Here is a 121,896-nt window from a genome sequence, read left to right as displayed (position 1 = left end):
TCCGCGATTGTATCGTACAATATCTGTTCCTCATCGCGGTCAGCCATCTGTTGATACAAGAAACATCTGCTAAGTCACGAGACATTTATGTTTTAACAATCTAAGTCATGTATGCTAAGTGTAAATGTCGTACATTAGAACCCTACACAACCTTACGTGCTAAGTCTAATTACAAATCGTGATATAAGCTAAGTCTAGGTGACGTATATTATACAACCCTAGCTAGTAAATAATTATATACTAAGTCTAATTACAAATAAAATAATCTTATATTAAAACTCAAATAATATTACATGCTAAGACTAAAATAGTCATGTATATGCTAAGTGTTTCGTGCGTATATGCTAAGTCTAATTAAGACTACAATAGTCAATTGCTACTTGTCGCACCAATTCCGTAGTCAATAATTACATACTAAGTCTAATTACAAATAAAGTAATATTATATTAAAACTCAAATAATATTACATGCTAAGACTAAAATAGTCATGTATGCTAAGTGTTTCGTGCGTATATGCTAAGTCTAATTAAGACTACAATAGTCAATTGCTAGGAGTCGCACCAATTCCGTAGTCAATAATGTCATACTAAGTCTAATTTGCAATAAAATAATCTTATATTAAAACTCAAATAATATTAGAACACTACACAATCTTATATGATAAGTCTAATTACAGGTCTAATAATCTTAATTAATTGCATTACAAATATAACAATCATTTATATTATTACGTCACTTGCCTGCTCCAATTCCTTCTAGGGCTAGCTCTTCCACTCAGGCTTGACGGACGACTCCGACAACACGTCTTTTCTGCAAGATACAAAAAGATGTATTAGGATAAATGCGAAGTAACACACACACACACACACACACACACACACACACACACACACACACACACACACACACATATATATATATATATATATATATATATATATATATATATATATATATTGCATTTCACGTTAACGTTCGTCCTCGTTCGTTCGCTCGTTCACGTTCCCTAGCTCGTTCACGTTCGTTCGCTCGTTCTCATTCACGTTCGTTCGCTTGTTCTCATTCACGTTCGTTCCCTCGTTCTCGCTTGTCTTCGTTCGATCGTTCTCGTTCTCGCTCTCGTTCGTTCGATCGTTCTCGTTCTCGTTCACGTTCTCGCGGCAACGTACGTTGACGTGTTCGTTCTCGCTCTCGTTCGTTCGATCGTTCTCGTTCTCGTTCACGTTGTCGCGGCAACGTACGTTGACGTGTTTGTTCTCGCTCTCGTTCGTTCGATCGTTCTCGTTCTCGTTCATTAACGGCGGTGTGGCGGCATCGGGGCGGCGGTTGGCGCGGCGGCGTGGCGGCGGCGGCGGCGGCGTGGCGACGGCGGCGGCGGCGTGGCGTTGCGAGGCCTTGGCGGCGGCGGCGTGGCGTGGCGTGGCGGCGGCGGCGGGCGTGGCGTGGCGGCGGCGGCATTGCGCGCGCGGCGGCGAAGGCGGCGGCGGCGTGGCGACGGCGGCGTGGCGACGGCGGCGGCGGCGTGGCGTTGGCATGCGGCGGCGGCGTTGCGCGGCGGCGTGGCGCGTCGTCGTCGTGGCGCGGCGTCTCGTGGCGGGCGGCGCGACGGAGAGAGATCGAGATCGGAGAGATCGAGATGCATGAAGGGAGATCTGGCGGCGGCGGCTCTCACCCCAGAGATGCGGCGGCAGCGGAGGAGGCGGAGGCGGCGGCGAGGACGACGAGCTCGAGACGACGGCGAGATACGGCGGCGTCGGCGCGGGGATTTGCCCTAGGCAGTGGCGGCGAAGGAGAGAGAGGCCGAGAGAGATCGATCGGCCGAAAACGTCTAAGTGTTGGTGAAGAAGACGAGGGCGCACCGGGAATATATATACCCCCGGATCTTTACTCCCGGTTGTTCTCAACAACCGGGACTAAAGATATCTTTAGTCCTGGTTGTTCTCAACAACCGGGAGTAAATATCTTTTCCCGCTATTTCGAAATTCTTTTTAAACCCGGTTAGGGTTAAGAACCGGGACTAAAGATTATAGCACTGCATATGATTTTCGCTTACATATGTGTTTATAAAATAGAAGTTAATGCATTAACATTATTTAAAGTACAAAGATTAATGACAATTATTTCGAAAAATTATTTTTGTCTGTAATAAATTAAGTGGATAAATCGTAATAAGCAAATATAATTAATAAAAATTCCAATAATCATATATACTTAGCATATATATGAATAATATTATTATATTGGTAAAAACTCTAATTAAGATATGTATGTACATACTGCATGATTTAAAATTAATAAAAATTGTAATCATCATATGTACTTAGCGTAGGAATTATATTAAATTAAATGCTAAAAACTCTAATTAACATATGTAAATGCCACATGCATGATTTAAACCTTTTAAAAATTCGAATAGTCATATATAAGTAGCATATGAAAGGTAGTAAATTAAATTGTGAAAAACTCTAATATATGAATGATAGTTTTAAAAATATATTAAATTTAATACTTTTAAAAATTCTCCAGTCAATTATAATTAGCATATGAATGATAGTAAATTAAATGTTAAAAACTCTAATTAACATATGAAATTGCCACTTGCGTGATTTAAAACTTTTAAAAATCCTCTAGTCAATTATAATTAGCATATGAATGCTAGTAAATTAAATGTTAAAAACTCTAATTAACATACATATGAAATTGCCACACGTGTGATTTAAAACTTTTAAAAATTGTAAGTATCACATATAACTAGCATATACATGATTTAAACTTGTTGAAACCTCTAATAATCGTGCGTAATTAACATATGCCATACATCAATTGATTTATATGGATAATCAATACATCCAAAATAGTTTACATCGTGTACACAATAATTACGGCACGTACTTTCTCCTCACTATTGTTCCCTCCTGGTGATCGCTGCGTGAGTAAGGGGTGTCTTCATTTGATAGGAGGATGCTAGGGTCAATCGTCACCGTGAAAGGGGGTTGCCCATCCAACTGATCGTAATCCTCGTCAGTCATGTCCTCAACTCCGACGATTTTTCTTTTGCCTGGGAGAACCACTTGACGCTTAGGCTCATCAGGCCCTCTGCCCTTCTTTCCTTTGCTAGACATGTCCTTCACGAAAAAGACTTGCGTTACATCATTGGCAAGGACAAAAGGTTCGTCCGAGTATCCAACCTTGTTAAGGTCAACAGTTGTCATCCCACTGTCATCAATCATTACGCCTCCACCAGTCAACCTAACCCATTGGCACCGGAACAGAGGAACCTTGAGAGGACCATAGTCAAGTTCCCATATGTCCTCGATGGCACCGTAATACGTGGCAGTTGTTCCATCGTGTCCCATGGCATCGACACGAACAACGCTGTTTTGGTTCGTGCTCTTCATGTCTTGGGCTCTCGTGTAGAATGTGTACCCATTGATCTCATATCCCTGGAATGTCGCGATCGACCCAGACGGTCCCCTCGCCAGGAAGGCAAGTTGTTGGTTGATCGACTCGTTACCCATGAGATGTTGTCGTAGCCACGCGGGGAAAGTATCAATATGATGCCGTGTAATCCATGCATCGGACTTACCGATGTTCCTGGCGCGAACTAGAGCCAAGTGCTCCTCGATGTAAGGAGCTACCAATGAAGAGTGTTGCAGAACAGTGAAATGGGCTTTACGGAATAAATTGTTGTCTACCGTCGTTATTGCTTTCCTTCCGAGAGTTCCCTTTCCCCGTAGTCTCCCTTCATGGCGTGATTCAGGTACCCCGATTGGGCGAAGGTCTTCGATAAATTCTACGCAAAATTCGATGACCTCCTCTGTTCCATAACCATTGGCGATGCTTGCCTCTGGACGAGCACGGTTACGAACATACTTCTTCAGAACGCCCATGTACCTCTCGAAAGGAAACATGTTGTGTAGGTACATAGGCCCGAGAATACGGATCTCTTTCACAAGGTGACAAAGCATATGCGTCATTATATTGAAAAATGAAGGTGGAAATATCAACTCAAAACTGACGAGACATTGCACCACTTCATTCTGAAGGGCTTCTAATCTATCCGGATCGATGACCTTCTGCGAAATTGCGTTCATGAATGCACATATCTTTGTTATTGTTGCCCGGACATTGTCTGGATGGATAGCCCTTATTACAACTGGTAGCAGTTGTGTCATCAACACGTGACAGTCATGAGACTTTAGGTTTGTGAACTTCTTCTCCTTCGTGCTTATTATTCGCTTGATATTCGTGGAGTATCCAGACGGTACCTTTATGCTCTCCAAGCATTCAAACATACTTTCCTTCTCTGCCTTGCTAAGAGTGTAGCTGGCTGGACTCAAGTAATGGCTTCCTTTTTCCTTTGGTTCCGGGTGAAGGTCGCCGCGTTGTTCCATATGCTTCAGATCATTACATGCTTCCAGTGTATCTTTCGACTTTCCGTATACACCTAGGAAGCCAAGAAGGTTTACGCAAAGGTTCTTAGTGAGGTGCATCACGTCGATTGCGTGGCGTACGTCCAAGAATTCCCAATATGGTAACTCCCAAAATATAGAGTTCTTTTTCCACATCGCCGCGTGACCATCTTCGCTCTCTATATGCTGGCTTCCAGGCCCCTTTCCGAACACTACTTTAAGATCTTTAACCATAGCAAACACTGTTTTCCCACTGCGATGTTTAGGCTTCGTACGGTGGTCGGCCTTATGTTCGAAGTGCTTGCCTTTCTTCCGTACCGGGTGGTTTGCTGCAAGGAATCGACGATGACCCATGTATACAACCTTCCTACAGTGGTTAAGATACGTACTTTCTGTTTCATCCATACAGTGAGTGCAAGCCTTGTACCCCTTGTTGGACTGTCCGGATAGGTTGCTAAGTGCAGGCCAATCGTTGATGGTTACGAATAGCAGCGCTCGTAGGTTAAACTCCTCCTGTTTGTCCTCGTCCCACACGGGGACACCTTCCTTCTTCCACAACTGTTTAAGATCTTCGACCAGTGGTCTTAGGTACACGTCGATGTCGTTACCAGGTTGCTTGGGGCCTTGAATAATAATCGGCATCATTATGTACTTCCTCTTCATGCATAGCCAGGGGGGAGGTTGTAGATACACATCGTAACGGGCCAAGTGCTATGGCCGCTGCTCATCTCTCCAAAAGGATTCATGCCATCCGTACTCAAACCAAACCGTATGTTTCGTGCGTCCTTTCCAAATTCTTTAAATTTTCTGTCGATGTTTCGCCACTGCGAACCATCGGCGGGGTGTCTCAGCATCCCGTCCTGTTGACGCTCTTCAGCGTGCCATCGCAACATTCTAGCATTCCCCTTGTTCCTGAACAAACGCCTTAACCGTGGTATTATAGGGAAATACCACATCACCTTAGCAGGAATTCTCTTCTTTGTTAGCTGCCCGTCAACTTCTCCTGGATCGTCCCGTCTAATCTTGTATCGTAGTGCTTTGCAAACAGGGCATGCTTCTAGGTTCTCATACTCCTCACCGCGATATAGGATACAATCGTTCGGACATGCGTGAATCTTATGAACTTCCAGTCCTAACGGGCAGACTATCTTCTTAGCCTCGTACGTTGTCTCGGGCAATTTGTTTCCCCCCGGAAGAATGTTCTTGACGAGTTTCAATAAATCGCCAAATGCCTTGTCACTAACCCCATTTTTTGCCTTCCATTGCAACAACTCCAGAGTGGTATCCAACTTTTTGTGCCCCTGCTCGCAACCTGGGTACAACGAAGTTCTGTGGTCCTCCAACATCTTGTCCAATTTATGGGCCTCCTTTTCACTTTCGCAGTCTTCCCTGGCGTCCTGCAACATCTGACCAAGATCATCCGCAACGTCGTTACCATCAGCAGCTATTTCCTCCTCGCCCGTTTGATTTCCTTCAAATCCAACATACTGAGCAAAGTCCGGAATATTGTCGTCTTCCACTTCATCTTCTTCCATTTCAACACCTTGCTCTCCGTGGGATGTCCAACAATTATAGCTTGGCATGAACCCCGACTCAAACAAGTGGAAATGAATAGTCCTGGATGCAGAATACTCCTTCTGATTCTTACACTTATTGCATGGACAACAAATAAAACCCCTTTGCCTGTTAGCTTCGGCCACTCTCAAAAAATAGTGCACGCCGTCAATAAACTCTTTGGACCACCGGTCAGCGTACATCCATTGCTGATCCATCTACATGAGTCAAAAAAAACCGTACACAAATAATTATTCTTACAATAATGACAGTCATACAATAATTATAAGATATCTTTATTCATACAAAAATCATAAAATATTACACCAAATAATTTTTAAAAACTATTTGTAAAGTTTTAAACTAATTTTAATGTGTTTTACTTCTTTTAATTTTCATTTTAGTTTGTTTTCTATTATTTAAGATTAACTTTCACTAGAGTTTTCCTTCTCAACTATTTTATAAAACCTTGTTTAGCAAATGAACTAAATTTCTATATATTCTTTCTTCCCCACACACATTTTCTCTCTCATCAACTTACAACTAAATTTTGGAGACAAAAAAAGTGTGTAAAACATAGGTGCAAATGTAGTATGATAAAAAAAAACATTGGAGGATGAAGTTGCAAACCTTTTAGGCACCTCCGATTTGTATGTAATCACCAAAATAAATTCAATAGAAATTTTGGCATGACCTCCCCTCTTTTTTGAAGAAATTTTGAAGCTTGCTCGGGCAGCTGGAGGAGGAAGAAGACATATATATAGGGGTGGGACTTTAGTCCCGGTTGGTAGTACCAACCGGGGCTAAAGATCACCGGGATCCGGTTGGTATTACCAACCAGGACTAAAGTTAAGATCTTTAGTCCCGGTTGGTGTTACCAACCGGGACTAAAGATCCCGGGGGGGCCTGACAGGCCCTGACAGCATTCGAACCGGGACTAAAGATGATCTTTAGTCCCGGTTGGTAACACAAACCGGGACTAAAGATCAAATATGCCCGTTACCCTTTTGAACCGGGACTAAAGATATTGCATCCGGGACTATTGTGGAAATCGGCCGACCGACGAAAGATGGTTTCTCCACCAGTATACATATACTTTAGTAAAATAAGTTGAATTTGCTACAAGAGCGTTATTTTCAAAGAACCCCCTAATGTGATTTTAGCTTTCAATGTAACCGGTATCTTATAATAATGTAGTGAAACATGTATTTTTGAAGAAAAAGACATAATATTTCTCCTTTTCTAATGCTATTTTTTCTCATCCTTTTATTTTCTGTTAGTGACCAAATTAATAAACCTGTGAAGGAGTAAGATGGCAAATACATACAGATATTTAGTAGATAATCATATCATCGAGCTAGTTGGGTATTGGAGAAGACACGAATATTAGGGAATGATCTAACATCAAATAATTAGAAAGGGTGATGCTTCGAATCCAGGTCGTCTAGCCCACCACCCTGTGGAGCTAGCCGGAAGACCCCTGAGTATTTCTCACTAGTAAGGTATTGGAACGACCGAAGAAGAGTAAGATAGTTATTCATATTTATAAGGCTCGGGTTTTTCTCCGTTTTAGTTCAGATTTAAGAAGGTTCTAGATTTTCCCTTAGTATTTGTTTGATTTATCTCAGCTTTTGTAAGTGCCGCGTACGTGGTTCAGTCATCATTGGGCAAAACTGTCGGTTTGAGAATAATAAGATTGGCCAAGTGCCACCTGCCAAATCACCTGTGAATAACACAGGAGTAAGCAGGAACGAGTTACCAGCTAAACAGAGTATGGAGGATTCAGCCATCAGCACAGCAGGCCAGCAGGGCTTCATGGCAGCATGGGCATATATCACAATGTCAGCATGTGTTAAGCAGCATGGAAGGAAAGAAAGACGGGCATAGGTTGGCTGGACTTGTTCAATTCCCCTGCGTAAAAGAAAGCAATACGAGCACGCATGCGCCACGTCAGCATTGCCAGTATGGCGCTGCTTGATCTGTCTATCACGCCTATCTACAAAGCAACTTTACCTGTGTATAATCTCGTAAGCGCACAATGATAATTCATACGTAATTCATACTCTTATCTTAATTACCTTTCAGCAGATGATATTGAAAATTTGAAATCACTACCAGCGATTACCTTACTAGCAAATTATTAAGCAGATCGAATGCATCCTGATGCTGGCATTTGCCGTGGGAGCAGTATTACTGTCACATTAGCATGCATGTAATCTGTTTTCTTGTCATATCTGTATGTAGCTCCAAGCTCTTGGTAGTAGTAACTCCAATTTGCAAAGCTTCCGGTATCGCGTATGGCGAAGGAGACGTCCCCATCAACGACAAAAAGCTTCATCCAGCGGTCAAAATTGATAGATTCTCTCTTAGGAAGCCGGCTTGCCAGTGCTCGCCACTGCCAGTAGTACTCTGGCGTGTCGACGTGTTCTTCACTCGCGTCAATCTGATCAACGGTAGGCGATCACTTTACAGTGCAAGCAGTAGTATGAATTTTGAGACAAATCGAACAAGAGCAAGCACAGTTGTGTAGTACCAGACAGGATACAACGTCGAACGCAGAACGGAGCAGATAAAATGTGCTTCTCATGATCGGCAAAATCTAGCCATCGAAAGGGCTCATCATACTTGTCTGCCACGCCCAAGATCGGCTCCGCCCAGCCCACCAACTTTATCATCACGGCCTCATTGCGTGTCAGCCTAATCGAGAACGTGAACATTCTCGAGCTCAATTTCAAATTAACCGGCGCCGAATTCCGATCGGTTTTGAACAAAATTGGTCGTGTCAGCGTAGCGTGCATGGGCTGCTTGCTGCATGCTCCTGTCCAGTGTCCACCACGCTCGACGACATACGTCATGGGCACGTAACACGCTGGCATGCACAAGCTCGTCTCGATCGCTTTTCTTTTTTGCCTTGGAAAAAGAAACCTTAATTTGCTCCATTCCATTCTCCTACAAGCAAAGTGATAGTGGTGGGAATATGGGGAAATGGAATGTATCGATCAACGTCGGATTAATCGACGGCGCACCGGCGAAGGAAAAGGCAGCCACAGCCACAGCCTACGCGAGGATTGGGGAAGCGCCAAGTATAATACGCGCAATCATTGGGTACTCAACCCGCGACCCCGACACGCTGCCGCCCCGCCGCGCGACACGCCAGCGGCGCGTGCGGCGTCCAGGGCCCCGCGCGCGCGCGCACGCGCACGCGCCCGAGCGCGATGGCTGGTGGCTAGCGGCCGGGCCGGGCCGGCGCGGCGGCTTCTGCCTTCTTCTCTTCGGTACGTGGACGTGGCTGGTGGCCAGCCGGTGCGTGCAGGCGTGCGGCGCCACAGCGAGCGATCACCACCGTTTTTCGCTGGCCGGTGGGTGGTCACCCCCCACCGCACGCCGCGCCGAACGCGCCACGCGCGTTTCGTCGGAAAAACGGCGGCACGCGCGCCGCGCGCGGCTGGCTGGCCACCTCCTCACTCGCGTCGCGTGGCCACGAGCCGTTCGGGGATGATATGCTTGCACGGGCCGAGTGAGTTTGCCCAACGGATACGATGCGGCTTGGGCCAAAGTCCGGATGGGCCTGAAGCGGCGGGAGCCGGGAGAGGTAGTGGTGGGGTGCGAGGGATTAGTACCACCTCGGGGAGTTGTTGCGGATGACGAGGTGAGAGCTGCTATAAAGAGGGAGTGCTATGGAATAGGTGAAATCACGCAGCTGCGTGGTGAGCACAAAGCGAACTATTCTTTCGCCTTTTACTAAAGAATACCGTGTGCGCTCCACATATAGCAGCATACGCTATTTTTTTGAGGTGTCCCTCCTTTCTGGAAGGGCGCCAACAATTCAAACTTAAATCTTTTTCTTTTCCTGGTTGCAATTTTGCATCTTTTCCTTTTCCTGGTTACAATTTTGCATCCATTTTGCCAATTGGTGAGGTTATCGTATTTGTGCAAGATAATAGGAAATGTGTTGATGAACTCTTGCCTCAAATCTAACATGAATGAAAGGGAATGTGTAACATTATCAGCACAAAATAAATATATTATTAAAAATATATTCGATGTTACGTTTAATCAAACAGAACAGTGGAAATATCTGAGCAGAATAAATAGAATAGTGTGACAGCCTTGTGGCGTATGATAAAAGAACTTGTCAATATCGTCAGTTTTATAATGAATGGAGTGAAATGTCGTCAGTCTTGTGGCATTTGACAAAGACATTGCCTTCACCCAGATGCAAAAAGAAAGGAACAGCAAAGCAGGCTAAGCAATAAGCATTTGATCTCACACTGGAAAGGATTATACATATTCATCGTTTTAGTTGAACAACAAAAGCTTATAGCTCGAACAAGAGGACATATTATCATATAGGTATGGCAAATCTTTCAAGTTCCAGCAATCAGGACGAGCTAATGGTAAGATTTTCCATCTCGTTTGCTACATCATCAGCTATCTCCACTTCTAGAGCTCCCAGGGACTTCTCAAATCTTTCAAGGGCTACAAAGGCACCCTCAGGTGAGCCACCAAGGCTCCTGATTTCCCTCCGCATTGCATTGGCGCCACCATACAATCTTTTCACTGAGGATTTCATCTCAGATAAGTCTTGTGGTGGGTACACAGACGCCCCGAGGTCGTTAATCTGGTCAGCAGCCTGTCTGCAACAGCTCAACAATTGTTCCATTGTCTCAACTTTTTCCTCATTAGCTCCACTTCGGTTACCTGAGATCTTAAGCAAACAAGTAATGAAACGAATTGTTTCTTTCACCACAACAAGCGCATCGGAAGCCACAGTGACAACCAATTTGGCAACAGCAACCTCCTCTTCAGTGAAGTCCTCATCTAACTCAAGGTCACTTGACGATCCATCTCTATCAGAACAACTTGTGGTGTCCACAGCTCCATTAGAAGATTTTTCAGCAGTGCCATTAGAATCACCAATTGGTAGTTCTTTCATCTCTCGGAGAATATCCTTCAGATACACACCTATCTGAGTCATGGCTCGTCCTATGGCAACACAGTTGGTTGTTGGTACCTTGTTGAGAGCAAGACATGCTTCCCATACAGTTCCTGTCACCTGAGGTATAGTTGTTTTCCGGTCAGGACTGCGTGATTCTGCACGTCACAAAAAAGCTGTGAATGCTAGTAACATCCTCTTGCATACTGCATTACTATTCAGGTTTCTTACTGCTTATCCACTTATGCATTACATCGTGACCACCATAAGGAAAATAAAAAGCAGAAAATGGTAAATTTGTCCTTCTCACTTTAGTCGTAAGGAAATTAGATCATCAAATTTAGTTATGAGGGTTGTCCGCATACATTAGTTAATTCTGAATGACTATTTAGTTATCTACTCCTAATAGTTACGAAGACAAAAGGGAGCTTCAGACAAAGGAAGATCCTTGAGAAAGGTTTTTACTTACCATAAGCAGAAACAGCTTGATTGAACAATGAGAAGCTGGAGTCAACAACATTCTTTGCAGAGCTACAGATGGATTTGTGAAGTGTGGGTCCTGCGCCAACTGTGCTGCCGTGGCAACCCAAAAGGAAACCCTGCAGGATGTTGAAATATGCGACGATGTTCTCCTTGAGTGTTTCTACATCAGGCAAATCACCACTCCAGACCATTCCAGCTGTATTGAAAAACAGACATCAGCGAACAGTGACAAAGCTAAGGTTACATCATCACAGAAACGGTATCAGTATATCGCGACACCACATTGGTTGGATATTGCATTTGCTACCCTAACCACTAGAAAGAAACAAATGGCCAATGCAAATAACATTTCCCTGCTATATGATGATATACAGCAGCTGAACTATAACCTAATGCTGCTACATTAATTCCTTGCCAAGCTTAATTGGGCGGAATAATAAACTAACACCTTGATTTCCCCAACAGTTTTTTCTATCCAAGCGATTCTTTCCGCTGAAATTAAACAATCTAAACCTACCGACGCTAAATTAAGTAGGTGTATAGTCCGATCAACTGAGCGCACGAAACGTGGGGAGAGAAATCGTTCGTTCTTAGACCTACCAACAGTGGCCTGCCTGGAGACTTGCTCGCCGAGCTTGACGACCTCAGACCACTCCGTCCGCTCCAAGCCGCCGGGAGCCGCCTCCGCCATCATCTGAGAACCCAAAGTAAATAAGCACGCCGCCGCGCCGTGAGTTACCGTGGGATTGGAGGCTTAGAGCCGTGCTATGACCCCATCGGGATAGAGAGACTCGGGTGCCAAACCTGGAAGGTGTCGTTGATGGTCTGGAGGTGCGACTGCAGGAAGCGGGACAGCTCGCCGCCGCCCGCCGGCTTCTTCGCCGCTCCACCTCTCCTCGGCATGGCAGGCAGCTACCGCCTCGTCGCGTCGCGCCGGCGAAGAAGAGAGGGAGAGGAAGAGGGATGCGAGCCGCGGCGAGGCGGCGGCGGCGGCGGCGGGGGCGGAAGGGTTTATTTCGTTAGGGCTTTTGGGGGAAGTTGGGCTTGGCCGGTTGGCCCTCCTGACATTGCGTCGATGTGGGCCGTTCGATTGAAGTTAAGATTCGTGCTGGAATACGACCGTGATTCCCCGTCACAGCTGGACTAGCCACTTAGTCGCACGTTGCGCGACATTAAATACCCGTATGAAAACCTTGTATACATGAGTCAAAATATATGGTATGAAATTCTACTTTAAATTTGAAAATTGACAATACCATAGAACTTAATAAATAATTGTTAGAACCACCGCTGCATAGGTTGGAAGTATCTCTCTCGCCTATCTTAAGTAATAATCGCAAGTACTGTTATCAGTACGAAATTGGAAACAATACCTATAAATCATCTCTGCTTGGTGATGAGAGGAACTGACTCATATACTGACAGAGAGTAGTAAAATCTAACAAAGTGATGTACAAAATATTTCTGACTTCAAAAGTGTATGAACCTAAGTTATCCTACCATGTGCACTTCGCAGAGTTAACAAAAATGAATTAGGTTGGGTTTGGAGTATGATAAAAGAGTAAACAAATCCGATGTATATCCATACGGATTTCTGTATTTGCAGCTCTTCAATTCAATCTAGCTTTCAGCAGCAAAATGAAATATGTGAAATATAAAGACCAATTAGAGTCATAGGAGTTATTCTAAAAGAAAATTTACCAATATTTCTAAAACCGAATATGAGCATCAAATGAATCATTGTGATGCTGTACATGCGCATATGGAATCTGACAATGTAGTAAAATAGGTAAATTGGCATTCTGTGAGTTACTTTATCATGTGACAAACAATCATACGTTTTATCAATCGTAGAAAAGGTTGGTGCTTCTTCCTTGAAGATGTATATCAGTTACAGAAAATTTCAGTGCCTTCTCCTTCTAGACCATAATTGATAAGTGTTCATCACTATTCTCTTATTTAAAATGATACTCCAGTATTAATTATTTAGTTAATGAGGGAAGACAATAATGTTAGGACACACCAACAGAAGAGAACAAAAATATAATATAGGTCTTGTTTAGATTCCAACTTTTTCTTTAAACTTCCAACTTTTCCGTCATATCGAACTTTTCTACACACACAAACTTTCAACTTTTCCATCACATCGTTCTAATTTTTACTTTCAATTTTAGCGTTGAACTAAACACAGCCATAAAACCAAAGCACATTAAGTTCAAAAGCTACATACCAAAAGCCATCATCAACTGACGGATGAATGCATCGCTTATTCGCTTCATTGCTTGAGTTAAATTAATCGCAAGTTTAAGCTAGCTAGCTAGCTAGCTGGGGAGTTCCCACGGACTGATCAAATAGCAGACCAATCTCAAGTAAACTTTTCATCGAGCACCTTGTGTGCATCGGCCAAAGCATAGCGAAGATCCTGGCATGCATGCTTGGAGCAATCCTGACATGGCCTCTGCAGAGAGAAGAATAAGGATGTGGTGGCGCACAGCTAGAAGGCCTAAGCATCTATGGGGTCGCCGGAGCATGCTCTACATGGGCCACAGCCGCATCTACACGGACCACTACTACGACCCCATCGAGCTCCATGGGCAGCCGCCGCCACTGCTGTGAGTCTACATGGCACTGACCTCAATGGTTCCATTTGAGTTTCATGGCTTTCGCCGCCGCCACCGCCGCGTGGAACCAGGGCGCCTCTTTGTGATGGCTGGCGACGAGGGGTTAGCGCTGGCCGGATTTGGGATGGGCTGACCGGTGATGCTGTGATCTCTTTATACCTAGTGGTGTGCCGCAATCTGTGAATGGGGAGGAGACGGAGGGGATTGGGAGGAGACGCGGTGGCAGCAACGATGGGAGGAGGCACGGAGAGATGGCACCGGAGACTTGAGGAGGACGCGGCGGCGAGGGGGACGCGCGCTGTCTCCGACTATCCGCCTCTCCGGACGCGAGTAGAACGAAAGGAAATTATTCTTTCCCCAATAGGGCAGGGACGTGGAAGGGCCTATTTTTTAAAAAGCAACTTCTTAAAGGAATCTTGATATTTTATCTATTGAGATCGGACGGTTGCTAACCACGGAACGAAGAATCGGACGGTCCATGTTTTTCTGGTGACGTGGCGCATTGTGGTGGTGAAAAACTTTAGTTTTTTCACTACTTTAGATTCGACCAAGGAAAAGAAACCGATGGAAAAAAGGTAAAACAGGGAAAGATCAGGTAGCACCCCCGCTTTTGTATGTTTTAGATTTTTTATAATGAAATATAAATTCCGGCTTTTACTTGAAAAATATCCAAGCATATTCAAATATTGAATAATATCTATAACATTTTTATTAAAGCTAATATTTAATATATTTTTTTAATATGTTTGTTTTGTGTTAAAAATATTGCTATATTTCTTTATAAATAATGTAGTTAAACTTGTGTTTTAACTTGAAAAAAGTTAAAATAACTTATTGATATGAAACGGAAAGAGTCGATAAAAATCACAGGAGCAAAATCACGTCATGGTAATATTTCACTTATTAATCTGAAATTAGCCATCCCTCTTGCGAGGCAACAATTGGCTATTGTAAAACATAATGTGAAATGTAGCTGAAAATTGCTTTATCCTAGGATTTAAAGTTACATAATTACCCATCACATTTAAGTTACATCATCACCCATCACATATGTACATCCTATCAAGAAGAAGAAACAAGTTTGAAGGGGGTCCAGAGTCGAAAATCTTCCGAAAAATTAATCCATTATAGCCGCTTTCTCTGATATTTCAGGTGATTCCTCCAAGACCATGCAAGCAAGAAAACCACTAGTGCTACCCCCACCGAACTCCAAAAGATGATCAACCAAGTAGGCATGGGATCATGAAACAGCCCTATCCAGATTACAAAAAAGTTAGGCACTCTTAACATTTAATGTTCCAAATATATACTACTCCCTCCGGTTTCATTTTAATTGATGTTTTAGACAATGACACGGTCTACAAAATATACCTTTGATCTTATTTTTCTATTATAATATATACAATAAATAAATACATGTTTACTTTTATTATAGTGTTTTGAAAGACAAATCTATATATGTTGTTCTAGTTTCTTTAAACTAAATATTTTTAAAGTTATTGATGGTCAAAGTTATAAAAGTTTGACCTTAACTTTGTCCAAAACGTTAATTATTATAGAACCGGAGGGAGTAGTATATATCACGAGAAAATCAAGCGACCATAAGGTAATTTTTCAAATCAGATCAATTATTTCACAAGTGATGATGATGTCAGAAGAGAGTAACTCACCATGTCCAAACTTCATACATATAAGAAGCTCTACAATGCATATAGCTAGAGAGAGCCAGCAAAAAGCCCCAACCTTCTTCACCGGTTTGCTGGTGTGACCATGAAAAAATATATATTAGCAAGCCATTAAGTAAAATTGTAAAAAATGTGCAATGCTATTGGGCGTGCAGGGAAATTGGGATAACCTGTTTTGCAAGTAGGAGTTGTACTCACGGATGGTTGGAATAGCAATCAACCACCATAGGATTAATCTGTACACAACCAAAGGATTCCTTGGAGGAATCCAGAGGCAAAATTTAAGAAAAAATGTGTTGAGCTCCACTGTCATGAAAACAACGCACAGGAACAACACTTGAACGAACCGCAACGGCCCCATGAAAGGGTACCATTGATCCTTGTCCCATTGTGCAGGGGTGAACTGGCTCAGTGATCTTTTCACCTGCATATGCAAGTAAAGGAAGGTCGGTAAACTGTAAATGGGTTCAACCTAACTATAGTATGCAGTCTGAAGCAGAATGTAACTGCACAAATGTGCATATAGTCCAATCAGATAAAACACACTGAATGCCAGAATGGTATACAACAAAATAAATTATGAAGTCAGGTATCAATAATGGCAATTGACAGTTTAGAGTTTGGACAGAGCAACAGAAATCAATACAGTCCCACTGGGAAAACCTCACATGTTGTTTGGCGTACTACAGACAAGAAGTCAAAGTGATTTACTTTTGCTCAGCGACTGCATTGTTATAGAATGCTCCCATGGACTTAGCAGTAGCAAGAGGCTCTTGTAAGTCGTAACTCAAGAAAGAATCGATGAGGAAATTCTTACAAAAAGCACAATAGCCCAGGAAAATTCAGCAGGTACAAAAAAAAAATCTAGGCCTAAGGGCCATGATGAATGAAGATTAAAAGAACAGTCCTAAAAAAAGGTACTAACCTATTTGCAAATAAGAAACAATTTGTTTGTTTGGTAACATACCTTGCCCATGATGCTTGGCTGTCGGCTCAGTCCAACCCACTCATATGTTTTACCGTCAAAGTAACGGACTGTGTGCATCCCCGCCCATATACCTGAATAAGAATATTAGCATTTCAGCCAAAATATTTAGATGAAGCTGAACACATAAAACACTCCATAGCCTACTGCTAAGAGTGAGGCTTATATGGCAGATTTGTTCTTCCTCCATTCACATTTACTTGTCACTTTTGACCCTAACGTGCATATGCAGGTACTCTTTCAATAACTGGTTACTGAAATAGAAAGATTGCTTTCAACCCATGAACTGATAGAAGAAGATAAATTATATTACTTCATAAACAGTAAGTGTTTAATGTCAGCAGTATGCATGTGCATCAGGTCTAAGTTTTCTTCTTAAAACTCTCAGATACATCACATCGCTATTCATTTTCTATATTATCATGTTCAGTTGATAAGAGTTAGATCCAAACAAACTGTATAAAATATGCAAACCCAAAAACACTATATTATTTTAATCTGCCTAACTTTGTTTTACTAATAACTTTAGATGTAAAAAATGTATCATCAATGTCACTGAATGTATACAACATGAAAGTCAGCTGTCTCCGATTGTCCTACCAAACCAGTTGCAGATCAAGATATCCAAAATAATACTATCCCACCAGCACTCATTAAAGTTTGGCAACATATGTCTGAATGTAAGCTGCAAAAGGTCATAATAAGCACAATACCTTGTTAGAGATAACAAGTAAAAGATAACAAAAGGTTGAGTAACCATATCTAACCTCCATTAGCTCGAAACCAATCGAGAGGACCCAAAGAAGAAGCTGGTTTCGTATCATTACGGCTTTACCCCACCAACCCAAAATATGGGCAACCACAAATTCGTCAAATAATGTCTCCTATATGTATATCAAACCGTCAAATATGATGGGGTAATAACAATGATAATAACTACAATAATAACAAAAACCAGAGCATGAAATAGGAAGGTTCAAATGAAAAATCATACATAAATATTTATGAACTTGTTTTTAGGGTTTTCCGGAACATACAGACGGCAGTCAGCTCCATAAGATCTCTCCGGCAATTCTGCATTAGTGTACAGAAATGTTTGTCAGCACCATTTCTTCTACAATATTTAATTTCCAGTGTAAATCCTTTCGATGTAAAGATATTACCAACTCCAAGATCAGGGTAAAGGTGTTTCATGAACTGGCGAGCATCATCGCGGTTCTGGAAAACGAGAAAGAAATAAGAATTATTACAGTACAAGATATCCAAGATGTAGCATATCTCTACGTAGTTGAGGCCCCTCGCTCAAGAGTCTTGAAAAAATGCCATTTATACTGAATTTTGATAATCAAATAGTTTGGATACAAGACTTCCAACTTTTTTTTTTGACAAGACAATTTGCATTTGCTTGGATCTCAAGTTTTTTCTTTCACAAATACTTGCCACTTCACGCTCCTGTAAGAACTTCCCAAAATAACCCTATGAATAATAGACATCTCCCGCCATTTTCTAACATTTTACGTGCATGGGATATTATTGAAAGGGCATTTTTTGTCCTACTTTATCGATGTATGAATTTTTCAATAGTAACAACTAACCTGGAAAAGAAGAAAGGCTAGAGCGACAAGGTAAACGACAGCCAGTCCGTGCACCAGGCGCCAGACAGCAGGATGGGGCCTAATAAGTATCCTGTGACAATATTGCCAGAACATTGAATCATCATCATGCAAAAATATTAGAGATGCACAGTAGATTTACAGGTTCTCAAATTGTTATGAACCCAAGGAGATAAAGAAGACAAAAGTAGCAAGTACAAAAACAGCATGAGAATGGCATTGGTATTGGGTCCCTCAAGGTAATTTTTGTGTCACCATTAAAAACAACCTGACGAATAATAAGCCCTACACTTTCAAGAGAATTGGCCACTATATGGTCTCACTCATACAGTAACACGTGGGTCACCTCTTTGAAGCAGAAAACCTTCAATTTCCCTACTTAAAGAAAAATGCCTGACAACGACAGCCACTGCACTAACATAGTTCCAATGTTTGAAATACATATAAGAAGAGGGGGGCTAACTCACGTTGAAGGTGCTTGGAGAGTGCAGTAAGCAAGGAAGACTGCAATCATAGCCCAGACACCCCTGGAGAGTGTCAGTGAGAAAATATGAGTCAGTGTCACTCTCTCCCAATCATTGTGCAGTGGTGAGAGGAGAACAGCTCAAGTCCAAAAGACACAATCAAAGTAGAGAAGTAACCAGAGTTCCCTTAGATGATTGCATCACTTTCCAGTAAAGTAAAAAAAAAAGGTTTTCGGTCATTACCTCTTAATAGATGTCGCACTACTGTGATAAGAAGCACCCTCTGGATCAAGCGCTCCACTTGCCCAACTGAAACGGGAACATGATTGAACATGAAATCAGACAGCACCACGAGAAAGTGAAAAGGAGAACGCCCCAGCAAGTTCACAACCAACCACTCAACAGCCTAGCCTAGCTAATGGTTGTTTCAGACACAAAGTTATATGCTTAATCCTTTCATGAAGCAATAGCAACAATAAAGTTCTTGGTGAGCCGTTTCTACAGTTAAAAAAAAGGGACGAGAGGAATGTACTTCCCATGTAATTTGCACCTGCTAAAAATGATATGGGAAAAAATGATTGTTCTAGGGAAGCTTTCGCACGAGATTCTTGAACATGATTCCGATTCTCCTCAGCCACTCGTACGCTCGGTTGTTTGCTAGCCTTGCTGAACCAGACTGCCATGCTTTCATGTTCGTTCAATCATTCAGAAACCTCAACTTGCTGGCACAAAATCACTAAATTTCCCGACCCAAAAATTTCACCTTTTTCTTTCAGAGAAAGTAAAAAAATCACAATGAGTACTACATGCCCTGCTTTCAACTCTGACACTGTTGATGCACCTGATAGGCAGAAGCCCTGGCATCTGTTGAATTGTACTTTGCCCCAACACAACAAGGCCTTTTTTTCCAGTTCTCCCACCAAGAAATTTACAGCCTTAGCCCTTAAGTCACAGGCAGAGGCAGCAAAGCGAGAAAAAAAAATAAAAACGAATTTGTGAAATTTAATCGTGGAAGAGCACTTACATTAGAAGGCAAGCACCGACGAGGAGCACCGAGATGGTGTGCGGCTTGTAGAGCCACGCCGTCCATGGGTCGTACTCCTCGGCGCCGCCATCCGCCGCCGCTACGAGCCTCCTCTCCTCTCCGTCGCGATGCCTCGTCCTCTGCTTCGCCTCCATGTTCCCACTTCCAGAACCCTCTGCGATATGTGACAGGAGAAAACTGCCGCGGCAGCCAAACAACACGCCAAACCAAGCGAAGCGCCTGCGCGATATAACCACCACGGATTGTCGCGGTCAGGTCAGGAGAGGCGAAAGCAAGAGACGAGACGAGACGAGACGAGACGAGGGGGACAGACAGGACATGCAGAAGAAGAAAGAAGCAGAAGCGAAGGATTACTTCAGAGCCCGAGAGAGGGAGAGAGAGAACGGGTGTGCCCTATCTCCACGCGCACGCGGAAATCTCGGCGTCGGCCGCGATCGGCGCCGCACGCGCGTGCGTGGGGTGGGGAGGAGGAGGAAGTAGGAAGACGACGATGACGACGCGGGTTGGGTACTTGGGTTGGATGAGACGAAGAAGTGGCGGTCTCGTCTTCTTTAAAACCAGGGGAGAGGAGAGTGGATGATGACGACGACGGAGACGAGGGGAGGGGGGGTCGGCGTGCGTGCGGCCTCCACGTAACGCTTCGGCCTTCGGGGGCGCGCGCGCCGCCCAACGCCGCAGCGGCCGCGGCGCCACCGACTCCGCGAGACCGAGAGGAGGCGCAGGCGCCGCGGCGTTGTTGGGCTGGTCCGTCGTGTGGGCGGGTGGCCACCGCACCTGTAACGGGGCTGGCTGGCAGAGGGTCCCGGGCGGGGGTTCCTGGGCTGGCAAAACCCGGGGTACGGTGGATTTCGTCGCCGAGTTCCAACTACCTTTGTTGTATTTTTGCGTCTTGTATCCAAAATCCCATTCATCGCCGTGTCACGTGGCTGGTGACACACGGATGTCTTGGTGTGGTAGCTTCTGCATTATGGCGGCTTATAATTGCTCTGTTTAGCAAAGCTTCATATCCTTTAAATGTTTATATTGAATATAAAAGACCTGTTCGGCTATTATTTTTGTGGCTGCGGCGTAGCCGGCATGAACAGTGCCATCCTCGCTGTGCGCAGCCGCAGCTGTGGCAGCTGGCCTGCCGAACACTCCCAAATGTTTATAAGTTAAATTGATCTTGTTTAAATATGAGCCCTAGTGAGAAGATAAATTTCAGATATCTCATTAAACTCGATGAACTGAACGGTTTGAGGGAGCACTAAAATTGGAAGAAAGAAATTTGTAGAAAATATATTAGAGAACCGAATTAATGCATACAAAAAAATATGTAAACTCCTTGCGTATCTCCGATGGTGCATGTCACGTGAGTTTCATTTACATTTTTTGAAAAAAATTCGCCCAAAATGCACCAAATACTCATATACGGCATGCCGAACAGATTTTTTAGCAAACAGTTGCCGAATTTAAGCAGGTTTCGACCGTATCTCTTTTTTTTTTTGATCATTTTCGACCGTATCTAGCACACCATTTGTTTGTAGAAACGATCCGGTCTAGATACATGGGCAGGGATAAATGACGGCACCAGTCTACCTACACTGCAATTGCCATGGGGTCCTTGTTAAAGAAGAAAAAAAAATAGAGTAAGCGTTAGGTAAAAGCTACTATGACGACGGTGAGCTCAATTTGTTCGATTCCGCTTGTTCGTTTTCTCGGTTAGCCGCGGGTAGTCGTAGTACTAGCAGATAAGGAGAGGAGGACACGGTGGTGGCGACAACCGCGGCGCTGGCTGTACGATCCGCGTCCGGAGCGATCCGGGCCGTACGTGCGGCCCCTGTCCCGATCGGCACGTGTTGGCTTGGGCGTCGCGCCCAAGCCCGCGCGACGCAGGCGACGGCCACGGGTGGCGCGGGCGGGCGGGGCGGCATGTCCGGCTTGGAGCCGGCCGTGCCATTTGACCGGCACGAGGCCCGAGGAGAGGCTGTTTGAGTCAAATGGTGTCACACCGTCGTCACCTCATCACCGGCGCTCGCAGCGGAAATCAGCGTAACAGGACGGACGAATGGACGAGGAGGACGATGTGCTGCTGCTGCTGATACGGCGGCGAGGGTACACTGAACGGACTCACCTTACGGGGCGAGTTCCCTGTTCGCGATATGCAAGTTGACTGTACGTGGTACAGAGTTTTTTTTTTTTTTGGGTGCGCGCACACGAAAGATGCACATATACGATTCATTGATCTCACTATTACTGAGAGTGTTCGTGCGTTCGTTAGAATGAGAGAATAACGGAAAGCGACTGTTTTCCACGCGCATGTTTCCTTAGTTGTTAAATGTTGTGTTTTTAAAATATAGATAAGTTATTTTTTAAAAGAAATACATTAACCTGTTTTTAAATTTAAAATGACTATACTTTCAATTAATCAACAATAATCGCTCACCTAAATATTTTTAGGTCCTGTTTGTTTCAGTTTAAAATTATTGTAATCTAGATTATTAAGTCAGATTACTCTAAACTGGATTATAATAAGCTGATATAAAATAATCTACGAGTTGTTTGTTTCTCTGCATTATTAGAGACATTTAATGGTAGTGGATCTTTAGCCACTCAATAATCTAGAAAAAGCTCCTCTAGAGGAGATTATAGATTATAGTAATCTAGTATAATAATCTGCTTGTTTGTTTCAGCTTACTCCTAATAATCTAGATTATAATATCTAAGCTGAATCAAATATGACCTTAATCTACTGCTTTTCCCTCCTCTCAAACACAGGATATTGTTTTCACGACTCTACTACTACATCGCTACTCCTTCCCGTCCTTGGTTTATGAATAGAAACTTGATTTGCACTTAGAAATACTTATATTTATGAATAGATTCCAAATGCTGAAATTGCTAATGTTTATAAAGAGAGTAGATCAAGCAGACAGATGTGATAAACCACACCAAACACGAACACGTCACAAAAAGGCTCCAATCCCAATCCTTCGGCAACACATGTAGTACTGTAATAAAAATCTCGCAGCAGTATATTCCTCTATGCTTTGGCATCCGATTCTTCCAAAAGATTCTTCTTCTCCTCCTGTACCAAAGTGCCATCCAGCAATGAACCAACCCTAGATTACTAAACAGATCGAGATGATTAGCCATATCTCATCAGCATCTACCATTGTTAAGCTTCCCAAAGGTCAAACCTGGCAATCCTCTCCTCGGGCCCCGAGCTGCAAAAACTTAAAGAAACCAGACTTAGGACAGTCCTAATCCATAACAATAGACATGGTTTCCATAAACTCCACATCATAAAAAAAAACTAGTACTAGACACTACTATTCCAATGCAAACACCACTATTATATACTTCAATTTAATGCTACTTATCTCACATGATATCTTGGATGTTGTGTAGAAACCATGTCTCATGCAAGACATGGTTTACTTATCTTTCCTCATTTATTCACTTGTCACATTATTTTTTTTCCTATGTGGCAACTTATTTAATGCTATAGACATCATCTTAGTCATTGGGTTGGGAATGCTCTTAGATGTGATTTGCATACAGCGCATGAATCGGGGATTAATTGGACCACGCGTACCTTATGCATGAAATGGAATTGGAATTGTGGCGATGAGCTGATAATGCAAGCAAGGAACCTGATTTGCATATGGTTGGTTGGTTCGGAGATCCATTGCACGCTCTCACCGGTCGACAGCGTGATCGATCGGGACCAAATCGCGGCTGGAAATGGACCACGAGGTGGGTGCTATCGATGCTACAGTGGAAGAAGATTCCTTGGAACCCCGATTGTCCCACCGTATCTTATTTTTTTTCTGAGGATGATGACAATTATTTGAAGGTTTTTAGCGGATTTGGATGGATCAGCCAGTGGTTTAGCATTTGGATCGTGATCTCAGCCGTTTGATGTCGTATCTGTCTATCCAAATTTGGTTGGCACTGCTCGTGGAGTCTGTTTGAAATCGATAGGCAGATGGATTTAGTGGTTCAGATATGAGGTGTGTTCAATCAACAAGGTGTTCATTCAGAGGGATAGCAGCTGATACATGATTTTTTCCGACTGATTGCTGAGTCATGACACAGCACAAATGTTGGTGCCACTGCTGTAGTAGTGTTTAAACTTTAATCCAGAATGAGCTGCGATGATATTTTTGTCAAATCGATGACTGATATGTTGATTCTTTCCCCAGGGATTTGCAACTGTCGTGATTGATCCGACAATGAGCATTGTTCATCTTCCTATCAGTGTAGCACGATCCAAACGTTTATTAATACATTATTATTATTATTATTTTCACTTCCAGCACAATGTTATCTTCAGTTTTATCTCAAACTATTATTCGCCAACTTTTTACTTTGAGAAGACAAGAGTGAAATAATTTGTACACCAAAATGGCATTCAGTTTTTTTTAGCTTGCAGAGTAGCCGCCCAGCCCATCAAAAGATATATAAATGGGCCCTTTCTGGGCCAAAGTGGGCTTCTTCAGATCTGAAATTTCTAAAAACGAGGCCTCTTCAGTCCAAAACCTCAGCTCCCGCACCGCGTCGAACACACTGACACCAGAGAACCCTAGCCTCGCCGGTCGCCGCCATGGCCGCCTCGCTCCTCCGCTCCGGCCACCGCCTCCGCCTCCTCCGCCACGGCAGCCTCTCCTGGGCCTCCTTCTCCGCCGCCGCCGCGGAGGAGCTCATCGACGTCCGCAAGCTCCCCACTGACTACGACGCCTCCACCTTCGACCCCACCGCCCCGTCCCGCCCACCGCCCTCCGACCGCGTCTGGCGCCTCGTCGAGGACGTCTCCTCCCTCACCCTCGCCGAGTCCGCCGCTCTCTCCGCCCTCCTCCTCCGCCGCCTCGACGTCCCCGCTCCCCCCATCGCCATCCTCAACTCCGCCGCGGGCCTCGGCGGCGGCGGCGGCGCGGGTGCCGCGGGCGCCGCCGGGGAGAAGGCCGGTGGGGCGGCGGCGGCTGAGAAGACGGTGTTCGAGCTGCGCTTGGAGGCGTTCGATGCGGCGAGCAAGATCAAGGTGATCAAGGAGATCCGGTCATTCACCGACCTGGGTCTGAAGGAGGCGAAGGAGCTAGTGGAGAAGGCACCCGCTGTGATCAAGGGTGGTGTCTCGAAGGAGGAGGCTCGGACAATCATCGATAAGATGAAGGCTGTTGGTGCCAAGGTCGTCATGGACTGATCAGCATCCTCATTTCAATTTTCAAGGTTAGATGCAGATTTCCTCTTCGATTTTAGATTCAACTTAAATGCACGAATGATTGACATGGTTACTGTGGATAAATCGATGATGTATAGTAATAATCGGAGATTTACTTTGTGAAATGTCCTCAGAATGCTGTAAATGTGCATCAGTTACATGCAAGAATGATGTACTGTAGTACCTTTGTCCCAAAATATATTTTGGGCAAAATCCCCGATAGTTACATGCGCAAAATCCCCTATATTTTGGGACGGAGTTAGTACGAATTAGGATGTGAAAGTGGTCTTGTAAACTTTTGAAATTGCGAATCTGTCATGCAGGAGAAGCATTGGGTTTGAAAATAGCTATTTTGTAAAGCTGTGAAGTTGTTATTATGTCATGCCGAAGAGGCGTTTAGGAAATTGAGTTAATATAACCTCTTGGGTCAGTTGTCACTTGTCAGTAAATGCATTAGGGAATTTTATCGGGAAGTTGCCAGACTGATTTTTTGTTTTTGCTGGCATATACTTCTATGCACTACTTGGAAGTTAACCTTGTGCTGCATTCTTCGTGTAATTTTAGTGCACGTGTGCAAGTTTTGAATCTGCTGTCTTTGCCGAGTGCAGGTTCTGTTCACAGTTTTTAACTGTGCTTTCTCATGGTTTGATGGTTGATGCGGATTGGGGTGCCAGTGTTAATATCCTGTCAATTGGCATTTTGAAAGCCCAATGATCTTACAACACACTGGCCAATCCGATGGTGCCATCATGTGTTTCTTGTTCGGTCGATGAATTCTCTGTCACTAACAAGAAACATGGAATAATTTCTGTTGAAAAATGAGATCAACAGGGTGCAGAGCTGGAGTGTGACCTTGAGCCTGGAGTACTATCTTTTTTGGTTGGCTTCACCGGCTGTATATGTATCTCATTTTTGTAATGTTACTGAAGCTACTGAGCTAGATGCACGCTGTGGCGTTCAAGTTTTTATCCTCTGCATTTGTGAAATGACCTCACATGACGGTATGATATGGGTCATATGGACATAGATAATCCATTTATGTGTTTCTTTTTTGAAACTACCATATAGTGAACTGATGAATGTTGTGGACTATATTTTCAAGTATGGAATTCAGGAACCCCTAAAATGACAATGACTGATCCCTGTAGGGCTGTATGCTGAATCCTCAAATTTCTCAAATAAAAAGGGTGTGGGTAGTAGGAGTGTGTAATGTCTAAATAAAAAGGGTGTGGGTAGTAGGAGTGTCTTTTTTTTTTTTTTGCGGGGGGGTAGTAGGAGTGTCTAATGTCTTTTGTGTAGTGAACTCTAGCCATGAGCCAAAAGCAAAGAGAAGAAATTGTCACGCCAGGTCGGCTAAGAGTGGCAGCTGCCGTGTGGCTTTCACTTTCACAATGGGCTGCAGAATGCATGAAGAGGCGAATTCCTGAAGAAGTTTGCTGCTCCAAGCAGATAGCAGTCTACTGACTTGATCATCAGTATCACCCTCCCTCCTGGGGATTAACCGAACAAGGGTGTGTTTAGTTCACTTCAAAATTAGATGTTTGATTAAAATTGGACCGATGTGATGAAAAAGTTGAAAGTTTGTGTGTGTAGGTAAATTTTGATGTGATGGAAAAGTTGGAAGTTTGAAGAAAAAGTTTGGAACTAAACCAGGCCCAAGTCATGAAGAAGGCAAAGGAACTATCTTGGGGATTAATCGAACAAGCCCTGAAGGAGACCGAGGAACTAGCAAAGACGCCATGGTCTGAGAGGGCACATGCATTTCAAGGTGAAACGAAAGTTTCCTCTTCGATTAATTTAACTTACAGATGATTTAATCTTGTTACTGGGGACAAAGCAACGGGGCTTTTAACTATTTGCCACTTTTAGATTTAGCAAATAACTATTTGCCACCCCTATCTCAATGACATGTGGATCCACACGTGTCTATGACATGTGGGTCCAATGGCAAAAAGTTAATTGCCACATCTAAATGTGGCAAATGGTTAAATATCTCCAAAGCAATAGTCTGCTAATGGTAATAAACATCAAGATAATTTGCCAAAAGGAGTGTGATCCTTGGAATGCCTGATCATGCATCAATTACATGTAAATATGTAATTACGCTGTATGATGTAAAAAAAAAAAGCCTTTTTTGGTATTTGGCGAAGTTATGATAAGTCATTCAGAAGAGGTTAGCCTCATTTTCCGAGAGAAGATTAGCCTTTTATTCTTTCTGTCCACGAAGAGTGGAAAATTTATCTATACTTCTATAGGCTGGAAGTATTCGGAACCTCGATCTCGTACATACATATCGCCATCATACATTTCACATAGAGTTCTTGATACATTCTCCCGGATCCAACAAATGCAACAGTACAACTATGCACACTGCTTTACTTCTTCAGCAGATTCCCTACACATCCAGAGGAGCCAGTCTCCTCCACATGATCCGATCATCCGCTTCAGTTCGCGTCAACGGATCAGGATGCAGAATCAGACCGAATTCGTTGCATCAAGCACCAAATGTTGCTTCTCTGACGGTGTCTCGCCGAAAATTCTCTCCCTCGCTTTCTCGGCCTGCAGAAGCAGCATCAGGTCAGTAGGCGGGAGAAACATGATTCAGTTTTCGAGTGATCAAGATTTGATGATGTTGGGGAGAAGGCTTGGAGTTTCAGATAAAGAAACAAACCATCTTTTGCCAGTTGCTGAAGAATGCAATGACGGCGAGAAGCAAGAATTGTAATACGGAACCACAGGCGATGCCCAGCCAAAGCCCTTTGCCTTCCATCTTGAAACCAAAGCCAAGAAGTAGGGCTACCGGAATGCCAACCAGGTAGAATGAACCGAGGTTTACATAGGCTCCCAGGTGCTGCCATCCGCAACCCCGAGCAATACCTGATAACAAGTAATATCTGTCAGTGTTAAGCAATGACGTGTGGTGCATCTATCTTGATATAATCTTCTAGAGAGGAGAAACAATAGTATGTTTCCGTGCTGGAGCTGAATGAGATGTGTGTTTTCGCAAGTTCAGTTCATTGTTTTTGGCATGTCCACAACTGCTCAGAAGCACAAACAATGAAATAGACCTGTGAAGCAAACACCAGTGCCACACTACCAGTCTACCACTAGCCAGGGGAAAGGTGTAATTGCATACTTAGTGAAGTGGAGTCCACACTTAAGACGACATCGCTGATAGATGCGTGTTGATTGTAAACACCACCATATCCATGTTCACGTAAGAGCACATGTTTGAAGGAACAAACAGGTAACTCCCCGAGTAACAATGTCGGCCTCCACAACACAAAATAGCATTAGTTTCATTGAACAAAGGAAAAACAAGAAGCGGCAAGTTACCTGGTATGTCTTTACGATACCGGAGTGACTGAAATTAACTTGCTACCTGAGGTCTTGGTAGAGATTTGACAACAGCGCACACATTGAATTAAGCAATCAAACTAAGGGGTAAAAGATACCGTTGGGCTAACAGGCTAAAGATACTGAATGGTGTAAATGTAATGGCCCCAAAACTATAAGAACCAGTTATATAAAAAAAATGAAATAAGAGAGAGGCAAGGCCAGTTAGATCAAATTTTCGAAAACTTCAGGCATAGCTGAATACTCCATTTTTTCCATTCTTTTGAAGGGAATGAATAATTAACAGATAAATCAAATGTTAGGAAATGTAACCTGATAAAACTCCTTGTAGGCTATCAGCAGCAACTGAGATGCACACAAAAGGAACCATTGAGGTGAAATATGTGACAACCTCCTCATCACTGCTGTAAGCATAGCCCAAGATGCGCTGTGCTGCAAACAGCATCCCAGTAACAAGAACTGCCTCTGTCCCAGCAATAGACATTACAAGGTGAACAGCCGATCGAGCTCCTTCAGGATTCCCAGCGCCTAACTCATTTGCTACTCGAGTGCTGTTCATTAAAACAAAATTCACAAGGCTGTTAACACATGATTATTCTCTGAGAAAAAATAATCATTCACAGTAGTGGTTTGGCTTCTACCTTGCAGCGCCTCCAAGACCATATGGTATAGTATACATCAAAGAGGTAGTCGTCAAGCTGCATAAATGGAGTGCTTATAAAATAACAAAAGGTGCAGCTATAAGAGAATATATTGTTAAGTGCGACATTGAGGACTCTTATTTTCTTACCATATGGAAAGAACTGAACTTTCAAGCTCTGGGTTGGGTAGAAGTCCTGACAGGAGAACAAGGATCTCAAATGACCACCATTCAAAACTACAAAATAATAGAAGAAAATCCATTAATCCAATAAGTGGGAATTTTTTAACAGGAAATAAGAAATACTTACATATAAAACAAGGAGATTCTGAAGCTACTGTAATTACCATAACATTAGTGCAGATGGTAGTGCTATTCGCAGAAACAAACCGACTCCTCTGAATGCCTCGATTGTAGGAGGCGAGCGAGTCACCTTACAAGAACATGAGAATCTGATGTATGCAGCGAGCATGAATGTATTCAACCAGTAAGATATGCTAATTGCTAAAGCAGCTCCAGTAAATCCCATGCTGGTCTTGAACACCAACAGCCAAGACAGAGGGATGTGCAGGAGCAGAGTTGCAATGGAGGACCAGAGCATGGGAAATATTAGACTCTGAGACTGCAGAAATTTTGTGAGAGGCTGGCAGACCGCGTATGCGAAGAGTCCTGGAATCAACCACACTATGTATCTTCCAGCTTCATGTGAGATCACGGGGTCCTGACCTATTAGGGTCAAGAGTTTGCCTATGAATACCCATAGAAGTGAGATGGGAATTGTGACTACTGTTAGTGTGACTATTGCTCTGTAGGTTTGCACTCCTAACTTGTCATACTGTTTTGCCCCATAAGCTTGACCGCAGAGAGTTTCTAATCCACTTGCCATTCCAACCTGTTTTACAAGTTCAAAATTCAAATTATGGGTGGTTTCAAAATTAAGATCACAAACTAAAAAGGCAATCCGTGTACAACTGAAGAGAAAAGTAAAAAAAAAAAATCCTACAGAATATTTCGCCAGAGTATCGAAGTAGTCCTCTAGGCTGTACACACTTCGCAGATTCTGAAAGCTAGTTGAAATCGTGACAATTGACTAGCTCACCATCTGTGCAGGCAATTTAAAATTCATCCTAGAAAAGCATTCAGCGTGGAGTAGTAGACTAGTAGTGTAACTTGTTATTTATCTCTATATTTAGGAGAACGTTGATTTTAAATTTTGTAGGTTTGCAAACTGCTACTTGTATACCCAAAAAAAAAAAATCTGCTACTTACTATGCTATATCCATGATTTATTTCAGAATGTTTGGAACACGCCAAATGTTCAAACAGTATTCCAGCAAAAATTTTAGGCACTGTTCCAATCAAAATCCCCCTTCCAAACTAACCAGCCGCTTGTACGGCTAAACTTTTTGCCTGTCCTCCTACTGCTAAATTTGAACGCCACATTGAACAATATCTGAAACCGTGAAACGTGCCTCTCTGGCTAAAGTGCTAAACAGTTAATCCAATGAGACCAAATCACGCAGGCAACAAATATGGATATAAGCAAATCGAGGACGCGTGAACGAGTGGGGAAATCAGGATATGCGATGACGACGTACGAGGAGGCTGAAGCCGGAGACGCTGGCGAGGGAGGTGGCGATGGCGGAGGCGGAGAGCGGGAGGACGCCGGGGAGGTGCCCCACCATCATGTTGGACGCCACCTGCACGGCGTTCTGCGCCACGCTCATCGCGGCCATGGGCAGCGCCATGGACCCCACCTTTCCTGCCTCCCGCGCCAGCCCGCTCCACCACCTATCTCCGCCCTCCTCCTCCCTCCCTCCTCCCACTCCGGCGGTGCCGTCCGCCGGGAATCGTTTCGAGAGCAGAGGTATTCTCTCCTCCATGGCGGCCGCAGTGCGCGCGTCGTCGTCGTCGCCTCCACCGACCGAGCTCTCTCTCTCTCTCTCTCTCTCCCTCTCTTCTTCTCAGAGACGGCTTTGGTGTCTGTGTCTCGGCGCTGGTGGGCGGGGGGGTTTTAATGGGAAAGGACTCTCGCGATCAGCGGCGGGTTAAAACAGGAGTTATGGGAAGGTTGTTATGTCAAAGTGTCAAATGTGGCGTCCTAATTTTATACTGCGGGTTAAAAGTAGAATGCAAAGTTTTATACGAGTGAGCATCCCCCCCTCAAAAAAAAATACTGGCTAAATAAAACAACTACACTGTGAATATTTTAGGAATGCTTTGAAATACTCGCTCTGTTTTATATTATAAATTATTTTTACTTTACTCTAAATCAAATTACTTTAAATTTAATTAAGTTTGTATAAACAATATAATAATATTTATAACACTAGATTAATTTTATTAAATCTATAATTAAATACATTTTCATAGTTTATTTGTATTGGGTTGAAAATGTTACTACTTTTTTCTACAAACTTAGATAAATTTAAAGCGGTTTGATTGTAACCAAAGTCAAAACAACTTATAATCTGAAACGAAGAGAGTAAGGTTTATAAAACATAAATAAAGAGAGTAAGATTTATAAAACAGAGAAAGAAAAAAACATACTAATAGAATGCTATGCTCTTGTCTGCAGAATTTTAGGTCACGAGAATACGAATCAAACATAGGAATATAAACTTTTCAGGAAATTTGTTTGGATAGGGGAGAGACTAGATAGAGAAAGGAATATAATGCATACAAGAGTTTGAGCTCATACTTATTTTTCTTTGGAATTGAAACAACCAAATTCATAGGATATTCAAAGTTCCATTGTTTCAATCCGAAGTATACCATAGGAATAAAAATCCCAAGAAATTGAATCCTCTATAAATACTATGAAAATCCTCCAATTCAAGAAAGGCATGTTAGCATTGGTGAGCGAATCTTGTTGAGGCTTTTTATTTTTTAGAAACACAGTACAAGCGCACATATGTTTTTTATAAACGTACATACACATATCCTACACCTAGCATATCTTTGAGATTGATGAAGTTATTACGGACACATCGCTAACGACGGATACATTGTTTACCATTGAAAATGTCAAAGTTTTCACCTTTCCTTCAAAAGAAAAAAAGAACTCTACCACCCTACCCTGGTGGTGTTTTCCTAGCATACATCTCTTCATAGTATATTGCATTCTTGCCAAGATAATTATAAACAGGCTACTAGAAAAGATCAAACTGATTCAGTCTCTATGTGCTAGTATGTACCCACCCCACCCAGCTGACATGGTGGTCGTTCTGTCCCGGCACCAGAGTACCCACGTTAACAACCGAAGCTTAACACACTATGATGATCCTCTGACAGCTAAACCAAATACTCTGCACTGAGACAGACAGAGTAGCACGGAAAATACCCCACGCAATGATATGCATCACGAATCATGGAGGAGTTTATAATAAAATCTGAATCGAATCGAATAGAACAGCTACAGTGGATCAGTGAACAAGTACAGGCGATACTGGCAGAGATGTTTGCCGGGTCCTCTTTTGGATTGGCACTTCCGTCAGTTAATCAAAAGTTCTTGCCTTTTCCGGCCTCCTGTTATCACTTCACCGTCACATCGCTTGTTGATCTGTGTGCAGTGGATGTCTTGGCCCGGGAGAGGAAAACTAGGGGCTCTGCTACAGACTACAGGCCAAAGCTTTCCAACCTGTAACACACTGGGATTTGTACAGTGCCTGCTCATGGCTTCTTGCAATTATGCAACACATTATGCGTCGTCTTCTTCATGGAACCAGCTGAAGATGCTGTCGATTTTTATATGTGAGGACAGAGAGAACTCAAGTAGTAGTAGTTCGGCGTCGACTATATGCATATGGCAATGTTTTTTGCAGGGTTCTACTGTGAGTTACAGCACACGCAATTTGAAGTTCAAAGATCTATAGAAAACTGAAAACCTATGTGACAAATTTGGCAGATCTGAATGTCTGATGCGGCAATGCAGAAGCCTGCATCCACCGGCGGTGCCATCAGGAATTCTCGAGGAAACAGCCTGCAGCCGATGGTCGCTGTCGCCAAGACGTCGGTTTGCCGAAAAGACGGCATGCGAGTGCGCGCGCTGACTCACTGCGGCAGCGTGATCGGCATTGCTACCGCGTCCGAGCAGGCGTGCCGATCCAAACCAACGCAGCGTCAGAATCGCCTCATGCTTCAGATGGTTTATTTATAGCGATAACCGGATAAGGTAGCGGCGCAGGCGGGCGAAACACCGAACCTTTTTCACTTCTCCAGACAAAGAGACCATGGTGTGAGACTTCGAATGCTGGTGCCACACAGCTTAGACTTGTTTATGAGAACTTAAAATTCTAAGAATCTGAGATTTAGAGAAGCTAGGCTTTTTCAAAATATGGTTTCTAGTTTACTTTTTAAATTCTACAGCCATAGATTTTTAGAATCTACTAGGTAATAATATGGACTGTTTATGGACTGTTTAGGGAAACTGAAGCTTTTGTGAGAAGCTGCAGTTGCTAGGAACTAAACAGACACTCGATTCAAAGACCACCGGCACAAGTAGATACACCAAATACACAGGATATACTAATGTAGCATCTGATTTCAGACACCACAATACATCAGCTGTTACACTGCATCAGACATTCAGAACTATCTCATTTCGCAAGCCAAATCATGAAAATTGAGGCTGAACAAGCATCCCGCTTACGGATCATACCATTTAACTTGCAGAAGTGCGCAAAAGGATTCCGGTTAGTTACAGTAATCTAGACCACAAACACAGGACCCATGACTAATAATGGGTTCTCTTGGCCTATTGTTTCCGGATCATACCCTATTGTCACAATTTAGGGGAAATTGGAGAATGAACAGTTGCTATTGTGTTAGCCCAAAGGGCATATATGAGTACAATAGAGATAGGAAATTACTAATATACCCCTAAACACATAATACTCAACACCCCTGCTCAAATGCAATGTGTATACAATAGCATTGCATTTGAAACTAAACACAAGATAAATGACACACTACTATAAATACAAAGTCCATGTTTGAAGATGTTGTCGAAGCATTGCTCTTGAATGAATTAGAAGAAGAGAAAACCATCCTATCCTCAATGAAGTAGACCTCGAGCCTTCACAAACTGTTCTTCAGCCCTTAGTACCAAAAGCCTTCACAAACTGTTCTTTGGCTCTTCACTGATTCAGAGACGGTGATGATGACGAGATGAAGGACCTTCACAAACTGTTCTTCGGCCCTTCAATGATTGATGATGATGTCAACTCCGATGGGGAGCTGGTGATATGACAAAGATCAGCTCCGACGTGGAGCTTCTGGTGATGATAGAAGGCTAACTTCGACATGGAGCGAGCGAGATAGTGATAATGATTGACAAGCATGACTTCGACGAACCGATGGACTTTGATGGACTTGATAGGAAACATAGGAAATTGATTTGTAGATGACATTGATATACTAGCAAATGACTTAGGATACTAGCAAAAGACATAAGAGAACAATTGATGCAGATGACAAGAAGCAATATCAAAATCAAAAGGACATGCACAGGGCTGTGCCTTGGTTTTCTGTTGCCTATCTCAAACTGAAGCACAATGATATGTTTGCAAGACCAAAGGATATTAATTGACTTGTTGATGGCAGCAGTAAGCAAGCATAGCAAACACAAAATAGATCTGTTGATGGAACAATTCAACAATCAAGATAGTTGAGACTATGGATGGCTTCACAAATCCGGCAAGAGCAGAGGCCGGCTGCATGATGAGGGAAGCATAACTCGATATGGGCTTCTCTACTGCTATTTGTTGATGTTTGAATATGGAACAAGGTGGATCTGCATGACACTTGCAAATTGCTGTCGCTGCTACTTGATATTAGGGAAGACGATGGCTTGTTGCTGTTAAGTCCAGTAACCAGTCTCCAAGCATCTATGTGGAGAAGCAGAGAGAACAGAGCAGGCTAGACCAAGAGGACCAGGACCTTGACCTGTGCGGCGACGATGCAGATGGTCACGCGCGCAGGCGGCGGACGGAAAGCTGGACGACTGACATGGGAGGAGGACGGCGCTGGCGGCGATGAAGAGAGCGCCGCGACCGGCCAATGGGAATGCGGCGACAACGACGAGCCACGGCGAGACGCGACGACAAGATCCGCGACGAGTACGGCCTGGCTACGACTGACGTGGTGACGAAGAACTGGATCTGAATGCTTGTTCATGCATCCGCTGCTTGCTTGTGGATTTGATTGCTTGATGCTGCTTGTTGCTTGTGCTGACTGGATCTGCTTGCTGCTTGTGGACGAACGACGAAACGATTGGCTGCCACGATTGACGGCTCGACGGTGGTGGACGACGAAGCTGACGAGGATGTGCACGGATTGGATGGGCTCGCCGGTGGCGAGCTGCCACCGGCGTGCCGGCGTGGACTCCGGATCGACGTTAGGGTTTGATCCCTTGCTCTTGCTCTGATACCATGTCACAATTTAGGGGAAATTGGAGAATGAACAGTTGCTATTGTGTTAGCCCAAAGGGCATATATGAGTACAATAGAGATAGGAAATTACTAATATACCCCTAAACACATAATACTCAACAACTATAGTCTAGACAAAAGAAGCATCCAGCATTTGATGAAACAGAACTTGCGCAAGTACTCTTAACCAGATTGGCAGATTTCAAGAGAACATACAGTTTTCAGCAACCACCAGGAACTAGGGAACAATTTGCCTTCCAAAAGACGAGACACCAATGACAAACCTAGGAGAATGAAGAAGCATAATCACCACTCTCACAGCATCACAAGATATCCTAAAAGGCACGGGCATCAAAATGTTAGCATCCCCACTCTGATCATTGATCAGCAGCGGGCTTACTTCCTTCACCGCCTGTGTGGTTTTCCGGCGAAGCTGTCTGTGGCTCCTGCTGCTGCTGCCCTGCGCTCGTACTGGGTTCAGGATGGAAGTTGATTGGGAACTTGGTGACTCGGGGCTTGTCAGCCAGAATGTTCCTCTGCACCCTGTCTATTAGAAGCTTTGCCGGGGGTTCCTCCCTCAGTTGCTCATCGTCATAATCATTGTTCACATAGTAACCTACTCTCATGAACTCCTGTCCCATGTAGGAACATGTCAATAGCAGCACAGTGACGCCGATTATGTCTTCTTCACGGATCTTTGAGGGATCCGGTGGGTCAGCCTAAAATGGTAATGGCACATCAATTTTGAGATGCAAAATTTAATAGTTCTGTAATCTGAGTTTAAGGCTTAATTGAAGCAGAAAAAATAAACAAGGAACGAAAGTGTGGTAGGGTTTCTGGATCCATTGTGCACTATAAAGATATTGGAATCAAAATATTAGTATTTTAGTATAGCAAAACCAAATTTACCTGGAGTACAAAACGGTAGGTCCCAACATTGACGGGGCCAACAAGCACACTCTCTAATTGTTGGTCATAATTTTCATCTTCAGCAGATCCAACATATATAAGCTTCCACTCCAGATCTAAAAGGTAAATCAACAAACCTTTTTATCATCACATACCCTCAAGAAATGAAATAGGCAAATTAAAAGCACATATAGCATATCTTGCCACTGTCCAACACGCATGTTACTTTGTGCAATTATCAACAAACCAGAACCAATAGAGTAGAGGCTAGAGAAGAAAAGCAGCACATTTCCTGTCTATCATTGCACAAAAGAGAAACATCTCTGAACACTTCAAGGTCCCTTGATAATGATCAACACCAATAACACACAATCAAGACAGAATGATCTCAATCGAATGTTGTAGAATCTCAGACACACCAGGACACTAGATGATGTCTTGCAGAAGGATAGTTAATACAGTAGAACAATCTACCAGAATCGATGAAGATAGGAGAGGGAATCTGACATCTTGGGACGAAAACTCCAGGTTGTGACAGGCAAAATATCATTTTTTTTTCTGCAATTGACTAAGCCCTCAACAAAAACAATAGAGGAAAAGTATAAATTCACAGTCAGCTACCAGGCCTTGCCCAGTAGTTTTTTCTTTATTAGGAAAATATTTATAAATATTTACAAACAAACATGGGAACTGAAATTACAAGGTTTGTAACCAATCAAAAACCAATTATCTGAAGGGATCATTCATCCTACACATATGTAGGATAACCTCTTTTCTGAAACCATGGAGTCAATCTGAGAAACTTGGGTCTTTCTTCTTAAAAAAATTCCCAATTCGTTGTTTTACTGCGCATTCAATTGATGGGCATAAATTTGTCTGTGACATTTGCGTAAAGTGTGTCAGCTACACTACTAGTCTATTATCGCATATTGAAAAGGGGTAGCACCAAACATCCTGACAACAGACACTAACAAGATCAATCTATAAACTGGTAGGCTAGATTCGATATCATAACATACTGCCATGAGGAACAAAGAACATATCCAACATAATACCAATACTAGAGAACTCCGTGACAATTAATTTTGCAACTTGAACTGATCCCTAACTAAGGCAAAGGAGAAGCTAACAAAACAAAGAGCATCAACTTCTGTCTCGGCGCACTTCTGCAAGCTGTGGCCAAGCAACTAGCAAGGTGCCTTCTACGAGAAATATTAGTCTTTCATCAACCCATCGACTAATTTGGTCATGAATCAAAAGATGATAAATGAAACAAGTGGTTCCTTGAGAACTGGCACATAGCTCAATGGCAAAGATCTTGCCTTATATCCATGTGACCTGCGTTCGAGCCCTGCTCTCGGTGCTCACCATTTTGCCTATGATTAAATGCTCAGCAGAAATATTTTACTTCTTTCTTAATTTGATACTAAGTTCCTAGTTAGTATCCCATATAATTCTTCTCTCAGTGGAAAAAGAGACAAGACTATGATTAAATGCTCGGCAGAAATATTTTACTTCTTTCTCAATTTGATGCTGAGTTCCTAGTTAGTATCACATATTCTTCTTTCTAAGAAAAAAGAAACAAGTAATTCCTTAGTTTCGCCTATGATTAAATGCCGGGCAAAAATATTTTGATTATCTCTTAATTTCATACTAAGTTCCTAGTTATTATCCCACATTCTTCTTCTTTCGAACAAAAAAGAAACAAGTGATTCCTCTGATTTGTCAAGCTGGCCAATGCATAAGAAACATGCTAGAGTGTGTGCAGCATTCGCTATTAGCCTGCCAATTACACAAAACGCTATCATTCACCATGAATGAAATCAACATGATATATTACCACCCACATCACAAAATTTATCTGGTTGTGGTGGAAAAAATGGAACCCATGGTAGAGTCATGCATCACTCCCCAACTTCCGGACTTTACATGCTAACGACAACGAAACCAACACGGCCCAAAGCCCAGCATCGCCGAATCGAGACGGCACCCAACGAACACCCCCAACCACACGAAACCCTAGCACGCCGCCACGCGCCAACGGAACCAGGAGGAGGAGGAGGAGGTAAGGGGAGGCAGGCCTTACCGTCGTCGAGGGGGATGAGGCACTCGTAGGAGATCTCGAACTGGAAGGGATTGAGGAAGGCGGTGGGGTTGTCCAGCACCGCCACGTTGGTTATGTTCACCGCGCTCATCGCCGCCGCCGCCGCCAACGCCAACGCCGCCGGGCGGAGGAAGAGAGGAGAGGCTCGCCGCGGAGGCGAGGAATCGCGCGCGGCCGCGGCGATGGGTTGGAGAGCGGCGAGGCGAGATGGGGAGGGAGAGGCGAGGGCGGAGGAGCCCTTTTGTGGAGGGTTTATGCGGCGGCGGGAATTGGGGCGGGAAGCCAAATCGGGATGGCGGGAGGGAGCCGCCTCTCGCAGGTTTGGAGACGAACGGGAAAACTGAGAGGGAGGAGAGACTTCACGAGATTCCCCAATTTTAGTACGCCTCCCAGGGTTTACAAAACCAAAACCGTACTATTCTCGTAGTTATTACATGCGATAATCTTATCAGTTTTTAAAATTATGATATCACTTGTGGTAAACTGGTAACCGTGTGATTTTCATGATAATCACGTGGTTACCGCGGTAACCATCAAACTATAAACCCCCCAAACGGTTTGGTAAACCCTGCACCTCTCTCGGTCCGGCGATTGTAACAATAGGTCCATCCTAAACGGTTTGGTAAACCCAGCACCTCCCTTGCTCCCGCGATTGTAACAGTAGGGCCATCTCAAACGGTTTGGTAAATCCAGCTCCCGCGATTGTAACAGTAGGATCAAACGCATACTAGAATTGGAGAGATTTCACATGAATTTTGGAAGAGTAATAAAACAAGTTTGGTAAATTTTGGTGAATTAACTGCCTTTGATTTTGGTTCGATTTCTATCCTCTTATGAATGAATTCCATGAAGAGAAGTTTTTTCTATGTGTGTTATAGTAACACTTCAAAACACAAAACGTGATGGCACAACCAAAGAACTGATGCAATGAATATACATGAGAAGGTTTACATAGTTCATAACAGAATGTTTGATACGCTCTTGCTAAGAATTAAACTCGCAGATGTACAGAAGACGTCAGGTTTTCGCACGCACAATGCTCACTGTTTCAACTTTCAACAAGGATGTTCGCAAGTCCCGGAAGAACACCATACTACTATTACACAGATGAGATAAAAATAAAGGGAACAGCTCGTGGACACGTCGAAACTCATCCATCCATCACCGGAAGACGTGGAAAATAGATCCATGGCACAGTCCGGTCTCACTTTTTTAGAACACTGCAACACGAAAGCGTGGAGAAATATTAGCAAATGGTCTAACAACTATAGTAACAAGCTACCTCACTAGTATGACTAAAAGAAAATATGCAAGAAATATAATTAAGAATGTGGGAATGGTCTTATGTCGTGTAAAGAGAGAATGTCGAGAAGATTGTTTACTTCGGTATTGAAGCTTGTCTGGAAACAAAAACACTTACTTGTAAAGATAAGCCGCAATACCAAGAATAACACAGAGCAGGACGATATCAATGCAGAAGTTGCGACTAGATCTCAGCTGATAACAGTTCACGAGGAGAAGCGAATAAGTATTTAACTCAAGCAATCAACCAAGCATGCCAAGGGAAGTTAGTGCTAGGTGTTACCTGAAGAACGGTCTCTTTTAGTCTGACGTTGGTATTCTTCAAATCTGTGTTGGCTCTATCCACCTACATTCATCAGTACACCATATAAATAAGAGATAAATAAACTAAGCATTGCTGGATATTGCACAATTGCAGAAGAGGAATCCATGGCTATTGGAGAACCAACCTTCTCGTCCATTTCATCCATCAAGGGAACTTGCCTATCCAGTTCCTGATGATCACAAAAATTGAGCATGGTAACTATGTTTCATATAACCATTGCATCGTATAGTATTGTATAACTCAAGATGAAGCACAGCAACCAACCTCATTCATATCAGATGCCATGTTTTTCAGAGTTTCCAGCCCTTCACCGATAATATCCAAACCTTCATCCTGCAGAATTTCAATTCCATACACAGGTCACCTTACATAAGAAATCCCACTTCCAGCAGTAGCCAAAAATGAAAAGGAAGAAAAGCGTGTTCGGGGAATTAATATATTACCTGTTTCATTTTGCGCATCTCATATTCCCGACGAAACTGATTTGATTCTTCTGTTCCCTTAAAGTACTCATCATCAAAGTTGCCATCTGTATGTGGCAAGCGGGAAAGTAGGTCAGCTCATGGCTCCTTCAAGAGGACCAACAAAAGCATCTAACAGGATCATGCCCGAAATGATGAGAAAAGAAACAGAAAAACCATTGCTCAAACAACTTTAGGCATGACTGCACGCATGGTTAATCAGTCAGCTCATGACTCCTTCAAGAGGACCAACAAGAGCATCCAACAGGAGCATGCCCGAAATGATGAGAAAAGAAACAGAAAACCATTGCTCAAACAACTTTAGGCATGATGGCACGCATGGTTGATCAAAACTCTGTCAATCTGATGGTTGTATATTTCAACACTGTCATACTGATATAGAAACAAGAGTTACCTAATCAAAATATACACTAACATAGTGTACTAAAAAGTAGAAGTTGGCACGTGACATTGATGATGGTGCGGTACCAAAAATGACGTCGTAAAAAAGCACATGTGCATATGGAAGCATGAACCTAATATTAGGATTCCTTCATAAATTGGAAACGCGACCTCATACACATGCAGGATACTTATAAAATGAACCGACAAATGCAAAATGTACAGCTTACTGCAATCTAGAACAACCGATGCGTAGGGGAAGTAGAAGTTGGACACATCTTTAAAGAAAAAAAATATGCATATTTTGTATATCAATATACAGAACACACATGTGATATGTTGAATGATGCTTACTAACCAGAAGTGTCAAACTTAATGGCTCCACCAGTACGGGATCCTGAGGCGCCCCAAGTCCCATTTTTCTTTGCACTTGAACTACCATCTGGTATTGATTGTATTCTATCGGGTAAGGCAGCAACCAGATCACTACGGGTCGCGAGTTCCTCTTTTGTGAGCCCTTTGACCTGTTGCAAGTTGCAACAAAATATTGAAAACCAATTCTTCAAAATTCTAGGTGAAAAACTGTTATGTACAATTTATAGATATCATATAATTGAATAATGTAAAAGCATGTTTTAAAAATATAGTATAACCAACACAGGCATGTATGAAGAAAGAGTGTCAAGGACATCACATTGCCTAGTGCAAACATGCAGGTGGCGTGGACAGAAATCTTTAGCAAGGGAACAACAATCTTACAAAGTTAACACTATGGCAATGTCAAGTTAAAATGTAGAGTACATTAAGTTCTGGGTCAACAGAAAATATTGGAAGGCTTAACATCAACTGCATCACCTTTACCCAATAGCCTAATTAAAATAAATAAATCTAGTCTTTAATAAACACAGGCTACTGAAACGATGAAGAGACCTCATATGGATTGTGCACAGCATATTTGACGCCAATTACAGAATACAATGTGTAACCACACGACTATGTGGTGAGTTCCTCTGTGAGACTATCTAGACCCCAGTTTCACCCGATTAGTGTTCATTCTAGCAATCCAATGAAAAGTCTTGACTCGTTCATAGTAAAATTTAGAAAAGTCTAGTCCCAGACAGTCGAAACCCCAAATTTCCCCCCAAAAAATCAAACATAGTCCACCAATCCTAAATTCCATTCCATCAACATCAAATGGCCCATGCAAATCACTTCCTCAACGACGAGAGCCTCCTTACAGTCATCCTAAATTTAGACATCCACCATCCGCGGTAAGGTGGAAGCTACTACGAGTACTACACTAAAACAAGGAGAGACCGAGTCCTCGGGCCACAGTATCCGCAGATCTAGCATGATTCACCCAAACTAAGAAGGGGGAGTGTATAGATCAGTAACCTTCTTCAGCGCGAGGCGCTGCAGCTTGGGCAGGTCCTCCTCGACGAGCTTGGCCTTGGTTCGCCGGATCTCCGCGTTGAGCGCGACCACCGTGGCGCGGTTCTTCTCCTGCTTCGCCGCCTCCGCTTTCTGAAACAAAGTGCCCCCCAGATTCAGATCGAGGGGAGGAGCCAGCCAACCACCAAATCGGACGCGGAGACAGAGAGGAGGAAGGGAATTCGCATCCAGACCTCGACGCATTCGTTGATGTCGGCGTCGATGGAGCCGTAGAGGCGGGCGAAGGGGTCCTCGCCGGCGACGTTGGCGCCGTTGAGCCTCTCGACGTCGTACTTGTCGTACTTCTTGCAGATGGAGTCCACCCGCGTGAGGATGTCGATCACGCTCATCTTCGCGCGCCCCCGATCCCGATCCCGATCACGATCCCTCCGCCCGCCCGCGAGCGAGATCGAGGCGAGGATTCGGGAGGAAGCAAGCAACCGCGACGCTGCCCTTCCTTTCTCCGCCCGAGCAAACCGAAGCAGCGCACGGTGAAAGGGGGAGATGACGAGCCGAAGGTCAGAGAGGCTACAGCCTGGCCGGCCGGTGGCGATCCCGTCATGTGGGCCGCACCAACCGGCCCGGTTAGATTGGAATGGGCCGATTTGGATGAACTTGGGTTGCATTTGGGCTTTCTATATGGGCCTGAATTTGAATTTCCTTGGGATGCAAAATTCTCTCGAGGAAAAAAGTACACCGAAGGTCCCTCAACTTGGCATCGAGTTACAAAATCGTCCCCCAACCACAAAACCGGATACAACGCATCCCCCAACTTATAAAACCAGTGCATACTGATCCCGGTTTTAGCTGACATGGCGGCTGACTCAGCGTGGAACCCACGTGGGCCCCATATGTCAGGATGCCACGTCGGCCAGCCTCTCCCTTCCTTTCCTGTCCCCTCCTTTCGTCTCGACTTGTTAGGATGCAACGTCATCAGCAGGGCGGCCGGCGGTGGGGAGGGGGTTGCCAGGGTGAGAGGTCCGACGGCCGGCGGGCGATGCGGCGGCGGCAACGTGGCGGCTGAGACACGAGAGAAGGGGAAGGCAGCGGACCAGCGTTGTGGCGGAGAGGCGGCAGCAGGCGTGCGAGTGTCGTGGCGGAGAGGGCGGAGGCGGTAGCTGCGGCGGAGAGGCGATGGCGGCGGATGCGAGCGTCGTGGCGGAGAGGAGGCGGCGGCGGCGGCTGCCACGCGGGAGGGCAGGCCGAAGGCGACGGCGTGGGCGAGCGTGGAGGCACGCGACGGCGAGGCTGCCGCTCCGCCCGTCGCCTCTTCTCTCTCAGGTTTCTCCTCGTCTGGGTGGGCAGGTCGGCCGGCGGGTTGGGAAGGAAGGGAAGGGGTTGGGGTGATGGCTTGCTGGAGCTGCTTCGGCTGCAGCCGGTCGATCGCAGCAGGAGGCGAGGTCCGGCTGCCGGAGCCGTTCCAGCTGCCGGCGCCCTTGCCCAGCTAGCCGCATGGTCTAGGGACTTGTTCGCTTTCATCGTTCTTCGAATTCTCTCCCCGTTTCTTCGTGTACTGTTTAATTGGTTCTTAATCTGCTCATAAATTAATCGTCGTCATCTATGGCCTGGATTGCCGGATAGTATCTTTGTGCTTGTAAATTTTCAGCGGCTATGCGAGAGCTCGTGCCAAATTTGATATGCGAGAGTTTTGTTGTTTGTTTCGCCGGCGACCGAGCAGGACGGGTCCGGGCACCGGAGCGACAGGCACCGCGCGCCGTCGCCCACCGCCACGCGGAAACGACCGGTGATGCGGCAGCCGCACCGGCCTGCCGGAGGACCGGGCAAATGGTGGGCGAAGCGGGCAACGACGCGGGCCGGAGTGGCCGGCCGGCGGTGGGCAGGCACGCTGCGGGAGAGGAAGGGGCTGCGGCGGCAGGGGCGCAGAAGGTCAGGCCGCACCGGCAGGCGGCTGTCGACATCGACCATTTAGAGGGCAGAGAGAGGACAAGAACGGGGAGAGGAGAGAGCGGAGGCGGATGGCGCCGACGGGGAGCGGGATGGGGATAGCAAGGCCGTCATCGCCGTCGTCGTCCATGGCGTGGGGAGGCCGCCTCCGCTCCGCCTGTCGCCTGCCTGCCGCCGCCGACCCGCCTGCCCACCGGCCGCCGAACCTCCTCCTCTCCCGCCTCGCCCCGTCGGCTTCCTCCCCAACCCGTCGGCCGGCCTGCCCACCCAGACGAGGTGAAAGCTGAGAGAGAAGAGGGGAAAGAGAGAGATGACGTGGCATCCTGACATGTGGGTTCCACGCTGACATGTGGGTTCCACGCTGAGTCAGCTGCTACGTCGGAAAAAACTGAGGTCAAAACCGCCGAGGGACCTAGTTTGCCCTGGTTTTGTAAGTTGGAGGATGCGTTGTATCCGGTTTTGCGGTTGGAGGACGATTTTGTAACTCGATGACAAGTTGAGGGACCTTCGGTGTACTTTTTCCTTCTCTCGATGCCACTGGATTGGGCCGGTTTGGACCAATTTGCGTGCATTTTGAGCTTTCCATGTGGGCCGTAGTTTGCATTCCTTTTTTTTTTGAGAAACTACCAGAATGCCCGTATGTTGCAACACGATTTTAATTAATTAAAGAAAATATCATTAATCTATTATTATAATCTTTTAATTCAATTGATGTAGATATTTGTTCCTGACTTGTGGATTTTTTTAGTCTCACACTCTCCCTTTTTTTTCTTTCTCATGGGAGTGGTCGATATGTGCAGCGTCTAACACCACATGTCCTTTTTCTTCGAAAAAAGAGTTCTCCCTTATAACTTTTATAAGGAGTATAGATAGTTTGCATTCCTTGCTTGCTGCTTTTTTTATAGATATAATTTGCATTTCCTTGTTGCACTGATCATTAGCTCATTAGTTCATCCCATGAGGACATGATGACAGTATGACACTACCCAGAATGATTATTTTTCACTTAATATTTGGAGATTTATCTCGACGTCACTGGGTGGCATATAAGGGATGCGACAAACACTCCATATCAATCGAGGAATTTCCTCTCGTCTTGAATTATGACTGATCATGACTTGTCATTAGAGAAGTTAAAGAAAAAGATGGGACTTATCAGGAGAGACTAAAAAAAGAGTAGCCCTACGAGTAGTTTAGTGTGTTTTGCCATACTACCATGTGATGGTGATGTCAAAAACATGGGGCTCGCGTAACCGCAAAACTAAGGCTGTCCCAGACACACTAATCAAAAGCATTCGAATTTAGAACTCCTATAATTTGTTAGTTTGTTTAATCACTCTTTGTGTCTCATGATGATTCATGCTTGCATAATTGCATACACTTCTCGACTCTAAGCTTGGACCACACAACCCGTACATAGGACGAAACCGAAAGCATCACCCAAAAAAAAAAAAACTAATGTGCCCCTCTTTAGCATGTCAGAATAATATGGAAAAGGCGTCGAGCAGAAACAAATATGTCAAGAGTTTGACAAACCTGACAACTGCCAATGCAGCCAATGAGCCAAGCAGCAACTTGTTGATGGCTGGTAGGCTTTCCCATTATATTCTGGCAAAAACTTTGCTTCCATTTTTCTATTGACGACGATGAGTTCGCCGATTCCGGCCGGGCCGGCTCAGCTTTTCTCCTTCGGCTAGCGTTTGGACGCACACTTTTGAGAGAATCGAAACACGGAGAGAAGTGCTCCGATGCATGACACCTCCTTTTCCACGTACTTAACGCCAAAGGGAAACAATGATATGCAGTGAACACAAAGGGATTGACCCTGCCCAGGATCATCAATACACGTTGAGGCTTCTTCGTGTGTGAAAGCATGGCTAACTCGTCTGGTCAAAGGCAAAATTGCTGCTATCCTAAAACAAATAGTACTAGGATAAATAAATGAAAGGGCTAATATAACACTCGCACACACGCGAGACGACAAAATGGAGAGCTAGCACACACGATAGGGACGGCTCGACGGTAGGGGAGGAGGAATAATGCAGGCAGGATGTTACTATGGCCACGTTTAGTTGGTTAGTGTGACAAAAAATTTTTAAAAGTATACAGACATACATAATATATATTTAAAGTATTAAAGGTAGACTAATAACAAAATAAATTACAGATTTCACATATAAACTGTGAGGTGAATTTATTAAGTTTAATTAATCCTTCATTAGCAAATGTTTACTGTAGCATCACATTGTCAAATCATGGCGTAATTAGACTCAAAAGATTCGTTTCGCAATTTACATGCAAACTGTGCAATTGGTTTTTTTCCATATTTAATGCTTCATATATGTATTCAAATATTTGATGTGACGGAATTTTTTAAAGTTTAAATTCAAATATTTGATGTGACGGAATTTTTTAAAGTTTGAAGGGAAATAAACACGGCCTATGGCGCAAAATTGTACTACAAACTCCCTTTCGCGAGACGAGAGAATGCAACGCCGTGCCGCTCTGGCGGCTGGGGCCCAACCGCGAAAGGCAATCCATCCCTCTCTCTCCCCGTCGCGTAAGGCCGCTATAAATCAACCCGTCGCGGGTTGCATTGCATCGGTCGGTCTCGGTCGCTGCCGTCCCTGTGCTTGGAGTAGACACGAGCCGGTGACGCGCATATCGTCTTCTGCTCGAGATCGATCGATCGATCGCTTGGTTGGTTGCTGCGACTGCGAGGGAGGCCGCGGGTGGTGAGGAGGATTGTGCAAAAAAAATGGGGCGCGCGCCGTGCTGCGACAAGGCGAGCGTGAAGCGGGGGCCGTGGTCGCCGGAGGAGGACGAGCAGCTGCGGAGCTACGTCCAGAGCCACGGCATCGGCGGCAACTGGATCGCGCTCCCGCAGAAAGCAGGTCGGTATTAGTGCACTGCTCGTCGTCGTCGATGCTAGCCGGTGATGAAACGCCATGTTTGTATGTGAATTCTGATGTCTGCGTGTTCTCTTGTGTGATTCAGGGCTCAACCGCTGCGGCAAGAGCTGCAGGCTCCGGTGGCTCAACTACCTGAGGCCGGACATCAAGCACGGCGGCTACACCGAGCAGGAGGACCACATCATCTGCTCGCTCTACAACTCGATTGGAAGCAGGTGATGATTTAAGCCGGAGATGAATATTTCTTTTTTCTTTCACTGATCCTGTTCTGAGTTCTTGAACTGACTCTGTTTGCGTGCGTTGCCAGGTGGTCCATCATCGCGTCGAAGCTCCCCGGCCGGACTGACAACGACGTCAAGAACTACTGGAACACCAAGCTCAAGAAGAAAGCCATGGGCGCCGTGCAGCCGCGCGCCGCCGCCTCGGCGCCGAGCCAATGCACGTCGTCAGCGATGGCGCCGGCGCTCTCGCCGGCCTCCTCGTCCGTCACCAGCTCGAGCGGCGACGCCTGCTTCGCCGCCGCCGCCACCACCACCACCACCATGTACCCGCCACCGACGACGCCGCCGCAGCAGCAGTTCATCCGCTTCGACGCACCACCCGCGGCGGCGGCGGCGGCATCCCCGACCGACCTCGCGCCCGTGCCACCACCGGCCACCGTCACGGCGGACGGCGACGGCGGCTGGGCGTCCGACGCCTTGTCCCTCGACGACGTGTTCCTCGGCGAGCTCACGGCCGGCGAGCCGCTGTTCCCTTACGCCGAGCTGTTCAGCGGCTTCGCCGGCGCGGCGCCGGACAGCAAGGCCACCTTGGAGCTCTCGGCGTGCTACTTCCCGAACATGGCGGAGATGTGGGCGGCCTCCGACCACGCCTACGCCAAGCCACAGGGTCTCTGCAACACCCTGACATAGGAGGACACGCTAAAACCTCCATTGAATTCTTGCGTAGCTGCGAACGCAACGGCGATCGATCGATGCGTCGCCACTTGCTACTAGCATAATTCTTGCTCTCTTTTTTTTTTCAATTTTTTTCTCTTCTTCGAGTGGCCCATTCTCTAGCTGGCGTTTTCTCGTGTATTATGAGTGATCGATTATTACATGTAAATTAATCCATAGATGTATCTGCACTGATCCAAATTCTCCAGCGATTACGCTTGTCAGTTCGTACGCGATCCATCCGTTGGCTTGGCTCTCCGGTACACCGGACAAGTTAGCGCGTCCCGAAAACGATACGCCCCTGTCTGTCTCCCTCTCGCCGAGCCGAAGTCACTTCACATGTACAGTGTCACAGTGACAAATCTGACGAGACGAAATGTTAGGTGAGGCACAAGAGGTTCAGAAGAACAACGTGTGCGAGACATGGACCAGTTCTCGTGCGGCGCGCACGCACAGTGTCATGGACTTGACCCGTTCCGGTTTTCGAGGGCCAATGGGGAGGAGAGGCGTGTGGACGGTTTTCTGTCACGTTACACGTAGGAGTATTTTTTTTCCTCTCATTTTGTTTTTGATTTTTGCCCGGTGGCAAGTTGATCCTGATCGTATGGCCTAGGGGGCCTATGGGCCGTGGATCACATGGTAATTGGGTGTCATTGTTTATTTGGGTAGTCTCACTTGGGGCATGGATAGTGTCTCTTTGTAAAGTGATTGAAGACTTCAAGTGCACGACAAGGACGAGCCTAGTTGACCCTGGAAATGGAGGGAGGATCGGTTTCGAAGAAGCTTCCTTGACAATTGTCATGCTCGTGATGGGCTCTATACATATGATCAGAGGAGACCTCTAGTTAAAAGTCTCTCTAACTAATTACTCCAAAAAAAAGTCTCTCTAACTTTGCTCATTGTGGGTTTATCAATGTCTAGGCAAATTAAAACCATCAATAATAACATGTTAACAGTACTTACCTTGTTGGATTTTACTAGCTTAGTGTACGCCAGGGATCCACACATTTTCCAGGTCTTCGTGGTCGGCATGAGAAAATCCGGCAAAAGCCAAGTAGAACAAGGCCAAAGGATGGGAAAAAGCCAGTGCAATCCTCCACTGTAGTTTTATTTGGAAAGTAGATGAATATGGATTTTTTTTATAAAAAACAAACTTTTATTTACATTTGAAAACAAACCCCAAAATAACTTATTTTACAAATAAACCATTTGTGGAGAAAACAACAGGCAAGGTCCCCTTATAACGTTGCATTTTTTCATTTTGGTCTTTTAAGACAATTGAGTCGAAAAATCCTATATAATTCAACCTAGGTTATAAGCGGCATCTACTACACAACGGTAATGGCAGAGGATTCACTTCCAAGGTGTACATCTATCTGGTTTGTCAAGCAAATCTTTAATTTCGTTGCTTGACATTGTCTTGCGAGGGATCAAGTTTCAGTTTTGGTTAAAAATATGGCACCACATTTTTTTTACTTGTTCTTAATCACTCTTCCCCTATGCGATTGTTACTTTTAACCATAGTTCTCTTTATATAGCGTGTATTACCCGTCAACAACGAGGCGTCTGTGGTGACTTTGTCAATCTCCAAGATTTACCGGTCCAGCCTTCAAAGATGCTCATAGGGGTAGGGTTTGTGTGCGTGCGTTCATAAGGGTGAGGGTGCGTGTGTGTTGTGAGTGTCTGCGTTGTATTGTGTAGTTCTAAAAAAAACGTAATTATAAAAAGACAGTGCAATTACGTAGTAAATATAGGTAATTTATTGTGTAAAAACGATTTGATAATATATTTTGAAAAATGTGGTATGATAAATATAGCTAGTTCCATTAAGTTTTAGTCCATGTTTAACATATATTTGTACCTCGTTCGTGTTTCCTTCATACGCATAGCAGTAACTTATGTTTTGCATTTTACAAAGCAGTTACGATGAGTAGGTCATTGTAGCTCATTTACATATGGAGGGTTGTGATTTTGTTAGTACCTTGACATTGACTCAAAGCGGCACATCTCGGCATCAAAGGTAGGTGGCAAAATGCATTCGTCAAGGACAAATAGACAAACATGCATTGATCGAATAGTGCCTTCAGAGCCGTGGACTTCTGCGTTATCAGTTCGTTGAGGTATCTCTTTGATTTGACATGAGAAATGGACCATGTGACAGCAAGAACGAAATGCATGGATGCAGTGTCCTAACTGGATAGCTTGCTCCTTTCAGAATTAAAAGCTGCTCACTTGCTAGCTCAGATAAGTGTCAAGACATAGTAACAGTGTCTTCAGACTCTGCTTTGGTTTGTTGCTCTAACTGAAGAATTATTGCTCACCAAACGGATAAGCATATGCACATGTATCAGCAACCGGCATTCGGTTGGACCAGTACTGACGCAGATTGCAAACATTGTTAACTCCTCGCGATGTCTAACTGTCTTGAAAACGTCCTTAGAAATACTTATACCGGTCAAGATCACGAGTGTATTCCAAATAATTAATTTCACCTACATCGATGACAGAGGTGTCAACTTAAACATCCATAGCTTCACAATCAAGACTTCAAATGTTTTGATGCACTAGAAAGCAAAATCAGTAACCTTTACTATGATCATATATCACACACGAATGGTGCAGCTGTTAGTGTAACACCACGTGTTGAGATTTGAGAAAGCAGGCCCAAATCAATGCATTATTGTAGCTCCATTTCACTATATCAAGTAATAATAGTAATTTATATATATCGTAGCAGCGAACATGTACCATTAGATTAAAATATGAAAGGCTCAGATTCATTGCAGTTCTTTAGTGTGCACTTGCAATATCGAAGTGCACCCTGATCTCAATCCATCACACATGCACACAGACTGTTCATGTCATCGCTGATGCTGAGTTGGTCGTGAAATCGGACGATTCCACGACGGCAAGTACAGACACACGTCGATTGCCGGCAACCGCAAGCAAGTGCAGTGCAGGGTGCAAGTGCAGCAGGGCCCTTGGAAACGAAGTCGGAGAGAGACCATCCGCCCATGCCATGTCCATGTCCGTGTGTGTGCGCTCGCTGCTGTTGTCTCTTTCTGAGCTGGTACTAGTAATAAAAACTAGCCCGAGGATTATTGCAAGAACAAAAGGTAAGCAGCATCTTGCAGAGCATACTATCACCCAAGCTCTTAAAGCTGTCGGGGAAAAGGGACCCTACGTTACTCAGATACATACGGATACGCGATACGTCGATACGGGGATACGACATTTTCCGGATACGACATTTTCCAAAAAAAACAAGGATACGGGGATACGTATATATATATATATATATATATTGAAAACACACAAAAAAAATTAAGGAAATTACATTAATATATATTAAAAATACAAAAAAAATAAGGAGCTTTTATAAAGAAAAAGCGATATAATACTAGTATTAGTGTAGCCGATTCCATATCAATATTTTGCAATTTTCTTTTCTATAAGCAATTCAAATTAACAAGCGATTAAGATCCCAAAAACTACATATTAATAGTTCAATCATATAACTCTTGATGACTTTGCATCAACATTAGCAGCCGCACTAACCAGTAACCACTAGAATTGCTAGATGCACTAGCACTTGTATCTAACAAAAACGATAGTACTTTGTCCTAAGAAAAACAAGAAAGGCCCAACAGATTCAAGCAAGAAATGTTCAAAGAGCATGGATTTACCCGGCCAGGCACTCAAGCAAACAATGAAAAAGCTCCTTGCTTTGATGTTGCCAGCGGCCAGCCTGCCACCGGCCTCCGCTATGCCCGGCAACGGTCGTGGCCTCCGAGGTTGGCGGCGAAGGAGATGCGCCACCGCCCAGCCGCGGCAGCTCTTCCGTCTCGCGGAGAGGACGTTGTGGCCCGCGCACGGCAACCAAGCGCGCTGCTGCAGCCGCGTCTCTGGTGGCATCGCCGGGCACGCACGAGAGACAGCCATCAGGATGGGAGCGTATGAGGCGGCGCATCCCTGATGCGAGCGAAGACGGAGGCACGTCGCGGCCGTATCGCTGGCATATCTCGATTTATTTTGTTTTTTTAAATCGCGAATATGTGGGATACGTACGGAATATGTATCGGAACATATCCGATATGTATCCGTATCCGTTGCCGTATCAGATACGGATACGTCGCTCTGTAGCCGTACCAGGATAACGTTGAGTTAGGGACCTACCTTCAGAAAATATATATTCATGGATGCTAGTACAATCCAGAGTAGTGACTTCAAAAGCTGAAGATCTGAGCTTTTTGTACCGCTAACAAACTCAGTTTTTTTTAAGGCTGTGTTTAGTTTCTGAGATTAGGGAGAAGTTTGGGGAAAGTTGGTAAATTAGAAAAAAAGTTGGGAGTTTATTTAAGTATGAAAGTTTTGAATGTGATGTGATGGAAAGTTGAGAGTTTGGGGGAAGTTTGGTGTGAACTAAATAGGGCCTAATTTGTTTTAGCATCCCGTGAAACATTTTTGCTATTTCTATAGGCCTTGTTTAGTTCCAAACTTTTTCTTCAAACTTTCAACTTTTCCATCACATCGTTCCAATTTCAACCAAACTTCTAATTTTGGCGTGAACCAAACTTCTCAATTTTCTGTGTAACTTTTGGTCTCGGTTATTGGATATCCTGATGCATCATGCATTGACTGTACATGTCATAGGTCTTCTATTCATTACTAGTACAATATACAGGTTTTTTTTGGGATAAACTTGGATGCTTTGTTCAGCATCTGCCTTTTCTGTCTTGACTCTTGGTACCGCTTGTGAACATGTCGACATGTTGTTCCTGCTGTTTTTTTTTCCTTTTCATTTTGAGGCATGCGTCACTAACTTATGTTCGAGTCCATTTTTCAGCATTATTAGCTTTTAAAACACCAATATACTATCATTAACCTATTATTATTATCATCATTTTTAATGTACTATCTCTTAGTTGCTATATATTTTTGCTATGGCATGTGGACCTTTTGGCTCTACAGTCTACACTATCTTTTTTCTTCTCATATTAGGATGTGTCCTAGGGCAAAATCTTATCTTAAGTTACAATATTTTGAGATGGAGAAGTAAATATTGGAGAGTTGAGGAGGGTGGTTAACATGTGGCTCTTTAGCCCCACATGTTCTTTTTCTCCTAAAGAATAAGTTGGAGATGGGATGGTGGCAGAACCATCACCACCACTACTATATTTTAAATGATTATAGGTTAATAATACATATACATAAAAGTTCATCAAAATATTGTAGGTCATTCACTTACTCCCCCATCCTAAAATATAAGCATTTTTGGAATTCGACACAATATTCGATATGATACTTTGACCAATAATAAGTATAAAAATAAGATGTTTTAAATAAAAAGAGTTGCATATTATGATAGTTTGTCTAATAATAAATCTAGTAACATCAATTTTACATGATTGATCTTTTTATTTGTTTTGCTATTAATAGTCAAAGTTAAAAATGGTTGACTTGACACTATATTAAAAATACTTACATTTTAGAACGGATAGAATATTTATCTTTCTAAATGCCGTAGGATCGCTGATGATTTAGCGCGCCACGTCAGCCGTTCTATTTGCACCCCCACCCCAACCCCCCCCCCCCCCCCCCCCCCCCGGCGCACTTTCAGCTAAATTAAACATTGTTTCCCGCTATTGTTCACCGTCCGATCTCACACTAGATAAGAGCCAACCTAATAAAACGCCAAAACTAGCCATCTTCTTGGGAACACAAGACCCACGCACCAACAGGTAGCGGCAAATTTCATCCATTACATGCCAGACCAACCATATCTGTAGAAGATCAATTTCGAGCTATAACTAGTCGTGAAAGAAATGCAAGTATGGTCGAGTTAGGCAGGCAGATAGACATACGAACTACGCTTATAGATTTGAGATTTCCACGTAGCGACAGTATCAATGGCGGTTGATCTTTCCCAATCAATCGTTCACATATTTGTACCCAAAAAAAAAACCCCCCACTTGACCCATCTATCGCTTGCGCTTGTCGATACCGGCCGCTGAATATTCCACAAATCCGCCTTTTTTTCAAAAAATAATCAGTGTTAACACATATAAATTAAAGATCAAGGCGCTTAAGATGAGGATAAGTACCATGTATCGTCTGTGTTCTGCCCAGCAGCGTCGCCGTCACGTGTTATTCTTCTGATCATACGAGATCACGAGACGATGGACTTAATTAACTGTGTTTGTACGCTGCAGAGTTTAATTTGCTTAAAGCCTGGCCTCTGATTCTGCTTGTTTAATTAGTTCTCGTACTCAGATGTGCATACATTTCATTGCTAGTACTCCAATTCGGTCCTTTATCGAGGAACATTATTCGGTCCATTTCGAGAGAACAATTTCAACGCATGCCAAAGAAGGGTCTCGCGAATGTTCCAATCCATCGACCAGCGAACAAACAAAACCTTGACGAGACGACGATGTAGGTAGGAGCAGATAGCTCGCTAGGCTGTTCCCTTGTTCTCCTCCGTACACCGGCGGCCGGACGCTGCAAGTCAAAAGCCCTCCACTAACTATAACTAACATCTCGCCCCTTTTTTTTTGGGGCTAGAACTAGCTACTCCATGCGAGTCCTTGTTTGGATGGGTCGCTTGGAAATGCAGAAAATGCGACCGCATTTTGACACCCTTTTCCGCTCGGCAAAGGGTATCTGCCACGGTTGGCGCCGTTCACACACGAGAGAATCGCATGAGCCACCGTGATTTCGATCGATTTGCTCGCGCAGGGGGAGGAGAGGACAGCGACGGCCGGGGAGGTGGACGACGGCTTTAGCGATAGAGGCGATGGCATGTCGTCTCCGGGGGGGCCCTGCGAGCGCCGGCGACACGGGCTAGTGCGCGTGTGCGTCTGCAGGTTGACGATCGAGGCGGGCGGCAATGTAGTACAACTGTGCAAGCCTAGCTGACCGGCTATACTTGCGCTGTTGTACTAGTGTCGTTGCCGCGCGGGGACTGAAAGGTGATTTGACAATCTTGGTACCTGCAGGCGGCTGGTGGCAATCGCTGAAAGGAACATTTCTGACGAGGGGAATTATTGGTCACAACTCACACGTTAGAAACGGGAGTTGTTTACTGTAGATGGAGCCATGGAGGTAATGGTCATCATCTTTTGTACGCCTTCCAAATAATTTTAAGATAATTTAATAATATAGATTATTATGTACTCCATCCGTCCCAAAATATAAAAACCTATAACTGAATTCGTAATAATAGAAAATGTTCCATTCATTTTTAGCTTCTTATATTTTGGGACATAGAAAGTGATAGGTAACTTCAAATACATAGCCGTTTAATTTCAATCTAGAGAAGGTTTTTTAAAAATAAATTAAACTCTAGCTAATGCATAATACATGTACTATCATTTATAGTTATATATTTTTTAAAAGTTTGAAATATTAACCTTTGTGTTTGTGTAATGATATATCATATATTGATCCATGTTGTTAAAATAATTATAATTATTTTGATAAAATGTAAGAAACAAGGGCACATCACCTCAATGGAAAAAAATACTTTCTTGCTAGAAATGGCATTTATCAGCAGAGATGTTACGTTTTGGCGTTTTCCCAATTTTCTAGGTGAGTTTTTTCTTCCTTTTTAAAGTTCGTTTTTCTTATACACTACAGATAAAGTTTAAAAGTAAAACATACCCAAAGATTTTAATTCGTGTACTAGGAGAGAATTAAATCGCTTTGTCGATCTTGTAGTATTGTTTGCATTGCCACCAACCAACTGGTTCTAGAAATGTGCTACACTGCTACTGTACATATCTCCTCAAATGTGTTTCCTACAGCTGAACATTTTGACTTTGTAATCCTCTAGCAAAGGAGTCAGCTAAGCTAATTGAATACTACTAGCTAATAAAAAAACCTATTGGATAGAACTCCTCTCTTAATCTAATCATATCAAGCCCCCAAAAACAAAGTCGGCGACGGCCTGATGGGGAACCCAAATGCTTTCGATGTCAGCCAAGATAGAAAAATTCCACCAACGCGATCGCTCATCCAATTCTGTTTGTCTCAATCCTTGAAGTTTTGCAGCTGAGGCCAAGTCTACGTTTCAGTGCTTCGTTTCCACAAGTTTCCATGGCCAATAGAGTAGCATTCAGTCCATTTGTTTGCTGAAACGGCCGCGAGATAGTCAGTTTTGTCACATTTTCCAGCTGCAAGTCAATGCTACGCTCTTGTCGTTGTGATAGCACTCAGTGTATATATATAAGATCAGATACAATCATTAGAGACAGAATAATTCTAAAGAGGTGACGATTCACACTGTGATCATCGCTCTGGTCATATAACTCATACAGAGTATGGATGAAACTGAAACGTGATTGAAAGAAAAAAAAACAGTCACTTTAGAACAAGTGGTAATCTAAGTTTTAATCATTGAGTTGTGAGGTGATGGGGTCTTCAGTTACTAGCTAGTATACAAGTAGTAACTAGTTATGGTAATTGGAGGCTAGCAAAAGAGGACTTGGTGCCTATGACATACTTCAACAAGTGGTGAGATCTTCTTGATTTCATGGTTGAATAATTATCCTTGAGACCTTGACAAGATGGCCTGCTTGATGTTTTTTTTTGTTAGGAGGGGCCAGGTTGATGGTAGTCTTCCTTTCTCAATAATGGGATCAAATGTGTAATTAGTGTTTAACAGGACTCTGATAAGCTTTTGGAGGATGTCAAGTCTCAAATGAGTTTGAAAAAAAGATTCATGTGATTAAGAATACTAACAAGCCGTCTTACATTCATTATTGCCTCGGCCTGCTTTTCTCTGAACCTGATGCAGCCATGCAGCTACAACGCGTGAATGCTGTCACCGTGTACACTTCAAAATACAGTGCATCGCGTCATGTGGTCCTGTCATACAGTCATACTCCTATGCAAAATGAACAAAGTCACCAATTATCAAATCTTGGAAATCCTAGCAGAATACTAGTACTAGTACAGTACATTGAATAATCCCTCCGTGAAAAATGAGAAATGTAACAGTAGGTCAGCCTGAAGTACTGTATAATTTATTTTCGTTTTGCAAGCTGCAGTCCGTATTCCGTAAGAAGTAACAAAGCTCTTGGGCAGCAATTGCTAGCCAAGATTCTTGGGAAGATATAACTGCAGAATGCAAGTCCACTTGTGAAGTCATGAGGTTGCAGCAAAACCGAATGCGTTAGCTGACGGCAGTTCGATTAGCTGCTGGATGACGGTTTACTGAACATCAGGTTTCAAGCATTCTGTTATACAGTTACCTGTTATCAAAAGAAGGAGAACATCCGAGTTACAGTTTACCTGCATAGCATCATTAGCATATATCAGATGCATACCAGATAGAACTAGTTAACAGATAGCAGAAAACTGACCTCCCTGCTCGGGTTCGAAGTTGTTCTTGGTAACAATGAAGTTGTTCTTGTAACAATGAAGGCAATGTACACGAGTGGGCCTGAATAATACCAAAGGCTCAGCTAATCAGCTTTCCTTCTCCGAGCACACTGCGTTCAAAGCCTCAAATGGCCCAACAACTAGTGGGCTGGTAGTGCAGGCCGCATGTGCAGGATGACGTTTCCCACTGCTCATGACGGCCCAATGACTGAGCAATTTCAACGTTGGAATAAGTTCACTTGAGTTCCCTTTATTTGTCGCCAGTCTAATTTTCATCCTTGAACCGCAAAACCGTATACGACCCATCCCCAACTTACAAAAATCAGTCAAACGAGATCCCTCGGCGGTTTTAATAGCGGTTTTGGCTGACGTGACGCCTACTTGGCCATTTTTGGCCATTTTGACTCGGTCTCCATCCCACGTGGCGCTGGTGTGGCGCTGACGTGGCAATTATATCTCGGTAAAATAATAAAAATCATGGGCCCACATGTCAGCCCCAAAAAATATTTTAAAAATGGTGGGTCCCACATGTCAGCTACACAAAATAAATATGGTGGGCCCACGTGGGCCCCACATGTCGTTGACCGAATCCAATATCTTCTTCCTCCTCTCTCCGGCTCTCCCCATCTCTCTGCTCCCTCCTCTCGTCGGGCGGCGTCCAGCACGGCGGCAGCAGGCGGCGCGACAATGGACAGCGCATGGCCGGCGGCGGGCGACGGCGCGCGCGAGGCACGTGGGGACGATGTAGGCGTCGATGGCGACGTTGGGCCGCGCGAGGAGGCGACGGAGCAAGTGGAACTTCTCGTCCTCACCACCACCACCACCACCACCAGAAGCAGCAGAGCCGCCATGGCGCTTGCGGAGCTCAGACGAGGGGAGGGCATCGGCGCGGCCGTCCCCGGCCGCGGCGGCGAGGAAGTAGAGGCGGCGGCGCCGGGGGGGGGGAACGGGAGGGCGCGGTGGAGGGGGAGGACGACGGGAGGAGGGCCGCGGCGGCCGAGGGACGGGGAGAGGCACGTGGCTTCGATCCCTCTTCTCCCGCCGGCGCCCATCGGGGAGAAGGGCGGCGGACTGCTAGGCGAGCGTGCGCAAGAGAGAGATGGCCGCCGCCGCCCCAGGCGCCTCGCGCGCCGTCGGCCATGCGTTGTCCATCGCCGCGAGGGAGGAGGCGAGCTCGTCGGGGCGGCCGGCGGGAGAGGAGGCAGCGCAAGCCGGCCGACGGGAGGGAGGGAGAGGAGCGGTGGTGCGCGGGCGTCGGCGGCCGGCGGGAGAGGAGCGGCAGCGCACTGGGACTAGCGCGGGGGGGGGGGGGGAGCGGCGCGCGGCGGCCTGCAGGTGGGAGGGAGAGGAGCGGCCGCCGTCGCCTGGAAAGAGAGAGATGAAGAGATGGGAGATGGGGAGAGAGGAGGAAGAAGAGGTGAGGTGAGTTGGACTGACATGTGGGGCCCATGTGGGTCCCATCTTTTTTATTATTATTTTATGTGACTGACATGTGGGTCCCACAGATTTTATTATTTTTCTAGATCGGATTGCCACGTAAGCACCACGTCAGTACCACATCAAATGAAGACCGAGTCAAAATGGACACGTAGGCGCTACGTCAGCCAAAACCACCCTTAAAATCGTCAAGGTACCTCGTTTGTCCGGTTTTCGTAAGTTGGGGACGGGTCGTACCGGTTTTGCAGTTCAGGGACGAAAATCAGACTGGGCGACAAATAGAGGGACCTAAAATGAACTTATTCCTTCAACGTTTGTGTGCTGACAGAGTGACGAGCCTCGATTTTCTAAAAAAGAAAAGGTTACAGGCCTCGAACAAGATGCTGTTACCAAAGTTAGCCACGAATTTGGACTAGAAAATAGCTAAACATGACGGCTTGATCGAAGATTACGCAAAGTTTTAGTTCGACTTTCGAACTTATAATAGTTCAAAATAATCATCTGCTGTCATCATCTACTCAATAAAAACCGAAATCCTCTGTCACCATCAAAACATAGCAAAAATCAAATGCCATTAAAAAGTGCCAAATGACAGTTGACAGCCCAAAATAAAAAAGAAGAAAAAAAAAGGAACACTATTATATTCCAGATTTCCAGCTGCAATATCAAGCTACCAAATGGATCCCCAAAAAAATTGCAATCCATTCCATGAACTGAGCCCACCATGCACCACACAACCCCCGCTCCTCCACGCTTCTCGGGCTCCCGTAGACCGGGTCCACCCGCCAATCCCCCCACACGTCGATATCTCCAGCACCCACCGCACCCACTCTCCTCCTCACTCCGCTCCCCTCCTCTCCTCCTCCCTTCTCGCGGAGGCCGCCGCAACCAAAAAAAAAAAAGTCTAACCCTAGATCCAGGCCCCGCGTCTCCGGCGATCTCCCGGCCATGGCGACTCGCCGGGCCCTCTCCTCCCTCGTCCGCGCCGCCTCCAGGCTCCGCGGGGCCTCGCCCGCCCCGCGCCCGCGCGGGCCGCTCCACCGACCGTCGCCATCGGGGTACCTCTTCAACCGCGCCGCCGCGTACGCCACGGCCGCCGCGGCGAAGGAGGCGGCGCCTCCCGCGCCCGCGACGGGGAAGGCCACGGGTGGAGGTAAGATCACCGACGAGTTCACCGGCGCCGGCGCCGTCGGGCAGGTGTGCCAGGTCATCGGCGCCGTCGTCGACGTGCGGTTTGACGAGGGGCTGCCTCCCATCCTCACGGCGCTCGAGGTGCTCGACCACAACATCCGCCTCGTGCTCGAGGTGGCGCAGCACCTTGGCGAGAACATGGTGCGCACCATCGCTATGGACGGGACTGAGGGGCTTGTCCGCGGTCAGCGCGTCCTCAACACCGGCTCCCCAATCACTGTAATGCCCCCCCGCCCGTCTTCTCATCCTTGTTTGCGATCGTACATTTCATTTCGTGTTGTCTCCGACCAGATCTGACGAAATGTGGATCTACTGCTGTCAGATTTGATCTAGGTGTACAGTTCTGAGTGGCGAGCGATCGCCCTTCCATTTCGTTCATTTTATCGGTAGACTGTTGGCTGCTTTGTGGTGGTCTGTTCGTGCTAGTGAAGAAATTGACTTTTTTTCCCCTATAAAGTGCTGCCTTTTGGTTTGTGGTGGTCATCTAGAGTCTATTAGAATTCATTATGTTCACCAGTGTTGCATTTCCGTATTGGCGTATTGTGAGGTTAACATGCATTGGTTGGTATAACTTTTCCACTGTTTGCTTGAATGAAAATTGTCGTCATAGTCTAGGAATCCATTCCAGTTTTTGTTTATTTAATACCCTTGCCAATTGTTTAGCATAAAATGGGCATTACTGAATTCAGAGAACTGCTGATGCATTCGTGTAAATTCTGATTATAATTAGAGTTGCTGAACCTTGTATCTGTAGCATTGTCTTGGAAGTTGAAACTAATCATATATAATGTGTTCTACTATGTTTTTGACTTGGAAGTTATTCTTCTTTGTAGGTTCCTGTTGGCAGGGCCACGCTTGGACGTATCATGAATGTTATTGGTGAGCCAATTGATGAGAAGGGTGACATAAGTAAGTTACTATATGTTCCATGTCTTCATTATTCATAGTTATTTAAGAATTTGTGTGTCCAGTTCTTATTTATGTTTTGTTATTGATGCTGACTTCTATTGTAGCAACGAACCACTTCCTTCCCATCCATCGTGAGGCGCCTGCTTTTGTTGAGCAAGCCACAGAACAGCAAATTCTTGTTACTGGAATTAAGGTATAATTGTCCCACCCTTCTCTGATCCTGTGGTTATCTGAAGTATTTGAATGGTAAATAGTTGCAACCATGATTTAGAGTCCTAATTGCTGTACATTGGTTTAATTTTATAGGTTGTGGATCTGCTTGCGCCCTACCAAAGAGGTGGAAAGATCGGTCTTTTTGGTGGTGCAGGAGTCGGCAAAACTGTCCTTATTATGGAGTTGATCAACAATGTTGCTAAGGCCCATGGTATGCATCTATACATAGTCTCATGTGTGATATTGTTCAAATTTCAGTCACTTGTTCTATTTGACTGATGATGATTTGTTTGCCAGGTGGTTTCTCTGTGTTTGCTGGTGTTGGTGAACGTACCCGTGAAGGTAATGATCTTTACAGGGAAATGATTGAAAGTGGTGTCATCAAGCTAGGTGACAAACAGGTAATTTTAGTTGATATCTTATTTTCTGTGGGACGCACACATGTGCAAGCTACTTATATATCAATTTTGGTTGCAGAGTGAAAGCAAGTGTGCTCTTGTCTACGGGCAAATGAATGAGCCCCCGGGTGCTCGTGCTCGTGTTGGGTTGACCGGTTTGACTGTTGCGGAACATTTCCGTGATGCCGAAGGACAAGATGTGCTTTTGTTCATTGACAACATTTTCCGTTTCACTCAGGTAATTTATGCAAGACATCTCTTCTTTTGGTATTTCTACTCTGCATAAAAAAGAATTACTAGTAGTATACGTAGCGTAGGTGTTTCTACTAAGTCCCATTGTTATGGTTTTGATTAATCTTGAATCTTGATGTCAGGCGAACTCTGAGGTGTCTGCTCTTCTTGGACGTATTCCATCTGCTGTGGGATATCAACCAACTCTTGCTACTGATCTTGGAGGACTTCAAGAGCGAATTACAACTACAAAGAAGGGTTCCATTACATCTGTCCAAGCTATTTATGTGCCTGCTGATGACTTGACGGATCCTGCTCCTGCTACTACTTTTGCACATCTTGATGCTACTACTGTGTTGTCACGACAGGTTTGTCCAACTGACCTAATACATCGTGTTAATAATGTCCTCATTATGACTTGAATTTGCTATCTGTGCAGATCTCTGAGCTTGGTATTTACCCTGCTGTCGATCCTCTGGACTCCACATCCAGAATGCTCTCCCCCCATGTTTTGGGTGAGGATCACTACAACACTGCTCGTGGTGTCCAAAAGGTTCTTCAGAACTACAAGAATCTTCAGGATATTATTGCAATTTTGGGTATGGACGAGCTCAGTGAAGATGACAAGTTGACCGTCGCTCGCGCAAGGAAGATCCAGCGTTTCTTGAGCCAGCCCTTCCATGTGGCTGAAGTTTTCACGGGTGCTCCTGGGAAGTACGTGGAGCTGAAGGAGAGCGTCAACAGTTTCCAGGTCAGAATTGAATATGCATAGTAGTTTTTGGAGTTCAGTACCACTACGGTTACAGTATTTTGCAATTTTTGGGGTTATAATTGATGAATCAGTATGTGCCTGCAAGAATACACTAGTTTTACCAGACAGTACAATCCATCTACACTTTTTTAATCCTTTGTTCAGTAACACATTTTGCTAGATCTGTAGTTGTAGACACGCGATATTACAGAACTTCATTATGCTTATTAGTAATGTATATTCATGTTTGCTTGTGTGCTCTTTGCTAAAGTTTCTGTTGATGTGCAGGGTGTTTTGGATGGGAAATATGATGACCTTCCCGAGCAGTCATTCTATATGGTGGGAGGCATTGAGGAAGTCATTGCTAAAGCTGAGAAGATCGCCAAGGAGTCGGCTTCATAAGATCTCTTCATTGTTAAGTTCTGTACAAGTTAAATTTTTGGATTCTGGTTTCTATATGCCCGTTCTGTAGCCAGGACGTGATTACAAGCAGGGGTGACATCTTCTGATGAGCGATGTTTTTTTGTCTTCCTTTTCTCCTTTTACCCCTAATAAGGAACCGCAGTGACATTGTATTGTGCTGCACAAAAGTACTCGGAACTTCGAAAGCATGTGTCCTTTATAATGCAGATCCATGAAGCATAGGATCATTGAGTTCTTGTTTTTAGTTGGTAATTCTTTCTTTATTATTTCCATATCCATGCTTTGGTTGTGGCTATTCGCTTCTCCGGCGGAAGAATTTGCAATCAGAATGATTGTGCTTAATTGTAAAATTGATTTTAGGATTTTTCATTATAGTCAACTTCTCAACCTTAGCTTTTAAACCGTAATACAGATACAAAATTTTTACCTATAAATTATTTTTAATTGTTTCATTAACTCTTTTTACTGCCCCACTATGTACTTCTACTAGTTTGGTTCTCACTACTCACCACTCAGCATAATCTGCAACAGCTTTATGAGTTGTTTAGCCTAGGCCCATATCAGTAAAACTTTCCATCTCCAGCCCAATTCAAAATAAAAGGCCCAAGAGTGACTAGCCCGGCCCAGTATATCTATCAGCCTGTGCCGCCCAAATCCGGTGATCCAAAATCGTTTCCCCCTCTCCCTCCCATTTTCAAGTTGTTTCGAACAATTCTCTTCAATCCCTCATCATTTCCCCCAAAATCGCGCGGCCGTCTCCGGCCAAATCCACGCCGCCGCCGCCGCCGCCGCCGCCGCCGCCGAGGACGACGCAGCGGTGCCCTCGTTTCGGCCTCCCGTATCGCCCTCCGTCGAGCCGAGCCACCGAGACTGGTGAGTGAACTCGAGGCCGTAGGCGTTACTGCTGGTTGATCGTGCCAACCCTAATTCTGACGCCGATCAATCTCTCCCCGTTTGATTCCCCTGCAGGCTGCGTGGTATCGTCCTCACGAGGAGCGGCAATCCGAAGGAGCGCCTCCTCCCGATGAAGACCATATGCGGATCCCTCATGCACGAGCTCCAGGTGCGCCTCGCTGTCGACTGATCTGCTGTTGCCGCGATGGCGGTGACAGGTTTTGTTGGTCTCTCGCTGATTCAGATCGCTCGTGGTTGCAGGTCATCTGGGACGAGGTCGGGGAGCCCGAGGCCGCGAGGGACAGGATGCTGCTGGAGCTCGAGCAGGAGTGCCTGGAGGTGTACAGGAGGAAGGTGGACCAGGCGAACCGCTCCCGCGCCCAGCTGCGGCAGGCGATCGCTCAATATGAAGCTGAACTCGCCGCCATCTGCTCCGCCATTGGCGAGACGACGGTCCACGTCAGGCAGGTCTGTCACTTTTGCTTCTGTTTTCTGTCGTTTAAGAGCTTATGTTTTGATGGTTGATACGATTTACTGTGTTATGGTACTATAATGGTTTGGGGCGCATCAGAATTTAGCCGTTTCTCCGATTCAAAAACACTACCCACAATTGTATTGTGATATTATCGAATTATTATTAGGCTATGAATTCATATGTTCTTCGTATACTACCTTTCGCCTGTATTCAAGCATGGTAACTTCATCATTTTCCGTTAGCATATTTTCCGAACTGGTAAGCAGTGTGTGTTTTGCAAAAACTTTTTGCATACAAATTTATTCTAAAAAACAAATAAACCCAATTTTTGAGTTTATAATAATTAATTCTTAATTAATCATGCACTAATGACTTATATTGTTGTGCATGCCACGGAGTTGCCACACCCAATAGCCGGAAGGAGCACAACCCTCTAGATTATATCCCATCTAGTACTGGTTGCTATATCTTGAGACGGAGGTAGTATATGATTACAGTCACAGATGGGCTCATTTAATGTGTATTATTTAGTTATCCAACTTGAAAGGTAGAAGTATGCTGTAGCGAAATAGGATCTACCAGTAAGGCAGTAATTAGTTCTTTGTTTTTGATTGTTTTATCAGTCTAATCAGAAAGCATGTGGATTACGGGATGAGCTCGGTGCAATATTACCATACCTAGAAGAGATGAAGAGGAAGAAGGTTGAAAGATGGAACCAGTTTCTTGATGTCGTAGGAAGGATAAAGAAGATCTCATCTGAGATAAGGCCAGCAAATTTTGACCCTTTTAAAGTGTCTGTGGATCAATCTGATCTATCATTAAGAAAGCTTGAAGAGTTAAGGGTGGAGCTGAAGTCCCTTGAAAAGGAGAAGGTTCTTCTTGAAGCTTTTAGCTCTATGTATTATTTGAATTCCTTTTCAATTTCTATTTTCTAATGTATTCTGATTCAGTTATTAAATTTCTGAATTCTGATAGGGTGAGAGGGTAAAGCAAGTTATGGAATATTTGAAGACTTTACATTCTTTATGTGTAGTACTTGGTGTCGACTTCAAGAAAACAATATCTGAAATACACCCTAGTCTTGATGAAGCTGAAGGGCCAAGGAATATAAGCAACACTACAATTGAGATGCTAGCATGGGCGATTCAGAGACTTCGTGAAACAAAAATGCAGAGGATGCAGAAGGTCTGCATCTTACTATTTCAATTCAGGGAATGGCCAAATGGTATATATCTGCTTTCAACTAACTGTATTAGCTCTGCCAGCTTCAAGATCTTGCATCTACCTTGCTAGAACTATGGAATCTAATGGATACGCCATTTGAAGAGCAGCAGGCATACCAGAATATAACATGTAATATTGCTGCTTCAGAGGCTGAATTAACAGAACAGAACACCCTTTCCATTGAGTTCCTCAACTATGTGAGTTAATGATCTTTTGGAGAACTTGCTTTCGTGAGTCTTGTGGTTGTCATTTTCTGTTTTCTACTGAGATAATGATACTAGAGTCAGAGGACATGATATTCTTTGATCCAGGTGGAAGCTGAGGTATTAAGGCTTGAACAGCACAAAGCAAGCAAAATGAAGGAGCTTGTTCTCAAGAAGAAAACAGAACTAGAAGAACATCGACGACGGGCACATTTAGTTGGAGAGGAAGGTTATGCAACTCAGTTCACAATTGAGGCCATTGAAGCAGGTAATATGTTATGGAATGATTCCCTGGGTGTGTTCGCTTTTCCTAGATCCCAACCGGATCCCTCTGCACGGAAAATGGAGTGGTTCATTAGCGCGTGATTAATTAAGTATTAGCTATTTTTTTTAAAAAAATGGATTAATTTGATTTTTTAAGCAACTTTCATATAGAACCTTTTTTTTTGCAAAAAACGTACCGTTTAGCAGTTTGAAAAACTTGCGCGCGGAAAACGAGAGAGAGAGGAGTTGGGAAAAGGGGCATCCGAACACACCCTTAGATTTCTGTGCAAGTTCTTGAAGGTAGTTTCAGTTAATTGATCCTCCTACCTCCTTTGCTCATGCATTCCGTTGAGAGGATGTGTCATGTGTGTTAAGCTGTTAATGCTGTTTATTTAGTAAAATGTTTTATTGCCCAAAATATGTCTTCACTCTTTCCATTTCAGGGGCTATTGATCCCTCTTTGTTGCTCGAGCAAATTGAGGCTTATATTTCAACAGTGAAAGAGGAAGCTTTTAGCAGGAAGGACATTCTCGAGCGAGTTGAGAAGTGGCTAAATGCACGTGAGGAAGAGGCTTGGTTGGAAGATTACAACAAAGTACTGTCCTATCAGAACAATTTATATGAAAAGATTTTTTTTCCGCACCTGCTGCTGATTGCGGTGTCCGCATGACATGATCAGGATGACAACCGGTATAATGCTGGGAGAGGTGCACACATTATGCTTAAGAGGGCTGAAAAAGCGCGTGTTCTGGTTAGCAAGATTCCAGGTGACAATCAATTATTAAACACAATGTTATGCTTTCATTCTTAATTTCTTATCATTTCTGCTCCTGATTTGCTGCTATTGTGTTGTGGACAGGAATGGTAGATGTTCTTGAAACAAAAACCAGAGCTTGGGAAACTGAAAGAGGCAATGAGTTCACATATGATGGCGTATATTTCTCTATTCATGCCGTTTATTTTATGTATTATTTACAAAGCCAGTTTTGAGAATTGCCAAAACTCGTGTCGTACAATGTTTGCAGGTCCGACTTATATTGATGCTTGAAGAATACATGGTTGTTCGTCAAGAGAAAGAGCAGGAAAGGAAGAGGCAAAGGGTACTAGCTGTATCCTAATTTGTGTGCTTTTGTTACCATCTTCTTACGTGGTAACGTGGGTGAGATCTGAAATCTGAGTAATTGTAGGATCAAAAGAAGCTTCAAGATCAACGCAAAGCTGAGCAGGAGGCACTTTATGGATCAAAGCCAAGCTCTTCAAAATCTCACAGCACTAAGAAGGTACCCAGAAACTCCACACCTGGAGTTCAACCTCCTAAATCAGAGATACTTCATTCAAAGACTATTCGTGCAACCAAGAAAACGGAAGATATCAACACTCCTTCCCCTGGTAACTTCGACTTAAATATATCTGAAGCAATATTTCTAAATTTTTACTTAGTATGTAGTACGATCTGACTATCTCTGATCTCAAAAATAAACTCAGGTCATAAAGGTTTAGACACTGTTGGTCTCCCTATCAGGAAGTTATTTCCATCTTCCAACTCGAGCACTCTTCTTGAGATGGAGACACCCCGGAAGCCCTTCTCTCAGATTACACCTGGAAACATATCCTCAGCTCCTGTGCGTCCAATCTCCACTGGTGGTACTGAAGAGAACAGGACTCCCAAGACATTTGCACCAGTTCCTACGACTCCGATGACAGTGAGCCCTCATATGCAAATGGCAGTGACGCCTGTTCTTACCGCAAAAGCTGTTTCTGTACTCTCTTATGACGAACCGGAGCTGACTTCACAAGAGGACACCGAGTACTCATTTGAAGAGAAGCGTCTTGCAGTCTATCTTGCCGCACAAGTGGCTTGACTGTCAAGGATGCTGATACATCCGTTGTGTAGCTGAAAGTCTGAACCTTTGATAGCATTTCTCATGTTACAGAGACTTGTGTAGGTCGACAGCAGTCGGCCTTATTCATAACCATACTTTACGTTTTCATCCCATTGTTAAAGTAGTTACCTTGTTACTGCTGGCACTTGTCACCTGATGATGTGAACCATTACCTTTCTTCGCTATGTTGATGGTTATCATTAGGTGGCTGAGACAATGAATTGAACTGGCAGGTGCAGCCGTGCAGGTGATGTGGTTTGTTATTTGGAAAAGAGGTTTTTACCGTTGTGGTAAGAAAGCTAAGATGCGGCCGGTGAACTAGAGTTTCACAAAGCAACCAGGTAACTTCCCTTGGAGTTCAGTCAATAATCATTTCAAGTAAATGAAAGGCAGGCCAGTTCCTGGTGATGCACTGATGCTGATATTTGCATCGCGTTCAGATGACACACTTCATGTCTGAAAGCAATAGGAAAGCTAGACAGATAATTTATGGCTATAATACAAGCAGCTGTCAATTTGTTCATATCGTAATTCACCTGGATTTTCCTGCAAAAGAGGTCAGGGATCCGGGACATTGGTTTGCAAGTCAGAATACTATAAACCTGAAATTCCGTATAGGCCAAAAGTTGAGCTAAAATTTGTCTTCGAGTTAAAGGCTTAAATGAGTACTCTTTGCTAACCTCTTTCATTTTCTGCGCATATATTTCTTAAATTGTTAAATACTGTATTTTTTAAAAAAATTCTAAAAAAACATATCAATCTATTTTTTTTAAAAAAATTAACTAACATTAGAAAAATCATATTAATTATTTTTTTAGAAATATATTAACTAACATTGAATTAATCATGTGTTAATCCCCTGCTTCGTTTTATGTGCCGGGAAGAGTTCCCTGCGCACCTTTGGATGGAAATAAACGCAAGCTTAGCTGTTAAAACTTCCCTGAAATTTCACTCTAAAAAATACTTCCCTGAAATTCCTTTGTTCATCCTCAAATAAACAATACATTGTTCAATGTTATAGAGATTCTCAGAAAGAAGTATTTGAACAATGCTAGTTTCTTTAGCAGTTCTGCTATGGGAGGCTCTCAATTTTGGAAAGGGCTGCATCATTGCAAGACTTGGGTTGAAAGACTTGTGGAGAAACATGTTCATAAGGGAAATCATGTATTTTTCTGGAAAGATGTGTGGTGTGGTGATATTCCTCTCAAAATTAGGTTCCCTGACCTTTTTGAGATCAGCTACCAGTAAGGGGCTCTTGTGAGTGAAGTGTTCAATGGGAGAGACTGGGATCTAGAATTTAGAAGAAATCTGAACTCTCAAAGAGAAACTGAACTTGCCCAATTGAAGCAACTCATTCAGGGGTTTTGTTTGGATGAAGGAGATGACCAAATTGTCTGGCCTCATAATAAGAAAAAAAGTTTTTTCTACTAAATCTATGTATAGGATCTTGACTTTTGGGGGTATAAGGGATGCAGACTTATGGGAGATTTGGAAATGCAAGCTCCCTCTCAAGATCAAGCATTTCCTTTTTCTGGTTGGGAAAGGGAGGTTACCTTGTGCTGAACAACTAGTTAAGAGGTACTGGAAGGGGGGTGATAAATTCTGTAAATTGTGTGGTAATGTTGAAACTACCAGCCATGTTCTCTTCTGTTGCCCTTTGGCAGTTTTTGCTTGGTGTGTTATCAAAGAGGCCCTGAATATTCAGTTTCATCCTGCCAATTTCTGGGATTGGGTTAGGATTTGGGATAAAAAGAAAGAACATAGACTCTGGATTTTCCTGTTAGGGTGTATCTGTTGGGCTCTCTGGATAATTAGGAATGATTGGGTGTTTGAAAATAATTTGGTTTCCTCTCCTCTGCAAACTGTTTACAAAGCTTTGTCTTTTGCACAGAAATGGGGCATTCTGCTAGGAAAGGAGGAACAAGCAGTGCTGGGTGATTGGTGTGAGGCGATCCTGAAGAAGCTTAATCATCTTAGAATCAGAGATTTACCTGCATCCCTGTAGTTCCAATTTTAGCCAGTGGGTGCGGTTTTGATGTTGATGGCTGTCTGATGTTTTTGCTGTGCCGAATGTCTGTAAGCTAGAATTTCCAACCAGTTTAGTTTCCTTTAAGATGTAAAAGACTCTGTTTGGTGTTTTGGGCTTTCTCCAAAAGCTGGGTCAATATATTTGATCTGATTTCAAAAAAAAAAAAATAAACAATACATTTTGTTCGTGACTAACATGGAGCATATACTAATAAACAAGCAGATACCACACAATAATTCCTTATTTCCAAGTGCAGAAACATCATTTAAAGGCACATCGTTGACTAACCTCAAGTCAACTATCCCTGAACAGATCACACTTCTGTTCCAAATGACGGTGCAGCATCTATATATTTTTTTTACCAAACAGCTTTCACAAAGCTAACATGCGTAGAAAAGTCACTGGTCGTTTGCCATCTGGTTGCAGTGATCTAACACCACACAAAACCACATTAGGGTTCGTCGCTCGAGAACGTGATTTGTGATTCCACAGTCCACACGGCCACACAGCGTGTGCTAGCTCAGCCTGAATTATTCATTATTCCTTTCACGCCATCGCCGTCACTTCACTCCTGCAGGTTCTGGGCAGCTTCGCCGGCGATGTTCTTGAGCCAAAGGATCAATGTCAGCTAAGGGTGTGCTTAGTTCACGTTAAAATTGAAAGTTTGGTTGAAATTGAAACGATGTGATGGAAAAATTAAAAGTTTATGTGTATAGAAAAGTTTTGATGCGATAGAAAAGTTGAAAGTTTGAAGAAAAAATTTGGAACTAAACTCGGCCTAATACTACGAAAAGTTCGTCCTGTTTCCCAGGTCAACCTGCACTTATCCTTTTCTCAAACTGATGATCAAATCAAACTAAGTACTGTTTATTTCGCAAGAAGACCCGCTCTGTCAGTTCATTGGTTCAGGCTTCTTCTGGATCTCCCAGGCGCCATAAACTAGTTTTACGCTTAATTAGTGAAGACTTTGCTTGGTAGAACTGGTCATATTGGATCGACTGATCTCATTTTTATACCCAGTCGATTAATTATTTATCCAGGTTGATAGTTTGGTAGGTTTCAGCGAACTTACACGGGGTTTTACCTCATCTTGGTAGGTAGATGATGATCCCGTGTCAGTGATGCACTAATTAATTGGATATGCGCTAATTGAGCAAGGCAACTTTGGGAGGACAGGTGGCCATGGTTGAAAAGCAAAAAAAAAACATCTTGTGTTCACTGTCTCTCTCTAGCTATTAGTAGATCAGTAAAGTAACAAAGGAAAGGGCATCTAGCTTTAACCGGAAATGGTTAAGAACACTGAACACGGAGTAGACACCTCAAAGCACCAACCAAGCTGTTGTTGATAGAGCAGTACACTGGGCGCCACCACTGCACACACATATATCCATCACCTAACACTCTCTCCATCTTAGCGACTAACAGATTGTAAACTAGTGGCAGCAGCAGTAGGTAAATGGGCTAATGGCAGCAGCGAGCACTGGAAGTCTGGACACACGTTTAAATTGTGGAGTAAAAGGCCAGCGTTGAGATGTCGACTGACCAGCCGAACTCTTGATGATAGAGCAGTCCACAGAAAATGACCTCCAACTCCAATAAAAACAAGAGATAGAAGGTAGAGTACTCCTACTCTCCCAGCCCAACAGAAGACTAATCAAAGATGAAATGTCGACGACCGGACTCGTGCCGGCCAAACAAAATTGGAACGTTCTGAACTAAAAACATTACTAAAAACAAAAGTGGAACTGATCAGCTAGCTTGTGTCCCTATGGAGCGCAACCCAGGACATCATGCTAAACCAAAATGAGTCGGATCACATCGTCTGGAAGCTCTCGAATCATGGAGAATACTCGGCCTCTTCGGCATACAAGGCTCAGTGTCTAGGAACAGTCGGCACCAACTTCAATCCCCTAATTTGGAAATCTTGGGCCCCTGCAAAATGCAAATTTTATGCGTGGCTTGTGATTCAAAATAGAGTCTGGACTTCCGATCGACTAGCTGCAAGAGGATGGCCAAATAGTGGAGTGTGCCCCTATGCCGTATGACGAACGAGACGGCATGCCACCTTTTAGCTTCCTGTAGATACACCAGAAGGATCTGGAGACTGACGGCCAACTGGGTGGCTTATCAGCAATTGGATCCGAGCAATTGGGAGCCATGCCAAAGCGTACACGAATGGTGGGAAATGCTAGCCAACAAAAGGGAAGTGTCCAAGAAAGGGCTGCGATCCTTAATCCTACTCATAGACTGGGAAATTTGGAAAGAAAGGAACCAAAGGATCTTCGAGCACAAGGAAACGGCGGCCCCCAATCTTATGGCAAAAATAAAGGAAGAGGCAAGAACCTGGATGATGGCAGGCGCAAGACGACTTGGAGAATTCCTACCAACTTAATCATAGCGCTTATGTAATTTTGTACAGCTCTTTTTTTTGTCCTTAGGGGTTGTATATTTTTACGCCTATATCTAATGAAATAGCACGGTCTCGTGCTGATTCCTTTCAAAAAAAAACATTACTAAGAGTATATATTGACACAATGTTTAACAAATGATACCGGTTAGTGCTTCGGTACTCTCTCCGTTTCAAAAATTAACTAACCTAATGCATATATTTTTTAATTTAGTTCAGATTCATAGTAATAAAATATATCACATTCTATACTAATTTGTTATTTTTAAAGGACTGGGAGTGAAAACGGTCGGAATTCGGAAATGATAAGAATCGTTAGCATCTCTTCAAAAATGATGCTCAATTGCATGGTAATTGATCATATTTATCAGCTAAACTACTCACTGCCGACATTAATACGATACAGAAAGAAATTAGAAAAATAAAATTTATATATAGAAAAAAAAGATACGGTCAAAAACGGTACCCCTTATAAAAAAGGAGCTCGGTCGATCAGGAATTTCCATGATCGTTTTCATCCCTCAGTGGTTATCGCCTAGATTTGCATACGCACCACACCACTCGGTGTACGTAGTTTATACATGTGCAATTTACTTGCACGAATAGGTGCAGGGGGTGTAAGTGGGTTAGCCACGAACTCACTTATAGATCAAAGTAAATGGGTTTACAGCTTATTTTAGTCTATAAGTGGATTTTGTGGGTTAGCCCCTTACATTACGTGCAGCCCCCCAGCCGCCCCTCGCGAGCTGCGTGGAGAAGGATAAAGCCACCTCTCGGAATGGTAATGGAACGGAACCACTTTCTCCGACTCCAACCCAAGCCACGGCAAACCCAAAAGCCACCACCGCGTTCGCGGCTCAGCCAGCTCTCGCCGCCACGCGCAATTCACCGCACCCGCCCGCGCTATCATCCCACGCCACACACACGCGCTCACGGACGAACACACCCGCGCCACACGATCCATCGCCAACCCAACAAACCACTCTCCCGGTGGTCTCCTCTCCTCTCGCTTCCCATCACCGTCACCTTCCCCCACACGCGTTCCCAAGCCCGCGCGCCTCCTATATAATCCGCGGCTTCACCCGAATCCAGCCAACTAAAACTACCACTTCTTCTTCTCGCAGCTCAACGACGACGTCTTCGTTTTCTTGGCTTGCTTGCTTGTGAGCTCGTGGCCTTGCCGTTGCTGGTTTCTTGACATGGGCAACTACTTGTCGTGCACGATGGCGAAGGTGCCAGGAGGGAAGGGGGCGAGGGTGATACTGCCGGACGACGGCGGGTTGAGGCAGGTGGCGCTGCCGGCGACGGCGGCGGAGCTGATGATGGACGCGCCGGGCCACTTCCTGGCGGACGCGCGCGCGGCGCGGGTGGGCGCCCGCCTCGCCGCGCTGTCGGCCGACGAGGAGCTGGAGCTCGGCGCGGTGTACGCCACGTTCCCGATGAAGCGCCTCGGCACGCCGCTGGCGCCCGCGGACATGGCGCGCCTCGCCGCCGTGGCCACCAGGGAGGCCCGGCGCTCGGCCAAGGTGGCCGCCGCGGTCGTGGCGCCGCCGCCGACGCCGCTGCAGGCGGAGGACGCGGCGCCGAGGCTGCGGCTGGATGAGATGGTCGACGACGAGGCGGTCGCCGCCGACATGAACGTGTACAAGCACCGGCTGAGCAGCGAGCGCTCACGGAGGCCGACATTGGAGACCATCCAAGAGGAGAACTACATGTCGACAAACTAAAATTATACAGCTTAGCCAGCAGCTCACCTTTTTTTAATTTTCTCTTTTATGTGCGATATTGTTTCTATTATCTTTTCTGAGATCTGAATTGGAAAAGATATGTAATGAAACAGAGAAAGATGTACAGTCAATTTTTGTAAAGAAATCAAGAACACGTAGATCAGGATTGTCTTTTTTTAAAAAAATGATTGGGTGCAAGCACAAGCGAGTTATCCATTTTACTGCTTATTTCCATGCATCCCAAATTGGAACACTATATAAAAGCTTTTGAGAAAAATGAATGGACTGTGAATATAATTGAGCATCACAATAAAAGATTTATTTTTTATTTTTATCTTTTGCTCTTCAATCTTGATTTGATTTTTTAGTGGTACGATAGATAGAGTTTGTACCATTTCTGTCTATTTTAAATATTTTTAATGATGATTTACTAAAATCTGATCCCAACATTTGAAAAGAGTGCAATATTGCACTTTAAAGTGTGGCAATAGTTCTCATGTGCAAGAAAAAGAAAAAAAACACACAATAATGTTTCTTACAGAAGTACTGTTCGTCTATCTCTGTTATGTAAATTTATAAACCAAACATCAGTTTTGATTAGAGTTCTTTTTTAAGAAAATATATATTCATGATTATTGAAACGAAACTAAGTTTTATATAAAAAAAACTATATTGTACTAAATTAATTAGAGTCTTAGACCACTTTATTTTAGTTATTATTAAGTTTATTTCAAAAATAAATAATTCACGGTAGTAGTTCGCTCAATAATATATAATCGAATAGGGCCGAGAAGATGGCATATTGTACTGTCGGGAAAGAGAAAATGAAACCTACCGATCGTTGCTCGTTGCTTACAAGTTTAGTACGAACTACGAAAAGGACATTCGAAAAACGGTGTGAATACTTCAAATAACAGCCTAGTAGGAAACTGTGTTGTTTTTTCAGCTTAGGAAGAAAAGCATCGATGTGTCGATTTCGCAGACTTTCTTTCCAACGTAAAAACAACTTCTTTGTCCTATATATATTTTTTATTTTTTATTGTAATTATTGAACTGCTGCCGCGTTTTCGTTTACCCTATACCTAGACCAGGTGATTATAAAATTCAGACAATTCGATCAGCAGTACGGAGTAACATAAAAGCCATTTGCTGTCTAATTTGATATATGAATGAGCATTTCTTTGTAGAAAAAAAATGTAGTGCGCCTGAAAACAGGGCAAGGAGGTGAAGATTGATCGATGAAAGCAAAGGAGGGGTGATCAAACAGGTACCTGAAGCAACGCAGACAGATGGTTTTCTCTCGGCGGACAGAATGTCTCGTGTACAAGGCGAAGAAAAGCATTCTTGTCCGCACGAAATAGGCAAAAAAAACCCCGGCATTAATCAGCACGAAATCGGCAAGCAAACCGCGCGATGGTCAACCCCCACCCTCGTGCTGATCCGGGGTCGTCGTAGCAGCTACGCTACGTGCATACCTTGGCTCTTCTACGTTTTACCGCTGAGGCGCAAAAACGTGTCGCGAAATTTTCACGCTGCGCCGAACCGTGTTTCGACTCGGAGTCGGCGGCTAGTCAGCCGCGCTCGTGCACGGCCAGGCCACGGGGCGAGTTGGATTTCGTCTAGGTACGTGCGTGGCCCGTGTGCCGGTCTGCGTGGCTATGCGCCTATGCGGTACGCATCGCTGCACGGGCCGCGTGCAGCAGGTTTCGAGTCAGAAGCCTGCACGCGCGTCGCGGACGAGCAGTACGCACGCCGACGACGCGCGGGGATTATCCCGTGCGTGCGTAGCGTAGGGTGCGCACGATTTCGCGGCCTCCATCCGCAGCAGATGAACGGGCCGGGGGCACTCGCGCTGGCAGATTTGCGGGGAGCGCGTCGCGCGCGGTTTTGTGAATTTTTTTTATTTATACTTTTTTTTATTAAAATATTTACAAAAATAATTTGTTGTTTTGAAAATTTACAAATCTAATCGCCTGCCGCCCTTTCCACAGGGCGGCAAGGGACCTAAATGTAAATTTTCCAGCATAACTTGTTAGCTCTATGATTTTACAATTTAAAATTATATTATATAAAGTCAGATGAAATAAAACTTTATATCAAAAGTGTAGAGCTCAAGGAGATCTACAATTTTGTAGTTAATAACTTTTTCATTTAAGATGTCCAAATATTCGTTACAAAATATAAAACACATTTTAAAAAATCTCAGATCTACATTTCAAACGACATTGGATGGAGATAAACTTTATATAAAAGTTGTAGATCTTGATGAGATCTATAACTTTGTAGTTTATCACTTTTCCATTTAAAATCATTTGGAGTATCGAATAAGCATTATTAGTTTTTAAGCAATTAAAACCGGTGGGAAGGGTTTGAACACAAATAAAAATTTTGTATTTAGGTCCCTTGCCGCCCTTGGAGAGGGCGATTTTTAAAAATCACCCTTCTAGAGGGCGGCAGGCAATTAGATTTGTAAATTTTCGAAACAAAAAATTATTTTTGTAAATATTTTTATAAAAAAATGTATAAATAAAAAAAATTCGCGGTTTTGTTAGGCTCTCGGCCCGTGATTTTTGCGCGGGCCGTACGTGCGGTTGTCGTGTCTGCTTTGCAACGAAACTCGTTAGGAATAAATTCATCGGTGGTTCCTTAACTTTGTCGACGAATCTGATTTCCGTCCTTTAACCGAAAAATTAAACCAAATACAACAGATCCCCCAACTATCAAAACCGGAGCAGATGAGATTCCTCGGCGGTTTAGATGGCGGTTTTGGCTGACGTAAATCCTACGTGGCTAATTTGAATCGGTCTTCATCTAACATGGCATTGACATGACGCTTACGTGGCAATTCGATATGGAAAAATAATAAAACCCATGGGACCCACATGTAAGTTTTACACACAAAATAATAAAAAATAGTGGAAGCCATATGGGCCCCACATATCATCCTCTTTCTCCCCTTTATCTCTATCCTCTCTCTCAATCTCTCTGATGGGAGAGGAGCAGGGTGCGTACGTGCTCAGTCTATTCTTGCCACCGACCTGCTTTGTCGGCCGCCCGTCCCACTCAACCGGCCGGAGATAGAGAGGACAGAGATAAGAGGAGAGTAGTGAGGATGATATGTGGGGCTCACGTGGGTCACACTATTTTTTATTATTTTGTGTGTGAAACTAACATGTGGGTCTCATGGGTTTTATTATTTTTCCAGATTGAATTGCCACGTAAGTACCACGTCAATGCTACGTCAGATGAAGACCGAGTTAAATTAGCCATGTAGGCGCCACGTCAGTGAAAACCTCCGAGGGATCTCATCTGCACCGGTCTTAATAGCTGAGGGACCTGTTGTATCTAGTTTTTCGGTTGAAGAATGAAAATTGGATTTATTGACAAGTTAAAGAAACTCGTATGAACTTATTCTAACACGTTACAGCCGGTGCAGCGGCCACCTCGGTGTGACGGCCCAGGGCGTTTCGGGCTTTCGGCCCCGTTAGCTATCTGGAAGACTGGAACTGGAACATGTTACGTCAACTGCACAGTTGATAGCGGCTGCTCGAGGCTCGCGGACCCGTCAGTTTAATTAATCATCCGTCTGATTTGGGAATGGAGAAGATACTCTGACGGGATGAGATGACAACCGATCGATTTTTAAGGGATTGGATGCTCCGACTACCGTCCACGCCATAGAATCTCGCCCACCACATAATGTTACCCAACTTATTGATAGATGCTTCTTCTGAAATGGATTATTAATTTGGAAGTTTTTATTTTCTGTACGTAGATAATGGGATTGTCCTAAATAGGAGTATTTCTTTAAGCTCAACAGGATAATCCGATTCTTGTGCTAGGCATTATGAGAGTTTGTAGCTCTGTTAAATTCAGAAAGAGAACTGGTTAGATAGTATAGCTATTGTGTTGGACATCTTTATGGGGAAATAAAAGTCTCTTCCAAACTCTGTTTGCTTGGATATTGTAAAAAAAAATCCATTCCAGCAAAAAATTGTGTGTAAACAACGAATATGAGCAGAACTGCTCAGATTCACAGCCTGAAATTTATTCCTTTTCAACGAAGAAAGTATGTAGAATATATGGTGGTGCGGAAAGACACTTGGCATAACAATCTTCTCTACTATGTTATAGCCAATCGCGTTAGGATGCTAGTGGACGATAACATTACATAACTAATGGTTGTTTTATACTATCTTTGTTTTAAAATGTAGCTACCTACTATACGATTGGATACAACCTATACTACGAATCTGAACAGGGCGCATATCTGGTTTCATAATATTAGAAGGCATCCAATCAATTATACTATATAACTACATTTTGAAATAGAGGTAGTTCTATGCTATACTTCAAATGCTAGCACCTCAAGAGATTAGAAAGTTGCTTCGTCAGTTTGTCTCCCTTGGGCCATTTGGTATGCTCCACAGTCTACGCGAGTAGGGGTGTAAGTGGCTAACCAGCAAAACCCACTTATAGGCTAAAATAAGCCACAAACCCGCTTATTTTGATCTATAAGGGCACCCACAATGGTTATCTATATGCTCTCTACAAGAGATCCATGTCAGCATATTTTTCTACTTAGAAGCTATTCAATGAAGAGAGAGAGCAAAGCTATCTACTAACTTATAGATAGTCTATAGAGAAAAACGAGGCAATGCATAAGAGAGATATAGATACCAATGTAGACATACTATTAAAGTGATTTACTATTAATCGAGTCTATTGCTGAGATGTACATGTTTTATATAGAGTGCACCTTACTTTACCATTAATTGCGGGTGCTCTAAGTGGGTTTGCGGCTAAGCACACTTCCACCCCTACACACGAGGCTTTGCATGACGACACTAGCTTGCAACTGATCGCGTGAGATAAGATCACTGCAAAGATGACAAGACGGCTCTGCTTTGGCTGGCGGGAAACTACAAGTCAGAGGACATCCGACCAATGCTTTGGAACTTTTGAAGCAGATCAGATGCGCGCAGATGGCGAACGGGCTCCATCTGTCCGTGACGAGTCCCGTGTCGCTGTCCCCGTGCGTTGTCGCCGTGCCTCCGCCCTCGCGGTTCCTTGGTCCAAAACATACAGGACTCGGCAGTGCGGCCAATGTTGCACTCTCCTGTGCCATCCTCTCCCAGAGTCCCAGCTCGATCTGTAATCTAGACTCTAGAGTGTGCACTCACCTTGCCGTTTGGCCATTATCGGTACAACTTGCTGATTATAAACCATAATATTATTATTGATACATAAAAAAATTTATAGGTGAAACTTTTATGTATATATTCTTAAGGATTAAGCATATGTTTGGTTTTTAATGAATGAGGTGGGTCGGGTTGTGTCAAATCCATATTTAGGATGTTGAGTTGGAGCAGTCCCAGAAAAATAATAGTATTCTTCAAAGATCTGCGCCAGCTTCACACTTAAAAAAATGGTGGAACAATCCACTTTCTCTTTCTCACTGACACGTGAGCCACACCCTCCCATCTAACCCTCCCATCTATAAAAAACAAGTAGGACTACTCAATCCCTAGTATCAAACGGATAATGGGATCATCCTATTCTAAAAGAAAATCAGGATCAGTACGTACAGGACGCTTAGATAAACGAAAATCAGGGTTTATCTTTTTTTTTATGGAGGGAGTACGCTTCAATGCGGCAACAGGATCAGTACGTACAGGACGCTGATCGATCTGATCTGTGCATGCATCAATGCATGCTTCTGACTTCTGAGGGCTCGCCTAGGCCTCAGCCTCACCAAGTTTGATCCGATCCTTGCATTGGAACGATAAGCTCATGCATGGTGTCCGGCCGCCCTCGATCTCCCTGTCGACAGCAAACATGTGGAGGCTAAACTACTACGGAGTACTCCTGTTCTTCTTGTAATAAACAAACACCGTTACTTTTTAATGATGTTTGACCATTTATTCTACTGAAAAGATAACTATTAGTTTTTTTCGTTACGATATGTCACTACTAGAAAAAGCATTTTTCTCAACGTAGGGGTATTATTTTCGTAGTCGGACATGACCTTTGAAGCCAAACGACCGCCTACAAAAATATAAATCGGGGTGAAGTTAGCTGTCCGCCTGCGAAAATAGACCACTTAAGTGGCGCCTGCGAAAATCATTTTCGCAGGCGGACCACTTAAGCAACGCCTGCGAAAATCAATTTTCGCAGGCGCATGTTAGGTGGTCCGCTTGCAAAAATCGTACCTACCTCCTTATCCTCTCCTCCCCCATACTTATCCTATCCTCACCTCTCCTCTCCACCACTCATTTCCCTCCCCACCTCTCTCTCTCTCTCTCTCTCACTTAGAAAAAATCTCCTCTCCACCCCCACCTCCGCCGCCGGCCGGCCCCCCACCTCCGCCGCGGTTGGCTCCATCCTCGGCTCCCCACCTCCGCCGCCGGCGACGACGACGACCGCGACGCCGCCTCCGCGCGCCAGCGACAACGACGACCGCGACGCCGGCTCCCCTCCTCTCCCCACGTCCGCGCGCCGCCGGCCGGCTCCCTCCTCTCCAACGTCCATGCGCTGCCGGCTCCCCACCTCCGCCGCCGGCCGGCTCCCTCCTCGGCGACGACGACGACCGCGACGCCGGCTCTACGCGCTGATGGCTCCCCTCGGCCACGACGACGACCTTCGCGCCGCCGGCTCCCCTCCTCTCCCCACGTCCGCCGCGGCTGACTCCCTCCTCGGCTCCCCACCTCCGCTGCCGGCGACGACGACGACCGCGACGCCGCCTCCGTGCGCCGGCGACGATGACAACCGCGACGCCGGCTCCCCTCCTCTCCCCACGTCCGCGCGCCGCCGGCTGGCTCCCTCCTCTCCAATGTTCACGCGCCGCCGGCTCCCTACCTCCGCCACCGGCCGGCTCCCTCCTCGGCGACGACGACGACCGCGCGCCGCCAGCTCCCCTCCCTCTCCCCATGTCCGCGCGCCGGCAGCTCCCTCCTCTCCCACGTCCACGACGAGCGACGACGACGACGACGGCGCCGACGCAGCAGCTCGGCTCCTCCCTGGCCGGCGGCTTCCGTGGTGAGGCCGGCGGCAGCGCCCGTGTTTTTTTTTATTTTTTTTGAGATGATTTTCGCAGGCGGGCCACAGGTCCGCTTGCAAAAATGGTCTATTTTCACAGTCGATGTGATAGCGGCGGTCCTCCTCCCCGCCTGCGAAAATGGTTTTGGGCCGCCTGCGAAAATCCTTTTTCTAGTAGTGTGTTTCACAATTAAAGAAACTTTTACCATATGTACTTTAATTTTTAATAAAATGAATGGTCAGAAGAGTTAACGGTACCATTTATTAAAAGATGGATATAGTACTATCTTAAATGGGGGATGTCTTTCAGCTGATACAAATTGAAGTTTGGATACGTGGAACTTGCACAATAACTATGCGAATGATTCTGTTGTAAAAAATATTCCAGTACGTTTTAGGCTAGATCAAGTACTACGTTAGGTTAAACTGGTTTTTCTCTAACCAACACAAGTTTCATAAAATTAAAGTTTGTATTAAAAAAACTGTACAAATGATTCTCTTTTTGAAAAATATTTTTGTAAGCTTTTTTTTTCTTCTCTCTCTATCTCTAAACTATCATATAGCCACTTGGCCAGCAAAGCTAGCTGTAAGTTATACTATCCACATGTTATTCAGAGATGATATACCAGATATACATTTTCTTCCCTTTTACCCATTTTCTTTTTTTCTTTGACTTGTTTATTTATCCTTTCTATATATAATTGAGCGTGTATAAAGTTTTCTTTTATATGAAAAAGCAATAGAGTTATAATGGTGAAGTCATTGACACAAAACACTATATGCTATTATTTGAATCCTGTTGCCTACAATTATATACACACAAGTGCCCTTTCATTAAAAATATAGGTCATGTTTAGTGGAGCTTAAAATTCTGAGAATTAGCTAGTTGATAGCCAGCTTATGAGAATCTAAAAAAGCTGGGTTTCCAGCTTCTGGCTTCTATTTTGTTTTCTGGATTCTACAAATACAACTTCTCATAATTTTGACCAAAAGCTATACTGTTTGGGGCAGCTTCTGATTCTGGGAGAAGTTGCAGCAGCTAGAAGCTCCCCAAACAGGCCCATAGTAGGGTTCACCAATTTACCCTAGATTCTTCGTATATGGAGCTTTGTGTTAAAGAGTCATGTTATATGTGTACATATGTGATGATGATCCGTGTGTGTATATATATCTTCCATATAATCGGAAAAAATAAGTTTTATGTTACCTACTCCCCCGTTCCAAAATATAATCATTTTTTATTTCAACACAGTCTTCAAGATGCTACTTAATTTGACCAACAACATCTATAAAAATAATATGTTTTCAATAAAATGTTTTACATATTATTATAGTTTGTTTAATGATAAATCTAGTAACATCAATTTTACATGATTTGATTTTTTAAAAATATTTTACTATTAATAGTCAAAGTTAAAAAGATTTGTCTTACCACTATTCTAAAAATGATTATATCTTGGGAAGGAGGGAGTAAGAGCTAACACCTCTTTTTTTCCTTGGGCTGCATGCATAAAAGAATAATAAACTTAAGGTATAGTTAGGAACTGAGGACTTCGTGATTATATATGTGCGTGGAAAACTCTCCTCGATCTGCATGTATAAAAATAAGATAAAACAGAAATCTACCATATACGTAACACACATTTACGTGCTCGCGAAGAGCACCGATTGTTTTTGGTGCGAGTGTGCGTTGAAAGAGAAATGATTCACGATGATTTAAATATTTGTTTTCGCGCTATTGATTGGACATCCGCAAGGTACTTATTGTTGTCCACGTGGTCGATAATCACGCTCAGCACAGTGGCAGAGCTGGACAGAAAATCAAAGGGGGACAGCTGGCTTTTGGCAGTTTAAAAAATTAGCAATTTCTCTTTTTTTTTCATGCATTGGTAATACATAAAAGCGAATAGTTTGCAAAAGTCGACGACAAAGATCAGCTACAGACGTCAGATTTTAAAATTTAGGATTAGTGGGTACATCAAGTTCATAGTGACGTACGGAGTAATTGACATCTCAAATTGGCTCTCTCTTGTTCTAAAAAATCATCAGGATAGAACTTTGAAGCTAGAGAGCACACTTTATCAATGTTGAATGAACTGAATAAATCACTTGGATCCAAAGATGTACACAAAGTGAGAAGCTCTGTTGTTTGTTCACTGAATCTGCTATGATATATGGGGGTAATAAAAAAATTTGTTTTTATTGGGAGGGGCCATGGCCCCTGCCAGCCCCCCCTCAGTTCCACCACTGACTCAGCATGAACTGCATACTCCCTCCGTAATCATAAAGAAAGTTGTTTAGAATAATATTTAAGTCAAACATTGATATAAATCATAAATAACTCTTGTCAGGGTTATGGATACCACATACCTAATAGTAGTTGACTAAATCTCGGCAGGACCCACCACATACCATGTCTTATATGGAAGCAACCTGCAGATATAGGAGGAGTTCCGGATAAGGAAAGACAACCAGTGTTCTACATGGAAACGACAAGGACTACTCGGATTGTATTCATATTGGTTTCCCTAGTTCTACTTGGACAAGGGGACACCTATGGGTATAAATACAAGGCCCCCTAGGAGGAGAGGGGACAATAAACACTCACCATAGACGACACGGAACAATAGATCAAGACAGAAGATCAACATACAAGCCAACATACGCCAAGACAAGACGCTGGATATCGACATCAGAGATATGCCTGGATCGGCCCTATCCAGTACCTACAGAGGCCGGCCGTAGGGATTTAGCGCTGTCTCTGATATCGTCGGGCACGAACTCGAGGAGGAAGACTACCCGTTGTTGACTACGAGTTAGACCTTCAGACCGCCATATCGACAACAGTTAGATAGGCTATCCCAAATATTGTACTGGTGTAATTATGGTGAATAAGAGCAATACCGGTTTCGGCCAACAGGATGTAGGGTTATTACCTGACAATTCAGGGGCCCGAACCTGTATAAAAATCTCTGTCTCCATCTCTTTTACCTCAGTCTCGTATATACCCTAGTACCAACGATCCCCATACTATGCAAATACCGGAATCGCGACATCAAACGTCGACATCTCTTAAGTATTGAGTTTAAAAATGTAAAAAATATATGAATAGACTTGTCTTGAAAAATACTTTCATAAAAGTATACATATATCACTTTTCAATAAATATTTTTATGAAAATAAGAAGTTAAAGTTGTATTTTGGAGACCATGTCGCTGTCCTAATTAAACGACTTATAAAACATGGTAGTTGATACGTACTCATCAACTATAGAGAAATGCGACATGCATTTGTGTAGACTAATTATTTGGATAATAAGATTGTCGAAAGTAAATCAGGAAATTAATGTCACTGATGTAACACTGATGTAACTTGAGTTGGCCTAGATACAGATTAATTATTAATGTATCGGATGTTTTTTTTAATATGTAGGAGATGGTTTTATGTTTTTTTTATAAATTTAATCAAACTAAAAAACGTTTTATTTAAGACAAACTTTGTTTAATTTATGTTGAAAATTGTGTTGCGGTTTTTTCTATAAATTTATTCAAACTTGAAAACGTTCAACGTGGAGATAAACCTTAAATATTTTACATTTTATTTTAAAATGGAGAGAGAGTAGCCTACAAACAATATGATAGATTAAATGCGCATGATTCTCGCAAAGGAAAACTGTTGTTTATTGAAAAACAATGCTCCGATCCAGTACACTCACGTGGAAAATTCGGCAAGAACAGTGGCACTGAGGCAGTGTTACAACTAACGTGTTGCATGCATGCAAGACAACCACCGGCCTATTAACCGTCCGGAGCAGGGACCGGCCGGCCGGGCGGAAGCATATGAATTTGAAGAATATGTACAAATTCAAACTTAAAAATTACTATATTTGTTTCGACAGGTTTTTAATAGTATTTGGCCGTATTTGAGATAACTTAAGATTCTGAAAAATAACTGATGAGAATCTTAAAAAAATGGTTTCCCAGCTTCTAGTTTTTGATTCATTTTTTAAACTCTACAATTACATATTCTTAAAATCTAGGAGAAAAATATTGTTTGGAGGAGTTTCTAACCGGAGAAGCTGCAGTGTCAGAAACTCTCCTAAACAAGCCCTTTAATTAATTAACTATCTTGGCAACTCCTAAAATTTTAAATTATGGCTTAATTTTTTATATGATAAATTGGCAAGCGATTAAACAAATCCAATAATTCGACGACGCCGGTATTTCAAACACTGTTGCAAGTGTGGGCACAGTGCGCCGCTATTCACACAGAGATGCCTCTTTCCCTATATATATATATCGACCGAACGCAAAGAAGCAGCTGAACTAGCAAGTAAACCTGCGGTGTTTCCAACACAACAAACGCTACAACCCTTGTAGGTTTCAGAGGAAAACACACGACACGAGCCGGAGGCAACAAGGCGCTCAGGTCCATGGAGCCTCACGTCCTCCTCGTGTCCTTCCCTATGCAGGGCCACGTCAACCCGCTCCTCCGCCTCGGCCGCCGCCTCGCCGCCACGGGCCTCCTCGTCACCTTCACCACCGTCCGCCTCGCCGCCGGCGGCGGCCGCCTCCGCGACGTGCCGGAGGACGGCGCGTGCGCCGACGTCGGGCTCGGCCGCCTGCGCTTCGAGTACCTGCGCGACGACGACGACGACGGCGACGAGCGGTGCCAGCAGCTGGCGCCCAACGACGTGCTGTCGCACGTCACGGCCGTGGGGCCATCGGCGCTCGCCGAGTTCATCGACGGCCAGGCCGACGCCGGCCGGCCGGTGACGTTCGTCGTGAACAACATCTTCGTGCCGTGGGCGCTCGACGTCGCCGCCGGGATGGGCATCCCGTGCGCCATGCTGTGGATCCAGCCGTGCTCCGTGCTGTCGATATACTACCACTTCTACGAGTCGCCCGAGGCGTTCCCTACCGCCGCCGACCCCGACGTGCCGGTCGAGCTCCCCGGCTTGCCGGTGATGGCCATGGTCGAGCTGCCTTTCATGGTTCGTCCCGAGTACGCGCAGTGCCTGTGGGGCGACACGCTCCGGGCGCAGGTCGGGGCGATCAAGAGGACGGTGTCCTGGGTGCTCGTCAACTCGTTCTACGAGCTCGAGCGCTCGGCCGTCGACGCGCTCCGCGCGCACACGACGGTCAAGCTCGCGCCCATCGGCCCTCTCCTGGAGCATGGCCATGACAACGGCGGCGGCGACGACGGCGCGCCGGCGCCGGCGCTAGGGGCCGAGGACAACGACCGCTGCGTGGCGTGGCTCGACGCGCAGCCGCCGCGCTCCGTGGTGTACGTGGCGTTCGGCAGCCTCGTGAACATCGGCCGCGACGAGACGGCGGCGGTGGCGGAGGGGCTCGTCGCCACCGGCAGGCCGTTCCTGTGGGTGGTGCGCGACGACAGCCGCGACCTCGTGCCGGAGGCCGTCCTCGCGGCGTGCCGCGGCGACAAGGCCGGCAAGATCACGGCGTGGTGCCCGCAGGGGCGCGTGCTCGCCCACGGCGCCGTCGGCTGCTTCGTGACGCACTGCGGGTGGAACTCCATCATGGAGGCGCTCGCCGCGGGCGTGCCGGTGGTCGGGTACCCGTGGTGGTCCGACCAGTTCGCGAACGCCAAGTTCTTGGTGGAGGACTACAAGGTCGGCGTCCGGCTACCGGCGCCGGTGACCGGCGGCGAGCTCCGAGCGTGCGTCGACCGCGTGATGAGCGGGCCGGAGGCGGCGGTGATCCGGAAGAGGGCGATGCATTGGAAGCGAGAAGCGGCGGCGGCGGTTGCCGACGGCGGTTCGTCGGATCGGAGCCTCCAGGATTTTGTCGACCATGTACGACGTTCCAAAGGACCGGAGGAGCTAGCTCGATTAGCTCAAGACATCCAGATTATGAATGGGCCGGTCAATCCGGTCCTAGTTTAATAAATCTAGCACAGCCCATGTACGGTCATGTGGGGGCTATGACGCTATGTAGTGTGTTAATCTATCTACTCCATTAAGTTGCTGTCGAGTCTAATCCTTGTTATCATAGGATTCCAAGGCTTACATAAAAAAACGGTGTAAAAAATGTAAGTTTGAAGTTTGAACACTCCAAGTCAAACACGATTACATCGTATTATACGAATTCAATTTCGTAAATCACAACAGATCATATAAAAATTGGGAGGTCGCTGTACCACAAGATCGCGTCCGGTGAGATGACACCAAGCAGATTTTGAGACCTATCGATATCAGAACTTGTACCTTATTGGTACCGCTAGATATCCGACAGGTACTAACTGATGCCCATTGGTACCCGCTAATACCTATCGATACTAAGAAGATACTCAATACGAGACTTGGGTACCCCCATCAGTATCAATTGTTACCTCAATACTAGCGCGAGGCTTCTTGATGGCACGACGAAGGAGCGTGTATCCCTTCACTGGCAAGCCTCCTTCTCTCCCCCCCTTCTTCGGCAACTCATAATGTCAGAGAGGACAAAGCTTGAGACAAAACAAACCATGGCAGAAAGAATAAGGAGACGATGTGTAGCCTACCTCTGATCTTCTTGCTGATGTCAATGTAGATACACACACAGTGTGCAGGACGATGACGCACCGGTAGGATGCGGAGAGCTCCTTGAGAAGCGCCGCGAGTGGGATATGGCTTGCATCATAGTCCATTCGAAGCTATTGGTGCTAGGTGCTAGCTGGACCATATTCGGGGACACAACCAACTTCACCACGCGGAGCAAGTCACGGAACTAGATATAGTTGGCCAAAAAGCCTGAAACCCGATGGCCCGGCCCACGGCATGGAGATTTGGCCCAACCCAAGCGCGGCACGGCCCGCCTATTGGGTCGTGCCTGGGCCTCTTCCTTGGCACGACGTGCTGGCCTTGCATGGCCCGGTCCAATAAGAGGGAGGCAAAATAGACTTATTCCAACCATATAAGCGTAACTCAAAGAGATGAGGGATGCAAAATAGACTTGCTTGAACCATATAAGACACGGTCCAAAGAGATAGGGTGGGGGGGGGGGCAAATAGACTTATTACAAGGTGGAGCATAGTGAGCTTGTCGTGCCTTCAGACCGACCCGGCACGTTTCGAGTCTTATTGAGCCGTGCCTTAGCCGTTGGTGTAGCCCGTGGCCCGTGGGCGGGCACAACACGACTAGGCGTGTCGGTTGGACAGTGCCTGCTAGACTGATCTCAGGCCGTGCCTGGTCATGCCTGGGCCGAGCGGTACATTTGACCATCTATAGAATTAGATCTCCGCATCGCGGAGCTGCTCACAAGGGTTGTGGTGCCGCTGGAAGAGAGCTCTACCTTGAGCTCGAGCCTAGGAGAGAGGAGGAGGGATGTATGAGAGAAGAGGGCGAGCAGCTAGGTATAGGTAGCTCGTGCAGTGGTGCAAGAGTTCAAGCTCAAGTTTTCGCTGTTAGATCCGGCAACAATATAGGATGGTTTGGACTCAACATCAATAGGAGGTTAAACGACGTGCACGGTACAACCATCCGCCCATGCACCTCTTCCTCCTCCGATGCCACTCTAGATCCCTAGCTCCCGCCCATCCGGTTGCCGACGTCCACCTCCAAAGGCAGTGGGGCAGCAACGGCGGCTGCAAGCCCCGGCTCTAGCTCCGACTCGGTGTCCTGCTCTACCTTCGCCAACATGTGCGCGTCTATGCTGCGCGTGCGAACGATCGACACAATGGGTAAGGGGAGTGGGTGATCCCGTGCCGATGCCGTGGACGGGATACCGTCCCCTAATATTCAGGATAATTTTTTTGAAATAATATGGACTTAACAGTTATAAAACATATATGATAAACTAGCCCATGCGAATATGCACAGCGCCTTTATATAGTACTTGAATATATAATGTGATGTATAACAGGAGTTACGTATAATTTGACACGGTTACATGCTGAACATGGAGTACAAATTGATGATCAGGGTCCATCTGGATCGTGCAGACGCGGACGCCGATACTAATTATTTCTCGAGAACTTGAACGCTGCGAGAGAGCAAATTGTCCTACTTCTTGCACACCACCCCGACGCCGTCGAGGCCGGTGGAGCACTTGACGTCGACCAGCTCCTCGGAGGCAACGGCAACGGCGCCGGCATCGCCGGCGCGCCCGAACCGAGCGACGGCGCAGTCAGCGGCGAAAAGACCCGACGAGGTGAACTGCTTCTCGCCTCCCATGACGGGCATCTTCGCGGACACGTCGAGCCGGTTCACGTAGCTGCTCCTGTACGTCTGGCCCAGCACGCCATGGACGTCGTCGGTGAGGGCGTAGAACTTGAACGCCAGGTCGAGGTGGGCGAGGCAGTCATCGTCGGTGACCCCGTACCTGTGGATCCTCGAGTCCTCCTTGGTGATGGGCACCACGTTCGCGGTGATCTTGAACACGCCGTCGAGCTCGACGAGGACGCCGTTGGCCGCCTTGGTCCGCGTCACGGACAGGCCGGAACCCGACTCCCACCTGGCGTGCGCGACGCGCTGCAGCTGCACGGTCTCGCCGTCGAAGACGACGGCGAGGCGGTCGGAGTCGTCGTCCCACACGGCCGTCCTGCGCGCGCCGACGTAGAGGCGGTGGCCGCCGGAGAACTGCACGGCGATCGCCTGCACCCAGGTCGGGTCCCTCTTGAGGCCAGGGACGTGGTTGCCGACGAAGTGGCCGTTGATGTGCAGGTTCGCGTCGGAGAGCAGGCAGAAGTCGCGGTCACGGCGGCCGTGGAAGTAGAACGTGTTGCCGTCGCCGCCGATGAACCGCGGGTCCTGGCACACCGCGCCCGGCAGGTTGCAATCTGCAACGCACGCGACACGACGACACAACCATTAATCAATCGTGCATGAACACTTGCTTGCTAGTTACCGTGCACAGATATGCATTTACCGCATACGGTCTTGCAGGTGGCGCAGTCCATGTGGCAGGATTTGGGGCACCTGCTGGGACAGTACGCCGGCGAGGTGCAGGTGGGGTACCTCGTCTTGTTCGTGCAGTAGACCACGTCGCTGGCTCCTGGTGGAGGAGGTGATGGTACTACCGGTGGTGGAGGGGATGCCACCACTGGTGGTGGCGGCGAGGAGAGCACCGGTGGAGGAGGCGATGGCACCACTGGCGGCGGTGGCGAAGAGGGCACCGGTGGTGGAGGTGATGACACTGGTGGTGGCGGTGACGAGGGCACAGGTGGAGGAGGCGATGGCAGCGGTGATGGCGGCGGCGACGTGGGAACCGGTGGTGGAGGAGATGAACGCGGCGGTGGCGGCGGCGAGTATACGGGTGGGGGCGGTGACGCGGCTTTTGGTGGTGGAGGACGATGATATTCCTAATGCGGTGGCGGCGGCGAGTCGTGGTGCGCAGGCGGCGGCGGCGGGTACTTCTCGTGCTTCCCATTATCACCATTATTCGGATGAGTCGGTGGCTTCGGGCCATCTTCAACACGCACCGCCAGCGTAACGGGCGCCAGGAGTACGACGCCAAGGAGGAGCAAGAGAGCCCATCTTGCCGGCTCCGCCATTGCCGTGCTCTCTGCTCTGCTCTGCACTGCTGGGTGCTTAGGGGCGTGCAGATTTATAGGGCACACGCTTGCGATCTTTGCATACGTGATTGCGTGCGCGGCACCTGAGAAAGGCGACTGATGGCAGATAAACTTAATTTGTCCAATTGCAGAAAGAGTGCAAGCCGGTACAGTATGTTCCCGGCGCCGGCAGGAATGGAGAGCCACCTTTACCTTTGCTTGCCGAAATGCCGATTAGCTCGTGCTAATTGCGGCGCCATAATTATATATGCTCTTTGATTTATGGATAATATGATGTTTAATTTGTCTGTATTCTGAAAAATGATTTTCCCCTGGATTCATGGACAGAGCTGCAAAGTATGTTGAGGTCATGTATGCGCGAAAGGTGAATTGCTGGTTTTTGTTTCTATGCTTTGGTGAGCCTACACATTATTTGCGTCTATTCTTCCTCGTTCATCGATGGTTTACAGTTTGTACTGCTGTATTCAAAATTTTCATGATGACGACTGAATATATGCGTCATCTACATACGGTATGTTCCCCTCAGCTAGTCAGCTATAAAATGAGGTCGTCGCTTCATTTCTACCGGTCTTCTTCAAGAGTGGAAATACTTCAATAATTTACGTCTTGCCATACAATTTTCATATATGCAGTTGGCATCTTGTTCAGTCTGCTTCTGTTGTTACAACTGTTCAGAAGTTGACATGATTAGTAAATTCGTTTTTCTTTCTCCAGCCAAAAGCCCAAAATGTTGGCTAAGCAAACTACAGCCATGGTATCTAGCCATCTAGGTCGTATGGCATCTATGAATCACTCGTTTTGTGTTGGTTCGATGGTTCAAAGGTATAGCTTCGAAGTTGCTCAAGAAATATCAGGGCAATCTGACAGATCGGATTGAGTCATTCAGATTTCAGAGTTGGATGAATCGGTGGAGCGAAGTGCGATATATTAGCCAAATTGGGGCAGCCTCATTTTCGTGCACGCCTGCACGTTGAATTTGAGCGGAAATATATTACCTTCATTCATAAACAGAACAATTCAAAACTCATTGTAAAACTGGGGAACTGTTTTATCAGTGCCGGAGCTAGACTTTTGGCTATATATGGGGGTTCAGAGGCTTTGAACTTAAGTAGAACAGTTAGAAAACATTGACATTCGTTGATCAATTAACAAACTAGTATATACATGGTATGGATTTATGAAAGTTTTAAATATAATAGGAATAAGTTCACCGGAGGTCCCTCAACTTAACAGCGAGATTTTTTGAGGTCCCTCAACCACAATACTAGAAATATTCGCCCCTAAACTCATTCAAACCGTTCACCGGAGGTCCCTTGGCAGTATACGTGGGTGGTTTCGCTGACGTGGCATCCTAGTCAGCAAAAAAAATTAAAAAAATACGTGGGGCCCACATGTCAGCCGCCCACTCCTCTTTTCCTCTCCTTCTCTTCTCTTCTCTCTCTTCTCTCTTCTCTTCTTCGGTGAGGGGAGGCCGGCGGCGAGCGGCAAAAGAGCACGGCAGGCGGGCGGCGCGGAGCAGGCGGGCAGATGCGGGCGCGCGGGGAGCATGGGAGCGAGCAGCGGGAGCCACCGCGCCCGCATCTGCCCGCCTGCTCCGCGCCGCCCGCCTGCCGTGCTCTTTTGCCGCTCGCCGCTGGCCTCCCCTCACCGAAGAAGAGAAGAGAGAGAAGAGAAGAGAAGGAGAGGAAAAGAGGAGAGGGTGGCTGACATATGGGTCCCACGTTTTTTTTTTAATTTTTTTGCTGACTAGGATGCCACGTCAGCGAAACCACCCTCGTATATTGCCAAGGGACCTCCGGTGAACGGTTTGAATGAGTTTAGGGGCGAACATTTCTGGTATTGTGGTTGAGGGACCTCAAAAAATTTCACTGTTAAGTTAAGGGACCTCCGGTGAACTTATTCTAATATAGTAATACATGATCTTACACATTATGTAGTGTCAAAATTTTGCAATTGGTGTTATGCAAAAAAAATTTTGGGCGTACAGGTATAGCCCCATGTACCCCTCTCCCTCTGTCAACTGTGTTTTATCTCTCAAGGCGATGCCCTCTCATTTATTCATACATCATCTAAATTGTTATGGAAAAAAAATCTAAAAAATGTTAACAACATACATATACCACTCTAGAAAATTTTAAGTTAATTAAATTCAACTCAAATATCGAGATATAATAAATAAATGACAAATCCAACATGTAAATGGTACCTTCTTTTTTCCTCTGTGTAGATTTAGCTTGAAATTGATTTTTGGTGAAGTGATAGATGTCGCTATACTCCACATTATCAATTTTTTCTAATTCTTTCACAACCATTTGCATTGAATTGGACTTAAAAAAGTTATTAAACGAAGGGATATCCACTTGTGGGATTAGAATTCATTTCCGTAAAAGGCCGAAGAAATAATATGCATGGGAATTTAAATACTTCATGTCAAACACAATAACAACATATTATCTGAAAATAGGAATATAAAATAACAGATATTAAAAGGGTCTATATATATCAACCATCGTATATACAGCACCTTGTCAGGGTTATGGATACCACATACCTAATAGTAGTTGACTAAATCTCGGCAGGACCCACCACATACCATGTCTTATACGGAAACTGACCTCGGATATGGAGGGAGTTTCGGATAAGGAAAGACAACTAGAGTTCTACATGGAAACGACAAGGACTACTCAGATTGTATCCATATTGGTTTCCCTAATTTTACTTGGACAAGTGGACACCTATGGGTATAAATACAAGGCCCCCTAGGAGGGGAGGGGACACGGAACAATAGAAGCCACAAAATACAAGCCAACATACGCCAAGACAAGCCGCCGGATATCGACATCAGAGATATGCCTGGACCGACCCTATCCGGTACCTACGGAGGCCGGCTGTAGGGATCTAGCGCTGTCTTTGATCTCGCCGGACATGGATTCGAGGAGGAAGACTACCCTGTTGTCAACTACGTGATGATACTTCAGTCCGCCAAGTCGACAACAGTTAAATAGGCTACCCCAAATATTGTACTGGTGTGATTATGGTGAATAAGAGCAACGACCGGCTTCGGCCAACAGGAGTAGGGTTATTACCTGACAATTCAGGGGCCTGAACCTGTATAAAAATCCTCGTCTCTGTCTCTTTTACCTAAGTCTCGCATATACCCTGGTACCAACGATTCACATACTATGCAAATATCGGAATCGCGACATCAAACGTCGACACACCTGAATTGTGGGATTGCAAATTATTTGGAAAATATCAATTAAACTTGTATATAGTATAGGAATTCAATTCAATTCACATATCACAAGTATACGAGTATATAGTAATGTATAACACAAGTTACGCATGGTTTTGACACATGCGTAACTTGTTTTGACACATGGTAGGACATGAGTATAGATCGATGTTGATCAGGTCCAGGATCGTGCAGAAATGCATGCACACTTATTATTTCTCGAGAACTTGAACGTTGCAAGAGAGCAAATTGTCTTACTTCTTGCACACCACGCCGACGCCGTCGAGGCCGGTGGAGCACTTGACGTCGACCAGCTCATCGGAGGCAACGGCAACGGCGGCGGCATCGCCGGCGCGCCCGAACCGCGCGACGGCGCAGTCAGCGGCGAAAAGACCCGACGAGGTGAACTGCTTCTCGCCTCCCATGACGGGCATCTTCGCCGACACGTCGAGGCGGTTCACGTAGCTGCTCCTGTACGTCTGGCCCAGCACGCCGTGGACGTCGTCGGTGAGGGCGTAGAACTTGAACGCCAGGTCGAGGTGGGCGAGGCAGTCGTCGTCGGTGACCCCGTACCTGTGGATCCTCGAGTCCTCCTTGGTGATGGGCACCACGTTCGCCGTGATCTTGAACACGCCGTCGAGCTCCACGAGGACGCCGTTGGCCGCCTTGGTCCGCGTCACGGACAGGCCGGAACCCGACTCCCACCTGGCGTGCGCGACGCGCTGCAGCTGCACGGTCTCGCCGTCGAAGACGACGGCGAGGCGGTCGGAGTCGTCGTCCCACACGGCCGTCCTGCGCGCGCCGACGTAGAGGCGGTGGCCGCCGGAGAACTGCACGGCGATCGCCTGCACCCAGGTCGGGTCCCTCTTGAGGCCCGGGACGTGGTTGCCGATGAAGTGGCCGTTGATGTGCAGGTTTGCGTCGGAGAGCAGGCAGAAGTCGCGGTCTCGGCGGCCGTGGAAGTAGAACGTGTTGCCGTCGCCGCCGATGAACCGCGGGTCCTGGCACACCGCGCCCGGCAGGTTGCAGTCTGCAACGCACGTACGCGACACGTACGACACGACACAAAACCATTAATCAACCGTGCATGAACACTAGCTAGCTGGTTAACGTGCACAGATATGCACTTACCGCATACGGTCTTGCAGGTGGCGCAGTCCATGTGGCAGGATTTGGGGCACCTGCTGGGGCAGTACGCCGGCGAGGTGCAGGTGGGGTACCTCGTCGTGTTCGTGCAGTAGACCACGTCGCTGGCCGGTGGAGGAGGCGATGACACCGGTGGGGGCGGCGAGTGTACGGGTGGAGGAGGCGATGACACCGGTGGTGGCGGCGATGATACGGGTGGAGGTGGCGATGACACCGGTGGTGGTGGCGAGGATACTGGTGGAGGAGGCGACGACACCGGTGGCGGCGGCGATGGTACGGGTGGAGGAGGCGATGACACCGGTGGTGGTGGCGAGGGTACGGGTGGAGGAGGCGATGACACCGGTGGTGGCGGCGAGTAAACAGGCGGTGGTGGAGGCGATGAGCGCGGCGGTGGTGGCGGCGGCGAGTAAACGGGCGGGGGCGGTGAAGCACGTGGCGGCGGTGGCGAGTCGTGGTGCGGCGGCGGCGGGGACTTCTCGTGCTTCTCATTCCCACCACCATTGTTGCCATTGTTGCCGTTGTTGCCATTGTTACCGTTGTTCCCACCGTTACCATTGTTCGGAGTCGATGCCGACGCGCCACCATTGCCGCCGCCGCCGGCGGCGAGCGCAGCGGGCACCAGGAGGGCGACGGCGAGGAGGAGGAGGAGAGCCCATCTTGCTGGCCCCGCCATTGCTGCGTGGATGCTGGTGTGTGCTCTGCGCTGCTCTGCTGGGTGCTGCGTGGCTTTGCCGATTTATAGTGCAGGATTTGCAATACCCGCATGCACGATGAAGCTGAGACCGGTCAGGGGATTGACTCTGCTGCACTCACATGTCCAATTGCAGCATGTTCCCGTCGCCGGCAGGAATGGAAAGCCACCTTTGCTTGGCTTCATGGCGATTAGATTAGAACAGCTAATCGCCACCATAATTGTGCTCTTTTGATTTATGGATATGTCTGGATTGTGTTTTGTCTCTGAGTTTCTGAAACTAAGCTGCTGGATGCGTGGACAGAGCAGGCACAGAAGAGAATAACAAAGAATGTTCAGAGCAGTGTTTGTCTGAATTTTGCTGTTCTTCCTTGTTCATCGATGTTGGTTTTACAGTGATCTTACTGCTCTTGTAAAAAATCGAAATTTTCACAATGACGACTGAAACGACCACGTACATACTTGCATGCGTTCCGTTGAAATACTCGCATAAGAACTTAGTTATATCATGAGATCGATCGCTTCATCGCTGGTACATGTCTTATTCAAGAGAGGAAAATCTTCAGCACGCTGTGCATCACGTGCAGGCTACGAATTCACGTCATGCCATAGAATGTTCATATATGCAGTTGCCATCTTGTTCAGTCTGCTTCTGCTGTTTATAACTGTTCAGCAGTTGACATGATTAGTAAAATCCCTTTTCTTTTCTGCAGCCAAAAGCCCAGATATTGGGCAAGCAAACTGAAGCCATGGTGTCTAGCCATATAGGGATGGTCCAGATGGCCTCTATGAATCACTCTTTTATGTTGGTCCAAATGGCATAGCTTCGAGGTTGCTCAAGAACCATCAGGCAATCTGACAGATCAGATTCAGTCATTCAGAGATGGATGAATCGGTGGCGCGAAGTGCGACAGATCAGCCAATTAGGGGAAGCCTCGTTGGCGTGCACGCGTGCTCGTTGAATTTGAGCGGAAAGATAGTATAGTACTCCTACCTTCATTTGTAATCAGAACAGTTTTCAAAAACCTGCACAAGATGCATGCATGCTTCAGAATGAATTCAAAATCTGACAGATCACTTGTTTGTAAATCGTTGTGACAAGCATCTGGTACAACATGTCTTCACTTGGTTGAATATTGTCATAGATGGATTGGTGATTTGGTGGTAGAGATACAAGATAAAAGCAGAGAACACGGACGAAATGGCAGGATTTTGTTGGATTAGAAGTGCATTGCAGTGCCAGTGCATATGGCCAGATCATAGAGGGTTTAACTACAAACATGAAACATCTATGGTTGAGTCAATAAAAACATGCATTGATCATGAGAGATTACTGGTGGATGTTCAGTTCTTTTGTTTACTGTGCACTGAGAGGCTGATTCTAGGAAGTTCATACTAACAGATATATACCACCAGTCCACCACATAAAGCGTATGTTATTGGTGAGTTGACGACCTCACTGGAATCAATGCGGGGATTTTTTCATATATTTTTACCAATTGTCACAAGTCAAAAATATATGAGCAAATGGGAATAAATACTTGGAGAACAGCATAAGGTTGTAGTGGTAATTAACCATACACAACTTGATAGATGTGAGTTGAATACGCAGCATAGACTGCAGTGGTGATTAACCATACACAACTTGACAGACCAAGGTGGTTTTTTTCTCTATCGGTGATGCCACTTGTTTCTTGACATGTCATTCAAAGCTATGGAAAAAAATTAAGAAAATTAAGGGCCCGTTCAGATTATAGCCAAAATAAACCTTACCAAATTTCGGCAAGATGACAATATTGCTAAAAACCATCTTGCTAAAATTTGGGCAGGATTTCTTATGTATTTACCAAATTTGGCAAAAAATTAAACGTAGACATTTTTTTGATAAATTTACCAAAAAATGGTATGGTTGAAAATGGCATCAAAGTGAGCAGGCCCTAACATGGGAAAATTTATAGCACATGGTTAAATTTATACTTGTTGGCATATCACATGTTGGTCTACTCTATAAATTTTTCAATAACTAGTATAATGTCCGTGCGTTGCAATGACTTTTTTTAATTGTTTAATATTTTATCATTATGCTAATTTTGCTATCATTTTATAAAGATGAAAATTTCATAATATTCTATTGTCATATTTTCATGTCGACATGATCTATAGCATGTGGAGGCTAAGAGACAAGCAACTTACAATTCATGGGTCTCGCATGGTAGTTGCCTGGTGGTGGTGACCACCACTGCCATCTTTTATATTAGTATAGACAATTAAGATGAGAAAAAAAATAATTGAAGAGACGTTCTCTCTTGCAGGACAAATGTCTTTCCTTTCACAGATAAGTATTGAATACGCACTATAGACCGTGTAAAATATCCGCGAAAAACATGACTGTTCTCTAGCAGTGGTATTCTCTTTTGATTTAACGATAAAATTATCTATATTTATATTACTTTAAAAGATAGTAGTTGGTACTTGTGTAACACATGTCGGTACTTGTGTATATGTCACTAAAAATTAACTATGGTATTTATTTCTTTTTGTTTTTTATGATGAATAATCTTGTTTCAACCAAGTAGAATCCATTTTTTTTAACAAGGACTTCAATTATTTGCTATTTTGAATAATCTGTTGCAACAGTTATTTGACAAGTAAGTTGTAACTCACGCAAACCTAACATGTTAACACTGCATACTACAGTTGACTTATGTATCAAATCGTCGCATTTGTCTTGATCCTAAATTTGTCCACCAATATTTCCAAAAAGTTCCAAGAAATATAATTAAAGTGAAAGCTCCTACCAAATTTTGATATAGCAAACAAGATTCCTGCTCTAAATGTTAAACTCGAAATTAGGTAAGGAAAAAAAAAACAAGACTAGAAGTATTATTTCCAAAGAACTCTTATGTTCACCCTGTTTGACTCTCAAAAAGCACAACGTAGCATACCACCCAACCCAGCAACACATACTAGAGTCAGCCAGCCACTCAGCCCAACTACAGCAACTGCATGTGGGCCCTACCTCCCTCCAACCCGTATGGACCCCACCTGTCAGCGACGGAAAGTCTCACTTTAGCATCGTTAGCTTCCACGACAAGCATAACCCCACGCCCAATCAGAGCGCGCCTCTCGAAATCGCATAGCTATTTGCGCGAAAAAGCAATTTCTTATTAAAGAGAGGGAAAAAAAAAGGAAAAATCTAAACCCCCCCTCTAGCCTAGTCCCACCACTAGGACTCAACGAGAAGGGGGGCAGGTGTCCGAAGCGGATCACGGCGGCGGGAGAGAGATCCGGTGGCCCGATCCATGGCTGCGGCGGCGGTGGCGCGCCGCGTCGTCCTGGTGCTCGTCCTCGCCGCCGCCTCCCTCGCCGCGGCGCCGCGCGGGGCGGCCGCTCGCTCGCTCGGCGGCAGGGAGGGCCCCGGGGAGGTCGACGCCGACGCCGCCGTCGACCTCAACGCCACCAACTTCGACGCCTTCCTCAAGGCCTCGCTGGAGCCCTGGGCCGTCGTCGAGTTCTTCGCCCACTGGTTCGACTCTCGCCTTTGACTCGTTTTTTTCTCCCCGATTCGTGACTGAGGCGTTAGTTGTAGTACTTGGTAGAATCGATAAGTGGATGAGAATCGTGGTAGTCCGATGGCGTGAGATGCGACTGCGGGGTTTCGTCGTCTTCCCCGATGTATGGTTTATAGAATCGAAATGATTTACTCGTTTCGTCGTCTGTGAGCAAGTGAATGCCAATATAATCCACAATTTTTGGGGTTTCAAGCATGTAGGGTTGTGTAGGTGTTGCAAGGTCTGATTGGTGGGATGGATGCGTGTTGTTTTTTTTTTTTTTGAACGAATCGGCAAGCTGCCAATTTCATTGAATAGAGAAGGAGTAAGGATGCGTGTTGTTCAAAACTCGATGAGAGTAACCAATAAATGCTTCGCTCGTACTACCTTGAAATGTCATGTGAGGATGCGACCCTGGGAGTGTTGTCCGTGTTGTAGTACTGTGACCTGTGAAGTTGTGAGCTAGAAGAAAGGTGCAGACATGAATGAGCCCCGAAGCTTGGAAATTTGTTATATGTAGGACTAAATCGGATGTAGGCCAGCAGTTAATTATGGAAAATCAGTGGAGCATTTACTGTAATGATGAAAGAGGAATTGACTGGGTTGTAAGTTTATCACTATATAGTTTCTCAGTGTTGCCACTTACTCAGAGTATTGCTTCGATGCGATATTTCTTGTGTGATTTGGGGTGTGCGGAACTTTCTCAAAAGCATAAGTACGGTCATTTTTGCTCTATGTAAGTTCCACTGTTCCCCACATTGGGCTATAAATGCCATGCCGTTTAATTCTAATTTGCAGAGATCATCTCTTTTTGAAATTTTAGCTTCATGAGATTGAGTTATATTTAAATGCTTCTTTTGGATGTTAACAGGAAAAATAATACACTTATATGAGCATTGATACTGTACCTCACATGATTTAATGGAACTTGACGATTTGATTAATACACATGGACCTGTTTATGGGGAATCAAGGACTTGAATGATTAGCATCCTTTTGTTATCCTTTTCACTCTAATGTCCATGTTCTGGTCTTCCAAATATTCCATGTCAAGTTATTTTGATATTATATTCCATTGGTTAATCATTATAAGTCGTCACTATTCAGAATAGGTTAGTCCATATGCATTAGATATGAACTATGAAGTGGCGTATAGTTTCTCCAGAGCCTCAAGTTTTCACTTACTCGAGATAATTTTAATTGGAATGAACTTCTATTGGTCATATCGGTATTCTTTTTTTTTTCTTTTGAGGCTGCCTAGATGGCATTTGTTTTATTGTTGAATTGATGCTAATTGAAATACGTACCGTGTTTGCTCAGGTGTCCAGCTTGCAGAAACTACAAGGTATGAAGCTTATTGTGGTAGCTGTGTACTTAATTTAAAAAACAGTGGTGCACAGTGTATTTATGAACAGCAAATTGACTCTTGCTAAATTCCTTCCTTACATCCAGCCTCATTATGAGAAGGTTGCAAAACTATTCAATGGTCGGGACGCTGCACATCCAGGGTTAATACTGATGGCTAGGGTTGATTGTGCATCAAAGGTATAGTAGCTCTGGTGAAGAGTGATAACTTTCGTCAGTCTCCTAAATGTAGACAACTAAAGCACTTACAAAAGGGATTAGGTTTGATGGAATGGTCCAGTTAAATCCTTAACTGGATGATGAGATTATCCACAGGAGTATATCTTCAATCCTTTGATATCTATTTTTCGTTACCAAACTGAAAGCTATATTGCAATGAAGCTTTGGCACCTCTTATTTTGACTGATTTTAGCTTCCATGTTTTGTCAAAATGTCCAATAATTTGGTAATTTCAATGGAGTAATACTTTATTTCTTTTGATTGTTTGACAGCACAGGTGAACATCGATCTTTGCAATAGATTCTCAGTTGACCATTACCCTTTCCTACTTTGGGGTCCACCAACAAAATTTGCTTCTGCTAAGTGGGATCCCAAGCAAGAGAATAATGAAATAAAGTTAATTGATGATGGAAGAACAGCAGAACGTTTACTGAAGTGGATAAATAATCAGATGAAAAGGCAAGTTATTATCCTAGTCTTTCCTGCTCTACCTAAAAGTTCAGTAGATATGGAAACAGGAGCTACCTGTACTATGCTCATGCCTCTCTCTATTGACTGTTACCTTTTTGGTTTGTTTGACCATTATAGGCATGTTGGTATTTTATTGATGCATTGTTTATTTATGGTATCTGCAGCTCTTTCAGTTTAGAAGACAAAAAGTACGAGAATGAAAATATGCTTCCAAAGAATGCTTCGGATCCTGAGCAGGTTCAATTATCAGATATTTCTTTGAAACAATTTGCTTGAGATACTGCTATGTGCACTATGTTTCAATTTTCTTTAACGTTTGTTGACTTAATTCGATCTTTTGTTTTAGATTGTTCAAGCAATTTACGATGTTGAGGAAGCAACAGCTCAAGCGTTACAGATAATTTTGGAGCGCAAGGTGAGTTAACGATGAAATTTCACAGCAGATGTGATGTTTGCTCTTCTTTTTCTGACTATGGCCTAATAATGTTACTTGCAAACTGTAGACGATCAAACCAAAGAATCGTGATTCGCTCATCAGATTTTTACAAATTTTGGTGGCTCGTCACCCATCCAAGAGGTACGAGTGAACCTTTAAATTCCTAGTAGAGAAAATGCATATAACTTTCTTTGTGCATTTGGTTGATTCTTTAGGTGCCGAAGGGGATCTGCTGAGCTACTTATTAACTTCGATGATCACTGGTCATCGAATCTGTCGTTAAGTTCACAAGAGGGTTCTAAATTGTTGGAAAGTGTTGCGGAAGAGAACCACTGGATCTGTGGAAAAGAGGTGCCACGTGGATATTGGGTATGTTGTCTAATGCTAGGCCTAGCGGTTGGCAATGAATTCTTCATTAGGCATTCTTTTATACTAAACTAGAAAATGCAACTTCATATGAATCATTCTTAATTTTGATTTTGAGATATTCTCATTAAATGTTGCAGTAAATCCGTTATATGAATGATAGCATTAGGAGCAAGCAACATCTTGTATCTTTTGACATAGTTTACTTCAACAGCAGCATTATTTGCATGTAGCTTCTTTAGTACTGAGTTAATCTAGTTTCATTGCAGACAGAGGATCCTTAACCACTGTAGAATGTTTAGTCGACACACGTGATCCACATATTTTAGATCCCACAGCCCATATTTATTTACATATCTTGATCTTATCACAAGTAATATCTGTACCTAGCAATAGTTATTCCCTTGAATTTTCTCTTCTTATTTCTGTGTGCCAATGTTGCAGCTGTTCTGCCGCGGCAGTAAAAGTGAAACAAGAGGATTTAGGTGACGCCTCTCTCTCTCTGCAAATGCTTCGAACATATATCTTTACAGCACCTTTACTGAAAGGCCATAGGAGTTGATAAACTATAACACACATACATCTTTTTTTATTGTATCAGCTGTGGTCTATGGGTTTTGATGCATTCACTAACCGTCCGAATTGGGGATGGAGAGAGCCAGTCAACCTTTACATCAATATGTGATTTTATTCACAACTTCTTCATCTGTGAGGAATGCCGCAAGCACTTTTATGAAATGTGTTCAAGGTTTGGAAAACTAACTTTGTGTTGTACCATCATTCAAAAAATATATCTACGACATGCCTGACTGTAGCCATTTACCTGTAGCGTGTCAGCCCCCTTCAGAACTGCTCGTGAGCTCAGTCTCTGGTTATGGAGCACACATAACAAAGTCAATATGAGATTGATGAAAGAAGAAAAGGATATGGGAACTGGTGATCCCTTGTTTCCGAAGGTTACCTGGCCTCCAAATCAGCTCTGCCCATCTTGCTACCGCTCAAGCAAGGTCACCGATGGAGCTGTGGACTGGAACGAGGATGCAGTGTATCAATTCTTGGTTAACTACTATGGAAAGAAGCTTGTATCATCCTACAAGGAGACCTACATGGAGTCTCTTCAGCAACAAGAGAAGAAGATAGTTTCAGAGGATTCATCGATTTCTAATGCTGCAAGCGTCCCAATTGGAGCTGCCCTGGGTGTTGCGATTGCCAGCTGTACATTTGGGGCGCTGGCTTGCTTCTGGAGGGCCCAGCAGAAGAACAGAAAGTACTCACACCATTTACGCTCTTTAAAGAAAATATGATTAGGAAAAAACATTTTAGGTTGGTAGGGTACCATTGTTACCGCGTGACTACGTGGAATTTCATATCACAGAGAAGTGATTAGGTTCTATTTGTCAATTTTTTTACAGGCAAAGAAAGAACTGGAACTGAAAAATAGCCTACCAGTTGCTCACCCTGCACTTCATCAGAGGGGCTCATCAATGAATGTGTATTTTTCTGGACGGATTAAAATCTTGGTAAGTGCTCCAAACAGTGTGGGAAAGGAAATGGTCGGGCAGTCAGTTACAGATGAAAAACTCACAGAAGTACGATGATTAACTCAAGTGTATTTTTTGTGCAACGATGTGAGCTTTGTTGCATCATGTCATAGATCAACGTGTAATAGTTTGACATATAGATTTCGGATGATTGGTGTATACGTTCGGATGTTACTATCCATTTAACGAGTGAAATTTTGAATTCAGTTCGTAGCTTTCTACTAACCTTTATCGTTCTCAGATATTTACCTGCAATTAAATGCTTTGTGATCGATTTATGAAGTGGAGTACTAGTACTACTGACGCCAAACTGTTTCACGGCCCGTTGCGTCAGCGCCTCAGCGAGTGAGCATCTGTCCGTCGCGGCACCGGGATAGCTAATTAGCGGCAGCCGTGGTGTCAAAACACACCTCTTTTAAAAGAATAACTTTAATCTAAAAAAAAATTTGCATGGGAAACTTTTATCTGAAAACTTTGGCCTCAAAACTTTAATTCCAGTTTCTAGTTAAGCAATGCAAACCTGAACTTAAGCAAGCATTGGCAACGGTGAAATTTCCTATTTTATTTCTGAATCTTCTGAATGTGTTTGACTTCGAATTTTTAGTCCAATTTTAGTAGGATGATAGAAAGCCATATTCCGCGCATCCTTTCTTCTTTTGAGAATTTTTCAAGGTGATTTCGTGAGTCAAATTCGGAAAGATGGGAGTTCGGAGAACAAAACTCCGACCCTCCTGATGAATCTGATCAAAGGTGGCCTGTCAACGCACCGTCATCTACTTCCGGTGAAAAGTCAAAGCAGTCTTCGCCTTCGCTTACTCACACTCCTCTCGCGCCCTATGGTAAATTTAGTTACTCATCCAAAAGGCTGATGAGATGGGGGAAATTGCTCGCAGTTTTTTCCAGGAGCTGTACACGAAGGATGAGAGCATCAGGCCGACGGAGCTTTTAAATATGTTTGAGCCAAAGATCACAGGAGAAATGAATGACAACTTAACTCGTCCATTCACTGACGAGGAGATTGGAGATGCTCTGTTCCAGATAGGTCCTCTCAAGGCGCCAGGATCAGACTGTTTTCCGGCCCGATTTTTTCAGAAGAATTGGGCGGTCATGAAAAAGGATGTATGTGAAGCCGTTAAGAAGTTCTTCGAGAATGGTGAGATGCAGGAAGGAGTGAATGACACAGTCATTGTTATGATTCCAAAGAAGAATTCGGCGGAGGAGATGAAGGATTTCAAACCCATAAGTCTATGTAATGTCGTATATAAAGTGGTCGCAAAATGCTTGGTCAGCAGGCTCCGACCATTATTGCAGGACATTATCTCTGAATCTCAGAGTGCTTTTGTACCGGGGCGGTTGATTACGGATAATGCACTTATTGCGTTCGAATGCTTCCACGCCATACATAAGTGTACCAGGGAGAATCAGAATTTCTGTGCACTTAAACTTGACCTGTCAAAGACATATGACAGAGTAGACTGGGGTTTTTTAAATGGGGTGATGCAAAGGATGGGTTTTGGAGATGTTTGGAGGAAGTGGATAATGGCCTGTGTGACATCTGTTCGTTACAGTGTCCGGCTAAATGGTAATATGACAGAGCCTTTCTGCCCAACAAGAGGGTTAAGGCAAGGGGATCCCCTGAGCCCATATCTGTTTCTATTCATTGCGGATGGCTTGTCCAAAATTTTAGAGAGAAGAAAGGTGGAAGGACTTATACAGCCTTTGAAGGTCTGTCGTGCTGCCCCACTGCCCCAGGTGTGAGTCACCTTCTTTTTGCTGATGATAGCTTGCTTTTCTTTAAAGCTAATATTGATCAAGCAACAAGAATAAAGGAGGCTTTGGATCTATTTGAGAGAAGCACAGGACAGTTAATCAACCCAAGTAAGTGCTCCCTTCTGTTCTCTGAATTTTGTCCACAGATTGCACAGGAGGAAATTAAAATTGTGCTTCAAGTCGAAAGATCCAGTTTCGAGGAGAAATACTTGGGCTTACTGTTAAATATGTGATCCAAATTTTGGGTCCACAATATATTCGGATTAGTTTTCTAGTAGAACTTCATATCTATCCTATTAGGTGTCCTTCTATTATCCCCTATATATACTCTTGTAAGCCATATGGGAAGGGGTGACGTTCCCATTGTTATTCCCCTACGTTTGTAATCATCTACCCTATAGTGATCATTACCGGTTGGCGTCCGTGGTTTTTTCCCGCAAGGGTTTTCCACGTAAAATTTATATCTTCGTTGTGCATCTATTTTCATAACAAGTGGTATCAGAGCATTGGAGATCGATCTACTACAGTCCCGGCCACCGGCGATTTTTTCCGATTGAAGAAATCGATCTAATCGGCGGCACGCGTCGTCGTGTTCGTCGTTCCGTCGAAATTCTGTTCAGCGAAATCCAATCCAAAGCGGAGTCGACTTCGTCCTTCCTGCCGTGCGAGAATCAGAGCAGCAGCAGCGCACGCGTCAGGAGAGGAAAAGCAAGCAGAGAGAAAACCTTCCATCTGCAGTGCACGTTCACCGAGGAAAAGTAGGGCAGAAGCCAGAAGCCATCGAGATAGGAGCAGAGCGCTCCTGTACATGTGAATTTTTATTCACGTTGAAATTGCTACGCGCACACAAGCTTGTCTACCAGGAAGTTTCAGATCTATACTACGTGCACACGAGAAGTGTACCAGGTTTCGTGTTTTTTGATAGTTTACCCTAATTTCTTACTAGCAAATTTCAGGATTAATTCCCATGGCGAGTTTGAAGTATGATCTACCGCTCCTGGACCGAGACACAAGATTCTCACTTTGGCAAGTGAAGATGCGAGCCGTTCTTGCACAACAAGACCTCGATGATGCGCTTTCTGGATTTGACAAGAGGACACAGGATTGGTCCAACGATGAGAAGAAAAGGGATCGTAAGGCTATGTCATATATTCATCTTCATCTATCTAACAATATTTTGCAGGAGGTGCTTAAGGAGGAGACAGCCGCTGGGCTGTAGTTGAAGCTGGAACAGATATGCATGACTAAGGATCTGACCAGTAAGATGCACCTAAAGCAAAAGTTATTTTTGCACAAGTTGCAAGATGATGGGTCTGTGATGGACCATCTCTCCGCTTTCAAGGAAATTGTTGCTGACCTTGAGTCTATGGAGGTAAAGTATGATGAAGAGGATTTAGGCCTTATTCTATTGTGTTCATTGCCTAGCTCATATGCAAACTTCAGGGATACTATACTTTATAGCCGTGATACTCTAACTTTGAAAGAAGTTTATGATGCTTTGCATGCCAAAGAAAAGATGAAGAAGATGGTACCCTCTGAAGGTTCAAATTCACAAGCAGAAGGCTTGGTTGTTCGGGGTAGGCAACAGGAGAAGAACACAAACAACAAATCAAGAGATAAAAGCTCAAGTATCTACCGTGGGAGATCAAAGTCCAGAGGCAGGTATAAGTCATGCAAATACTGCAAGAGAGATGGACATGATATCTCTGAGTGTTGGAAGCTACAGGATAAAGACAAGAGAACCAGAAAATATATACCAAAAGGTAAGAAAGAAGAGGAAGGTAAAGCCGCAGTTGTTACTGATGAGAAGTCTGATGCAGAATTGCTTGTTGCTTATGCTGGTTGTGCACAAACTAGTGACCAGTGGATTCTTGATACTGCATGCACCTATCACATGTGCCCGAATAGGGATTGGTTTGCCACCTATGAAGCTGTTCAAGGTGGTACTGTTTTGATGGGTGATGATACACCATGCGAGGTTGCAGGTATTGGAACAGTTCAGATCAAGATGTTTGATGGCTGTATTAGAACATTATTAGATGTGCGGCATATTCCAAATTTGAAGAGAAGTCTCATCTCTTTATGTACTCTTGATCGCAAAGGGTACAAATATTCCGGTGGAGACGGAATTTTGAAGGTAACTAAAGGCTCTCTTGTTGTGATGAAAGCTGATATTAAATATGCCAACCTGTACCATCTGCGAGGTACAACTATATTAGGTAATGTTGCAGCAGTTTCTGATTCGTTATCTAATTCCGATGCTACTAATCTTTGGCATATGCGTCTTGGGCATATGAGTGAAATTGGTTTGGCAGAATTGAGCAAGCGAGGATTGCTAGATGGACAAAGCATCGGGAAGCTTAAATTTTGTGAGCATTGCATCTTTGGCAAGCATAAGAGGGTGAAGTTCAACACATCTACACATACTACTGAAGGTATTCTTGATTATGTGCATTCTGATTTATGGGGGCCTGCTCGTAAGACATCTTTTGGAGGTGCTCGTTACATGATGACTATCGTTGATGATTATTCGCGAAAAGTTTGGCCTTATTTCTTGAAGCACAAATATCAAGCTTTTGATGTGTTTAAAGAGTGGAAAACTATGGTTGAAAGACAAACTGAAAGGAAGGTGAAAATCCTTCGTACTGACAATGGGATGGAGTTATGTTCTAAGATATTTAAATCATATTGCAAGTCTGAAGGCATTGTGCGTCACTACACCGTTCCTCACACACCTCAACAAAACGGCGTAGCAGAGCGTATGAACAGGACAATTATATCAAAGGCCCGTTGTATGTTGTCTAATGCAAGTTTGCCTAAACAGTTTTGGGCGGAAGCCGTTTCCACTGCTTGTTATCTTATAAATCGATCACCTAGCTATGCCATTGATAAGAAGACTCCAATTGAGGTATGGTCTGGTTCCCCAGCAAATTATTCAGACTTAAGAGTATTTGGTTGTACTGCTTATGCTCATGTTGATAATGGTAAATTGGAGCCTAGAGTTATTAAGTGCATTTTTCTTGGTTATCTGTCTGGTGTAAAAGGCTATAAGTTATGGTGTCCTGAAACTAAAAAGGTTGTGATTAGTAGAAACGTTGTCTTCCATGAATCAATTATGTTACATGACAAACCTTCTACTAATGTTCCTGTTGAGAGTCAGGAGAAAGTAAGTGTGCAGGTGGAGCACTTGATCAGTTCAGGGCATGCACCAGAAAAAGAAGATGTTGCTATTAATCAAGATGCACCTGTTATTGAAGATTCAGATTCTTCTATTGTTCAGCAGTCTCCAAAACGTTCTATTGCAAAAGATAGGCCCAAAAGAAATACTAAACCTCCTCGAAGATATATTGAAGAAGCGAACATAGTTGCTTATGCTTTGAGTGTGGCAGAAGAAATTGAAGGTAATGCCGAACCTTCTACATATTCTGATGCTATTGTTTCTGATGATTGCAATAGATGGATAACTGCTATGCATGATGAGATGGAGTCACTTGAAAAGAATCATTCTTGGGAATTGGAGAAGTTGCCAAAGGAGAAGAAACCTATCCGTTGCAAGTGGATCTTCAAAAGAAAGGAAGGTATGTCTCCAAGTGATGAGGCAAGATACAAAGCAAGGCTAGTTGCTAAAGGTTATAGCCAGATTCCAGGTATTGATTTCAATGATGTCTTTTCCCCTGTTGTGAAGCATAGTTCAATTCGCACTCTACTCAGTATTGTTGCAATGCATGATTATGAACTAGAGCAAATGGATGTTAAGACTGCATTTTTACATGGGGAGTTAGAAGAGGACATTTATATGGAGCAACCTGAAGGTTTTGTTGTTCCTGGAAAAGAGAACCTAGTCTGTAGGTTGAAGAAATCTCTTTATGGGTTGAAGCAGTCACCTAGACAGTGGTATAAGAGATTTGACTCTTTCATGCTTTCTCAGAAGTTTAGAAGATCCAATTATGATAGCTGTGTTTATCTCAAAGTTGTTGATGGTTCAGCTATATATTTGCTTCTTTACGTCGATGATATGTTGATTGCTGCAAAAGATAAATCAGAGATAGCAAAGTTGAAGGCACAATTGAGTAGTGAATTTGAGATGAAGGATTTGGGTGCAGCGAAGAAAATTCTCGGTATGGAAATTACTAGAGAAAGACATTCTGGCAAGTTATATCTTAGTCAGAAATGTTATATTGAAAAAGTTCTTCATCGTTTCAATATGCATGATGCAAAACTAGTGAGTACTCTTTTAGCTGCACATTTCAGATTATCTTCAGATTTATGTCCACAGTCAGCTTACGATATTGAGTACATGTCTAGAGTTCCTTATTCAAGTGCAGTTAGTTCACTTATGTATGCAATGGTATGTTCTCGTCCTGACTTATCACATGCATTAAGTGTTGTCAGTAGATACATGGCTAATCCTGGCAAAGAGCATTGGAAAGCTGTTCAATGGATTTTCAGATACCTACGTGGTACATCTAGTGCTTGTCTGCAGTTTGGGAGATCTAGTGATGGACTTGTTGGTTATGTGGATTCAGATTTTGCTGGAGATTTGGATAGGAGAAGATCGCTCACAGGTTATGTTTTCACTGTTGGAGGATGTGCTGTTAGTTGGAAGGCAAGTTTACAAGCAACTGTTGCCTTATCTACTACTGAAGCAGAGTACATGGCTATTTCTGAAGCTTGTAAAGAAGTTATTTGGCTTAGAGGTTTGTACACTGAGCTTTGTGGAGTTACGTCTTGCATTAATATATTTTGTGATAGTCAAAGTGCAATATGCCTTACAAAGGATCAGATGTTCCATGAGAGAACAAAGCACATTGATTTGAGATATCACTTTATTCGAGGTGTGATTGCTGAAGGTGATGTCAAGGTATGCAAGATAAGTACTCATGATAACCCAGTTGATATGATGACAAAGCCAGTTCCTGCTACTAAGTTTGAGCTTTGCTCAAGCTTGGTTGGTGTTACAGTATAGTCCTAGAGACTATTTGGCGCGCGGTGATTTTACCTACATGAGGTATCTTTGGTGATTGATGTTTTTATGCTACAAGAGGAAATTCGTCTCAAGGTGGAGATTGTTAAATATGTGATCCGAATTTTGGGCCCACAATATATTCAGATTAGTTTCCTAGTATGACTTCATGTCTATCCTATTAGGTGTCCTTCTATTATCCCCTATATATACTCTTGTAAGCCATATGGGAAGGGGTGACGTTCCCATTGTTATTCCCCTACGTTTGTAATCATCTACTCTATAGTGATCATTGCCGGTCGGCGTCCGTGGTTTTTTCCCGCAAGGGTTTTCCACGTAAAATTTGTGTCTCCGTTGTGCATCTATTTTCATAACACTTACCAATGCCGGAAGGGAGAATGAAGGCAGAGCAATTTCAACCAATAAAAGAACGATTTGCAAAGCGACTAACATATTGGAGTGAAAGGTTTCTGTCTGCGGCTGGAAAAGAAGCCTTGATAAAAAGTGTGGCCCAAGCCCTGCCAACATACACAATGGGTGTGTTTAAAATGCCGGAAAGATTTTGCGAGGAGTATGAACAGATGGTGAGGAACTTTTGGTGGGGACATGATAAAGGAGAACGGAAGGTACACTGGATTGGATGGGAAAAGTTAATGAGTCCCAAACTATTCGGAGGACTTGGTTTCCGAGACATTAGATGCTTTAACCAAGCCTTACTAGCAAGGCAGGCATGGAGACTGCTCGACAATCCAGATAGTTTGTGTGCTCGGGTGCTAAAGGCGAAGTACTATCCAAATGGATCACTAATTGATACGGCCTTCCCTTCAGGTTCATCACCGACTTGGAAGGGCATCGAGTATGGACTAGAGTTACTGAAGAAAGGCTTGATTTGGAGAATAGGAGATAGGCGTCAAATTAAAATCTGGAGGAGTCAATGGGTTGCACATGGGGAAAACCCAGTGATTCTGCAGAAGAAAGCTTGGAATCGTCTCAAGTATGTACATGAGCTCATGTTGCCGGAAACCAAAACGTGGAATGAGCCTTTAATCAGACATATAGTCCAGGAAAATGATGCATCTGGAATTCTGAAGATCAAAATACCTAGAAGGGAGATGACGGACTTTCCAGCATGGCACCTTGAGAAGACATGAATTTTCACTATCAGGAGCGCCTACAGGTTAGCATGGAATCAATCAGGGAAGGTTCGTGTGGAAGCTTCATCTGGTACGGCGACAAATGGTGAAAGGAAGATCTGGAAGAATATATGGCAAACAAATGTTCAACCAAAAGTGAGAATTTTTGCCTGGAAGCTTGCCCAGGACAGATTGCCCACTTGGGGAAATAAGAGAAAGAGAAAGATAAAACAGAGTGGCATATGCCCGATTTGCGGGATGACTGAAGAGAACGGTTTTCATGCTACGGTGGAGTGCACTCTAGCTAGAGGCTTACGGGAGGCAATGAGAGCACATTGGGTGTTGCCGGCTGAAAGGAGTTTTGCATATACAGGGCCGGACTGGCTATTAGTGCTGTTGGATAGTCTGCAGAGTACATAAAAGGAGCATGTTATGTATTTACTCTGGAGAGTCTGGCACCTGCGAAACGACATGATCCATGGCAAAGGAAGTGCATCAATTGCTGAATCAGTCAGTTTCTTGGTTAGTTATGAAGGCCAACTGTTGCCAATCCGACAACGAGAAGATGACAAGAAAGGAAAGGGTCCTATGTACAGGGAACCGAACCAGATATCTCTATCTACAAGTATCAACAAACTGACTGACAAATGGTGTCCACCGCCGGAGCGCTTCGCTAAGCTGAATGTTGATGCAGGGTTTAGGGAAGAAACCGGGGATGCTAGTGTCGGGTTTATATTCAGAGATTGCAGGGGTTTAGTGCTACTGGCGGCCCATAGAACCCTGCATCAATGTGGTTCAGCTGCCTAGGCAGAGGCGCTAGCATGTCTGGAGGGGATCAGAGCGGCGGTTGACTTGATTCACATGCCCATTGTGCTGGAGATGGACAATGCAGAAATTGTTAGAGATTTAATGAGGCATGATCAGTTGAAATCGGCCTGGGCGACGACGATTGAAGAGATTAAAGGAGTGATGCAATGCCTTCAGCAAGTGCAAGTGCACAAGATAAAGAGAGAAGCAAATAGGGTAGCACCTGTTTTAGCACAAATGGCAATGTGTTCTAGGTCCTGCGCGGAGTGGAGGTTGTGTGCTCCCGCAAGAATTCTAGATTTATTAAATCAGGAGTGTAACCCTTTATTTAAGCATTAATAAAGCTCTCTCTTTACCCTCAAAAAAAAATCTCATGTTACTTTCAACTTAAGCAGGTACATCAGCTGTACCCATTTTCATCGTGTATTGTCTGTATTCTTCTTATGTACAGTAATCTCACTTCATCTTGATTTACTTAAGAAGCGAGTGGCCGCTTACGCATGCACTTTTTTTTTCACAATATTTACAAAGAGCAACTACTCACACATCACACCAATGTCTTGCATATCTTCGTATCTTGATCGCACATCTTGAGCCCAAAACCTCATCCAAGTGACATGCCTTTGTATATACACGTACACATGTTCCATCTCTGAACTTATTGGATGCTGATGACATGCTGTCGCCGCGGTGACTGTGGCGCCTGCTGGTTGATGTTCACCGCAGCAGCAGCGTCTGAAATCTGGCAATTGCATTTTCTGACGGTTAGATTGCAGTGTGAAACAAGCTGCATGGATTGTTCAGCAGCATTGAACTGCAGATTGTGTCTTTTATATCAAGAATTCAGAATGAGGTTGGTGAACCTGCCGCTGGTTGCGTCGATGAAGCAGTTCAGTTAAGGACAGCAAGATGATGTACACAGGTATAACGATTCCAGCCGTTCTAAGCATCAGCAGCTGGTTCAGAAGCATGATTTTGGCTCAAATAATCAATCATCAAAGTAGTAGGGTAATATCAATATGTGTGCTATTATCTGAGAATTCAGAGAATTACAGTGATCATTGCGACGGTGTAAGCATCGTGATCACCGAGGAAAACCGAGATTGCGTCGTGGAGTAGCAAGAGTACCATCAGCTGATGAATTTGAGTGTGTCTGAATGTTAATTTTTGGTGGTGGCACGAAATGATGATTCTTTTTTTTTTCAGGCACTTACAGTTAGAGCAACTATGCGACAATAGATTACACCTTTTGGGTTGGGGAGTTCAGGATCGTAGCTTGTTGAGGCAGCAGCACTTCGGTCTGTGTTTTGCATGACCTGTGCTTGAATGTAACCAGGAGTTCTGCAAATGATAAAGCTTGAGATGATCCATGTCTAATCAGAAGCTCAGAATCGTGCTTCTTTTGTGATGATACATCAATTACCTGAAGAAAATTGAGTTTCTTCCATGTTGAAACAACTTTGCAGGTGCTGTGTAGTTTGGTGTGTATTGCTGTATCCACAGAAATACAGGCTACTATATGTTAATTTCTTTGTAGGAGCAACTTGTTTTGAGATGGCCATGAGTACTAGGTGTTCGGTGAAAATTTCACCTGTAAGCATATCTCACATATGGTGTCTCCCTTCTCATCACACCACCTCTGAATGCATTTGCGATGAGCATACTGAAAGAAACATGTATATAGCACTGTTACAAAATTTATTTCGCAGCACTACTACAGATTAAGAGGTCTGAAATACAGGAACAAAATTTATCATAAGCCTAAAAATATCCTGTGCAGAAGCAAAATACGTTGATGGCCTAAATAGATTCCTTGACCAATAAAGTTGTTTAACAACTAAATCTGGCATACCCCGAATTGCAGAAACGGAATTTAATTAGTTTGATACTGAATTTTACCTTCAAGCTGCCCCTGCAGGAGCAAGGGGTCTCCATGTAGGTCTGATCATCCTCTTCCTGGCAAATTCTACATTCTACAAGAACACCACTCTTCTCCCTCTCATCTTGAACATCATTATGTTCAGAAGCAATCACTGAAGAAGGCATGGCAGCAGCAGAGGCCTCATCAATGGCAGACTGAACAGTCGATTCCGTTAGCAACCGGCCGGCCATTACTGCAAAGTGGTCCGCCATCCCTGAGAAAGTTAAGAAAATCCAAGCACAATAAAGATCAAATCAGAACACATCGTTTACAAATACAAATATGAATGTAATTTGCAAGAAAAAAAAAGCAAATTGTGTATCTGAACATGTTTATCTGACGGCTCAAGATGATTCTTTTCCATTTCACGAAGAAGTGAGCAATTGAGCATAGCAAACGATCATTACCTGCAATTGCAGTTCAAAACAGAGAAAAATCAAGGCATGAGCTTCCTCGACAATTCGAGGAGGTGAGCAAATGCAGAGGCCAAGAAAGGCCAGGAGGAAATAGCAGCTACAAGAGGAGGCTTGCAATGGGGGATTTGGATATCTGAAGACTGAAACATTGGGAGATTGTATAGAGAGAAGCAAGAGATGGAGTAGTTGCCTGTATTATTATTGCCTCTTTGCTTGCTTCTGAGACTTCTTTTTTTCCTGATTATGCTTTAGCTTCTGATATGCTTTAGTTGTTCATGCAGAAAGGGAACCAAAAGCATTAGAGAAATTTGACAGCAAAAACGGAATGATGCTTATTGACTCAAGAAAGCTATTCTTTTCGAGCAAAACTCAAGGAATGAAGGCACTTGACCACAATTGCAGGGGAAGGTTTGCATCATCAAGTCATACTATATTGCCATTTGCCTAAGGCTCAGGATTACCCTCTACCAACGCAAACCTATCTTACAACTGCAGAGTTAAAAGAATAAAAAAAACTCGTTGATTCTGATACATCTTTCGGTTGCCTTTCTTTCTGAATTTTGACATCACTTTTGCAATGTGATTTGCTGGTTTGGATAGTGGAGAAGTTGACAGGTGCAGATGTTCAATGGTGGATTAGGCCTCTCTATGGCTTTTAGGAATTTATTATTATTTACGTATATCTAATCCCAAAAGCGAGGATTCTCTTGCAGCTTCTACTGCTAGTATGATTTCACAGTGTTTATCTAGGTGTATTATTCCACACGTGTTGCACCGGATTGTAATTGAAGCTCCAGAGTGACGTCAGACGGTCAGAGTGAGAACCCCGCAAAAAAAAAAAAAAGTTTCACGGCGAAACATAGGGCTCTTCACCAATCCGGCCCAATGAGCCCAAGCAGAAGAACTCATTGGTCCACCAAAGTCTTCGATATTTCGGAAAGAAAATTAAGATACTGCAAGCCTGCATCGTATTTTTCAAATTTCAATTCACACTATCTCTCACAGCTCACATCCAAATTGAACAGTCCTATCCTAAAAAAAAAATTGAACGGACACAGCATCACTTGAAATTCTGAGTTGAATGGTGCACCTTGTTTTCAATGTTTTCATAGTTTGATCCGCACTGTATTTTTCACAGATACTTCCATCGTCAAAAAAACGAATTTAAAATTGGATGTGACATATTCTAGTAATCCATTAACACAATAAAACTATGATAAAACTACTGAAAAAAATATCTAAATTGAACGGGCGCAGTATAACTTATTCAACGAAATACCCGATTATTTAGAGTTCATAGGTCGACGAAAGAAAAAAAAAGAAGACATACACTCTTGGCCGTTCGATCCCATCCGACGGTCAGGATATCCCGTCCACGTCTCTAGCCCAGATAAACCCTACCCCCCCACTCCTCCCGACTATAAATTCCTCGGCTTCTCCCCTCCGCCGCCTCCTCTCCTAGCCTTCCCCTCCTCCGCCGCCGCCATCTGCCGTCGAGAGCCCCGGTTGCCCACCCCCGCGGCGACGATGGCGGGCCAGGAGTCGCTCACCCTGGCGGGCGTCCTGCGCGGCCACAACGACATGGTGACGGCGATCGCGGCGCCGATTGACAACTCGCCCTTCATCGTCTCCTCCTCCCGCGACAAGTCGCTGCTGGTGTGGGACATCACCAACCCGTCCACCGCCGTGGCCACGGATCCCGAGGCGGCCCCGCCGGAGTACGGCGTCTCGTACCGCCGCCTCACCGGCCACTCCCACTTCGTCCAGGACGTCGTCCTCAGCTCCGACGGCCAGTTCGCGCTCTCGGGATCCTGGGACGGCGAGCTCCGCCTCTGGGACCTAGCCACCGGCCGCACCACCCGCCGCTTCGTCGGCCACACCAAGGACGTCCTCTCCGTCGCCTTCTCCGTCGACAACCGCCAGATCGTCTCCGCGGCGCGCGACAACACCATCAAGCTCTGGAACACCCTCGGCGAGTGCAAGTACACCATCGGCGGCGACCATGGCGCCGGCGAGGGCCACACCGGGTGGGTCTCCTGCGTCAGATTCTCCCCCAACCCCATGGCCCCCACCATCGTCTCCGGCTCGTGGGATCGCAGCGTCAAGGTCTGGAACCTCACGAACTGCAAGCTGCGCACCAAGCTCGAGGGCCACAACGGCTACGTCAACGCCGTCGCCGTGAGCCCAGACGGCTCCTTGTGTGCCTCCGGTGGGAAGGACGGAACCACCCTGCTCTGGGATCTCACCGAGGGGAAGATGCTGTACAAGCTCGACGCCGGCGCCATCATCCACTCCCTCTGCTTCTCGCCCAACCGCTACTGGCTCTGCGCCGCGACAGAGGACTCCGTCAAGATCTGGGACCTCGAGTCCAAGCTCGTCATGCAGGACCTCAAGCCAGAAGTCCAGGCCTTCAAGAGCCAGGTATACCTTTTGCACTTTGCCTCTCTCGTTAGCCTTGCTTGTCACATGTATCGTGCATTCGTTGCTGCCTGAATCTGAATAGGATGTACCGCGTGATGCATGTTCTGTCGTTCTGTCTGATTAGGATGTATTGTGTGATTCGTTCCATCGTGGTTCTCGCGTGTTGCATTTTGGATTCCTGGTGCTATTATTGTTACGCCCTTCAATTTATCAGGATCCTCTGTAGTAGGATAGGGTAGTTTTGATGCTTATTAAGCTCATTGCGAGCAGGTTATCCAATTTAACTCACAGCATCATGTTCATGTGGTCAAGCATCACATGTACGTATGTTATCAGCAGGTCATATACATAATTAGTCCCGCTGATTTATATTTCTAGGTACCGAATCCTCTGTTCTGTGTTGATCTAATGATCTAATCAGTTTTATGATCTGTTCTCAGTAATACGTACTCATCAATGATGCTGTTGATGTTTATGCTCATCCCTTCTCCACTGAATTGTATACATGTATTTATATTACTATATACTAAGTAGATATAAAATGCTGCATTTTATTTGTTTACATGTTAGTTTCATCAACCATGGTGCTGATTGGTCCCTCATGTGCCTGTGTAACTATTTGGAAACCAGCATTTCGGTATACCTCTGCATATCCTTGTAGAGCTGTAGCAATATTAGTCTCTGCTATAAGTAATTCAATTTAACTTCAAACTATAATTTGACCGCACCTTCTCACTAGAGTGGTACAGTTTTGACAAAGTTGATCTTTACACCTTGAATTTTGTGTTAGTTTTGCAAACTTTTCTTAATGTTATGTTTTGTTTATTTTCTACCACGGAAACCTTTTCTGTTACAGTTCTCATACCCCTTTTGATTGAGCACATGCAATTTGTTATAGAGGATGTGCATTCTCCTTGAAATCTCAATAGTCCTTAAATTGTTCTATTGTGCACTTTGGCTGTTTCCCCCTAGACTTATATTCTACTGTGCACCTTGTATTAATATGTATTCAATTCTTTAACTGAACTTGATTACGCATTTATTTTCCTTAAAAAGAATGTGTACTGACACCTGCCGTTACATTTGCTTAGATGCTGTACTGCACAAGTTTGAGCTGGAGCGCTGATGGCAGCACCCTCTTCGCTGGCTACACTGATGGAACTATCAGGGTTTGGAAGGTCTCAGGGTTTGGCGGCTATGCAATCTAGGTGGTGAATTTGTTGAAAGGCTTAGGAATCTTAATTTAAACATCGTGATGCCTATCAAGTTTTTGACAGTTCTGAGGCATAACATTTGCCTGGTACTTTCTACTTCATTTTCATTAATTAATGATTAGATTTGCCAATGAGCTTATCGGTACTCTGGAACTATGGAAGAGGATCCTTATGCATATTTTTTGTTTTTGGCTAAGTTGAAAAGATATTAGTTATGCAACTTTCGGAGCCTCATTGCCTAGATGTAAATAATGCTTCATCAATTGCTATTTTCTGATGATTTTGATGGTGCTAATTAGCTTTTCATCTGCCGCTGATACCTTAAATCTTCCATTTGTTTGCCTTATTTTTTATTATCTTTCATTCTGTGGTTTTTACCGTCACCATCAGGTTAGTTTGTTCTGGACATGTACATTGGATGTTATTGCGTTTGTAATATGTGATGTTTATTTAGCCCCTAAAAGCCTCTTAAGTTAAGAAATAGTATGTGGTATAACTACGACAGACCGAATCACCTGGTGTGGCTGTCATCTAGCATAAGCATTGACCGTATTATCTGCATTTCATAATCAACCACAGTGTTCTTCAGTTGGATAATCAACTGTCACCTGCCTTCTGTTTTCAACTGTGACCATCGTCGTCATATCTTGCCTAACCTCTATCATTTTTTAATTTCATCGTCTTCTATGATTGAAATTTTCTCAATGCTTAGTTTCTTATTAAATCTATGATTGGAATTTTTCTCGATGATTAATTACTTATTTAATCTCAAACACATGGTTATGCAATCCTTCACGCAAACTGCGTCCTCGACCAATCCAGTTTCACGACGAAGTCGTCGACCCGAACCTGGTCAATTATTCTTCTTCAGATTCAGAAATCACCATGTATTAGCAACTCTCTTAACTCGTCTAAAATTGCACCAATTCATTCTATCATTGTTGCCGCCATGTCGTCGTCTTCCTCATTGTACAAGCAGCTCGGCCTCGGAGCCGGCTCTCCCGTCTCCGCCTCTCACCTGCTTCTGCTCGTCCTCGGCGCCGGCTTCCTCGCGCTCACCGTCTTCGTCGTCCACCCCAACGAGTTCCGCATCCAGTCTTTCTTCTCCGGCGGCTGCGGCCGTCCTGGCACGGACGCCGCCACCGCCGCCGTTGCTGCCTCGCCGGTCAAGAATGTCAGCGGCGGCGCAAGTGATGCTGCTGCCGCGACCACGGCGGCGCGGTCGCCGGACAACGACGTGAGGGTGCTCATCGGCATCCAGACGCTGCCGAGCAAGTACGAGCGGCGCAACCTGCTGCGGACCATCTACTCGCTCCAGGCCAGGGAGCAGCCGTCCCTCGCCGGCAGCGTCGACGTCCGGTTCGTCTTCTGCAACGTGACGTCCCCCGTCGACGCGGTGCTGGTGTCGCTGGAGGCCATCCGCCACGGCGACATCATCGTCCTCGACTGCGCCGAGAACATGGACAACGGCAAGACGTACACCTTCTTCTCCACCGTGGCGCGCGCCTTCAACTCCAGCGACGGCGAGGGCTCGGGCTCGGGCTCGCCGCCGCCGCCGCGGTACGACTACGTGATGAAGGCCGACGACGACACGTACCTCCGGCTGGCGGCGCTGGTGGAGTCCCTGCGCGGCGCGGCGCGGCGCGACGCGTACTACGGACTCCAGATGCCGTGCGACCGCGAGAACTTCTACCCGTTCCCGCCGTTCATGTCCGGGATGGGGTACGCGCTGTCGTGGGACCTCGTCCAGTGGGTGGCGACGGCGGAGGAGAGCCGGCGCGACCACGTCGGGCCGGAGGACATGTGGACGGGGCGGTGGCTCAACCTCGCCAGCAAGGCCAAGAACCGGTACGACATGTCGCCGCGGATGTACAACTACCGGGGCGCCTCGCCGCCGAGCTGCTTCCGCCGCGACTTCGCCCCGGACACCATCGCCGTCCACATGCTCAAGGACGCCGCCCGCTGGGCCGAGACGCTCCGCTACTTCAACGCCACCGCCGCGCTCCGGCCATCCCACCTCTGAACCGTGTTCTTCTTCTTCGCGCCTTCTCTCTCTCGATCGTTTTCGTGACGGATTCCCGTTGAATTTGGCGGTTGTTGGTTGGTGGCGGGTAGTTGTTGCGCGAAAGCACGGTGGATTGCCCCTGTGTTCCTAGCTGATTTGTTCCAAATTTCTCGAGTTTAAAATAGATATGAAATGGATATTTGTTCGTTAGTGCTTACGTGTTCTTTGATAAACCAAGTATGATTATTACGCTGACGTTTGCAGCGAGAGAAAAAATAACAGGTGTGTGACATCTTCAGAGGAAAATCACGTCTGATAGAGAATGACACACGGTATGGATAGAACGAGCAATGGTTTCGCCACAATCGGGATTGGATTCTAATCTCGAGGGGATGTCCCTTCGGGTACTTTTTTTTCTTTCAAATTCTATATAAATGATTATGAAAAATTCTGAAAAAAAATGTAGAGTATAGTGATATCTATTGGTCCACCAAAAATCAAATTAAAATTCTACCTACACATCAAGAAAAAAAAAGACAACTTCAGATATTATCATATGAACAATGCGCTACTATTAATATGGTGAATTTGTCTTTTATATATCTGAACGTGTGAGTTGAGTTTTATCGTTGATATGGTCCCAGGGTACTAAGCTCAGGAGAGAAGGCCCTCCCCGTATGACGCGTGTCATAAGACTCCTGAAGGAGTCGCGTCCATGCATTAGGAGCGGCCGTCCCCCCCGCGAGGGGGGGGGGGGGGCTCAGAGCGTTCCCCCGCCCGAGGGGTTGAGCCACCCCGAGGCTCTCACCCGGGCGCCGCATGACGGGAGTGTTGGGGTGCGTGAGCGCCGCCCACCTAACCACATTCATGGTTAGCTGAGCAGCCACCTCCCATCGCATTTAATACGACGTAGGGAGCGTAGTGGGTGCGCCTGTAACCCGTCTGCGACCGGTCTATGACCAGGCGATAGACAGATGGGATAGCGGCAGACGCACCCACGCCTCAAGCTCCTGTTAGGCGGCGTGGGGACAGGTATGCCCTGTCCCATCGTGGATAATGAGGAGCCCTATGTCCCCCATCCGGTCAGCAGTAGGCTTGACTGAAAGGGACGTGACCGGGTCCAATGACCTGGTGTGTGTGTGTGTGTGTGCGCCTATGGAGTCGCCGAGCATTAAATACCGAGTGACGGGGGGCTGTCCCTCGTGTCAACCGGAGAGGTTTGATGGGACCCGCATGACGGCTGGCGTACGGATCGCCTCCGGACCAAGGCGCAAGATATGTGCTGAATATAAACAGTATCCACTCTCTCCCCGAGGAAGTGGGGGGTGGCGTGTGTAGTATCCCCTTGAACTATAAAAGGAGGACCACGCCTAGCGGGGATGGGGGATGAAAAAACCGAAGCTTGTAGACTAGAGATTCAGAGACTTTGTAAGCACAAAAGAATCATCATGCACATAGGAGTAGGGTATTACGCTTTATAGTGGGCCGAACCTGTATAATTCTCTGGTTCTCGCTT

General features: G+C 44.8%; 17 protein-coding genes, 2 long non-coding RNA genes and 1 other non-coding gene across 25 annotated transcripts; 11 read left to right on the top strand and 9 right to left on the bottom strand.

Annotated features, from left to right (window-relative positions):
• Nucleotides 1-9,664: 9,664 nt before the first annotated feature.
• LOC112939137 (U5 spliceosomal RNA) lies at nucleotides 9,665-9,783 on the top strand. Its single transcript, XR_003242679.1, has one exon. It is a non-coding gene; the product is annotated as a U5 spliceosomal RNA (small nuclear RNA).
• Nucleotides 9,784-10,212: 429 nt separating this feature from the next.
• Nucleotides 10,213-12,382, bottom strand: LOC4339555 (uncharacterized). The gene is made up of 4 exons (XM_015785284.2): nucleotides 12,190-12,382; nucleotides 11,986-12,079; nucleotides 11,372-11,581; nucleotides 10,213-11,060 (listed from the first exon to the last, which is right to left on the bottom strand). The coding sequence occupies exons 1-4, from the start codon at nucleotides 12,286-12,288 to the stop codon at nucleotides 10,348-10,350; spliced, it is 1,116 nt and encodes a 371-aa protein (XP_015640770.1). The 5' UTR covers nucleotides 12,289-12,382; the 3' UTR covers nucleotides 10,213-10,347.
• Nucleotides 12,383-14,889: 2,507 nt separating this feature from the next.
• On the bottom strand, nucleotides 14,890-20,546 carry LOC4339554 (CDP-diacylglycerol--serine O-phosphatidyltransferase 2-like). 2 transcript variants are annotated; one of them, XM_015781980.3, is made up of 13 exons: nucleotides 20,153-20,546; nucleotides 19,778-20,017; nucleotides 18,997-19,062; nucleotides 18,757-18,816; nucleotides 18,272-18,362; nucleotides 17,840-17,894; nucleotides 17,671-17,750; nucleotides 17,444-17,560; nucleotides 17,277-17,361; nucleotides 16,659-16,750; nucleotides 15,862-16,115; nucleotides 15,677-15,765; nucleotides 14,890-15,259 (listed from the first exon to the last, which is right to left on the bottom strand). In XM_015781980.3, the coding sequence occupies exons 2-13, from the start codon at nucleotides 19,930-19,932 to the stop codon at nucleotides 15,132-15,134; spliced, it is 1,272 nt and encodes a 423-aa protein (XP_015637466.1). In that variant the 5' UTR covers nucleotides 19,933-20,017; nucleotides 20,153-20,546; the 3' UTR covers nucleotides 14,890-15,131. The 2 variants fall into 2 exon arrangements, with proteins under 2 accessions (XP_015637466.1, NP_001389553.1); NM_001402624.1 differs by having other exon boundaries at nucleotides 19,778-20,366.
• A 3,805-nt stretch (nucleotides 20,547-24,351) lies between these two features.
• LOC4339552 (uncharacterized) lies at nucleotides 24,352-26,093 on the top strand. The gene is made up of 2 exons (XM_015784532.3): nucleotides 24,352-25,009; nucleotides 25,610-26,093. The coding sequence occupies exon 1, from the start codon at nucleotides 24,387-24,389 to the stop codon at nucleotides 24,981-24,983; it is 597 nt and encodes a 198-aa protein (XP_015640018.1). The 5' UTR covers nucleotides 24,352-24,386; the 3' UTR covers nucleotides 24,984-25,009; nucleotides 25,610-26,093.
• A 1,091-nt stretch (nucleotides 26,094-27,184) lies between these two features.
• LOC9269996 (protein DETOXIFICATION 14) lies at nucleotides 27,185-30,985 on the bottom strand. 2 transcript variants are annotated; one of them, XR_001546126.3, is made up of 7 exons: nucleotides 30,597-30,985; nucleotides 29,346-29,890; nucleotides 29,149-29,235; nucleotides 29,000-29,056; nucleotides 28,138-28,909; nucleotides 27,673-27,878; nucleotides 27,185-27,560 (listed from the first exon to the last, which is right to left on the bottom strand). XR_001546126.3 is itself a non-coding variant. In XM_015784531.3 (7 exons), exons 1-7 carry the CDS (start codon nucleotides 30,879-30,881, stop codon nucleotides 27,477-27,479), a joined length of 1,503 nt encoding a protein of 500 aa, XP_015640017.1. In that variant the 5' UTR covers nucleotides 30,882-30,985; the 3' UTR covers nucleotides 27,185-27,476. The 2 variants fall into 2 exon arrangements, 1 of the variants encoding a protein (XP_015640017.1); XM_015784531.3 differs by having other exon boundaries at nucleotides 28,671-28,909.
• Nucleotides 30,986-33,622: 2,637 nt separating this feature from the next.
• Nucleotides 33,623-38,784, bottom strand: LOC4339550 (probable histone chaperone ASF1A). 2 transcript variants are annotated; one of them, XR_010741453.1, is made up of 4 exons: nucleotides 38,425-38,784; nucleotides 36,339-36,454; nucleotides 35,546-36,148; nucleotides 33,623-33,754 (listed from the first exon to the last, which is right to left on the bottom strand). XR_010741453.1 is itself a non-coding variant. In XM_015784267.3 (3 exons), exons 1-3 carry the CDS (start codon nucleotides 38,531-38,533, stop codon nucleotides 35,807-35,809), a joined length of 567 nt encoding a protein of 188 aa, XP_015639753.1. In that variant the 5' UTR covers nucleotides 38,534-38,784; the 3' UTR covers nucleotides 33,799-35,806. The 2 variants fall into 2 exon arrangements, 1 of the variants encoding a protein (XP_015639753.1); XM_015784267.3 differs by lacking the exon at nucleotides 33,623-33,754 and having other exon boundaries at nucleotides 33,799-36,148.
• Nucleotides 38,785-39,345: 561 nt separating this feature from the next.
• On the bottom strand, nucleotides 39,346-42,853 carry LOC4339549 (syntaxin-71). Its single transcript, XM_015784265.2, has 9 exons — nucleotides 42,558-42,853; nucleotides 42,328-42,456; nucleotides 41,291-41,456; nucleotides 40,513-40,598; nucleotides 40,334-40,402; nucleotides 40,194-40,238; nucleotides 40,028-40,090; nucleotides 39,863-39,939; nucleotides 39,346-39,662 (listed from the first exon to the last, which is right to left on the bottom strand). The coding sequence occupies exons 1-9, from the start codon at nucleotides 42,711-42,713 to the stop codon at nucleotides 39,647-39,649; spliced, it is 807 nt and encodes a 268-aa protein (XP_015639751.1). The 5' UTR covers nucleotides 42,714-42,853; the 3' UTR covers nucleotides 39,346-39,646.
• Nucleotides 42,854-43,438: 585 nt separating this feature from the next.
• Nucleotides 43,439-44,957, top strand: LOC136356558 (uncharacterized). Its single transcript, XR_010741454.1, has 2 exons — nucleotides 43,439-43,644; nucleotides 44,042-44,957. It is a non-coding gene; the product is annotated as an uncharacterized lncRNA (long non-coding RNA).
• A 1,911-nt stretch (nucleotides 44,958-46,868) lies between these two features.
• LOC4339548 (transcription factor MYB8) lies at nucleotides 46,869-48,325 on the top strand. The gene is made up of 3 exons (XM_015782389.3): nucleotides 46,869-47,162; nucleotides 47,266-47,395; nucleotides 47,488-48,325. The coding sequence occupies exons 1-3, from the start codon at nucleotides 47,027-47,029 to the stop codon at nucleotides 48,089-48,091; spliced, it is 870 nt and encodes a 289-aa protein (XP_015637875.1). The 5' UTR covers nucleotides 46,869-47,026; the 3' UTR covers nucleotides 48,092-48,325.
• A 2,491-nt stretch (nucleotides 48,326-50,816) lies between these two features.
• Nucleotides 50,817-52,117, bottom strand: LOC112938988 (uncharacterized). Its single transcript, XR_003242271.2, has 2 exons — nucleotides 51,802-52,117; nucleotides 50,817-51,201 (listed from the first exon to the last, which is right to left on the bottom strand). It is a non-coding gene; the product is annotated as an uncharacterized lncRNA (long non-coding RNA).
• A 7,659-nt stretch (nucleotides 52,118-59,776) lies between these two features.
• LOC4339546 (ATP synthase subunit beta, mitochondrial-like) lies at nucleotides 59,777-63,397 on the top strand. Its single transcript, NM_001402623.1, has 9 exons — nucleotides 59,777-60,346; nucleotides 60,961-61,036; nucleotides 61,141-61,229; nucleotides 61,343-61,460; nucleotides 61,547-61,650; nucleotides 61,727-61,885; nucleotides 62,022-62,246; nucleotides 62,318-62,629; nucleotides 62,918-63,397. The coding sequence occupies exons 1-9, from the start codon at nucleotides 59,885-59,887 to the stop codon at nucleotides 63,029-63,031; spliced, it is 1,659 nt and encodes a 552-aa protein (NP_001389552.1). The 5' UTR covers nucleotides 59,777-59,884; the 3' UTR covers nucleotides 63,032-63,397.
• Nucleotides 63,398-63,748: 351 nt separating this feature from the next.
• On the top strand, nucleotides 63,749-68,193 carry LOC4339545 (65-kDa microtubule-associated protein 3). The gene is made up of 13 exons (XM_015783343.3): nucleotides 63,749-63,925; nucleotides 64,022-64,115; nucleotides 64,208-64,414; nucleotides 65,045-65,293; nucleotides 65,397-65,606; nucleotides 65,687-65,842; nucleotides 65,957-66,116; nucleotides 66,556-66,707; nucleotides 66,792-66,879; nucleotides 66,972-67,045; nucleotides 67,138-67,212; nucleotides 67,300-67,501; nucleotides 67,598-68,193. Exons 2-13 carry the CDS (start codon nucleotides 64,077-64,079, stop codon nucleotides 67,972-67,974), a joined length of 1,989 nt encoding a protein of 662 aa, XP_015638829.1. The 5' UTR covers nucleotides 63,749-63,925; nucleotides 64,022-64,076; the 3' UTR covers nucleotides 67,975-68,193.
• Nucleotides 68,194-73,525: 5,332 nt separating this feature from the next.
• LOC4339544 (uncharacterized) lies at nucleotides 73,526-74,386 on the top strand. The gene has a single exon (XM_015782814.3). It carries the CDS (start codon nucleotides 73,631-73,633, stop codon nucleotides 74,156-74,158), a length of 528 nt encoding a protein of 175 aa, XP_015638300.1. The 5' UTR covers nucleotides 73,526-73,630; the 3' UTR covers nucleotides 74,159-74,386.
• An 11,133-nt stretch (nucleotides 74,387-85,519) lies between these two features.
• On the top strand, nucleotides 85,520-87,195 carry LOC4339543 (gallate 1-beta-glucosyltransferase 84A24). Its single transcript, XM_015783351.3, has one exon. It carries the CDS (start codon nucleotides 85,629-85,631, stop codon nucleotides 87,099-87,101), a length of 1,473 nt encoding a protein of 490 aa, XP_015638837.1. The 5' UTR covers nucleotides 85,520-85,628; the 3' UTR covers nucleotides 87,102-87,195.
• A 1,826-nt stretch (nucleotides 87,196-89,021) lies between these two features.
• Nucleotides 89,022-90,219, bottom strand: LOC136356708 (uncharacterized). The gene is made up of 2 exons (XM_066310958.1): nucleotides 90,064-90,219; nucleotides 89,022-89,974 (listed from the first exon to the last, which is right to left on the bottom strand). The coding sequence occupies exons 1-2, from the start codon at nucleotides 90,092-90,094 to the stop codon at nucleotides 89,199-89,201; spliced, it is 807 nt and encodes a 268-aa protein (XP_066167055.1). The 5' UTR covers nucleotides 90,095-90,219; the 3' UTR covers nucleotides 89,022-89,198.
• A 3,734-nt stretch (nucleotides 90,220-93,953) lies between these two features.
• LOC9268587 (uncharacterized) lies at nucleotides 93,954-95,797 on the bottom strand. The gene is made up of 2 exons (XM_026025363.2): nucleotides 95,076-95,797; nucleotides 93,954-94,974 (listed from the first exon to the last, which is right to left on the bottom strand). The coding sequence occupies exons 1-2, from the start codon at nucleotides 95,761-95,763 to the stop codon at nucleotides 94,199-94,201; spliced, it is 1,464 nt and encodes a 487-aa protein (XP_025881148.2). The 5' UTR covers nucleotides 95,764-95,797; the 3' UTR covers nucleotides 93,954-94,198.
• Nucleotides 95,798-98,977: 3,180 nt separating this feature from the next.
• On the top strand, nucleotides 98,978-104,010 carry LOC4339541 (sulfhydryl oxidase 1-like). Of its 3 annotated transcripts, none has more exons than NM_001420782.1 (12): nucleotides 98,978-99,307; nucleotides 100,653-100,677; nucleotides 100,785-100,877; nucleotides 101,194-101,375; nucleotides 101,552-101,624; nucleotides 101,734-101,802; nucleotides 101,891-101,964; nucleotides 102,039-102,192; nucleotides 102,634-102,674; nucleotides 102,791-102,937; nucleotides 103,019-103,456; nucleotides 103,602-104,010. In NM_001420782.1, exons 1-12 carry the CDS (start codon nucleotides 99,084-99,086, stop codon nucleotides 103,621-103,623), a joined length of 1,542 nt encoding a protein of 513 aa, NP_001407711.1. In that variant the 5' UTR covers nucleotides 98,978-99,083; the 3' UTR covers nucleotides 103,624-104,010. The 3 variants fall into 3 exon arrangements, with proteins under 3 accessions (NP_001407711.1, NP_001407712.1, XP_066166382.1); NM_001420783.1 differs by having other exon boundaries at nucleotides 103,019-103,512; XM_066310285.1 differs by having other exon boundaries at nucleotides 99,010-99,307; nucleotides 103,019-103,696.
• An 8,769-nt stretch (nucleotides 104,011-112,779) lies between these two features.
• On the bottom strand, nucleotides 112,780-115,128 carry LOC4339540 (uncharacterized). Its single transcript, XM_015783375.3, has 8 exons — nucleotides 114,732-115,128; nucleotides 114,303-114,538; nucleotides 113,995-114,066; nucleotides 113,827-113,894; nucleotides 113,618-113,744; nucleotides 113,457-113,537; nucleotides 113,267-113,359; nucleotides 112,780-113,145 (listed from the first exon to the last, which is right to left on the bottom strand). The coding sequence occupies exons 2-8, from the start codon at nucleotides 114,534-114,536 to the stop codon at nucleotides 113,062-113,064; spliced, it is 759 nt and encodes a 252-aa protein (XP_015638861.1). The 5' UTR covers nucleotides 114,537-114,538; nucleotides 114,732-115,128; the 3' UTR covers nucleotides 112,780-113,061.
• A 1,062-nt stretch (nucleotides 115,129-116,190) lies between these two features.
• On the top strand, nucleotides 116,191-118,693 carry LOC4339539 (guanine nucleotide-binding protein subunit beta-like protein B). Its single transcript, NM_001402622.1, has 2 exons — nucleotides 116,191-117,161; nucleotides 118,253-118,693. Exons 1-2 carry the CDS (start codon nucleotides 116,268-116,270, stop codon nucleotides 118,367-118,369), a joined length of 1,011 nt encoding a protein of 336 aa, NP_001389551.1. The 5' UTR covers nucleotides 116,191-116,267; the 3' UTR covers nucleotides 118,370-118,693.
• Nucleotides 118,694-118,730: 37 nt separating this feature from the next.
• Nucleotides 118,731-120,590, top strand: LOC4339538 (beta-1,3-galactosyltransferase pvg3). Its single transcript, XM_015784516.3, has one exon. It carries the CDS (start codon nucleotides 119,325-119,327, stop codon nucleotides 120,396-120,398), a length of 1,074 nt encoding a protein of 357 aa, XP_015640002.1. The 5' UTR covers nucleotides 118,731-119,324; the 3' UTR covers nucleotides 120,399-120,590.
• Nucleotides 120,591-121,896: the final 1,306 nt, after the last annotated feature.

This window comes from Oryza sativa, chromosome 5 (genome assembly GCF_034140825.1).
Source record: "Oryza sativa Japonica Group chromosome 5, ASM3414082v1".
Classification (NCBI taxonomy): domain Eukaryota; kingdom Viridiplantae; phylum Streptophyta; class Magnoliopsida; order Poales; family Poaceae; genus Oryza; species Oryza sativa.
This window is presented reverse-complemented; position numbering and strand designations above follow the sequence as displayed.

Coding starts and splice junctions, on each gene's coding strand:
- LOC9269996 (XM_015784531.3), bottom strand. CDS start 30,881: ATGGAGGAGAGAATACCTCTGCTCTCGAAACGATTCCCGGCGGACGGC. Junction 29,057..29,148: donor AGTTCAGTTCTTTCCATATG/GTAAGAAAATAA, acceptor CCATTTATGCAG/CTTGACGACTACCTCTTTGA. Junction 28,910..28,999: donor GGTCTTGGAGGCGCTGCAAG/GTAGAAGCCAAA, acceptor TTTAATGAACAG/CACTCGAGTAGCAAATGAGT.
- LOC4339555 (XM_015785284.2), bottom strand. CDS start 12,288: ATGCCGAGGAGAGGTGGAGCGGCGAAGAAGCCGGCGGGCGGCGGCGAG. Junction 12,080..12,189: donor CCATCAACGACACCTTCCAG/GTTTGGCACCCG, acceptor TTGGGTTCTCAG/ATGATGGCGGAGGCGGCTCC. Junction 11,582..11,985: donor CTCCAGGCAGGCCACTGTTG/GTAGGTCTAAGA, acceptor TTTTCAATACAG/CTGGAATGGTCTGGAGTGGT.
- LOC9268587 (XM_026025363.2), bottom strand. CDS start 95,763: ATGGCGGGGCCAGCAAGATGGGCTCTCCTCCTCCTCCTCGCCGTCGCC. Junction 94,975..95,075: donor CACCTGCAAGACCGTATGCG/GTAAGTGCATAT, acceptor CGTGCGTTGCAG/ACTGCAACCTGCCGGGCGCG.
- LOC4339540 (XM_015783375.3), bottom strand. CDS start 114,536: ATGGCGGACCACTTTGCAGTAATGGCCGGCCGGTTGCTAACGGAATCG. Junction 113,745..113,826: donor AGAAACTCAATTTTCTTCAG/GTAATTGATGTA, acceptor TATCATTTGCAG/AACTCCTGGTTACATTCAAG. Junction 113,538..113,617: donor GTCGCATAGTTGCTCTAACT/GTAAGTGCCTGA, acceptor CAAATTCATCAG/CTGATGGTACTCTTGCTACT.
- LOC136356708 (XM_066310958.1), bottom strand. CDS start 90,094: ATGGACTGCGCCACCTGCAAGACCGTATGCG. Junction 89,975..90,063: donor CACCTGCAAGACCGTATGCG/GTAAATGCATAT, acceptor CGTGCGTTGCAG/ATTGCAACCTGCCGGGCGCG.
- LOC4339538 (XM_015784516.3), top strand. CDS start 119,325: ATGTCGTCGTCTTCCTCATTGTACAAGCAGCTCGGCCTCGGAGCCGGC.
- LOC4339541 (NM_001420783.1), top strand. CDS start 99,084: ATGGCTGCGGCGGCGGTGGCGCGCCGCGTCGTCCTGGTGCTCGTCCTC. Junction 101,625..101,733: donor ATGCTTCGGATCCTGAGCAG/GTTCAATTATCA, acceptor CTTTTGTTTTAG/ATTGTTCAAGCAATTTACGA. Junction 102,193..102,633: donor AGGTGCCACGTGGATATTGG/GTATGTTGTCTA, acceptor CCAATGTTGCAG/CTGTTCTGCCGCGGCAGTAA.
- LOC4339548 (XM_015782389.3), top strand. CDS start 47,027: ATGGGGCGCGCGCCGTGCTGCGACAAGGCGAGCGTGAAGCGGGGGCCG. Junction 47,163..47,265: donor CGCGCTCCCGCAGAAAGCAG/GTCGGTATTAGT, acceptor TGTGTGATTCAG/GGCTCAACCGCTGCGGCAAG. Junction 47,396..47,487: donor TACAACTCGATTGGAAGCAG/GTGATGATTTAA, acceptor GTGCGTTGCCAG/GTGGTCCATCATCGCGTCGA.
- LOC4339544 (XM_015782814.3), top strand. CDS start 73,631: ATGGGCAACTACTTGTCGTGCACGATGGCGAAGGTGCCAGGAGGGAAG.
- LOC4339554 (XM_015781980.3), bottom strand. CDS start 19,932: ATGGAGGCGAAGCAGAGGACGAGGCATCGCGACGGAGAGGAGAGGAGG. Junction 17,895..18,271: donor TAGCCTTTCTTCTTTTCCAG/GTTAGTTGTTAC, acceptor CTCGTTTTCCAG/AACCGCGATGATGCTCGCCA. Junction 15,260..15,676: donor ATGTATGAAGTTTGGACATG/GTGAGTTACTCT, acceptor TAATCTGGATAG/GGCTGTTTCATGATCCCATG.
- LOC4339549 (XM_015784265.2), bottom strand. CDS start 42,713: ATGAGCGTGATCGACATCCTCACGCGGGTGGACTCCATCTGCAAGAAG. Junction 40,403..40,512: donor AGATGCGCAAAATGAAACAG/GTAATATATTAA, acceptor GAAATTCTGCAG/GATGAAGGTTTGGATATTAT. Junction 39,940..40,027: donor TAAAAGAGACCGTTCTTCAG/GTAACACCTAGC, acceptor AACTGTTATCAG/CTGAGATCTAGTCGCAACTT.
- LOC4339550 (XM_015784267.3), bottom strand. CDS start 38,533: ATGAGCGCGGTGAACATAACCAACGTGGCGGTGCTGGACAACCCCACC. Junction 36,455..38,424: donor CCTCATCCCCCTCGACGACG/GTAAGGCCTGCC, acceptor TTTACCTTTTAG/ATCTGGAGTGGAAGCTTATA. Junction 36,149..36,338: donor CCTACCGTTTTGTACTCCAG/GTAAATTTGGTT, acceptor TTACCATTTTAG/GCTGACCCACCGGATCCCTC.
- LOC4339552 (XM_015784532.3), top strand. CDS start 24,387: ATGGCCGCCTCGCTCCTCCGCTCCGGCCACCGCCTCCGCCTCCTCCGC.
- LOC4339546 (NM_001402623.1), top strand. CDS start 59,885: ATGGCGACTCGCCGGGCCCTCTCCTCCCTCGTCCGCGCCGCCTCCAGG. Junction 61,230..61,342: donor TTCTTGTTACTGGAATTAAG/GTATAATTGTCC, acceptor TTAATTTTATAG/GTTGTGGATCTGCTTGCGCC. Junction 61,461..61,546: donor CAATGTTGCTAAGGCCCATG/GTATGCATCTAT, acceptor TTTGTTTGCCAG/GTGGTTTCTCTGTGTTTGCT.
- LOC4339545 (XM_015783343.3), top strand. CDS start 64,077: ATGAAGACCATATGCGGATCCCTCATGCACGAGCTCCAG. Junction 65,607..65,686: donor AAATGCAGAGGATGCAGAAG/GTCTGCATCTTA, acceptor TAGCTCTGCCAG/CTTCAAGATCTTGCATCTAC. Junction 67,213..67,299: donor AGGAAAGGAAGAGGCAAAGG/GTACTAGCTGTA, acceptor GAGTAATTGTAG/GATCAAAAGAAGCTTCAAGA.
- LOC4339539 (NM_001402622.1), top strand. CDS start 116,268: ATGGCGGGCCAGGAGTCGCTCACCCTGGCGGGCGTCCTGCGCGGCCAC. Junction 117,162..118,252: donor TCCAGGCCTTCAAGAGCCAG/GTATACCTTTTG, acceptor ACATTTGCTTAG/ATGCTGTACTGCACAAGTTT.
- LOC4339543 (XM_015783351.3), top strand. CDS start 85,629: ATGGAGCCTCACGTCCTCCTCGTGTCCTTCCCTATGCAGGGCCACGTC.